This window comes from Lepisma saccharinum, chromosome 20, assembly GCF_977018435.1.
Source record: "Lepisma saccharinum chromosome 20, izLepSacc3.1, whole genome shotgun sequence".
Taxonomy (NCBI): domain Eukaryota; kingdom Metazoa; phylum Arthropoda; class Insecta; order Zygentoma; family Lepismatidae; genus Lepisma; species Lepisma saccharinum.
The window spans coordinates 44,968,241-45,112,419 of NC_139248.1; the positions used below are offsets into that span (position 1 = coordinate 44,968,241).

The following is a 144,179-nucleotide window of genomic DNA, read 5'->3' on the forward strand; positions in this document are numbered from 1 at the left end:
CAGTCCCGATTAGCCTTACTGTGCATAAAGTGGACTTAAAACACCAAGTCAATCAATCAAATCAATCATACGCCTGCATATAAGTTATTGAGCCAATAATAATAAAAAAAGTAAGTTTAGTAGCGAACTCGTCACACTAGACACCCAGTTCGAGTCACGGTCTGGAGGTGGGTGTTTCTTTGTGAGAGGACCTTCTTCAATTTTTTGTCGTAAAAATTATAAGTGCAACAGAACTATTCCTTCATTTTATTGTGCTGTGGGGAGGTAAATAAATAGTTACGAGCTAGGATATAGGAGAATAGAAATTGGGTATAGTGACTGATAGAAAAATTCGAAAATTATGTTTCTGTACTTGTATGTAGGCTACTGATATATATATATTTCATCTGGATGATAGATGAACCCTACAGATGTGTCCGCAGGCGTTGGTATTGAACTCCATAGAACTGGTACGAGGAAGGAAACATGACGTCCGTAGGTTGTCAGATAAATTTCGGAATACTTTCGAATGAATCCCACATGATGGAGAAAGTGAGTGACATCATTGACAGAAAAACTTTCCCCCCCACCAAAAACTGATGATCAACTGGGGAAAGCGTGTATCTGGACCGGCATTTTGCACAACAGGGCGAGAGAAATAAGGTTTTATTTACGCAATCAGACGACGTGGGGGCGTAGGGAAAACGGGCTGGCAATCAATGTCCCCGTAACAATGAACGTTGCGTTGTTTGCTCTAGTATCATTCGAACTTTGTGACAAAGCAGCTGTTACCTATACTCAAGTAAAGTGGTCGAATTAGATCGTTCATCATGTTCCCCGGCTTTCTAGATAAAAAAATCTTGAACGAATTAATTTGCTATCGATTTGTAACCAAGTAATCCCGGTGTTCCTGTAACTTATTTTCTGTCCCTAGAGATTCGTAGAATTCACAGCCGTGATTCGAAAATTCAAAACTCATGTTTCACCAGATATTATTAGAATAATTAAATCAAGAAGACTTAGGTGGGCAGGTCATATGGCACGAATGGGAGTGGAAAGAGGAGTTTACAGGATTCTTGTTGGGAAACCAGATGGTAAGAGACCTGTAGGAAGGCCAAGACGAAGATGGAGGGACAACGTTGAGATGGACCTAAAGGAAATCGGTAGGGATGGAAAAGAGTATATAGATCTTGCTCAAGATAGGGACAGATGGAAGGCCTGTGTTGCTGCAGCCATGAACCTTCGGGTTTAAGAAGGCTAGAGAGTTAGTTAGTTAGTATGTTTCAAATAGATTTTATATATATATATTTAACATGGTCGTTCGGAAGGGGAAGGGGGGTTTAACCGTCCGTCGACGGGGGAATGACGGGGATTTTCCCCCACAAAAAAATATCCCTGGCAAAACACAAAGACAACTGAAAAATCATTCGTGTTCATTAATGTCCACAAACATTTCTCTGCCGAAGATTGTGTGAATTAAAGGAGGACACCATTCTGCAACCGACCAACCTTACCAAATATTAAATGGACATTAAGTTTGAACTTGGAAATTTGGTTCAGTTTTCTGTGTTACTAGTTCGATAGCTCTTTTTGTGTACGAGTTTGAATTTTTTAAGAATGTAAATACACTGTTTCTAAATTACGTCATAAATGATTTAAGTAAGATTTAGTAACATAGGTTAGATCCACTGCCCTAAGGTACTTAGGACAGCATGTTTAGTTTACTGACTGGTAACATAAATACAAATTTGCACACCCAAATAACCTACTTCCAAAAATAAAATCACAAATACGCCACTGAGTGGGTCAACGGCATGGAGTATGGGGAGGACTGCCCCCCGAGATATCTGAGAAAAGTTAATCTAATTCGAATGGTGAAATTGTCGCGATATTTTACAAAAAATGTTGTTTTCTGCGATTTAAAGGCTGGCAGTAACATTTCGAATTGTTCACACTATTTCCTCTTCAAGTTATTTCTTTTGCACTTCTGGAATAAATACTGTCAATTTCAAGAAATTTCAGACACTTATAGTGCAGAAAATATCAAGAATTAACCTCTTTTATATATGATCCTTTGGAATTTCTCGGCTGTTCGGGATTACGAAAAGTCGGAATCTGACCTCGATAATTCACACCCTGTCATTTTCAATTATTACTTTATTTTTTTTACAGTACCCTTCGGAATGTAAAAACATGGATCAGAGGTACTACCACGAAGGACAGTAGAGTACATAGTATCTGTTTGATGTCTGTAAAGATTGTGAAAAAGTAAAAAAAGACAAAGAACTGTTCATCAACAAAATGATAGTTGTTTATTGAATGGAAGCAAGGCGAATCCAGTTTCTATCTAGACTGCAGACTGGAGTCTGAACTTGTATACAGCGTCAAAGTATTTTAAATTCAATATGAAATTTATAATTTGTAAAGTAGGAGTAGTATGGCGGTAGTGGTAGTAGTAGTAGTAGTAATATAATGACAATAATAACAACAAAAATGCAAGTGTCCTTGAGTGAAAGGCAAGATCTTTTAAACGGCATCTACCTTAGTGTGTATGACGACGCTCCGGCGGTACGTTACATGGGTAATGTAAACAAACAAGAAACAAATAAATAATAGGCAATGATTAATACAATATTTACCTTTGTGCCAGGGTAAGTGCCATCAGTTGGAGCCCAAGAGAATGTATAGGGTAGAATAGATGTCACAGTTGCGAATTACACACCACAAGGTTAGTTTACTTTATATGATATAATTGCTAGATAAGAGAACATGTATAAAACACTTACATTAATGCCCCTTTCTTTCCTACATTCACTCTCTCACGCATACTTCGGCATTTCAAAAGACATCAGTAATTAATACAAATTTAGTTTCGGGTGATGTTTAAAGACAGTAGCATTTATTACATCTTTTCCTATTTTTTCATTCACGTTTCCGTTTCCGGGTATCTTATGTTCAGGTAGGAGTTTAAGCATGGACGAAAACACTACTCCTTTATGCAGGTATAATTGAATGGTATTAGGTTTACCTTTATATTGTTGCTTTTTTTAGGTGAAATTTGATCACCGTTATATAATTACAGCGACAATCTATAGTGTCGGACAATCTGAAGGTTAAGTACTTTGCCTAATTGAATGACTGAAAGTTGTATACTGATTTACGTAATAAAATTATCGCTGGTACGATCTAATCACCGTAATATGCAATGTCAATGAGTAATTTATACGTAAATATGCGAGTTCATTGGGCGTTTATAGTTACGACGGGGCGGACGAAGCTTCTCCATTTACAGACGTCACACTTTTCACTCGGCATGCCTTGCCGGATCTGTTTGATGTAATCCTGTGGGCGATGTTGATGCTCCTGGCGGCGTGATGAATGAGATGGCTTCTAGACGGTAAGGCTTCACACTTCTAGACCTCAGCATCTTCGAGGGAGGCAAGAGGTTAAACGCCCCCACGTCGGCTCTTTCCTGCTCTCTACTCCATCGTGATTGTAAACAATCTCGGGCGAACTAAACACAACACTGATTGGTTAGGCACACGAGGCGAGTACTTGTAAGCGCAGAAGGTTCCCGAGAGGTTGTGTAAGATAAAGTGTGTTTTCCGCTTCCCCGCTTGTCTATTTATGTGCTATTCCAAATGTTCGTTATGATACTCTCTCGGTCTACGCCTTGTTAAATCGTACTCAACCCGTGGCATCCTACCCTTCTATCTTTGCCCGTGTAATTTGAGTTCCTTGACCTATCTCCAGCGACTCCTCGAAGGGAGGCTACCCTCTCGCCGGATCCATTGTATTCTGCACGGTAGGCAGGGACGGGGAGTCTGTACGGATTGTCATCCACTATCGCTCTTTAACCTTTAATATCTCCCTTAATTTACCTCCTATCATGCGTTTTTGGGATTTTGCCGATCAGGATCTTATACTGGGCTGTCTTAAATTTCAATCGAATCCGTTCATTGGCTCAAAAGTTGTATTTTTTTTTACCCGAGGATCGGCCTCCTCGCTCGGGAAACCGGCTTGTCCTCCGTATTTCACACTGCAACTCTCGGCGAACAGCCACAATCCAATTATTTTTATTGCTTATTACGGTGATTAATCTATTTACCTGATAGTTGGCAAGATTTGAACGTTATAATATGAAATCTTTCTATGCGCTGCATGAAACAAACAAAAAAAGGTTGTCTTGGAGAGGGCATCCTTCCCAAAGCAGAGAGTTTCATTCGCATAGTGCCGTCCTCAATGTTGCTGGCATCGTTCATATCAAGTGAAACAAGCAGAAAGCATGTTATTTTGTTATTAATTACACAAATTGTTACACAAATAAAATTCAGTTACTTAGCATTAGAACAGAATAACGTAAGTAAAAACTGGTTTAGATACAGGAACTACCATTATGTTTTCATACTACAATTTAGTGCAACAATAGAATTAAATATTTTGCAAAATTCTCAATGTTAGAGTTTTATGTGAGTTAAACTTTATGACTACAATTTCCCCCTAAATTTGAAAGCTTTTTTGCTGAACGAAGTATATGAGAGATTGTAACAAAATAGAGTAAACCAGTACCGGCGATTAGGGGGTGAGAGGGGGGCAACTACCCACCCACTTCTCGCCACTTTTGCACCGCACTATGCTAAACCTTATCTACAAAGGTAAATATACTGCCTTTACCCCCCACCCCCCAGTTTTGGAACTCAATCGCCGCCACTGGAGTAAACTATGTATTTCAGTACACTAGCTGTATAAAACGTTAAGAAATAATGAAAAACAGTTCTAGTAGATATTCAGTTCGAGTAGAAGAGTCTCTCCTAAACCATTAGTATTATTATTATTATTAGTATTAACATTAATAGACTAATGCATTTGTAATATTTTCTTTATTTTTACTAGTTTATAATAGTTGTTATTGTATAATAAAAAACAACCACTATACTCTGTCCAGGTTGTCTCTGAAGCAAGGCTGCGCATAGCTGCAGAGAAGGCGGGGAGGGGCGGATCGAGTGGGTAGAACGAAACAGCACATGCTGCTCGAAGCCTGGTAACTGCAGTCGCTCTCTACCCTCCACGCAATCCCATTCCCTCCCACGTCTTCATTGGTGGAGCCGTCCCGCGTCACTACTTACGCAGAGACTTGTTTTCGTTCGCTTCCTCCAGAAATACCTGAGACAGGGTATTTAATAAAAAAAAACTTAAAATTCCCGGGGTGGGTGATCTAAGGTCGTATTTTCCGGCCTTGTCCCAGCATAAAGTGGATCTAGTATAATAATAATAATAATAATAATAATAATAATGTACGTATACTTGAGCTCCTGAGATGCCAGGAAAAACTTCATACGATTCATTACATTCATAAAATTGTAACGCGATAACATGGATGAAGGGCCATGAAAGACAATAAAGATATCTCTGCATTGTTAAAAAGTACAAAAAGAGACAGAAGTGTTTATTAGCAAGGATAGATGTTCATGGGGGTGACGTCCACGCTCAGGATGTCCTTATTCAGGATCCCTTTGAAAAGTGTCTCGATTCGGGATGTGTTTATCTCAGATTTGATGTCTCAGTGGAATTTGTCCGGATTGAGGATGTCCTTTAATTGCCTAAGGGAAGGGAGGGGTTTCTTGAGAATTTCGACCTTTAGGAACAAGGGGAGATCATAGTCCAAATCACTTTGAAGAGTCAAAATTAGGTTAGGTTAGGTTAGGTTAGGAATCATATCGTTCCATTGCTACGTGCACGTGCATGTTGAAGCGGTGGAATGTCTGCCCTATGAGTCACTCCCACTCTAGGGCTCCAGTCAAGAAGACATATTGAGTTAGGACAACCTCAAATCTTTAGCAAACCGGTTCACAGAACACATCCCCAATCGAGACAATTTTCAATGGAATTTCCACAGATTCTGAATCGAGACATCCTCAGCGTAGTATAAATCTTCATGGGAAGGAAGCTAGCCGAATTCAGTTTCTATTTAATTAGTGGACTGAAGTTTGAACTTGACAACAACTCTAAGGTATTTTCAATTCAATTTCAGTTTTATGAAATGTAAAATAATAATAATAATAATAATAATAATAATAAAATGTAAAATACAAGTTTCTATGACTTGAGGCTAAGATATGAAATCATACCCTGCCCCCTAGTGCTCGAAGTGAAAATTCCCAGCATATGCATTTTTTTTAACTGGTAGGGTAACATCAACATGTTTCCCCTACTTTGAGCACTGTCTCTCCTGAGAAATAAATCACCCCTATTGAAAATCTTGTAGGAGGGTGATTAGTTTTTAAGTGTCACATATTATTGCCTGAAGGATCTAAGACGTTATGTTATATGTGTATTTCGAGAAATATTCCAATTTACAAGGAACGTCGCATACCAGTATCAGTGGAGACGCATTGCGTTGTGAGGGCTTCCCCGATGGCGCAGTGGTAGCGTCGTTGCCTTGTAATCAAGGGGTGACACACGGTGGATTGAATCCCACTTTCAACTGTAGGTCAAGTCCGGATCAGTTTTACTGTGCTAAAAGTGGACTTAAAAAAACACCAAATCAAATCAACTCAGATTGCATTGTGGTTCGAATGAAAATACGAAGTATGGCTACGAAGTGAAGGGTGTAATCTGGCGTATTATGAACTGACAGTTCCAAGGACGAAAGAAAAAACTATGAATCAAGTCATAGACTTTAGTCATACAGCCACAGAAAATAATTAAATATAATAACTTATGATAAACTATGTTATTTCCTTTGATATAGACTTATGCACCATGGTTTCATAGCATACTTTCTACGTGCAAGATGCAGATTTACAACGTAATGTTGACTCAAAGATCTTATTCTGCTACAAATGGTCTCACATTCAGATTACATGCAGTTTATTAGGAAATAGGTCATTCATATATTCGAAAATGGAGTATGTGAAAATCGAAAAGTCTTTGCGCCTAATTAGCTTGTTATAAGTGTTAGTACAAAAGGGAGATATACGAGAGATGCAGTAGGCTTTTCTTGGAACTTCCCTATTGTAACTTCCAATTTCTTCCACGGCACGGCGCTGTTATCAGTTGGCAAAGATGGCCGGAGTACTCAGGAAGTCCACGCCATATGAGCAGCGAAGTGTTATTCGTTTTTTATGGTGCAAACAGCCACAGATATCCACAGGGAAATGGAGCCAGTGTACGGGGACAAGTGTTTATCAGTGCGAAGTGTTAAGTGGTGGTGCAAGGACTTTGAAAATGGACGGGAAAATGTGAAGGACAATGAGCGATCGGGCCGACCTCGTTCCTCGCTGTCACCGGACGACATTACCCGTGTTGATGAAATGGTGAAAGCTGATCGACGTGCTCATCTGAAGGACGTTGCCACTGAACTTGGCATTTCCTATGGTAGTGATTACGACATTGTTCACGATTCGTTGGGATACCGCAAGGTGTCGTGTCGGTGGGTTCGTAAGCTTCTTGATGATGTTCACAAGGGCAGGAGAATGGTCATGTCACTGAACCATTTGCAGCGTTACTTCGACGAGAGTGACAGCAGTTTCCTGGACCTCATTGTCACTGGCGATGAAACGTGGATACTGCATTACACTCCCGAGTCAAAACAGCAGAGCATGGTGTGCAAACATACCGGCTCGCCAGTAAAGAAGAAATTCCAAAGAACACCATCGACCGGTAAACTGATTCTCACATTGTTTTGGGACAGTCGAAGACCGCTCCTACTGGATTTCCTCCGAAAAGGTGAAACCATCAACGCAGAACGCTACTGTCGCACACTCTCCCATCTGCGAGCAGCCATTAGGAAATAGCGCCAGCGTATTCGTGAAGTGAGCAATGTGGTCTTCCTCCATGACAACGCGAAATCGCACGTGGCGAAAAAAAAACAATCGCCAGTCATGCAGGTGGGAGAAGCATATCCCGTACAGCCCAGACCTAGCCCCCAGTGATTACCATCTTTTTGGTCCATTGAAAACGTTCCTGGCAGGACAGAGGTTCACGAACGACACCGAAGTGCAGAACGTTGTTCGTCGTTGATTCCGTGATCAGCCGGCCACCTTCTATGTAACAGGCATTGCGAAACTTGTACGGTGGGACAAGTGCCTCAACAGGTGTGGTGATTATGTGCAAAAATAGCAAAAGAGTACGTAGAAGATTGTGTATATCTTGTTTTTCTTTTATGGTTTGTAATCTGGCAATAAATAGTTAGGCGCAATGACTTTTTGATTTGCCCTCGTAGATCCAAGATCGTGATGGAAATACTGATTTTCGTACTGCCTTTTTATTTCAGACACTTAATGTTCCTAGAGTGGAAGAGGAGAGAAAACCAAAGGAAACACTGGAAGAGAGGCCAGAATTCAGGGAGAGGAAGAGGAAGACCTAGAATAGAATGAGAACAATATCTGTCAGAGATGGTTACAAAATAAGGAAGACTGTATCACAAGTTCAAGATAGGAAAATGTTTAAATGATTGTAGGACCCCGACGCCCAGCAGCACAAAGGGGAAGAAGAAGTAAATAAGTAAGTAAGAAACGAAACGAAACGCCAAAGCATGGAATGGCGTTCTCCTGCATCACCCCGTCGGAAGAAGGTCAAGACGAAACAATCACGCATCAAGACGATGCTTATCACTTTCTTTGACAGTGATGGCATGATCCACAAGGAATTCCTGCCGGAGGGAACAACAATTTTTCCGCCTTGACCTTCTTCCGACGGGGTGATGCAGAAGAACGCCATCCCATTCTTTGGCGTTTCGTTTCAGGGTCGTACCTCACACACCAGCTCTCATCCTCTGTAGCAATGCATTGCAAGAAATTTGGATCTAAATCCTCCAGGTTTCTTTCTCTTCCCACGCCTCAAAATCGCTTTGAAAGGTCAGAGATTTGAGGATATTCCGGACATCCAACGGAACGTGACGAGGGTCTTGAACACCATCCCGAAAGAAGACTTTTCTAAAAGTTTTCAGGACATGTACGGTGCATAGCCATGGGAGGGGACTACTTCGAAGGACAGTAAGGTAGGTTTCATTAAGATTGATTGATTGATTGATTTAGTTTATAATACCTCGCGTTTTGTGCCTCTTGGCTAATTTGCGAAGATGGGGATGAGTGATGAAATGATGAAATTGATGAATGGACATTCACAAACAACCAAGCCCAACCGGGATTCGAACCCGGGACCCTTGGCGTCGCAGAGCGATGTGCTAACCACTCGGCCACAGGGTCGGGCCGGTTTCATTAAGAATTCGTCTACTTTCGATATTCAGGATCATTCACCGAACTTTATTGTCAGAGGTTGTATATATATATATATGTATATATATATATATATATATATATATATATATATATATATATATATATATAATGTTAAAGTAGTATTTATGAGGAGGTTAAAGTAGTTTAAATTTTGTTAGAAATTTTTTTAATAAACTATATATACATGTCTCATCCACTTTTCTGGAAAGAACTATAATCATTTGATAATTACCACTGTAATTTTTGGATTGAAATATATGTTTCATATGAGTATGAATGTCCCAAGCTCTCCAAGTCAGAACGTCATTACACTTACAATAAAACGAGGTTATCTGTCCCACCATTCTGTTTGTAGACTTCATTTCTTCTGTCTGTAAATGAGACACCCACCTGACTGGAGTTCCCAGCCACCTGACACTGTAATTCCCTGGGATTCACTTTCTAATATCTGAAATTGACTTTTGTAAAGAGTGAAAGTAGATTTTTGCATGTCAGCGTTGAAATTGTAGCTCTCTAACTAATAAACTTTTCTGTAAAAGTTTACTCAATTATTTCTAAGAAGGCATTATTAAATTGTACCTCTGTTTCACAACACGTGTCTCAAATTCTTTCCTGTTGAGAGAGTAATTTCGAGACAGCCAGGGATCTTGTGTTTAAATTACTGGTAAAAGTGCTAGCCAGTATAAGAAATATGGCTCACATGACTTCAAGTGCAACTACCAACGCTTCATTCCAGGCGAATACGAGTATATGCATTTCTACAAAAAAATCATTAGGCAATTAACACACACACACACACAACCACTTATTAAGCGACAAAGTAATGATATCTAGCAACATACATTAGGCTATCCAGTCCGCGATCTAATAACACCAATAGTATCCGAGTACCGAAATGCAATGAGGCAAGATATGGATCAAAATCCCTGTCATCTCTTGCAATTCAAGCGTAGAATCAACTGCCTGTAAAATGCAGAAAGAGAGTAATTTACCCAAATGTAAACGACAATGTTTATTTTCTTTTATGTCTTATGCTTTTCAATTATATAAATTGTAATATTTCATATTATGTATATTTTTAATCAAATAACATAAATGTACATTAATTCATCTAGGGCAAAAAGCTGTTTTTATAGTTGCAGAATCAATGTAAAGTGAAATGTAAGCTTAAGTGTAACCCTACTTCAAATTAATAATAATATCAACAACAATAATAATAAATTATACTGGCACAACATCTACATTATCTTCCAGCTCCCTCGCCATGAACTTAGAACTTACTTAGGATTTGTTTATTTTACTTCTCATTTCTGCCACTTTGGCTAATCGAAGATGAGGATGAGCAATGATATAAAGAAATTGATGCAGGGACAATGACAAAGAACACCCATGCCCAGGCCTGAATTAGAACCGAGAGGGACATCTGGCGTCTTAGCGTGCTGTAGTCCATCACGGAGGCTGGCAAAAAGAGGATGTAAACATTAAATCAATTTCAATTTGGTGAACTCGCACGCTACATATTGTAAGACCTAGAACCTTTGAAAACTAAAATAACGGGAGATCCCCTGCGCATGGCATGTTGAAAGTGATTGGATGTTACTGGAAGTCTTACTGGAGAGCTCCCCTGCGGGCAAATCACGGCAGCAAATTATATGTGGTCGTTTGGTGAAGGAAATTAGTAGAGGTCATCAGCAACGAGGCGACGGAGATAGACGGGAGGGGGATGAGGGGAAGGAGCTCACCTGAACAGAGCTTTGGTAGGTCAATGGGATGTCACTTTTGGACATCAAATGGAGTTACTCAACGAAAGCTTTTAAGGTTTCTGCCGTTTCTGGACGTTTGCTTCAAATTCAGTGTTGGCATCTTACGAAGCAAATATAACTCTAAGAGCGAGACTTCCCATGTCTGAAAGCGTCGTAGAAGTGGAATTGTAGATCGAAAAAAAATTAAAGCCACGTAGGAGTTAAGTAGACTTCCCACATTCGCGATGTTGGTAGTAGATGATGGTCCCTTGTTACGTTTCATTAAAGTTTGAACAGTTTGTTTTCATACGAATATTTAGGAGTATGATAATTTGAATAATAGTTTGGATCAAAATCTTCTTAGTTAATTTTCTTCCCGTTTTCTATTTATCCATTTATCTATTTATCCACGTCTCGTTAATACATGAGAATACATTTTCCTTGGAAACTTTGTTGCCAAGAAATTGCTCTCTAGCATCAAAAATTATTTTTTGTTCACACATTATTTTTGTTCAAGTACAATAAATTTTATTGGAATCTACAGGGGAAAATCATACATTCCACAAAAATGTATTATGAAACAACGGATTTTCCAGGTAAAATCACAGAAATAACACATGTTGTTTTGTTGTACTTATAAAATCTGGTACATTACAGAAGAAATGAAATAACTACCAGTTAATGACTAAAGTACTCGAAAGCAATACTTATATTCAATCATCTTGCCGATACAATACAAACACGTATTTTCTACCTATTCTAAATTAATTCGACAAAACGCTTAAATCGTATTACACACGATTTCTCACACACGCACAATCACACACACACACACACACACACACACAGTGATGTCCAAGAAGAAAATTGCCATTGTGAGCGCAGTATTTTGACTTCTGCCAATGTATATTCAATTTTTTAGTTAAACTCAATATCCCACACGAGTATTCTGATAACACGCCACACAAGTATATCTGAAACAAAGTCATGCTTTCGTATACTTCTTTGAAAAAAGAAAACATTTACTCGCTTGTGGTTCGCTTCTGGGAAACTTTTCTACACACTCCGATACCTTTGGCATAAAGCTGCATGGTTGTAGATTTTCACAAACATTTTGTATAATAAAAAAATATAAAAATACTATTTTTGAATCTTAACCTTTGATTGTTATTAACAAGATAATTGTAACTTTCAGCCACGTGGATTTATTTGGCATTAAAATGTTTAGTTCATTGATATTATTTAAAATTATTTACCGAGCATGTATAATTTAATGTAGTAGAAATTGGATTGTATGTTTCGAAATGCGAAAAATGAAACCAGTTCATTTAATAAATGCGAAAAGTCAAATAATAAAAAAGAAGCTGTACACAAAGGAAGCTGTTTCATTACCTGGTAAAATAGAAATATGATTTAGTTAACTACTGTTAAGTCTGAGATAGTATCAGCTCAGCTGATATATCATTGCTGAAATATGGGCCATCCAAAATTATATTTTACGCAAATAACTTTTCTAGGAAACTTTAAAAATATACAAAAATAAAGATAGATTAAAAATAATAATATTTCCTCCAAATATAATTTTGGTGAAGTTTACAACTTTCCCTGGAATCTGTGAAGCAAGGCCTCGCAAAATTGTAGAGAAGGGAAGGGGGAGCGAGTGGGTGGAGTAAGCTGTGTGCGCTGCTGCCAACGGCTTGTAGCTTCAGTTGCGGTTTAACCTTTCAGGCAGGCGTTCATTGGTCAAGCCCTCTCGAGTCACTACTTGTTTTCGTTTGCTTGCTGCAGAGGTCCGTACCAGGGGTGAGGTAGACCGGAGCAGTACGGATCACAGGACATCACGGATTGATTTAAGGCTATCGGAACGTAACTCGAAACGACAGCCTGAACCAAGTTGCAGTAGAGAAAACAGCAATGACGCGCAATGCTTGCTATCACGACAGAGAGTGGCAACGCAAAAGAAAGGGCAAAACAATATTTCACATCACTTCTCAAAACACGTTGCAACAATGAAAGTAAAACCGAACTCAACAAAGGCAGATGAAACCTACTTCAAAGTACAGGATACAGCACGAAGAAATCTGATCTCTAGTGCAGACATGGTTGTTTACAAGCCTTGCAGATTTTGACATTTCATGCAATCACTCAAGAAGTACACAGATGGGAGACTGAATTATCTGCTAGGTCTGAAGTAAATGGGATTTCCATCGTTATCTAAATGCTGTTCCGAGAAAACAATTTGCGTGTGCCATATGTCCGGTTCCACCACTTTAATGCAACACTTGCCTTACTAGCAATAATTCTGATTTCATCTCATGTTATAATTCTCAAGTATTTTTATTGTAGCTTAAGTCATACTGTAACACTGTCACAGGTGAACCCAGAAATTAAATAGAAGAAAACTATAACAACAGGATATTTTCATGTTCTTTGTATGTTTTATGCATATTTTTGATTTGTCCAAAAAATAATAGTTACACTCTTTGAACTTTAATAACAGAGAAACTATTAAAGATGTCTTGACTGGACTTTTTGCATTTGAAGCTGCAATGTCTATGTTGAGCATGTACGAGAGCATATAGGCGTTCTTTTGTTTTTAGTTCTGTCAGCCTGCCAAGTGGTAGTAATTAGTGTATACAAAATGGCAGAGGTGAAAAATAATTCTTTCTAGAAACGTAAGAAGAGTTGAATATCCATCCAGATCTCCTGATTTAAAACAGTTAAATTACTATCTGTGGGGAACTGTGATGAATGCTGTATACGCCACAAAGCCAGAGACATTGAGTGACGTGAGACATGCAATTGAGACAACCTACGCTTCCCTTCCCGCAGAAACAGTATCTGCTGTTTATCGATCTGTTCAGATTCCACATAATGTATCTTGTCAATGGTGATCATTTTGAACATCTGTAACTTTAAGATTTGTGACAACTAAAAAAGTTCGTGCTCGCTGTTATTAGAGTTCCTGTTATTGACGTTCAAAGAGTGTAAACACTATTTTGGGACACTCTGTATGTATGCATCCACGTGACGAAAATTCACGGTTGTCAAAATTATTATTTGATTGATTGATTTATTTATTTTGTGTTTTAAGTCCACTTTATGCTCAGTAAAGCTAATCGGGACTGGACATAGAGTTTAAATTTGGTTCCGAACTACTATGAGCCTCCTCCGGGCATCGAACGCATTTATTATTTATAGTACACCCAATGGCGAAAGAAACAGTAGGCAAATTGTCCACCACTATTTTCATTCGGTCTGTATTACACAATGTGATGAGTAGGGCTAGGATTTTCATGACTTAGCATATTCCTTTGGGTAAGGGTGGTGTGTTCCCTAAACATATAGAAATTTATATTATGAAGAAACTAACTAAGGTAAGGCGCTTTTTAAGGGCATATTTTGGCATATTTGGCCATTGCTACGTGATAGAGCATATTTTGATGGATTTTCGGTCATATTCAGCATATTTTCGCTTTTTCAACAAATGTACAGTCATTTCAGAATTGCATTTGTTCTTACTCTCATGTTCACTCGAGTTTTTTTTTTTGGACTGCAGCAAAATCTTTTACATTTTCATTTGAAAATTTACAGAAAGTATTCATTGTGCATTGCAACTCAAGGCCTATAGAGTGAACTAAAATTAGTACGTATGTGAAAATATGTCAGCATTAATTGATATTGACGTGTAAAACAGTCCAGTTATAAGGGCATATTTTTCAGATTATGGTGCATATTTTGTACAATTTTAGGTCATAAGAGCATATTTTATTTGGCATATTTTGGTGATTTTTATATCATAAAAATCCTAACCCTAGTGATGACAATGAATTGAAATAAGCAGAGAAGAATGCCTGCTTCAAACGAACATAATTTCATTCCTTAAAACAACACAGGATGTAGAATAAAAAAAGTAATAAAAATAGTGGTGTACAATTTGCCTACCATTATCTTTGCCGTTTACTGTACGATATGGATAGAGTAGGTATCCTCTGGAGTGCAAATTTACGAATTATTTCTTTAATACACATCGCGCTACGACGGCAGGTGTCCTAGGTTCGAATCCCGTCCTGGGAGTGGATGTTTGTGAGTGTCCATTCATCAATTTCATCAAATCATCACTCATCCCCATCTTAGCAAATGAGCTAAAAAGTGGCACAAAAAGCGAAGTAAAATAAAGCAAATCAATCAATCAATCTTTAATACAAAAGACCAGCATGTCTCTTTATTGTTGTCGCTCCAGACAAAAAAGGAGGTAACAAAGTACGGAATACAGAATTTGCAGGAAAACTGTCCAGACAATGACCTACACAGATGATGTAGACTTGCAGGCATGTCCCTGTCCTTTGAGAGAGCAGCAAAATACTTGGATCCAGTGATAAATAACGAGAAGACGTGTACATATCTAGTGGGAAAAAACAGGATTCCCTGGAACGCTCTCCCTTGGAAACTGTAATTTCAGGAGGTTTGACAACTTAAGTACAGTCACCGGCATGGAACACCTAGATCCTGAAATACTCGCTTCACAGCAAGGCGTTGTGTGGGTTGCCTATCTCTACGGCGACAAGTAGGTTTTAATAGCAAATTTTCAATGTCAATTTCTTCCTCCACCGTAGAGATAGGCAACACACATAACGCCTGCTGTGAAGCGAACATTTCAAAATCTAGGTGTTCCATTTTTATTGCCTGGTCTTTTATTTTAAATGAGGATAACAAGAGAACTCCTCTACTGGCTTTAAAACATTTCAAATAAAAATTTCTACACTCTGTCCCAGGCATCTCTGGAGCAGGCGGACGAAAACAAGTCTCTGCGCAAGTAGTGACGCAAGGTTGTTCCACTAATGAACACGCTAGAGGAACGGTATTGGGTGAAAGGGAGAGGAATCGATTGCAGTTACCATCCTTCGAGCATCGTGTACTGCTTCGCTCTGCTCACTGGGTCCCCTTCTCTTCGGCTATGCAGAGCTTTGCTCCAGAGTGCAACATAATATAATATGTGGCAGTAGATATCAAAATCTCAAGAGATAAAACTAACTAACTAACTCTCTAGCCTTCTTAAACCCAAAGGTTCATGGCTCCAGTAACACAGGCCTTCCATCTGTCCCTATCTTGAGCATGATCTATATACTCTTTTCCATATCTACCGATTTCCTTTAGGTCCATCTGAACGTTGTCCCTCATCTTCGTCTTGGTCTTTCTACAGGTCTCTTACCATCAGGTTTCCCTACAAGAATCCTGTAAACTCCTCTTTCCTCTCCCATTCGTGCCACATGGCCTGCCCACCTAAGTCCATTCTAATAATATCTGGACATGAATACAAATTATGTAGTTCTAAATTATGTAACCTTCTCCACTCACCTGTCTCCTCATCCCTTTTAGGTCCAAAGATTTGCCTAAGGATCTTATTTTCAAATACTCTCAATTTATGTTCCTCTTTCAATGTAAGGGACCAAGTTTGACATCCATATAATACTACAGGCAAAATTACTGTTTTGTATATTTTAACTTTTAGTTTCTTAGATATTAAACGAGACGACAAAAGTTTATGAAGAGAGAAGTAACATGCATTTCCTGAATTAAGTTTACTTTTCATTTCTTCTTTAATATAATTTTCATTTGTTAATATTACTCGTAAGTATTTGAATTTGGAAACTGGTTCAAACGAGTTGTTATCAATAATTAGATTTTGATTATTACCTAACACTTGGTTTCGGCCTGTAAGCATATATTTAGTTTTCTCTTTCGGAACTTCCAAATATTTTAGCATTATTCTTAATTGTATTTATATCATCCCCTAATAAGTTTACATCATCTGCATATGCTAACAACTGAGTCACACCGTTTAATTTTAGTCCTTCTTTAGTTTCCTTTACCTTCCTTACAGCATATTCTAAGGCAAAATTAAAGAGCAATGGAGATAATACATCTCCTTGTTTTAACCCATCATGAATTGTAAATTTGTCAGACACATTAATACCCAAACGAATTTTACTTTCTGTTTCACTGGTGCATACCTTTATCATACTAACAAGCTTCTTAGTTATTCCAAACTCTACTAATATATTATATACTTTATCTCTTTTGACCGAATCATATGCTTTTTTGAAATCAATGAATAGCTGACTGACCAGCTAACAATGAACAGCTGATGGACATTTTGATTATATTTCCACAATTTTTCAAGTGTCTGTCTGATGTGAAAAAATTGATCTGTTACGTTTAAATCCACATTCATAATCATCTATAATTGCATTAGCATATGGGGTTAGTCTTGTTAAAAGAATGTTAGATAATATTTTATATGTTGTCAGGGCCGGATTATGGTTGGTACTATTGATGCTGCAGCATTAGGCCCATTCCTGAAATAGGCCCAGATGAAAACAGACGAGAATTTTCCAAAAGCTGAACAGTTTTTATTTGCTATATTAACCTGAAAATAAATCTTAGAAAGAAATTTGGAGCACCAATTTCGGACGCCTAGACACAGCTTTCTTATTATACAGTTCCTATTATTCCTTGCGCTGTGACGTAACTATAACGTCCTTGTGTTTCTTGTTCATCGAAAATTTCAAGCATGAGGCCCAATTTTGTCTTAATCCGGCCCTGCATGTTATTGAGAGTAGAGAAATTCCACGGTAATTATTGAACTTAATTTTATCACCTTTTTATACACTTTCCACTGTTGAGGGATTTCTTCTTTATTCCATATTAAACAAATTAATTTATGAATTTGACATATTAACGAATTCCCGCCATATTTAATTAACTCAGCTGGTATTAAATCAATGCCAGGTGCTTTGTTATTCTTTATTCTTTTAAAAGCATCTTTAACTTCAGTCAAGTTAGGTTCTGGAACTATAAGTTCTGCTGTGTGTACTTCATTTACTTCTGATTTACCTCCTACATGAACATTTAAAATGTCATTAAAGTAGTTCTTCCATCTATTTAGAATATCGCTTGGGTCAGCTAGAAAATCACCGTCTTTATCATTTATCAAGTTTACTTTAGGTTGCCATCCCTTTCTGAATTCATTTACACCTTTATATAAATCTCTGATATTTTTGTTCTTGCTGTTTGTTTCAATTTCGTTAATTTTGCTTTTCAAGTAATCTCTATTTTTTACTTCTAAACGTGCGGTTAACTTCTCTCTTTATTCTATTATAATTGCTTAGATTTGTATCATCAGAATTATTTAACTATCTAAGTCTAGCCTGATTTCTTATTTCTATTAGATTATGACATTCATTATCATACCATGGCTTACTTTTTCTTGGTTTATGGTATCCGATACTTTCTTTAGCTGCTGATTCTATTGCGTTACGTATGTGCTCCCAATTCTTATTTACGTCTGTTCAATTTATATTTTCATCATCATTTAAATTCTGTAAAACATCAAATCTATTTGACAGTTTAATTTGGTAATCTTTCTTAATTCTTTCATCAGCAAATTTTCCTGTATTAAATTTTAGAACTTTTAGATTTTGTTGCTTATGATTTATCACTGCGAGTCTTTCTCTTAATTTAGCAATTACTAAATAATGGTCACTGGCACAGTCAGCACCTCTATGTGTACGAACGTCAATTATACTAGTATGCCTTCTCTTATCAATGAGAATATGGTCTATCTGATTATGAGTTTTACCATCTGGAGAAGACCAGGTATATTTATGGATATCTTTATGTTTAAAAGTGGTACTTTTCACAATTAAATTCTTTGAGGTTGCAAAAGTAATTAATGTTATACCATTATCATTACTTAATTCATGAAGACTTTCTTTACCAATCGTGGGTTTAAATGTCTCTTCTTTGCCAATCTGTGCATTACAGTCACCTAACAGAATTTTCATATCATACTGAGAAAATTTATCAAAGACCTGTTCTAACTCTGTATAAAAATCATCTTTAGTATTATCATCTTTATCTTCCGTTGGTGCATGTATGTTTATTAAAATAATTTTACACCACCTACCCTGTAAATCTGCATATGATATCCTATCATTAATAAATTCTACTGTTTTAAGAGCCGAGATAATTCTATTATTTATGAAAAAGCCTGTTCCAAAATTATGATTTTCAGTACCACCATAGAAAATGGTATAATTTTTAGTTTTACAATTCCCTTCTCCTGGCCACCTAACTTCCTGAACAGCTACTACATCTAATTTATACTTAACTATCTCATTAACTGTACACAGAAATGCCCCAGGCCGGTAAAGGCTCAGAACATTGCAGGTTCCTAATCTAATATCCTTATTCCTAATGTAGATCTTATCCTTATTCCAGGGACCTCCCAAAGTAGTCCCCGCCCGGAGATCCGAATGGGGGACTATTTTACCTCCGGAATATTTTACCTTGGGAACATCCATGGCCTCATATTGCTATTTCTTGACATGTCTTTTTACAGTGCAGAGTTGTCAGCTCTACGCCTAACCCCAAATATGAATGGAGGACCGCACCTGTCGTTGGTCAGCGGATCCCTCGGATCTAGCTGGGAGGATCAAATTGTAGTCCACCAACCATACCCCACTTCAGCCAATTGTGGAACTCTCATAGAGCCATGACAGGACAGCTCTGTAAATCCCAACAGAGCAACATGTTGACCATTTCACTCTGTTGGTTGACTAACTGCAGTGAACAGGTCACTGGGGGATGAGGTCGTCACATCCCTACGCCAAAAATCTCAAGAGATGCAAGGACTATTTGAGGAAGATCTAAGAATGAAAGAAAATCTTCATGAATTACTAGGAGATGTCAACCTTGTAAAGTTAATAAAGTTATGTAGTCTCATATGGGAAAGTCAAGATTAAATGAAAATATAATGCAAGGAAGACATTCTTAACTAGACCCAGGGAAAAACGTCTAAGAGGACGACACAGACCACAAGGGAAAGATGGAATTGAAGAGGAAGCTTCAAAGGCTGGTTACAGGAATTGGAAGAGCTTCTACTGCAATCGAAGCAACTGGCAGAAAAAGTTAAACCAACCCTCAAGTCTTGCACCCACCTCCATCTCCCGAACCTCCGCTATACTACATTATTTAAGTTTGATGGCATAGAGTAATGGAAATGATATGAATGAATATAAACAATATATACAGGGCCTCCCCGATGGCGCAGTGGTAGCGTCGTTGCCTTGTAATCAAGGGGTCACGGGTACGATTCCCGGTTAAGGCACATAGTGGTTTGGAACCCCTTTAAACTCTAGGTCCAGTCCCGATTAGCCTTGCTGTGCATAAAGTGGACTTAAAACACCAAATCAATCAATCAATCACTCAAACAATATATATATATATATATATTTCACACGTGTAATTTCATTTCAGTTACAGTAATTTATGTGGACATTGGAGGAACGTTATAACGTCAAACTGCGGAAAGGTTTTTTGAGAGAGCAACACTATTATGGGAAAAAAATATGCCTCGCCCCCTCTTTCCCCCGAAAAAAAATGCTTGCCCCTACTTGGAAGAAATCTTATACACGTGAACAATACAGGTATGTACCATGGATACTAAGAGGTTCCGATTGCTCGTAAGATGTATATCACTGACTCCTAGTTCAATGAACATACTTTTGGTTACGCTTCTTATGATAAATGTATTTATCTGGTACAGTTCATGAGATAACGCCCAGTCTTCCGTCTATTTCACATAGTGGCCAAAGCTGTGAGCCAGACCTGATTAATGTAAATTATCTATTGTTAGTCATCTTTATCATTTTCTTGTCTGTAATATCGCCCAGGGTAAATGGACAATTCTGTGTAACCATTAAATTGTGTAAGTTGATCTGTATAACTTTTATACTAAAGTAGAAATCATAGAACTTAAGACCTTCTGTAAACAAAAGAACGTGTACCTTACACTGTTGCCAACTTATGAAAAAAAAATAGCCACAGCCTACAAGCTGCAAAGACATTCCTTGTTAGCCGACGCGGAATAAGTAGTGTTTCGTTGATGACCTGTTGGAAGTTAATGTACGTATGTAAAAAATGAAAAATCAAAATGTACGTCTTTCCTGGTGACCGACTTTCGGGTCGCCCCAGAAGTTCCCTGGTTCGAATTCCGACATGGGTGTTATTTATGAGTGTCCCTTCATCAATTGCATCTAATGATCACTCATCCTCATTGTCGAGAATAACCAAAAGTTGAAGAAAAGCGACGCTAAATAACGAAAATCAAATACATTTACATCTTATTCCCCAGGAGGTAAGATGGTTCCTTGCTAAAGGATTATTTTATTTCTTATCTTTTTCTAAAAAAAAAACTCTTGCTAGAAGAATGTGACACATTGAGAAAAATTACGTTTTTAAAGCGGGGTTTGTTGATTAAATTTATTTGGTGTTTGAAAGTGTTATGATTTATTTTTATAGATAATGAAAGTAAGCTAGTTCATATGATTTAATTGACTAAATCAATAATTTTTAATTACAGAAAGATAATGAAAATAAGTAATTTCGAATTCAAATGTCACCTATCTTATAATCGTCTTCATCTTCTCCGTACCTAATGACAAATATGTGCTTGTCCTAGCGTGCTTGATCTACGCCTCAATGCAACGCTATTTTTCTCCTGAGTGTACCTCAACGGCTCTAAAGTTACTTCATCCAGAAACACACTCGTATGTTCTTTTCACCCCGTTCGAGCCGGACCCTGTGGCCGAGTGGTTAGCTCATCGCGCTGCAACGCTAGGAGTCCCGGGTTCGAATCCCGCTCGGGCTTGGATGTTTGTGTTCGTCCAAATAATGAGAAACAATGTCAATAAAGTGGAAATTGACATGTGTGAAAATGTAGGAATGTGTGAATGACGGAGGATGCTGCCGAATAGGGCTATTTAAAAAAAAAAAATTGTTAGCACATCGCGCTGCGACGCCAAGGATCCCGGTTTCGAATCCCGCTCGAGCTTGGATGTTTGTGAATGTCCATTCATCAATTTCATCATTTCATCACTCATCCCCATCTTCGCAAATTAGCCGAGAGGCACAAAACGCGAAGTACTTAAAATAAAACTAAATCAATCAATCAATCAATTTTCACTGTTCGAAAACGCTGGGTTATGCAGCAAAACATCAAGGGAAACTAAAAACGCAACTTAGTGAAGCATTCTCGCTGGCAAAATAGTGGGGAAAGAAGGCGGTAAGATGCAGAAATATTTTGAAGAAGTCACGTTTTATTGTACCCTACATACAAAATAAAATGCATATTTGGAGGTGAATTTTTAAATATTGTCACATTTGTCTTCTCTTGTTGAGAGGCGTTCATTTGAAATCAACCTCCCCCACCCTCACGGCCTGCCATCGCCCTCCTTCACCTGCACTATTCCGGAGTGTGAGGATGCCCTCATGATGTCACCATCCGGATGGTGAACACCTCTGGATTATAGATCAGCTCTCACACACACACACACACACCGCAACATCATCTTCACTGACAATGTGAAATCACACTATCATATGTCGACATTCAACATACCACTTCCGTTTCTATACTTGACTTAGTGAGAAGTATTGGGGTTGGCAACAGCCTAATAACAGATTTCTTCCGCAGCATGTAGTCCGTTCTATAGAAGTACGCTAATGCAAGAAAAAGGTGTAAATTACATTGGGTTAAACATTTTAAAATATATTTTAATTAAATATTTTTGTTTATAATAATTAGGGGTAGGATTTTTATGACAGCATATTTTTTTTGGTAAGGGTGATGTGTCTCCTAAATATATAGAAATTCATATTGTGAAGAAGCTAATTGAATTAATGTGCTTTTTAAGAGCATATTTTGGAATATTTGGCCATTTCTACGTGATAAAGCATATTTTGATGGATTTTCGGTCATATTCAGCATATTTTCGCTATTTAAAGAAATATACAGTCATTTTCCAAGTGGATTCGTTCTTACTCCCATGTTCACTCGAGGATTTTTTTATTTTTTATTACAGCAAAATCTTTTTCATTTTTAATTGAAAATTTACAGAAAGTATCCATTGTGCATTTCAACTCATCAGGGCCCATAAAGTGAACTAAAAATAGTATGTATATGAAAATATTTCAGCATAAGTTAGATATTGATGTTAGAAACAGTCTAGTTATAAGGGCATATTTTTCAAATTATAGTGCATATTTTGTAAAATTTTAGATAATAAGAGCATATTTTATTTTGTACCGATATATTTTGGTGATTTTTAGGTCATAAAAATCCTAGTCCTAATAATAATAATAATACGTGATTATTGTATAAATTACAATCGATCACGTGAGCAGCAAGAAAATAGCGCCAGTTTCAAACATGGCGACTTCCATGCGTGCAGGAAGGTCTCCGTGTTCTCAGAGTTTCTTTCGGAAATACAGCCCTTTGAAAAGTGGTGAGAGGTTGTTCTTAACGTTTATGTGACATTGTTCCGGTGATATCCTGGGAAAGCAGTGAAGTTAGTGTCCGAGTGTAGTTGTGTGTCTGCGTCTTGTGTTTTCGGTGTGATGAAAGAAAGGAAAACGACCGGCCAAGTTGTGTCCCTCGAAGAAACACGTTGTTGATCGCAACACCGATTTTGAGATAAGCACAATACGGTGCAAGGTACATTCGTATTTCTTCAATCAAAGAGCTGTCCACTGTGGGAAAGATATTGGCGGATGTTAATGGTCATGATGTCGATCTCAATTTTAGCGGTCGACGTTGCACGTTGAGTTCGTTTTGGGGAAGCAAATTTGACAGGCGGCATTCATTGACAGGGATGATAATGTTGTTTAGCGGCGAAAATGGCTCCAGTTCAAAAAGGAACTGCTGAAACAAGGTAAGAAAATACACGTGGGAATGTGCTTATTATCGTATTCTTGTTTTCCAGTGCACGAGAAACAGAAAAGAAGATAAACAATCTCTTCCGCTAAAACTGGCAGTATATTTGTTGAGCAAAGGAGAAAACGATTTACTGCCGATCCATTGCTTCCCAAAATAAGGAAATGAACACTCACAGAATGTATGTAAAAATCTGTGCCACACGCACAAACAAAACTAACAAAAGTTGTTACACACATAAACATGTAAAAATAAATAAATAAATAACTGAGCATTTCGCAATAACAAATGCAAATAATAAACAATTAAATAAATAAATGAACAGTAGGTACACAATAATGTAAAACATGTTTTTGCTATCAGGAAAGTAATCTCGACCCTACTGTACGATGACTTGGAATACGCCTAGAAGTTTGCAATGGACGAGATTGTTATAGTTGTACGTACAGCTGACCGCTCAGGAGAAGATCCCTGACGGAAGTGAAGTGACGTAGCAGCAGGCGACTCCACTATTAGGGTCGGGGGTGTGCACCCTGAGTGAAAAACACATGTGGGCTCGCTGTAACCGGTGCAGCGACGCAAGTCGTTTAGGGTTACCAGAAGTTCTCTTTTACCCGGACAACTCCTGTTGTTCGGGTACTAAAAATGCTCCGGGCGGGTTTTTAGGAACATTTGGAAATATCCGATTTTTTGGGGTATAGACAGCTGCTTCAAGATTATTAACAAAATGTTATTTGTAAACAATTGTTAATATTGTTTCCGTTTTCAAGTTCAAAGTAAAGAAATACAACACTCTCAGTTGCAAGCGCAAAGAAAAAAACTTTTCTTGCAACAAAGAAAAATTGTTGGACCTTTGCGTTTCTTCTGTTGCCACCGCCGCGCCGCGTGAGGTTTTGATTTGAAACCATTTGTCACATCGACCGCGGCTCTTGGTGAGCGGCAAGTTTCTGACAATAGGTAAGAATATGCAATTCGCCGCAGCTTACTTTGGTTTGAGTTTCATGGCAGAATTCAGAAATAAACAGTATTTTTTAACCCCTTAACCGCGGCGGAACTATATATAGACACTCAAAAAGCGGGACTATTTTGCGGCGCGACTATATATAGACGGTGTTTGAAAATTAACGGCTGTTGTATTGCGGCAAGTCATATTTATAGGCCCCTCATTTTAATGCTTTTACAGGTCTGTGCAAGAAGTTTGGAAGCAAACAGTCCATTTTTATGCATTGTTGGTACCGAAAAAAACAACAACTTTGTATTGTGTGTTTACCATTGTTACTATATGGCCTCTATTGATTATCGTATACTGCTTTATGTTAGGTGGCTTTTCTTTTAGTTCGAGAGCTGCTTCCCAAGAGGAAGTTTCGTTAGCTAGTGGTGTGCATTGTGCAATGGTACATATTTATTTTGTGTATTGCACACAGAATTTTCGCAGTAGCGGGGAGAAACCTCAGACGTACAGATATTCAGCATCTACTGGAGCATGACTTAGATGATGATTTTCTGGATGAAATCTCTGATGTTGAAAGTGAAGGTACTTGCAGTGAAGACATTCTTTCAAGTGATGAAGATGCTCAAAACGATAGGACAGGAATTGAAGAAGAAGATGGTGAAACTAGCGGCAGTGAGTTGGAAGATGAAACTGCATCTGATACATGGACTGAATCTTCAATGGTAAGCAGAGACCCTTTCCCATTCACAGGTGACAGTGGTGTGAAGTTAGTGCTTTCCAATCCACAAAGTCCATTGGATATATTTCAGTCTTTTTTTGATAAAGTTCTGATGGAATATATTGTGAGCGAAACAAATAAATATGCTAGTAAAGTAGGTGATGACAAAAGAAGATCAGGTAAAATGAGACGGAAAAGCAGAGACCTTTTATGGAAGGACACAAGTGTTGGTGAGATGTACGTCTTCCTAGCTATCATTATTCTGCAAGGGATTGTCAGAAAGCCGACAATCGAATCTTACCACTCTACCAATCCTCTGATATCCACTCCTTTCTTCTCCAAGTGCATTAGTAGGGACAGGTTCACCTTACTTATGAAATATTTGCACTTGTCTGATAAAGTAGAACAAGATGTGCCAACCATAAAATTTCGAGATGTGCTAGACTTTCTTCTCGGAAAGTTCAAATCCCATTACATTCCAGCTAAAAATATAAGTATTGATGAATCATTGCTCTTGTGGAAAGGAAGACTCAGGTGGAAAAGATACATCCCTCTCAAGAGAGCCAGGTTTGGCATTGAATGTTACATATTAGCAGAAGCAGAAACTGGCTATGTTTGGAATCTTCTAGTTTACACGGGTAAAAAAACGACTTATCCCTGTAATATTCCAGGAATATCTGAAGAAATTAGCAAAGGATTCACCAAGCCAACGAAGATAGTTTTGAGTCTTATTGAACCATTATTGAATAAATGATATACTCTTGGAATAGACAATTTCTATGCCTCTCCTGATCTTTATGAGATTCTTGTCACTAACAAAACAGATGCCATAGGAACAGTGCGTTTCACGAGGAAGAACCTTTGCAAGGAAGTAAATTACAAAGTGTTGAAAAAAGGCGAAACTATTGTTAGGTTCAAGAGTAAGCTCATGCACATGAAGTGGAGAGACAAGAAATATGTACATATGCTGAGCACAATTTATGATGACACGAAGGAAGAAGTCCAGGTTGCAGGAAAACCCATTAGTAAACCCACAGTGTGTGTACAGTATAAAAGGTGTCACATGGGAGAAATAGATCTAATGGACCAAATTACATCTGCTTCCTCGCCTACAAGAAAAGGAGTTAAGAAATACTACAAGAAGATATTTTTCAGATTGCTTGAGATAACTCTTCTCAACAGCCACATCATTTACAGGCGCAATGGAGGTGGAAAGAAATTTCTTGATTTCAAAATGGATCTCGTTGAGCAGCTCATCAGTGCGTATGGAAAAGATGTGTACTGGATTAGAAAACCAACAGGTCCCCTCAACTTAGGAACATATCCCACAAGGCTTACAGGAAGACATTTCCCAGTCGAAATTCTTACAGGTGATGCACCTGGTCTCAAGAAGAAGCTTCAAAGAAGATGCGTGTATTGCACACTACAAAACAAAGTTAGAAGAAGTATCTATTGCTGTGATGTATGCGAGTTGCCATTGACATCATACCATGTTTTAGAGAGTATCATACATTGGTGAACTTACCAAAGTAAATATGAACCTGAGAAAAAAGATGGACTATTGAAAGTGACATTATATATTGAATGTAGATCACAATTGCAATTATTAGTTTTTCTTATTGTAAGTTAGGTATATACTGACTCTATAGCAACAAAAGTTTTTGTGGCATTATTGTAATCAAAATATAAAAAAAAATCACTAATATTAATTTTTGTAATTACGTGTATTTTCTTTGTTATTGAAAAAATAAACAAAAATTTCAATAAACAAAAAAACTATTACACATTTTACCCTATGAAAATAATTAAAAGTACAAATTAAAAATATGTGCATTTTAAAAATATAAAAATAAAAATAATTTATGAATCCAAAATTTAATATATAATGGTAAATTGCGGCAGAGTCTATATATAGATTATTTTGATTAAATTCATTTTGCGGAGAGTCTAAATATAGTTAATATTTATGATGAATTTATTTTGCGGTGGCGTCTATATGTAGACGATCTTTTTTTTGTCGAACTTCTCTTCAAGGCTGCCGCGGTAAAGGGGTTAAATGCCGTACTCTTGTTGTTGCATGGCAGTGGAGAAGTGAAATTCTGTCGATCAGCGATCTGAACCATGCCAAAATGCAAATGTGTTTTTAGTGACGTCTTACAAAAACGGTTTCCTGACTTTAGGCCTTGAAGAAAAAAACTCCCGAGGCAGAATGTCAATTTATATTATTTTTTTTTAAAGTAAGATACCAAGCTTCACAACCGTATAATATTAGGAGCATAGTGAATAAATATTAGAATATTAAGACATTTGCCTACAATGAGGCCTATTATTAGTTATACGGAAACGGTGTAAAATTATTTTACAGGGGGGTGTGATCTATAAACCCACCAAAACACCAGTAAGCACAAAACGCGTGTCTTCGTCTAAAGTTAACAACATTTTGCAATCTAAAAATGCCTTCTTTTTTAAAGTTTGTCATCTGGTAACCCTAAAGTCGTTGCCGTATATTCTTTTAAAATTTTGAAATACAGTCTAAATAATGCACAGGATAAGCAATACAAAAGTATTCTGCCCACTGAAAGAAAAGCAGCAAACTGTTGCTGCGGACACACGCCCTGCGTGATTGACGCAAATCAACTCCCACGCACTTCGAAAAGCCGCAGCGGAAGGCTTTCTGCTACCCCTAAAATCTGCAAATGGACCGGTCCTTTCCTTCACACCCGCTCTCCGCCACCCCTCGTTTGGGGATCTTCTCGTGAGCGGTGAGCGTACATCCCATTCAAGACAAACGAATAGGAGCCTTGTCACGTTGAACGGGAAGACACCTACAAAATAGAAACAAATGTCCAACACGGATTAATGACATTTCACTCCAGCTTAACCATATATCCAAGGTATCGAAGGACTCGGCCCAAGTCTCTATGTCGTCCATAAGCACTTACAGCAGCAGCAATTCTTCTATCAAGATTTATATATTTGTTTTTCTTCTGTTTGTCATTCATGTGTAATTCCGCTCGTAATTGCAGTGCATCGTAATCTATAACATGTTCTTTTAGAACAGTGGCGAGTTCGACAGCATTGGGATGACATTTTGCAAGTTTCCCGCTAAATCTACTGTGCCACCCTTCTGCCATATTTGTGGTTCTGTGCTTCTCTCCATAACAATTCCACACGTCATTAACAGTGTCATTATCAAACCACTGTTGCACAAAGTAGTCATAAAACTTTTGCAGTAATTCTATATCCGTTGAGGTTTTCATTATTTTTAACCAACCATCGTCGACATCATCATTATCATTATTAAACCAGTAAACCAGAAAGAAACTCAAACACATATACACACGAGCGCGCACAAAATATATATGTACATAGGCAATGGCCTATTAAGATTACTTACTTAATTACTTTCAAAGAGAACAGAATCTTGCAACACACGACACCACACAGCGATTCTAAAGTTTTCGTCTCAAGGAAATCTGCATACACACACACACGGTAGGGTTGGCGTGAACACCTGCATATAACTGACGCTTTTGGGGCGATGGATCGGGAACATCTGACCCGAAAAAAACACTTTTGTTATCAGGAGGGATGGATCCGGACAAAGCACGCCCATTTTTCGAGAAGCGATGGATCGGGAAGCGATGGAACGGGAGGACACCGGGAAAACAATGCTCTGCATGTCAACAATGTTTGGCAATAATTGGTGGAAGGGTCAGGAACAAAATCAAAAGGAATGAACTTCCTGAAACGATTCTCTCACTCTCTGGTAAGTTTTACTTTGGCGCTGTCTGCCATACTGAGAGGGGGGAGGAAGAGTGATCCGTTAACCCAGTGTCAGATAAATGGAACTTTTGGCGTAATAAAATTTGTTCGTTGTTGAAGAAGAACACGTATTTAATCACTTCCCGAAAATTTCTTATACTTCAATGCGTAGATCTATCAATTAAAATAGGATTACGTTCTTCCATGTTACGTAAAATTAAATGTCGGGTGAAGTACGAGTGAACAGCATATGATGGCCACGCCATTCACGAACAGCTGACGCAGAGTGGTACGTTACTCGAAGTGACACGGGTTGTTTACAGAAGGTCGTAAGGTTCATGATTTCCACTTTTGTGATTGTGATACACATTTGTTACTGATATCTCTCGAGTTGCATTCTTATCTTCCGATTCTGCGACTGTGATGTAACCCGCACTGAAAAGCCTATTTTCCAATTTCCTGCTCTTCCGACAGACAGACGGACGAAAATCATGGAACAAATCGCAAACCTAGTATTTTTTATTATTATTAGCGATATTCCACACTCATGAACGAATGTATATAGTCGTTCTTCGCGTTTCCTTGCAAAGTCATATCAGTGGCCGTGCTCGTTGAGTGAAGGTTCGGGGTGTACTGCGTGACCTTTTCTTTCTGGACACCCAGATATTAACCTCTTTTCCACGTAGTACACCCTGGATTGCAGTTGGCACAATAGAGGTGCTCTGGCGTCGTATATCGCCAGAATATCGTGACGATATATCGCTGACAGGATATATACCGCTAACATATAGTGACGATATATCACCAACACGATATATATCGCCAAATATCGTGACGATATAACACCAACACGATATATGTCGCCAAATATCGTGACGATATATCGTCAAAATATCGTAACGATATATCGCCGTCTAGCTGATATCGCCTGGACGATATTTTTTCAATATCGCGATATATCGTCAGGACACAACACAAATTCCACAGAGAAGGGTCTCAGGTTCGATACCCGGTGGAGGCACAAGTGGTTCGGATCCCACTTGAAACTGTAGGTCCAGTCACGATTAGACTTACTGTGCACAAAGTGGACTTAACACACAAACTCAACAACAACTCAAGAAACCCCACAGAGGACTATACTGGCTGTGGGTCCAGACGCCAAAGCCTCGTCGGCCTGAAAATACTGCATTTACCGGGCTGTACTACGTGGAAGTCATGTTCACTTTTGGGTGACTTTTCTGAAGATCGCCCCTTTTCCTCTCACCAATTTAATCTTATGATATTTCATCTTCACCGCTATTAACCAAAAGTAGCAAAAAAGCAAAGTAAAATAAATCAAATCATTAAAAACAAACAAATCAGAACGGATAAATAAAGATTAGGATTATGATTTTGATCATAAGCCAAAAGAGACAGAAAAGTGATGTAAAATAAAACAAATCGGTCAAACAACGGAAGGTTTCAGATTCGAATCCCTCCTTGGGCATGCATTGTAAGTGTGCCTTCATTGATTTCATGTAATCATTCATCCTCCCATCCATGTCTACGAAAATGGCAAATAGAGCACTGCAAAATAAAAAGCATACTTTCATCTTAACTCGTAAGTACCCTAAACAACTGTTGAGGAAATTCCAGCAAATTTTCTCGTGAGTTGGTGCCACTTCCCTGACGTACAACAACCGGAAGACGGCAATGGAGAGAGAGTTGCCCGACGCCGTCTTCTCCCGCTGCTTTTTTACGCCTGCGATGTTTCTTAGCAACCGAATTGAGATCAAGGTCAGGAGAGAGGACTGGAGGGGAGAGGTGTCAAAGTCAACCCGGCAGTTATTTGCCCTACATCGGAGTTTCTTTACCTACATAGCGCCACAAACAACAAAGTGATTCACAACAGGCATGCTACTCTATCCTCGTGCAATATTGCCAACTGCGGTCGGTAACCATCCTGCAAGATCCAGGTAGCAGAGTAAACCACATGTTATGTTCGCGGTATCGAAAGACAACAGTAAATCTGATGTTCTCCAGGAACTGGCATACTTGCTGATGTCGTACGTAGGGTTCTTTGGATAGGCTCGGGACTAAAGTGTTTCCACAATATTGAAGCTCGGTCGACTGTAACGGGAAAATTCGTGCTACAGCGCTTGTAGCTGCGCAAGAAGAACCATTCTTCCAAGACGCAATGAACTGACGTTTTCGTGGAGCCACGATCCTCCAGATCGTAAAGTGTTTGTTCCTCCCGTTCTGGTGAGAAAAAAACATTTCTGGAGGAATAAAAGGCAGGATAGCAACACTGCCAATTAAGTATGTCTCAATTGACAGATTTCAACGCGTGTGTAGAGGACACAAAATTCGAAGATGCTGGAACATGAAAGGGCGAGTAGGTAAAAGTGGAGGGGAAAGAGTTAATTTGAAATAAAGGGGAAATTGGAGAGAGTTTTGTGATGTTTGGCCGAGTTTCACTGGTAGCAGCGAGAGCCTGTTTCCCTTACCCCCGCGCTGCTTCAATCCCATTTTTAACAGTGCGAAATCCTAGTGGAAGTGGACGACTGAGATCTTGAAGATTGTGCGCGTTCCTAACCTCGAAATTTACCGTTGCGTTGGCGATGTCCACCCTATGGCTGGTGCTGCTGTTGGCGTTCGGTGGAGCGGGGGAGGACACGGGCGGCGACGAGGTAAGTGCAGTGGCCTTCGACGGCCGCGACTCGGTCAACTTGTGACATGCATTCAAAGTTGTCGTAGGTCGCCCTGTTTGGGAAGTGTCATTGTCTAGGTGAAGGTGACGCGTGTTATATATTCTCTTGAAGATGTGACTTCCTTCTCTCGAGTTCTAGGCTAAGAATTAAAGGCGGTCTTCCTTTGGCTACTATACTGAAGAACGTGTATGTTCACCACCATTGACTGGCACGATCAAAAAAACAAAGTTATGTTGATCAGCAGATAAGAAATTTATATGCAGTAAAAATGTGCTAGATGGTATAGGTAAATATATATTTAGCTATTTTCACCAAAATATGGACTTAAATATGGACTTAAAATTGTAAAAAAAGAATTTTTTTAATAATATAAGACACTACACGAGCTACATAAAATACAGTACATTAATTGTAAAACAACACAAAATGTTGTAGATTAGGCACACACAGGAGATGTTATACGTATAAATTTTTCAGCGAAAAATGCAGGCCTGGTCGAGCCTAGATTTTTTGCTGAAAAATTTCTACGTAGTAACACAAAATGTGTCTTGATTTTCTGTTTCCAAAACAATGAATAACAACATTTTATTGTAAGTGTTCGAACTTGAATTCCCTTTTCTTGTCTCTTAAAATGGAGTTTTATTGACTAAAACTGCTTTCAATATCGCAAGAAGTAATGGGAGTGTAGGGATTTGTCAGTTATTCCTAAGAAATTCACCCAATTCGTTCGGTCACACGGTGACATGTACTTCTTGCGCGAATATGGAGTATGTGTTGAGAAATGTTCTGAAACATGGAAATAATATGTACAAACAACTAAAATATGAGCCAAAACCTAATGTATGGAAAAATGTGGAAAATGTGGAAAATGAAAACTGAATTTTTCGAGTCTAGGCATGCGCAAGGATAATGCAAAAAACAACTGATTTCAACTTCATACATAAATATGTATTTACATATAAATCCGTTCCCTGCTGATCACTACTTAAGACTATAGTTTTCCAAATGTTGTTTCCAATTCAACTTGGCTGCATGTAGTAGCTACACACGCGCACACTGACACACCTTGATTAATTGATTTGGTTTATTTTAATTTCGCCAGTAGGCGAAAATTTAACTGAATTGTTCGTGTAAAGTGTGAATACTGGATAATTTATAAGAGCAATGAATGCTGCAATTACATTAATGCCTGTTCGTTGAATGACCTTCTCCTAATCTATAGGTACGGACGTACGGAAGGGGCCAAAGGGGTAGTAGCTACTCCTTGGAAAATAGACGTCAGTCTAATATTAATATTTCACACTAAATTCATTTCAGTCACAGTAATTTATGTTATTACAAGGACGTTCCAGGAACATGACAACTTCAAACTGAGTGTTTTCTGACGGGTTCGACTCTATTAATAGAGAAAATGTGCTTGGTTTATCCTCCCCCTGACAAAAATCCTGCGTGCGCCCATGTCTATAACTACGTATAGCTTTGGCTATATACGTACATCATAAACATTCCTTTTCCTTCTATGCACGATTCACTTCTCCGTTATCAACTTTCACAATAAGCACTACAATATTGTAGAACGCAACAGAGCATTATAAGCTTCAATATACAAGGTCAAAAGGTCTAGGCGTGTTATACAGATGTACGAAGACCTTTTCATTATTGGTCTCGTCCCGATTAAAAGTCTAGTGTCTCCCTCAGTATTTTCTTTGAATCTTGGTTTCGTTCTCAAATTGCCCATTGTTCTTTGTAGTTAGAAAAGTGATAAAGATTTTGTACTAAATGTAATAAATCAAGTTAATTCTACGTGCAAAATTTGGTCCAGAAAGAAAGTTTTAATTTAGTAATCTTGACCCAGTGGAAATTTATTTTGGGGAGGGAGAATGGGGTGGTGTTCAACCTCAGTTTTCGAGGAAGTAGAGATTTATTTATGTATACTTATATTATCCTGCTCAAAAACAGCTAAGAGCCTTTATTATAATGGTTGAGCATAGACTTTAGAAAGCTATCATTGTTCTGTTCTTTACAGGTTGTTATTAAAACACTCTTGATTGATTGGTTAGTTTGGTTTATTTGACTCTCTTTTCTGCCACTTTTGGCCAATCACAAGATGAGTATAAGTGATAATATGATAAAATTGATGGAGGGAACACCCATGCCAGGATTCGAACCCGGGACTCCTAGCGTAGAAGTGCGCTGTGGTAATCACTCAGCCACTTATTGAAACACTGTTGTTCGATATGGCGTAACTCGTATCTATATTTTGGATAATAGCTTGGGGACAGAGTAATAACCTTCTGTGATTCTCGCAACGAATTTGGGATCGTTTTTATTTCTTAGAGATCGAAGTGGTTGAAGTTTAAGTTTGTTCAAGAGATTGTCATAGCTGTAATTGAATCTAAACAATTTAAATCTGAAATCAAAATAACTAACTCTCTAGCATTCTTAAACCCGAAGGTTTATGGTGTGTATTCCTACTGTGTCAGTGAAAGTTGTGCGCTTACTTATTTGTGCTTTTGTGAATAAATTTGCTTTTAATGTGGTATCCCTTAATTAATAATTTAGCATCCACTAGGGCTATAAATAACAGTCTGCGAATTAAGTTTTTTTGTTTGGGGTTGGGTGGGGGATACCGACTCAGTGGCGCATTTGTGATTTCATTTCTGGGGGTAGCTTTTTTTGGTATGCAAATTTGTATATAAGTATTACCGGTTAGTAAACGAAACAATTACCTCACAGATCTAAATGCCTTAGAACACTGGTTCTAACCTATAACATTAAATTTTATGATAACACACGTAATTTAGAAACAGTATATTTTTTCTATTTACATATTAAGAAAACTCAAACTCATATACAAAAAAGAGCTATTGAAAACTGAGAAAACTTCACCAATGAAATATCTATTGCTCTTTCAACTCAGTGGCACGAAATGTGATCTACCTCCACCGAATAAAGCTGACGAAATTAACTCAACTTGCCATGACGGGAGGTTTCTTTTGACATTTATTTAACAATGAACAGAGCAAAGGCGATAATCTGGGTGCTTTTTGTAATATCTCTGCAACCGACGACAATATAATCAAACAATGGCCTATATTTATAAATAGAACTTCATACGCGAAATAGCATGCAAACTATTTTCCTGAATGATTTTTCACTGGTGTTGTTCTATAGTTAAGAAATGGCATACTAAATGCTGTCAATATCATTTTCTTGGAGGTGTGGATAAAAATATCCCTGGCAGGGATAAAAAATATCATCTGCCGGGGATAAAAATCTTTGTAGGGGAAAACCCCCGTTAATTCGCACACTGTTAAAAGCAATAAGGAATGAATCATACATAATGGGTTTTAAAGCAGCAATTTCTCGACAAGTTTCTTTTTTTTAAAGAAAGGGACTAATTAAAATGTACGTTTTATGGTTCACCTATGTGGAGGAATAAAGGACAAAGGCTATCAGCCCTTCATAGACGTCAAAATTAACCATAAATCTTCAGTGAGTGTAGTTGGTGAAAAAAAGAGAAGTTCACCCCGTTGTTACAAAATCCAGCATAGTTAATTTGTCCTGTCTCCAGATATGCTACAAGTTAATAAATCTTATTTTCATAGGATTTCGTATAAATTACACTTTCTACTTGCTTAAATGACTTGTTTTGGGCGAAATTGTAATGGTAATACATATATTTAACTCCAGTTCTATGTAGAACGTAGGCCTACTTTCCTAGCTGGTCTCTGAATGTGGATCAAACTGTGCTCGTAAAGACAACAAACAAAAAATGTATTTCCGTTTCTTTCAAAATGTTATTGCTCTTCTCGGAGTCCTTTCGTCATTTATCGTTTGTAGACTTAAAATTCAGTAGTCGAAACTCAACTATAACAACTAACAATCTATTCATTATAGTCACAATAGAACAGTGAAATTGTAATTCGAGGTGGAAATTCAAAACAAGGCTATTCGATCAGGTAGATATCCTGCAAGCCTATAGTCTTACAGAAAGTTAATAAAAAAAAGTATTGTCGTAGGTTTTCAATAATTTTGAAAAACGGTTCTCTAATACAGGATTTCTCTACTTGACCAAAACTAGTACAAACTAGTTGTCCTGGAGGCAGCCACGTATCTAGAAATATATCGTGAGGGGTCCGACCAAGTGTCGCAGAAATAATAATAATATTATTAATAATAATAATAATAATAATGTTTAAATTAAAATAATTATATTATAATTAAAGTAAATATTAATAAAATATATAAATTTATTAATATTACATGTTTATTATTACATGAGCACTCGTGTACTTAAGATCACCAAATTTGTATAAACACAAGTAAATTAATGTCAAATAGATAAAGAATTGAATATTTATTGAAAAATAAAACGGATGGTCCTGATTAATATTTTATGCATAGTATCATAAGTAGTTGTGTGCCTAAATCTTGTTTGGTACTGTTCTTTGAAGCAGTATGATCCCAATATAATAATCCTTGTCTTCCAAGATCAAAGGATATAAATAACCGTCGATTAGAGTACGTACAACAAATGCTAGAAAGTACATTTTCATTATTTAATTTTAGTACTTGGTAAGTTTTTCCGGACCCCCCGTCTGGATCCACTAGATACATCATTGCCTAGAAGATTAAATTTTCTTTCAGTTTGCCTCTTTGTCAATTCATTTCAATTATTATTTATTAAAGGCGAAGATTCAGCCTGCGGCTGTTCTGCCACCTGACCCCGATAGATACATATGCTACATGCTAAAGACACATAATAAAGAGACATACAATAAAACAGAAAAGGTGTGCACAAGGGCTCAGAAGAAAATAACCAAAATGATACACACATGAATAGACAGGATTGTTCTAGGCTTTTTTTCGAACATATAAATTTGGTTCCGTAAATTACATCGCAGTAGTCTAGTATAGGAATGATCAATGATTGTACTAGTCTCAATTCAATCTCTGTTTTTAGGCATTCTTTGAAACTGTAGAGAGTTCATAGCTCTGCGTAAACTTTCTAGTTGGTTTTTAGACAGGAAGATCCCAGTTACGTTGTTCATCGAAAAATGACGCCTAATTTTTTTTTTGAGCATGTTAAGTAAGTGTTTATAGATGTGTTTACTTTGATGCATATCTCGTTAATATTCATCAAAGTCTGACTATTTTGGGAACCAATAATAGAGAAAGTTGATTTTAGTGAGTTTATTTTTAGACCATTAGATTTACATCAGGTATGCATGCTAGTTAAATCATCATTTAGCAATGCTACTGTATAGTTGCATCTGGTGATTTCGGTGGAAAGAGGATTTGTTGTTGAGTGCCATTTCCGTAAACATGAACTGTAGTGTGTTTGGCTTCGGTAGGCAAGTCGGCTGTAAAAGTGATACATAGAAGAGGGGTTAGAATGGATCTCTGTGGGACGCCTGTTTCCAGTGGTAGAAGGGATGTGGCAGCTTTAATGTATTCTCTCTGTTGTCTGTTCTCCAGATAAGACATAAACCATCGGAAAGCTGGAGGCAAAAACAAATGTAGTATTTAATATGGTTTTAGCAAGTCATGAGATGAACACTGTTAAAGGCTTTAGTGACATTGGCTTTCATTCTAATAGGCGACATACTTATCAATTTGTATTTTTATTAGAATTATTTTCCAATTTGAAAAATTAATTTATCACATTTTTGGAGTGTCACGGATGTTAATAGAAACTACCCCTTAAAGTTTGAATTAAGAAGCAATATTAACATAGAAGTTATAGAGTGCAAAAAGTACTGCTCTAATTTATAGATGTCATTGAAGTTATAAAATTGTCATTTTGGTCTATTTTCTAAGGTATTCAACCCACATTACTCGGATATTGGGCGTTCTCCCGTGAATAATAACAATGTATGCACACGAGTTCGACTTATCAATTAGTTGTCAGGTTGTTGTTGTCGGATTGTTTTAAGTCCACTTTATGCACATGTATCCTAATCGGGACTAGACCTACAGTTTAAAGTGGGATCCGAACCACTGTGCAATGTGCCTCCACCGGGCATCGAACCCGTGACCCTTTGATTACAAGTCAACAATGTTACTACTACGCCGCCGTGGAGCCCATCTACATCAGGTTAATTATATAATTTGATTTTAACATCTTGTGAATGTAATTTATGGATACCATTAAACAGAAGCTAATATAAGATATTATATAATTAATCAGTGAATGTATGTATAAACATGTAATATAATAACGTATTTGAATTGTATATGTTTAATTTTGTAACATAAGTGATCTTTGTGTATTCACGATGTACAATGGACGTAAACAGAGAAGTGTCCAATAACGTTACGGTGCGATTAAAAAGTTAGAAACGCTTGTAGGGATTTAAGAACTTGAAACAACATTGCTTAAGTAGACTTATAAGGAGTTTACATGTTATAAAATACAGTAAGTTATTTAAGTAAACGTAGAAAGTATTTTACCCGTTGGAAGTAGAAGGTAAAATATTGGAATTCATTTCACAATATTTTTTATCTGTGTTTTTCGTAATTTTATTAAATAGCTAAAAGAGATATTGTTAGTGTCTCATTTATCGACATTTCAATTCACAAAATTATTTATTTTTGCAATGATTCAATATAACATCGATTTATGATTAAATTATTTGATTAATTAATAGCAGCAAGACACACGCAGAAGCATGGTACTTCCTCCAGGCCACGAAATTCCGTATCTGTAGTAGCCATTGTATCTTGTAAGTAACCTCAAGGTATCGAAGGAGAATTTGTTTGTTGACTGAAAATGACCGCCCAAACGACAATATTTTACCGAACGATATTATTACGTATTTGATGTGTTTTCTGCTCTTGAAATTGCATGTTAGTTTCTTTGGTTGATTCTGAGATATCGAAAGTTTAAGCTATTCAATATTCTCTATTAATTGTCTCGGTTATCATAGGGAGAAGGACGTCATGACGGAAACTATATATTTTGCAGCCAGATAGTACTATATATATATTTCAGTCCACTACATTATAGATGTAGTAGTAATTTCTGAGTAATTAATAGGTATAGATTAAGTTTGATTTCAGAACAGGCAAATTGATCGAGAAAGTGAATATTGCATCAAGACTATAAATCATCATTCAGTTCGTCAAAGATCAGATACGTAACATTTAACAAATTGGATTTACCACCATGTGCTCTATGGGTACCAACCAAACTATTCACATATTACCAACTAGTTTTCTGGCCTTAAACCCGAAGGTTTATGGCTGCAGCAACACAAGCCTTCCATCTGTCCCTACCTTGGCAAGATCAATCCAATCGTTTCCATCCTTACCGATTTCCTTTAGGTCAATCTTAAAGTTATCCCTCCATCTTCGTCTTGGCCTTTCTACAGGTCTCTTACCGTCAGGTTTACCAACAAGAATCCTGTAAACTCTTCTTTCCTCTCTCATTCGTGCCACATGGCCTGCCTACCTAAGTGTTCTTGATTTAATCATTTAATCTCGTAATAATATCTGGACATGAATACAAATTATGTAGTTCTAAACTAGTCTCGTCTGAGATTTTCTCTCCTTTTAAAATTTAAACCGACGGAAATCGTGAATCGTAGTTAGCTCACACAATTGGGGATCTTATAAAAATTACATATCCTCCATACTTTATCTTAATAATATTAATAATTAAATATAAATAATTAATTAATAATATTTTTTTGAAAATTGTGAAAGTGAACAATGTTTCCATATTTTTGTTTCGCATATTATTGACTGGTTTGAAATTTTACTCTTGGGTTAATCTGGGCGAAGAAGAAAGGATGACATAAAGCACTGAAAGAGAAAAATTAAAGAAAAATTGAATTCCGCAGACGACCATGAAAAAGAACCCCAATTTGTGCTGTGTCGTGTCGTTTGCGCCGAGTCATTTGCGCCAAGGGTTCTTATCGGTTCATTTCCACCGTGACATGTGTCAAGACCTTCCTTGGCTGGTTTTCCCACAATCCAGAGTGTCATAACCGCCGTGCGCACGTGTGTTTATGGTCACATGGTGCATAGTGCATAAATGTATGTTTATGAAATTGCACGGCTGTGTTTACCTATCCACAGAGTCAAATATGACTTTTCTTTACTTATTTCAAAAGATGTTACACAGGATTACTTGGATCAATTTTATTCCACAACACAAAATACATAAATCAGCATCAGCCTATTAACTATTATTCATTTATTGTTAATCGTCAAAAAAACATTGTAAATACCGTGTTATTTTTTGCAAACATTATATAAGTAATAGCTACGTATATATAAACACAATATTTTGATACACTTGCACAAGAACAGTACAAAAGTTATTTAAATTCTTGTAGGTATGCAAATGCTAGAAGGCATCCTCGAAGATCGCCTGATCTTCTGTACTTCGAAAGAACACACTCAACACATTTGTCCATTTCGATGTATTGATATTTTCATATTCTCAGCCATCTTGTCGTCTCTTACAAGTCTCATTTTTACATAAATACTAATTTCCCAATGCTCATATATACTTTCATCTTACAATCACCTTCATTTTCAATCGAAGATAAACAAAGCTGCAGCTGTGCAACGTCATAAACACATGTGCGCGCGGCGGTAATGACACTCCGGATTGTGGGAAAACCCACCAAGGAAGGTATTGATATACGTCCCGGCGGAAAAGAACCGATAAGAACCCTCGGCGCAAGCGACACGGACTCATTTGTGCAGGAGGGTACCACTATGAGAATAATCGAATCCACAAGACACACAAAAAATAATAATTAACAAATAAGAAGTACAAACGAGAATCATAAAGTACTCTGCTAATTCACCTCGCAGCAAAGAACGCATCTCCACGTAGGGGCAAACTTATATTAATGTAAAGAGTATTAAAATTTAGTTCACACTGAAAAGGAAAATGTTGTGAAATATCCACAAAATTAAAAGAACCGGAAGTCCGTTGTCATTTGTAAAGAGAGGGAACTGGAATGTTCCAGATCCTACACGAAACGCAATAAGAATAGCTTAACAAAGTGATGAGACTTTAGTTAACCAGTTGTAGAGATATACAAGATAGTACAGCAGGGCTCGAAGTGAACTGGAGCAGACAGGAACGGCGTTCCTTTTGTGTAGGATCTGGAACCTTCCTGTTCCGGTTCGTTTAATAAATAAATAAATTGAATTGAAATTATTTGAATCAGCAAACGCTACTTTATGGGTACCCTGCACCATAAACAGCCTCCCCGGCGTAAAGTCGAACAAATATGATCTACCTGATTTAAGAAACCAGATAACATTACATTGGAGGTGAATTTCTCCCATAAAGCATAAGTTCACCATATTATTATAAATTTTCTAAATAAATTTTATTTTTCAAATTTCTAGCAGTATTGTTGATTTTAGTGAAAAAATTATAGGAACAACTATTGATGATCTTACTTAGAGTACTCAAATTAAACAGAAAATTGAAATCGGTTGATAAATAGCCGAAAAACAAGGGATATGAAAAGGAGCAGGTCTCGCGCCCCAACCAAACTAATTATAAATCTGCAACTTTGCTGGTATCCATGTGGTCGTATGCACAAACTGAATAAGTTTCGTCAAATTTGATGAGGGTCGATTTTAGGACACTTGACATGGAATGACCGACGCAAAGAGGAACAAACTATTTGTCACTTAGAGTAACACAGGATGAACCATGCATTCATTGTAATGACTGGGTCAAAACAGGAATCGAATTTAAACATATGTGTCAGGAATACCCAAGGAAATCGAAGTACAAAAATCAACTTTGAAAGTTATGACCAGTGCATTCTGGGATAGAATGTTTGAATAGAAATGGAAGGCCATTCGTGGGAATAGCCTTACAAAAGTAATGACGAATCTGAAGGAACCTGTGTAGGAAAGAGACCAGGAGGCAAAGATTGACGAATTTTGCACTTGGAAAACACTGCCTCGCACATATCTCGAGTTGCAGATGCTGTCATTAAGGATCAAGGAATGATGGAAGCTTTATTATCCACCCCTTAATGTCCTAACTTGTCTCCAAGTGACTCTTACGTATTTAAAAATTTGAGAAATTCCTCATAGGTAACAAGTATCATTTCATTATAAAATAATACACTCTTAATATGACTCGTCTCTAAATTTGTGCATAGTGCATCTTCTGTGTGTGCCAAATCATAAGGTAAAAACAATATACTGTTCATATGTCCTCGTATATGTGCTTTAGCATTACCTTTTGAATTCCTGTAGTATGCATTCAATGTAGTAATGATAACACATAGAAGATTCGATAAATGTTGAGATTAGATACATTCATTTTTACATCTGCTAAGTTTGACTACAAAAAAATTCCAAAAGAGGACGTCAGAGAAAGTATACGTTCTCGATTTTCTTCAGTTGTGCTTTGTTTCAGATATCGGTGACAGAATGGTGATGCCTCGTATGTTGCAAATGTGCAATTCATTAGTGCACACTCACCTGTGGCACTTTCTACGACTACAGGTGTTCAGCGAGGTAGTTGAAGTCTAGAAGGTCCTTGTGTATGCCTATCTGAAAATACTTGTGTTAGTGACATGCATAAAATTTTTGACCAATTTCAGAATTGAAACCGAGAAAGTATTCCCAATTTTTTTCTGAAATTAAATTTCTGCAATCTTTTCTGTTAAATTCTAAATAGCTACAGCATTTCCATTTATTGTAATAATGATTTAACACAGCGTAAAATGAAATTTCGGTTGTTACTATGAATCTCCTTTAAGTGGTGTGCTTTTTAACAATTATATTGATACTCATGTCTCAAAATTTAACGTGCAAATCTTGAGAATGTATGGCAGTTAAATTTATGCCGATGAATTAGGTGTCATTTGATACTAATGTTTACTACAAATTCGTGTGACAGTTCTTGTTCTGCATTAATTGACAATTTCTTTTGAGATTTGAAAGTATATTCTGGTTTCTATTTCATTTGATGTTGATGCTGTCATACAACCTGGAAGTAACTGATGTCTGGTATTCATCGCCATATTTTCATGTATCAGAAATTGTGGTAGTGGTAGAAATGATTGTAGTAAAATATCAACGTTCCTCAAAGCTTTTGTCGACGTAACTTATACTTGTCTTCTATTGATAAATCACCTCTGTGTGAAATTTTAATCCAATTAAAGAATGTTAATTTAATTTGATTTTGTTTCGTTTTTTTGTTTTTGCATTTCTGCCACTTTGGCTAATCACGAAGATGAGCATGTGTGATGATATGATGAAATCCATGAAAGGGCACTTACTAGGAACACTCATGTCTAAGCTGGGATTCGTATTGGCGTCTTAGCTATCCACTCCGCAACGAAAGTGGAGGAAATGTTTCATTACATTCCTATTATTTAGTTTGTTTCGAGATCACTTTATACACATACAGGCTAATCGAGACTAGACTATGTGCCTCCACCACGAATCGAACCCCGGAAGCGAAATAGCTGGACGTCGTGATTGTGTTCTACGTGACCTAATATTGCATATGGAAGTTTTCGCGTGCTACATTTTCCAAGAGACAGGCCCATATTATGATAGCTCATAATTTGCGCTTTACAACAATGTACTTGGTTTAGACTAAAGTCATGTTCATAACGAAGGAAACAAGAACACTATGTAAGGTAGATTCAATATGGCCTACATAGGAATATATCGTAAAGGACATGCGCAAATGTCTCATTTGCTACTTTTATGTTCACGTAGAGTGTGTGGGAGTCACTATGGTACTTTCATTACAATTTCTGTTGCATTTTTTGATGTGAAAGAACAAAATATATTACTATATTGTTACTATTTTACAAAATCTTCACTGCACCCATGTTATTAGTTGGAACTGGCTCCAATTTTCATTAAACGTCCAGAAATGTTCCCTCTTTTGAATATTACGATTAGTTTTACCTTTCCGACTTTGTACGTACACCATTCAGGTACCTTAATTGTCTTTCACTTCTGTAGGATCAAAGGTGAGATATTTCAGCTGTAATATGTTTTCTCCATAATGATGTTATAAATTTTATAAATTATCATTACGTCTTCTCAGTTTGTAAAGGTAAATTTAATTCTGTACAGCTAAGTTATTCGTACTAATTAGTCTACATCTTATTTTTCAGGAGCCGGAAGAAATCATTCGTCATGAGACGAGACAGAAGCTGCTCTTCGACGAAATCTTCGGATTCCTGAACACGTCGACCACAACCAAGAAGCCTCCCGTGGCGCTGAGGAATTGTTCGTGTAGTGAGTAAGCACTCCAAAACTTTCTTACTTTCTTTTTCAAAACATGTATATTAGTATGATCTTATGGGTAGTTAGATAGATTAGTAAACGAAGTGCACAATCCCTTGGAAAAATATTTTCGAAAATAGAAATATTACGTATTCATTTGATTTAAATGAAACTTTCTTGGTCATATATTTTGTAATGTACACTCTCATTGCTACATATTTCTTGTTTTGGTTATTTTTATAAAGAATATCACCCACATGTGTTGTGTGTGTACACATGCATGAATAGGCACAAATATTGCGTCTTCTAAAAAAAAAATATTTTGTTAAGAAGCATGTTCTGTATATTTAATTTTCTTTTGGATAGCCAGTTACACCATGATTTGCTATAATATTGTATTTTAACCTGTTCGCAAAATTTATCTAATGATGAAACTATTGGAGATATAGAGAAACTAGTGTATTCTGTAATGTAGGTAGATTGACGATTCTTAAAAAAAAATATGAGTAAATTTCTATCTCACTCACTCTCTTTCTCTCTCTGCATTTGCTTGATTTCGTTTTCGTTTTATTTTAATTTTAATGCATTTTAAATACTTGTTATCTTCTATATCTTTACAGAGTGATTGCAACTTTACGTACATTTACAGAACAACGGTCGCACTTGTCTGCGCTTGTCATGTCTAAAATTAAGCTTTTGACGCAAAAATATGCATCTTCGATTTACCCTGACGTCTGCGAATAGAACTAGATGAAATAGGTACATGTAATATTAATATTCCTGGACTTATGTGAAGCTGTTTGTAGGTACTTTTAAAGTACTTTTGCGTCAGTGGTTTCAATCTTCTCCACAATCTTCTGCACAGGGGAGCACTTTACTTTTACTTTACTTTTACCTCGAAGAGTAAGACAGAGCTCGATGAATTTTCCAAATTCAAATGATTTTAGGGTGAGCACAGCAGAATAATATTGCATACCAGTATAGGCGTAACTTGGCGGGGGCAAGGGAGTGCAGTTACATACACCCGTGCATACCAGTCTGCTTTTTCAATATACCATTTCCAAAACTATAAATATATTCAAGTTTTCGAATTTCTATAAAATATGATTTTTTAACTTACGTAAGTAAAAAACCTGTGAAACGGGACATGGAAAGGTAGACCAAAATAGGAAGAGCCTCACACATTACAGTGAAAAATACAATATTGATGAAATTGAACGTCCAGATTATTTTCTCTTTCTTACTTTGCAAATTACTAGGAATACGTTAGTACATATTTCAGTGTCAATTTTACGCCATATTTGCTAATAGCAGGCTGCGCTATCGAGATTTTTGGGGGATTTTTTCCCCTTCAAATAATATGAAATTCAACATTTACATTTTTTCCAAAATATATGTAAAAAGTTTACACCTTAAATGCACCATATTTATTTCATTATATGAAGAAAAGGAAGTGTTTAAAGGTATTATCCAAGTGTGGAGGAGAAATATCCAACTCTTACATATTAGGCCTTAATTGACACGTGAGTTCTTGAGGGAGGATTCTGAATTAAAGTTTGGGGGTACAGTATACAACTCTAGGTCTTAGATTATTGGGGGTATTTTAGTTAGAGGTAGATTGAGCTTTAAATTGAGGGGTATCCAATTCTTGTGTATTATTATTGTTTTAGACTGTAGCAGAAATTTAGGTGTGGAAACTGAGAATTAATTTTTTGGAGGAGGCAATATCCACTCTTCAATATCAACAGTGAGTCTAAAATTGGCATGGAAATTTTTGTGGTGGTAGGATTGAGTATTAAATTAGCGATATGGTGGTATCCACATGTTTTCGACCCCGAACGTGCCAAAAGAGAAGCTGGAAAAGAGTCTATATCTTGAGATCCTAAGAAAGTATTGAAACACCATTAAATTAACATTCTTGAAATCCTGCAAAGAAATGGATGTAAAAATGTTCATGCTTGCTTCGCTCGCAATAATGTGTTACGAGAGTGCGTGTTTGGCGCTTTACTGAGCGAACACTATTTATATGCATATTTACTGTAATGAACCAATCAATGTGCTAACTAATTTTTTTCGAGAATCGAACAATTAAAAGGTATAGACAGTTTAGCATGGTATTTCATTCAAATATACATCAATTATTACGTATTCATCCAAACTATTTTGGGGGACTATGATGAACGATTTATAGGGCGATCTTAAGTGATGGGCACTTAAGTTTTGGGAGTAGGAGCAGATCAAGTATACTGTTCAGTAAAGCTAAGAAAAAGTTACTTTCGGTAGACACGATGTCGTAATTATATACTTTGTGGGGATTACGATATGATTTGAAGGGGACGCATGACATGATTTTGGGGGGATGCGCCATTGGCCTTGGGAGGGGGGATGGGCAGCCCTGGCTAATATCACAAGGAGCTTTAATTTATATGCCAAAGGCATATGTTGACTGTACTTGATTGTAACTGGGAAGACTTTGTATAAATGTTTCTGAGTTGTCATCTTTTCAACTTGTCTATCGATATTTGAAATCTTGGATTTTTCCAGAATTTTCGACGTGGGTGACCTAAAGGTAAATTTCATACGAAATGAATCGTAAATTAGGTCTAGCTCTTGACACCAGTTTTTTTTATAACCATCACAGCCATTACATCGTAGTGTTTAAGGGAATATTACCAAAATTAAAAAAAAAGAAAGGTATGTACAAAACTATAAATGAAAATGAGAAGACTATTTGACTTTAATGAAGTAAACTAATCATGTGTTGATCTAGATGTAAAACTATTTTTTCCAGATTGTGGAACGGCTAACCAGGAGATCAGAATCGTCGGGGGTCGACCGACAGGTGTGAACCGCTATCCGTGGGTTGCGCGGCTAGTGTACGACGGCCAGTTCCACTGCGGGGGTAGTCTCATCAACGGAGACTATGTCCTCACGGCGGCGCACTGCGTCAGAAGGTGAGAGAAAACGATATTCTTCTTCTTCATGCTATGTTTTATACAGCAAGAAAAGTAACTGATATCGGTAGCTCCCTGGTTTACGTCTATACCAGTGGCATTCAAACTGTGAAGCACGCCTCCCTGGAGATAGTTTAAAAGTTACTTTAATATATATATATATATATATATATATATCAACTTCTTCTTTTGTATTACTGCAACTCGCGTTTTTGAACTGAGACAAAAATTGCACTGGTACTGTACTGTGTAGAAGAAAATAATGCCAATACTGAAAAGCTAATTGATATAGTGGAACCACGAGCAAAACAACCTGCGCAGACCCGCGACGCCTGTGGGCGGTACTCCCGCGAGTAGAGGAGGGAGAGAGTGGACCATGCTTCCTTATGGCCCGAGGTGGAGGGAAGAAGGGAAAGCTGCGCGGGGACTTTCCGTCCCAAGGTTTTTTTTCTTGTGGTCGATCTATAGTGGCTTTATACTGAATTTAGCATACTTTTCTGATATTTTCCACAAACCGGATCTTCTGAATGTACTTTACGATGTACAAGGGAATCATGGTGTCAGCCTTCAAAAGGATGTTGCTGCTTTGTAGAGGAAGGTTAAAGATGAAAGTATTGGTGATTGCTTTCGTAGATTGATTCTGTTATTAGAAGAAACAGAACTACAGTGAAATGAGAATACCCAAACATTGCTGCATGCTTGCTTTTAACATCTATTATTCAGCTTTTCCCACTGTATTAAACAAATGATGCCACAGAACATTGTTCCATTGAGGCATACATACATTTTGTGCATTACATACGTATATTTGTGCATAACATAAATTGTTTCACTAATTACTATACAGACGAGTACCACTCACTCCTTTCTCCACTGACCCAGTAGAGCTCTTTTGAATGAATGCAGTGACAGACTGTTTATATCAACGCTCGGATCATTTTCTACCACTTCATTATAATTTTTACCCCTTTTCCACATCGGAGATATCTTTACATAGTTTGTTCTAGATTTTGGTACATGGAACAACCCGGGGTTCGGTCTGGTTCTCATTTGAGGCACACGATATTGTAATACAGATACTAACCGCGTAGAGTCTATTTTGTTATTTACAATTTTATAATTTTATATATTTTTGAAATTTAGATTAAACCTTTCTTCAATTTTTTTGATGTTATACTGCTATACAGGCTCAGAGTACGGAATGAATTTAGGGTACACTTTGTCTTCTTTATACTTTATGTACCTCAAGAATTTGGACTGAATAACCTCTATTTCCCTCATGTGTTCTCTATCCAAGGGCTCCTATTATCCTTTATATCTCCTGAACATCGTATCGCTGAATGAATTGACACCAGCTTATAAACATTTAAAAATTGCACACCACCTACATTAATCACACACATTATATCTTCATTACTTGTATGCGTATCAGCATGAAGAGATTTTGCGTTGATCGTTCATGATCACATCACATGTACAGTTAGTTATCTCTTTTTATTGAGGGGAGGCGCGTGCATATTTTAGTAGCGGAGAGGAGTCACGACAGCAATAAGTTTGAAAACCCCTGGATACTATTTGTGCTGTTGATGTGAGGTTGTTTTAGGTGTTCGGCACATCTTTCTGGAAGGTGCCGTTTTCAATTTCCTCAGACGCACTTTTAACCTTCTCAGCGATTTATCATCAATGTTGGGAGATGATGGCAGTTTTGAACAATTTTTTAGCTTGCGCTGTGAGAAGAGCGGCTCTACTCTCTCTGAGGAAGTTTCGAGTGTATTCTGAAATTCTTAATGGTTTGTGTATGTAGGCCTCTTTACAACCTTATACTTATAATCATTCTCAAAGAGCTTTTAACAGCCCTATTTTAACACACAGGTAAGGATTCTTAGATAAGGGGTATCTCAGTTTTCTCGATTTTTCAGTAGAGCATTGTAAAGTTTGTTATCATACATTATCATTGATTGTACTTTTGTTTTCATTGGTATTGAAATTGTCGAAGCATACAGATAGCTAAAGGGCCGTGCTTTTTGGTGAGTAATAATGGCTTTGTTGGCAGTTGGAAACAGAGACACCCATTTGTCTTGTGAGAAAAAACATGTTCCAGTGGAGATATTTTGAGTTACACCACAGATACGCCTAATTGTCTCGTAACTGGAGATCACACAAAGTATGCCATGAAGTGCGGAATAAGTGAGTTACGCCCAACATAGTCACAGCATCTTGATGATGAAGAGTAGTACAGAAAGTCTTCCTTTGTATGATAATGTTTCGCGGAAGTTTGGTAATTAAGTGAAACAGGCCGTTCAGATTATAGAGCTTTCTATTTAGACTTGATGCTTACAAAATAGTTTTAAAAAGAAGATATAATAGAAGTAGGAACATGGTAAACTGTTTAATGGTAAATGCAAATAATCATTTGGTAGTATCAGAAAAGTAAGTAAAAAAAACCTGGAAACACATCAAAGAACACTAAATACAAAAAAGCATTGCAAAGGCATGGATGTATACACGAGACTTACTTACAATATGCAGTTAGGCAGTGCGTAATATTCCATAGTGGAAAGTATTGTACTATAGATCGCATACCCATTAACAAAATAATACTGGACACTTACACTAACAATAAACCTGAAGTACATAATACAATAGTGGAACATGTTTGGTATTGCCATAACGATATTGATATCAAGGTAAACATACATGCAGAACTATATGGACTTCCGTCGCAAATACTATGAAGTGACATAATCACACACTATCAGAACATGGTATTTTGACCCTTAGATACAAATAGTCAATTCTAAGAAACTATTGCAAGCAAGATTGTCTTGTTTTCAATGCGACAAGGATTCGAAAATTCTGACATAATCCGCTACTCTGACTACAGGTAAGATATTGTGACAAAGGGACATAAAATCATTATATTTGTCCTTTGAAATCTTATGAGGTTCTCAGCACAATTTTCATGGTAGTTGCCAATTGGGTTTAGCTTGCAGTCGTTGTTTCGGACTCAAGGATCTGAATGACTCCACCAGATGACTGGTTTTGAAGAAGACTTTGTCCTTATCAGTCTTTTGCACCATCATCTCTCGCATTGCAGTCCAGTCAACAGAATCTCCCTGATCATCTTTTCTGATGGATAGTATGCGAAGATCACGTGCTATGTTCTTGTAATCCAGGAAGTCAGAAGTCTGGAGTGTGTGCACGATATATGGTTTATTTCTCCTCGCGAGGCGGAAGACTGGGATCAGTTGGGAAGGCACGTAGAGATCACCAGCATTATCTATGGCTGTGCTAATAATGGCACTATGTGAAGAATCTCCCTCGTTCTACCCGTGGTAAGGTTAAAAAAAATAACATTGATCTTCTCAGTGTTTTCCCAGCTAGATACTGTGTGCAAAATCATGGTTACTACAATGGAATTCTTATTTTGTCCAGGGCATCCATCTGCAAATAAAGTTACTTCTTTGATATTATGTGCGGCATTGAGATTTTCGAGGTACATTCTCAAGCAAGTGGTGATTCACATGATCCTCTTTTTCCCTGTCCTTCATGTCACGTAAAACAGTGACACATGTTAGATTTGAGGTCGTAAATAGTAAAGTTGTAGTTCGAGTAACTCGAGTTACGCCCTTCTGTCTTGCGACAAATGCTAACTTTTTGAGATGCGTCGTCACTCATGGAGATGGTATCTTCGCATCCGTTAAGTTTTGCGATACGCCACTACGGCATTTTGTAGATGTCACCAAGAGGAAAGCTCCGGTGGACTTACCTCAATTAACCTTTTTTTTTAGATACGCCCCTTTGTCTCGGTAGGGACGAATTATTAGATTTGAGTTCGTTTTGCTTGTTTAGTGTCGCTTTTATGAAGGTTTAGGCTAATTGCGACTATCAGGATGGATGATGATATGATGAAAATGATGAAGGGACACTCACAAAGACCATACATACCCACACCGGGATTCGAACCCGGAATCCTTGAAGTTGTAGTAAGCTGTGTTAATTATCAGAGCAATTATTTCAGATTAGGGGTTGAGTACAATACGATATGATTAAACCGTTTGCACGTTATGAGATATAACTTTGTAGTTAAATTTTTCTTAATTTGCATTGTTTATCTGAAATTACTGAAGTGATAACAAGGATGAACAGACCGGGAGTCAAACCTAAACTTTATTATATTGCGGGATCTTGAGTCAACTATTCAAAGAATCGATCAAAAGGTAACATCATTATAGTGCATCATGATCAAATTTTATTATTGACGGCGATGGGAAATAAATTATAAGAATATTTTAAGCGTGTGATTATATCTTGTCATGCGTGGAAAACTTAAATACTTTTTACTCTTCCAGACTGAGGAGGTCAAGGATTCGAGTAATCCTCGGCGACCACGACCAGTTCGCCACCAACGAGTCTCCCATCGTCTCCAGGGGAGTGGCCACCATCATACGCCACAAGAACTTCGACATCAACTCCTACAATCACGACATCGCGCTTCTGAAGCTGAGGAAGCCTCTCAACTTCACCAAGAGGGTGCGGCCTATTTGCCTGCCCAAGACAGGTGGGTTGTCTGGAGATTGTTCAGGATTTACATGTGCTTTCATGTGTGAGGTTGCCCCATGGCGGAGTGGTTATCACATCGCGCTACGACACCAGGGGTACCGGGTTTGAATCCCGGCCGGGGCATGAATGTTTGTCAGTGTCTATTCATCAAATTTAATCATATCATCACTCATCCCCATCTTCGCAAATTAGCCAAAAGTGGCAGCAAAAGCGAAGTAAAATAAAGCAAATCAATCAATCAATCAATCGTGTGTGAGGTTGGACTCAGTTGCCGACAATTCTATTTCATTGTTACTAATCTTTTATAGCCTCGTTTTACTGCCATTGTTTTGCTAATAACAACTATAAGCATCATGATTAGATGAAAATGATGAAGGGACACTCACAAAGAACTACCATGCCGATTTCGAACGCGAACCCGGAAACTTTGATGGTAAAGTCTAAATTAAACTACTTAACGCTTTCAGCCACCAAGCTCTACTACCAATGTTAAAGGAAGGGTTTCCACGGCATTTCAACGAGTTCTATATATTAATTATAACAGTGGGCTAAAATAAATTGTTTATTATATTTCTGTTGATATTTTTAATAAGTAGAATGTCACCCTAAGTATCCCATGTTGATGAAATTTGGTATACACCTTTTACTTATGGTTAAAAGAAACCCGCTGAAATGTTTTAATTGTATCTCAAACGGTTTTAATTTTACAGCTTTCAGGGGGTTTCTTTCAGCCATAAGTAAAAGGTATACACCAAGTTTCATCGAAATCTGAGATGGTGGGTGACAAAATCCTTGAATTTTGTGTTCATTTGATGTGGAATGACCCGGAAACATTAAATTGAAATATGAACACAGGATACTCAAATTGAAGATGTGTTTTTTTGTGCAACACCAATATGCTCTAATTAAAACCTGGCATATTCATGTTCTAAAGAGTAAGTATATTATAATTTTGTTCACGCCATTATTTTCTCAACTACACAAAAACCTTAAATCATAAAAACACACCTTAGAATTGTTATTTTGTGCATAATTGTCCGGGACCCCAACCTTATTACTTACTTAGTGTTCCGTTCACCCCTCTTAGAAGGGATAGGTTTTTGGTAAACACACTCCAGCGGATTCTATTTTTTTACCATTTCTTTGATCTCGATCCAGATCTTCCCTTGTCTCTCTGCCTCTATTTGTACTGTACTCCTACAGGTGCTTCTGGGTTTCCCTCTTCTTGCACCTTGTGGGTTCTAAGGCCTTTTTTGCTATGTTTTCGTTGTCTTGTCCCAAAGTGTTCCCTGTCCATTTCCATTTCCTCTATATGATTTCTTTCGTTACTACCTTTTGATTTGTTCTTTTCCATAACTCCTGATTGGTTATTACTTCTGGCCATCTAATTCCTAGGATAAATCTCAAACATCTATTTATGTATACTTTAAGCTTATTTCTTATACTTTGAATTTTTATATGTTTCGCATCCATAGAGTAAAACAGATTTTATATTTGTATTAAATAATCTGAATTTTCTTTTGATGGTTATTTGATTTGATCTCCGCACCGATGAGAACATTGAGAAAGCTGTTCTTGCTATCATTATTCTGACATCCACATCTTCTTCTGACTCGCCTAACGTCAAAATAATGCTACCTAGATGTACCATTTTTTTCACTTCTTGCATGTCCTCATCTCCAATTTTTAACTTAGTTTGAACCTTATTGTGGATCCTAATTTCCTTTGTCTTGTTTATATTTATCTGTAGATCCACTTCTCTTGCTGCCTTATTTAGGTAATGTAATTTAATTTCTATCTGCAAATCTTCCAATCTTCCTGTTATATCCCACTGAATTTTTCTTTTCCTATTTCTTCTTACTGCTTCCATAAGATCATCCAGAACTAAAACGAACAGGAGTGGAAACAGAAGATAGCCTTGTCTGACATCACTCAGACAAGAGATAGGTTCTGTTGTTTTCCCTTTAGGACACAGCAGGAGAAATGTTTATACATTTTCTGGATAATGGATATTATCTTATTGGGTATACCCAACTTCACCAATATCTTCCATATTATTTTTCTATTTATTGAATGAAATGCTTTAGCGAAATCAATAAAGGCTAGATTCAAGGGACTATTCCATTCCAATGATTGTTCCACTATGACCCTGGCATAATTTAGTAGGTCTGTACACGATCTTCCTGCTCTAAAAACATGTTCTTCTTTCCTTAGTCTTTTCAAGTTCCATTTTCATTCTATTCAGTATTATCCTTGTCAAAACTTTGCTTGGAATGGATAAAAGCGTAATTATCCTCCAGTTTTAACAATTGGATAAGTCGCCTTTCTTCGGGATCTTAACCAACAGCCCCTTCTCCCAATCCTGTGGCAAGGATTCTTCTTCCATATCTTCTTGAATATTGGATGCAGAATTTCTGAGGTAATTCTTTGATTTTGCTTTAGCACTTCTGAATTTATATTATCAATCCCTGGTGATTTCTCTGTTTTTGTTTCCTTTATTGCTCTAAATATTTCTGCTTTACTTATGGGGTCTATGTTAATGTTTAGGTCAAGTTTTCTTACATTCAAATCCTGGAATTCATCGTATTCTTTCCTTTCCTCTGGATCATTTCCAATTCTATTCATTACTTCCGTGAGGTGTTCTCTCCATCATTCCATTTGATCATTTTCATCAGCATTGAAGGGTCTTTTGACAGCTTTTTTGTAATCTTATATAGTTATCTGCTGTCTTTTAAGAAAGCAGCTCTATGTTCTCCTTCTGCAAGGTTATCAATGGATACGCGCTTGTCTTTCTTGAGGTTTTTCTTTACTTCACTATTCTTGCTTTTGTATTGTCTATTGAGGTCCTGTCTACTGGTTTTGGTTCTTGCATTTATAATTCTTGGGTTACTTCCCTCCTATGCAATATTAAGCACCAAGATTTATCTGAAATAGAAGTTTTCTTCCCGATTTCTCTATAGCCTAAAATGTCTTTCCTAATTTCATTGTATGTATTTTTAATTTGGATCTATTTGTCATTTATTGTCTAGAGTGGAATTCGCTCTTCCCCATCTACCTCATTTCCTAAAACTGAAAATCCATTCTTTAGTTCAAGAATAAAGCGATTTCTTATTTCCTATATTTTTTAGCTTGTTAATGTTGAACTTCTTGTTATTTTGAGTAAATATTCTCTTTGCTGCTATTATTTTTAGTCTTACTTCTGTAACCATAAGGTGGTGAACATAGCCTACGTCTACACCTCTTTTATTCCGCACGTCCAGTAAGGAAGATTAATTTGCAAAATGACCTATATGATTCTGTGTTCTCAGATCTGTAGAAACCCAAGACACATTGTGGTACTTCTTATGTGAAAAGAGTATACTTTCCACACAGTTCTAGTAGAAATCTTTCTCAGTTGTCATTAAGTGTCCCATAACATGTCTTTCCATGATGTGTTCCACATCTCGATTGTTCTTTCCAAGTTGTGCATGCTGATCTCCCATGATTACCTCTATGTCTTTCTTCCTGACAGCTCTCACGGCTTCTTGCATTTGATGGCAAAATTTGTTCTTCTCTTAACGCATTGCTATTTCAGTGGGTGTATGATGGGTGAATGATAGTTACTGGTTTAACTTTAGTTTTTATTCTCGTTGTGATTATCCTCTCTGATATTGGTTGCCACTGTAACAAAGTTCTTATTTCTTTTTGATTCCATAGGAAGGCCACACCCTCCACATAACTATCTTGTTCATTATCTCTTCCAGAGTATGACCTCCCGACGTAATTTACCTCTACAGATGAAGCAACTTACAAGCAAACGTCTTACCACACAATGGAAAGTTATACTGGGCCCCCATTTTCCTTGAGCCATATAACTACGTACTTAGTAGTGAGAGCAACAGACCTTATCCATAAAGCATACATTATTACCAAAGCTATCTTTTCATTCTTTAGGTATATTACAATTAACGTATTAACAGTAAATAGAATAACTAATAACAACAATTCTAACATCAGTCACATATATATACACATCCAGTAAATAACCTTGAGCAATTGGCACCTGAATTTAGTGTCCCCCCTGTATATGTTAAAGTAGATAGATATTAATTCTTGCATTAATACCCGTACTGTTACCAGCCATGAAAATCTACGAAACTTTAGTCTTCAAAAAAATAAAAATTATAAACCCCCAAATTAGTTATGTTAGTTTTAGCCCTAATGGCCGATAAGCTGACTAAAGCGGTTTACGTTATTAATTAATTCATGTTTTTTTTTTTTAATACTTAACTGCATGGAGGTTTCCCCCAGTGTATGTGTGTAGCTTCGGTACCCGAGACCAAGTGCGCGAGCGATTCTCCTGGTTCGGACACGAGGCCTCGAGATTACGTAGCGTGACGTCATGTGATGTAGCGTTGCCAAATCGTACAGCTATGAAATGGGGTGGTGATAAGAGTATAGCAGCGTGTTTCCTTTATCAGTTTCTCCTCTCCAAAAGAGTTCCATCGAGCATCCCTAGAATTGCGATTATATATCTCAGTATTTCCTCCTCTATTTGTTTAAGTTTGCCTGCTTCCAACATTGTTCCTCCGAACAATTAATGGTTAATCCAGGGCTTGACTGCTCGTATTCAAACTGTATTGCTTTCATTTTTATTTTCATTTTACTTTCATTACTTTATTTTTCTTTTATTATTTTATTTTTCATTTATCTTTTTTAAATTTTTTAATTGTATACAATTTACTGCAAAAAATGATCCCTGTAATTAATGGTTAAGTGGAAGAGAAGGCATTAATGCCTTAACTTCGCCATGTAAACAAAGTCGTAAATAAATAAATAAATAAATAAACATTGTACGAACATTCCAAAAGAACAATTCGTGGCCGATATTTCATGCCCAAAGTCGTTGTCCACAGGAAATTTGTGGGTTATCAACCCTCAGAAACTCAGTCCGGTGATGGGGCTGCCATCTCAAGGTGAGCAGACTGGCCCAGGTTTTCCTTCCCTTAGCCTTTGAAGATCTCTCTTCACCGCAAGGCAGCGATTACCCCATGATCACTCCATGGAGGTTTGAGTTGCGTCTTCCACAATCCGAGCTGCACCGAAGGATTCCTTCTCCGCCTCTTCTGCTGTTGAGGTCTTCACCATTACTCTGGCAAGGGGCTTATTTTTCTGAGAAAACCGGTGCCACCGTTCCCGACATATACCGAAAAAAAATAATTCAATATTGCGGACTCTTTTCAAGTTTGCGGCCGTCATCGCACAGATGGGCTACTCGCCTGAAAATATCTTAAATGATATAACAAGTTTCTTGCTTTTATCATAAAATCAATGATTAGGGACTTAACCGCCGGACTGTGATAAAAATTGGTACTATCCTCCATTTGGAGACACATTTTAAGCTGTATCTTTAACTAAAATTCATTTAAACTTATATAGTTTTTTAAAGCTTATAAAATTAGACTGTAACTTTTATTAGAAATAATTTCCTGGCAATTAATTCGTTCAAATGTGGAATGGAGCTGCTCCTATTTTTATTAACAATGCTAAGATTAGAAGTTGGGTTTGTTCAAAAAAAAAAAAAACAAAAAAAAAACTTTAAAACTTTCAAATTTTAAAGATTATTTTTCAAATTACGGCAAAACTAGTGACATTATCGAAAAATTAACTGAACCTTTCTTGCAGCCCAACTAATGAGGATTAGGACCAAAAAGATTATTTACCTATGATTATTGGTTACGAAGATTTAGGACAGTAACTGAAAGTCTGTGTAATTGATGCTGGTGCGCATACCCTCTGATTAGGGAGGGCTAATGACTTGATGAAAGTTCATTCGGGAAAGAAAAACCTCATTTTATCTCCTGTTCTAGTTTTATTGCATTGATAGGTGTGTGTGTGTGTGTATATATATATATATATATATATATATATATATACCAACAACAAAAATGATACAAACTTGTCATTGAAATGTGTGAGCACCTCCGAACAATTGTTCATGCATTTAAGACAAAACTGTTTAGCAGCAACAGTTTGAAGTACTTAGTTGTTCTTACTTCTGCCTCTGGCAATTTACAATGCATTACAGGACACAGCCAATTTTTAGACCCACATTTTTGAAAACTGAAAACTGTATTGATTTAATAGGGAGCAAGAAATTTCATGGGGCGCCATGGCATTCTCTTTTTCATTTTTTTCCATTTACATCGTTCTGCGCACAGGGCCAGTTCCAGAAAAAAATTGAAATGGAGGGCGCAAATGAAATGCCCCTCTGTGCCCCCCTGCAGGTGCTCTTGGCCATCTAGAAGAAATAATGCAAGAAGGACGTGAAAACTAATACCAACTTGAGTATCCTGTTGTCCTGCTCTTCTTAGATTCTACTAATCTTGCTTTCTTTTACTTATGAATTTCCCCGCTTGCTCCCCTAGAATTGATTTCCGTTCAGGGAAGGCCCCTCTGCCCCCTGTGTTTTGAACTTTCATCTGCTTGAAAATTCATTTTCTCTAAGAGCATGATATTGTTTAATAACGGCGATAAGATTCCTCTACACTAACATTCTAGTTGAAAGTATAATAATATAGGGGCATGGACGTCTGGAAGGGAGGGCAAGGATGGCCACACCTCACCCTTAGAAAACAAATGCCAACCTAAAAGTTTGTATTTCACACGTATAATTTGATTTTAAAAAAAAAAGGTAAAGTGTTCCCCTGTGCATAGCACCACGCCATGAAGGCGTATAGGGGGTGTGGGGGTAACGCCCCACACTTTCTTGATCCGGTCGTGAGTGATCAGCATCACGCCCCTGACCGCCTTTACCCCCCAGGGTTTCCCCCAGGTACCCATGTTATTCGACGCTGGGTGGGAGCCGGGGCCGCTTCCACCGTTAGAAAAGTTCCCGGTCAGTCATATTAATTTACATTAATTATTATAATTGAGATGCAGGAATGCGATAATTTCGAATTCAAGTGGTGTTTACTTGAGGGAGCAACACTATTATCGGGGTAATATGCCACATGGAAAAATACCTTGCTTCCCCTCCATGGAAAAAAATCTGCGAACGTCCATGATTAGGGTAGGCAATTCCCCATCCTTGCCTCCCGTGCGCACGTCTATGCGAGGAGGGGTATTTGGGATTTTGCACTGCTCAAAGTGTTCTAAAAAGTGGCCAAAATTAAGCTTTCAAGGAATTATTCACGACATGCAACCGTTAGTTCGTGTGGTTACATTGTCCTCTCACTGCACAAAATGTCCATTCTAATGGTTTTTTTTTAAAATTTAAACTTTCACAACAATAATTCAACGTACGTTTACACATATTTGAAAAAATATATTTGCATAATTAATATTACAAATGTTATTTTGAGAATATGGGCATGTTAGGTTCTGGTTAGTACACATGGATTTATACCCTTTGTACGTACACGTCTTCTTTCCTTATTTACTTAATTCCAGCCTTAACTTAAATAATAATCACAATAATAAGGAAAACGAAATTATATATAAGTTGTTATAATTGTAAGTAATTGTAATTGTAAGTTGTTATAATCATAGTATTCTAATAAGGGTAACTCAGCTGAATGCTTAGGGCTTCACATTTGGAGTATGAGACTGAGGACAGGATGAGAGCAGATTAACACCACACTTCCCTCAGAGCAAGCTACGCACTTCTAGACTGAATATCCTGTGATCGACACCAAACCGAGCTTATGCTCTTCTGAGAGAAATAGTCGTACTTAACATATGTGGTCGAAATTCACTGCACTTGGTATATGTTATGGTAAATGTCCTATATGTACGTGATAGCTTCCAAAATGAATTTTCTCCATTTCTCCATTATTAGGATGCGAATACTGGATTTGCATTTGAATTTCATTTGCAGGAGACGACTACTCCGGGAAGACGGGAACTGTCGTCGGCTGGGGGAGGACGTCGGAAGGCGGGGGCCTTCCGGCTGTCGTGCAGGAGGTCCAGGTGCCCATCCTCAGCCAGCAACAGTGCAAGCAAAGCAAGTACCGGCCGTCCAGGATCACAAGCAACATGCTGTGCGCAGGGCAGGGGAAGAAGGACTCCTGTCAGGTTTGTTCTCAATTCTGTGACTTTTGTTAGGTGTTTCAACCAGGGTTGTTAAAGGTCCAGGAATTTTAAATAATACATTCAATTTCGGTCCAGGAGAGAAAATCAGCCAGCGTAAATGGCTTCTGGTCCGTGAAGAAACTTTCTATCTGTAAAGTATTTTAATTCGGTTCAGGAACCTTTTTCCGGCTGAATTTAAGTATGGTGTAGGAATCTTTTTTTCCAGATATTCAGATCTGTTCACTTGTTATAACTGCTCACCATGCCATTTTGCTTCAAACCTACAATAAAATTCCATATATTTAAATCTTTCCGCTATCAAAAACGGTTATATGTGGTCACTTTAAGCGAGACTGCATTTAACGATCTGCTTTTTCCTGAGTTTCACTGCTTGTATTTGAAAATGTTGATTTTCCCTTAATTTCGGAGTAGTATGTAGCCCCATCAGCCCCCCTCCTTCTACTTACGTCAGTGCTACACGACACCAAATCATCGAAGTAGAAGACTCAATATTGCACTTTGTAACCAAATAGATGCCTGAGTGCAAAGATAATTAAAAAGTGTAGCGAAATAGGCTGGCAATTACTGCCTCAGCGTGTGTGTGAAGAAACATGTATTAACGGAATGAACAGGGCTAACTTAAGCAGGACAAAAGGTCAAAAACAGCTTGAGATGTAACCTCCAATGTTGTATATTTTCCTGAGCTAAAGGTGATTACTTTTATTGTTATTATTATTATTATTATTTGAATTTTTTATCATCTAAACTATAAAGGGATAAAGGCGGACAGGGGCGTGGTGCTGATCACATCACCCCCAGCTCGGCCGAGATCAAGAAAGTGTGGGACCCTAACCCCACACCCCATATACGCCTTGATAACGTGGTGCAAAGCACAGGGGAGCACTTTATTCTTTTTTATCATCTGAGACTTCAAAATGTTATCTTACAAGAATAAAAATCTAATCCACTCCAGAAGACAAGTTTCCAACTGTCAAGGTTTCTTCATCTTTAGTGTTGCTGTTTTACCACTTTTGTCTAATCGCGACGATGAGGATAAGTGAAATTAGATGAAATTCATGAAGAGACAGTGAAATAGAACACCCATGCCCAGGTCGGGACTCGGACCCGGGAACTCCGCGCTCGGACACCAAGACGGCACCAGAAGATGCGTTTCTTATTTCTATTCATATTTCCGTTATTTTAATTAGTTTTTCTATATCTTGGGTTGTGAAATAAATGATGAAATATAGAAGAGCATAGACAATGATACATACACGGAGCTGCCTGGATGAGGAATGGCATTGAGTGGACCTAGCTACGAAAGATTCCAGGTTCGAGTCCATGAACTTCATCTATTCAGTATTAATTCTCATTGTCGCAATTAGTATAGCAGAAAATCGACAGAAAATAAGAAATATACAAAAACTATATTTCATGTTTTATAAAAAAATATGAAATGAGGACTCTAGTATTTGTACATAGTGTATAGCGCTAACCACTCCGTCAGAGAGGAATTAACGTCCACGCATTAACCTTCTTCTCCCTTTAAGACTCTCTAAAAAATTAACAATTACCAAGGTAAATAATACAAAAAATATTTTGTAAATGTAATTACCTTTCGACTAATTTCAGTTTCAGTATGAGGAATACCTTCCTTTACTCCTAAACAAATTGTCCCATGTGGACAGCCATCCACTAGTTGCACTGCGGAATATGGGTGTACATTTAGGTTGGGTCACAAGTACCATGATGTCCGAGAGACACTGGATAAAACATACCCTTCCTTGACAGTACTATTATGGTTATGTTAACAAGTAAAGTTGCGTATCAATCCACGTACCCCCTTCAAGTAATTCATGAATCCCTGGAGGTATGCTTATCACAGTATGAGAACCACTTCTCTAGTGGGAGAAAGCTTCAAAAACTTAACAAAACTTTCCTAATTAACTTCTTAATGAATGATATTCAACTTGACGTCATCACGTAGTGTACTCTGGGATGAAATCTGGGAAACAGATTCGCGTGTGTTGAGGAAAGCGTATGAGAAGCCTTCTAAAAGCAAGAAAATTTGCATTTAACCATTTTACACACTTTTCACGGTTTCTCTAGGACTACGGAAAAGGTAGAAAGTACACATTCCTCATATGATCACTATAATCATACCTTGAATCATTTCGGCAAAGACCATACGCACAATGCTTACCCTACATGTTTTCAACGCAGGATATGATCTGTTTGCCCGAAATACGGCGCAATGAATTATGGGGGAACGTTCGCTGAATATCATCCATTATTAGTTTTGTCACAATATTGATAGTGGGATCTAAATGAAATGAGATCTAAAGATAAAAAATGAGTTCACATTTCATAATTATATTAAAATACGAACAAGAGATGTGGAAATAAATTGTGTAACTTATAAGACAAAACTATATTATCAAGTAATTATAAGAAATTGTAGTAATATCCTTTGAAGATATTTGTGTTGAAATACGTGCTGCTGAAAGTATTCAAAGTATTGCAAGAATACGAGATACAACGTTAATGTTATTCATGTTAGTGAATCACACGATAGTAGGGGAAAGTTTCATGAATTGTACCACTTTGAAATATTTATAGATTTCGATTAAATCTACAACAGATAAGAAAACTTAATGGTTAATACTTGTATTGTAGCCCTGTGTTTTAGTCATGTTTACACAAAGTTTGAAAACCCAACTTATAACTGATTAAATGTTGAAGAGTAAAATATGTAAAGATGCAATGTGGTACTATTTATTATCACGAATTGTAAGTTGTACCATTATTAAAATGTATGACATAAAGTGGGTCTTTAAACACACTAGGCAAATGAAATATGGTATGGTTATTTTAACATTTCGTTTAGAAACAAAATAAAAATGAAACAGAATAATGTGGCTCAAGTAAGAAAACCGCAAACTTTCATCATTTTAATAGATTCAAGAAACACAAAATATCTTATATTTAGCTTCTTAGAATTTTATTTCAGTCTAGATTAGCTACGTCCATAGTCATCACAATAAATTACATTTTTTTATAATTAATGTTTTCTTCTTTCCGCTGCCTTTCACACATCTTGTACAGGAACCATGTATTTCAACTAACTCTGAGTGTTCTTTTCTCTTTAAAAAATATTCTCAATTCACTTTTTTGACTATATGTTTTAGTACCGTCTCAAATATATAAAAATATATATGTTTTCTTCTTACAGGGAGACAGTGGAGGGCCTTTACAGATTTCCGAGAAAGAAAAGTTTGAAATCATAGGTAAGTATTTATTTTTATTGTTTCAACAATTATAAATGCACAACGATTGACAAAAGCAATGTATCTGATGACATAATATGTGTATATACCGGGTGGCCAGAATTAAAGTTACCCAACTCAGAGCCCTCTGTAGCCTGTTTGAGGCATCGTAGAACTCTGAAATTTGGTGAATCCACTATGCAGACCATGGGGAAGAGAATGGCGATAAAATAGTTCAATTTTCCGCCACCAGGTTGAAATGTGGCGCTGTACTTCCATGATGGGTTGTAATAATGACGTAAACTGCTCCAATTGGTTATGGATTTGCCTTTACCTTGAAATCTTGCAATAAACGAAAGATTATTTTCTCACAACTTCCAGCCACTAACAAATGTCTTTCTAATTAATAACTCAGCTAAATCACTTAACGTGATTATTTGTACAACCCATCATGGAAGTACAGCTCCACATTTCAACCTGGTGGCAGAAAATTGAACTATTTTTTATCGCCATCCTCTTCCCCATGGTACAGCGCCTAGAATATCGTAGTGTGGAAAACGGCATGGTTCTGCGCTCTCTGGCTGGTTCCACTCGAAAATGATCCGCTAGAGGCGCTGGTGTTGACCCCGGTGCTTGGTGTTCGACTGCTTATAATGGAATTAAATGGAGTTTTCGCTGCAACGTCTGATTCTTTTACATGAAGCATTTCTATGAATGTGATAATTGCTATGATATTTGGTACAGTGGTCCCGAAGATATTAACGAACATTCTAGACAGTCGACAACGTCCTGTTATCCTCATACTTTCGTTAATAATACGGGAGAAAAAATACGCGTGGAATGCTCTTGGCAACTAAATTTTTGTGCATGAATTAGGTTCATTATTATTATCATCATCATTTCTTTTAAAGATATACACACTGAAGCATTTGTATTTTGGATATTTACTGTCTCTTTTCTTCCGCTTTAAACTAATCGCGGCGATGATGATAATGATGATTGCATGAAACGACAAGGGGAACCCCCACAAAACTTTCTTAGTGCCATCGACATGAGTGTAAGGCAACTTTCAAACCAATGGGACAAGCGACACGGGATGTTCACACTGTCACACTAGTGACACACACTTCCAAACTGTAAAATAGCATTCATTGCACATAAGGGTCCAAACAGCAAACGACACGTTCATATGGCGTATTCGCGTGCTACTTGTTACTTCGGTCGGAAAGCTCCTTAAAGGAAGGGTGCTGAGACCGAAGCGACGCGCTACAGGGGGAGTTCCCAACTAAGTGACAAGCGACATGGTGCCTTCAGTCTATTAGCAAGCGTTGCTTGCGAACAACAGATAGGCGACACGATAAGCCACACGTGTCGCTTTGTCGCTTCTGCGTCGCTCAAACTGGGCCATTTCCTCAATAGCTTGCGACATGTTGACGTGGTTTGTTTTTCGCGCATACGCGATGCAATGAGTGTCTTGCTTTAGTGAGATTGCGCACCAAAGCGACAAGTGGCACGCGACACTTATCGCTTGAGGATTTCACCAACCGAACGCTGGCCTGTGCTTCCCGTCATGCCGCTACGATGTGAAATGTTGCTCTTGATTGGCTCCTTTCCAAGCAACATGTGTCACTTCGGTATGAAAGTTGCCTTGGACCGAATGCCCCTTGTCGCTTTGGTGTGAAATCCTCGTATCGTTTGTCGCGTATCGCTTTGGTGTAAAATCTCCTTGAGGAAACGGCGCAGTCGGAGCTTTTGTCCCTACGGTTCGAAAGGCTGCATTGATTTCCGACTGCTCGCTTCCAAGCGACATTTGTGGTTTTGTCGCCTCAGTATGAAATATCTCTCAGGATACTATTTATATTCTAATAACATAGAAAAATAAACTCTAATACACAGTCCAAGACCTGACGTCCGGAATCACATTGCGATGTTTCTTCTTGTGTTACGCATGCTATTTAATTATTAAATTTATTTTACTTTTCTTTCCAAATTAATGCCATTTCGTGACTGCAAATCACTCCACAAATATAACTGTTTCCATCAATTCACTTACCGCCTTTCTAGAGAAACAAATCTACACAATATATTCCAAAAACTAACTAAGCTGCATTACTTTCATAACAAAATTAGCACCTGGGTCGTTCGCACTGCCATCTACTTGTCATCGTCTCGGGGAACCAGTTTCTTGGGTCGTTTTCCACACTACGTTATTCAAGGCGCTGTACCCATGGTCTGCATAGTGGATTCACTAAATTTCAGAGTTCTACGATGTCTCAAACAGGCTACAGAGGACTCTGAGTTTGGTAACTTCAATTCTGGCCACCCAGTACAATGATATATGTAGTGAAGTACGTATATGAGTATTGATATTTTGGTTCAAATTTGAAAGAATCCATTTTAAACATCGATCACACACACTTTTAGGAAAGAGAAACAAAAGTGCCACGACTTATGATTCGCGAATGAATACGAGGAATAGAAGGTATGAAGGGTGCTTGCTTGTCTTGTTTCAATCGTATCATGAAAGGAAAAGTTACACAGCGAAGATATGTGCTTCAATGTTAGATGGAGATTAGCAGGTGCAAACAATAGGCTCAGTCCCGATTTGCATAATCCAATACAACTATTCTAACGTTGGAAGTGGCTACGGCGCCCACCCAGCGTCGAATAACATGGGTACCTGGGGGAAACCCTGGGGGGTAAAGGCGGTCAAGGGCGTGATGCTGATCACATCACCCCCACTCACGACCGGATCAAGAAAGTGTGGGGCGTTACCCCCGCACCCCCTATACGCCTTCATGGCGTAGTGCTAAGCATAGGGCAACACTATCTTTTTTTTAATACAACTACTCTTGTGTTAATTAAAATTTATATTCGAAATCTTTGATTGTTTCCACTTCACATCTTTGGAACACAATGCCCCTCAAATCCAGAACATGTTGTCACCAGGCACAAACATTTAGTACTGTTGGTAAGTAACAGAAAATAATTATAAACGAATGAAAATTGGGAAAAAATACTTGGTATGATATTTTAGACAATACTTGGAAATGCGGGTATATTGAAAACTTGTCATCAAAGCACTCAGCTTGTAGAGAATTTTGACAAATAACCTAAGAGAATCCATATGGATATTAAAATAAGCAGGAATGTGTGGAATGTTCTAGACAACCTACTGAAAGTTTTGATAAATCTAACTGATCCTAAATTATAGAGGTTAGTCAAATTAAAGGAAAAAATCGTAAAATGGCAGAAATGTGTGGAATGTACTAAAAGTCTCAGGATATCGGACTGAAACATGGGCCGGCATATTGGAAAATGACGTCCAATTCCACTAAATAGTAAGACTTATCGTGCGACTTTAATGAAGAGTGGTGCGAGACGTAAATATAATAAAAATGAAAGGTTAATTTATGATTTGATTTGAGTAGTGGGGTTTGTGGTGGGGACAGGACGAGAAAGTACGAACCCCTCTCCAGCAGCTTTGCTACACTTAAAACTTGCTCAACATGGTTACATGAGCTTTTTGTTCAAGCGTGGAGCTCTTATAATTCAAGATTTTTGTAAAAAATGCCCTCGGGAATTTTTCAGAAAGTACGAACCCCTCTCTAGCAGATTTGCTATACTTAAAACTTGCTCAACATGTTTATTTGTTTAAGTGTAGCACCTGCCTAACCCAACAATTTTATAATTTGGAAAATATCAAACCCCCTCAAGCAGATTTACAAAAATTGCATTAGTTTGTCTATAAACTTGTATCCATACCTACCTATACATATTTACTTCAGGTTTAAGTTTAATTGGATACTATTCAATTTGCTTATCTAATATTAAAACAATGCAATATGCAGAGCCTACCTCTAGAATTGCTTCGTGTTTGCATGTTTCTCCTCTGTGGCAATGTGTGGAATTCCCGAGACGGTAGTATTGATTTTTTCCTCAGCGCCAGTATTTACAGAAATTCCCGATTATTGCATCAGCCAGTTATGTGAGAGTGACTGAGGGGAACAGATGTGTTGATACAGTGCTTCTCATACTTACTGGTTTAAATTCATATTGAACAATATAAAATCTGATATTTGTTGTAATCCACTCATATTTAGAGTCAAGCTTATATTTGTCCCAGCCTTGTTATGTATAACAAGGTTATTGCCATTCAAGATATGCATGTTCGTGCAGGCATTTGCGCTGGGTCAGTGTGAATGATTTTCCACTTGTAAGCTATTGGTTTTACAACCTGTCATAAGATTAATATTATTAATATTAATTCATAGAGATTAGATTTGAATCCCAGGAAATTTTATATAAATACCAAAGCCAAAAATATTAAGTGTATACACACATACATACATACACACACATACAAATCACACGGCTGAAGCCAACTGATATTTTTATCTAGTATAAAATTTTGAATTGAAACCCAGGAAATTGTATATAATAAACAACAGCAAAAATGCCAAATCAAAAATATTGTAATCAGTGCAATAAGAATATATCCAGCTCTAATTGGGCCAAGCATCAAAAAATTTGTAATCCAGACAAATACAAAACTCCCACAAAAATTTGCCCCAAATGCAATAGAAAATATAACATGGAATATTTCACATATAAACATAAAGATACTTGCTCTGTACAGTCATCAATATTGCCCCCTCAACCATCCACATCTGGCCTGAAAAGAAGGCACGAAGTACCTCTTAATGCCAGAGCAGCAAAGCAGCCACGCCATGCACCACCCATCCGTAGCAGTTTTAATGGCCAATTAAGGGATTATCGGTTTGTATCGGAGCCAAGATGTGGCATTGAGAATTTCTTGAACAGTATAAATCCTAATCTGCAGGCAATTCTAAATGCACAAAATGGCTCTTATAAGCTTTTTCTCAAATTGTTTGTACAATATAAGAAACCAAATGACACAAAATTTACACACCCCCACGTAACAGAAACTGTACCGGTATATTCAAACGCAAATTTAGACACAATAATAAGCAGATTGATGGATCAACTGAACATGAAACACTCTGAATTTGCGGCAAAAGAGTCCGGATGGAGCCTATGCGGTTCATCGCACAAGTTATATGTTAATATTTCTGAATTCAGCCCATTAAAAGGTTCTACATATCTGCCATTACCTGCTAATATCAAAAACAAAAGAGCCGTGGTCAATATAAAAAACACCGACCAGAAATGTTTTTTGTGGTGTATATTAGCTGCTTTGTATCCAGTTTCAAGCCATCCTGAGAGAATAACTTATTACAAACAGCATGAGCACGATTTTGACGATGCAATGGAGGGTTTGGAATATCCAATGTCAGTTCAGAATATTGATAAATTTGAAAAAAAGGCCAGGCACATCGATGGCAAACAATTATCTATTAATGTATTTACTTGTTCCACTGGCAATTGCCCGATAGCACCTCTCAGAATCAGTACACTTGATGATGAATCTGCAATTCCGATTGATCTGCTCTTAATTGAAGGGGATGGTACATATCATTACACTCTGATACATAATCTTGAAGCTTTAGTGAGAACACAACTAGACAAATATAAAAAAATATTTAAGTTGTGCAGAAGATGCTTAACTGTTTTTGATGGTAGAAAAATGGTGAATGGTGTTTGTGAAGAGAGTGCAGAAATTGCTAAAAACAAGTTAATTGAGCATCTGAAATACTGTGGCAACCATAAACCTGTTCATATGGTGATGCCCAATCCAAGTGAAAATTGCAAATTCAAAAAGAATGAAGCCTTGTTGGAACACCCTGTATATATTGTCTGGGATTCCGAATCAAATCTCAAATCTCTTGCATTCTGCAATCCAGATCCCGAAGAATCTTCAGCTACACCATACCAGCAACATGAACCTTCCAGCTTTTGTTATGTGGTTGTACAGGATGGTATTGTTACTAAAGAATATTCATACAAGGGACCAGATGCCATCAAAATATTTGCACATAGAATAGAAAATGAGTGCCGTGACATAGCATCTAACATCTTATTAATATCAAAGCCTATGTTGCCTTTAACAGAGGAACAGATTGAGGATTTCAACAATGCAGAAAAATGCCCGGTATGTGATTGTGAATTTTCAGATACAAATATCAAGGTTCATCACCATTCTCATACAGATGGTAAATTCTTAATGGCCCTGTGTAATAGCTGCAATATTCAGATCAAGAGACCAAGATTTATCCCCATATTTTGCCACGGAGCATCCAATTATGATTTCCATCATCTGATCAGGTACGAGGGATTTGACAAGCAGAATTTAAATATTTTAGCTGAAAATGATGAGAAATATATATCTATTAGCAAGATAATTAAAGTTGATGGTGTTCCTATTCACATAAGATTTCTTGATTCTTACAGATTTTTATCTGCTAGCCTGGATACACTGGCCACTCAATTATCTGATGATCAATTCAAAATCACACGTGCATTGTTTCCAAATCAGGACCTGAAATTAATTAGGCGGAAGGGTGTATATCCATATGACTATGTTACAGATTTTTCTAAATTTGATGAGTGTTCCCTGCCACCACAAGAAGAGTTTTACAGCAAAATCAGAGGATCTGGAATCACTGATGAAGATTATCACCATGCCCAGTTGATGTGGGACAATTTAAAATGCAAGATATTTGGTGATTATCACATGGCATATTTAAAACTTGATGTCACTCTCTTAGCTGATATATTGCAAGCATTCAGAAAATCTTCCATGCAAAATTATAAACTGGACCCAGTGTATTTTTACAGTGCCCCGGGCCTAGCATGGTCTGCAATGTTTTTCAACACCAAAAAGCAATTGGATCTGATCCACGATCAAGATACGTATCTGTTTATGGAGCAATGTATAAGAGGGGGGATGGTGCAATGTTCCCAGAGATATGCCAGAGCAAATAACAAGCATATGCCTGATTATGATCCAGCACGGCCATCAAATTATATACTGTATGTGGATGCAAACAACCTCTATGGTCACGCTATGATGGATAAACTGCCATATGCAGGGCTTGAATGGGTCGAAGATTTCAATATTGAGGATCTTCAGGATTTTGATGACAGTGACTATGGCCTCTTCTTAGAGGTTGATCTGACAATTCCTGATGATTTGCACAAGAAATTTTCTGATCTGCCCCCAATTCCCGAGGTTAAGTGCTCACCTGGCTCTAAACAGAAGAAGCTCATGATGACACTGGAGCCAAAACAGGATTATGTCATATATTACAAAAACCTCCAGTTCCTGATGAAACATGGTGTCCAAGTGACCAAAATTGGAAAAGTCTTGAGGTTCAGGCACTCAGAATGGTTGAAACCATACATTGATACAAACACGGAGCTTCGAACATCTGCAAAAAGCCAATTTGATAAGAGCTTGTTTAAATTGATGGTGAATTCTGTGTATGGCAAAACAATTGAAAATGTCAGAAAACATACCGATGTTAAAATAATTACTGACCCCAGCCGGAGCAAAAAATTGATTGCAAAGCCCAACTTCAATTACAGAAGAATTTATGATGAGCACATGGCTCTTTTCAACATGATGAAAACAAAGATTAAGTTTGATAAACCTATTTATGTAGGGGCTGTGATATTGGAATTGTCCAAATTACATATGTTAACATTGTATTATGATGTGCTGAAACCTTTTTATGGTGATAATATAAAATTATTGTACATGGACACGGATAGTTTTATTCTTGATATTAAAACAGAAGATGTTTATCAAGATATTGCACAGCCTGAATTGTTTCCATACTTTGATACCAGTGAACATACAATAATTCAACCCCACAACAAAAAAGTGCCTGGCAAGTTAAAAGATGAGACACTTGGTGATGTTATTGTGAAATTTGCTGGGTTAAGTGCCAAGATGTACAGTTTTGAAACATGTAGTGGCGCTGTTGCCAAAAAGGCCAAGGGCATTGGCAGAGTGACTGTTGAAAAAGACCTCCAATTTGAAGATTATAAAAATTGCCTCAAATCACAGAGTTCAATCAGAACATCAGAAAATAGAATTCAGAGTGAGGATCACTTGCTGACTTCAAATATTGTAACAAAAGTGGCCCTGGACCCACATGATGATAAGAGATGCATTTTATCATGTGGCATGCATACTTTACCTTGGGGGCATTGTGATTTGAAAAATGGGAAACAATGCCCAATTACAGAGCATGATTTGAAATAAATAAACATGCCTATGAACTTATTTGGGTTCAAAAAACAGGCTATTATGGAGCTGCCAACACCGCAACCCTCTCCTGATATGCTGTCTAAACTGAGTGGCTTGTTAATTATTCATCTGAACAGCATACTTACAGATAATGATGATGAAACAGGCAAAACATTGTACATATTTAACAATAATTTAAATCATTACCAATTACCTGTAGGTGGTCAATTGCAATTTATTACAACCCCTGAGGGTGATGTCAAGATTTCAGTAGGGAGAAATATTTATAGAATCAAGCACTCAAACATGGTTTCCGGCACTGTATATACTGTTTCTGCTGGTGACTGCTTATATATTGAGGTCCCGGGATCATATGACAAGCTTATACCCTTTTTTATAGAATTAAGAATCAGATACTCTATAATAAATAACCACTAAAACAAAAATGCCTAATGATATATTTGGCCATACAAGGCATGAAGATCACAGTGATGAGATTCTGATGCTTGATGTCAGAGTCAAGAAATTGAGAAGTGATTTACAAGCTTTACAAGCCACACTCAATGCCAGCCTTCAATTAGAAATTACAAATTTGCAATCACAATGCATGGACCCTCTTCTTAAAATTGATTCTGAACTCAAAGTGCTGCTTCAGAAATATACTGATCTGGCAACATTAGATAATTTTCAAAGTTTAGAAGAAGCTGTAGCAGCTCTTCAAGCCAAATTTAAGACCCAGGCCAACAACTCTGAGCAATTGAAACAGCAATTGGAAGAGCAGATAAATAATGTCCAGACACAGCTCCAAACAATTGTCAAAAGCATAAAATCACAAGAAGATTTTGATCTAGTGATTTCCACTCTAAAGGAACAGATTCAGTCACTCCAGATACCTAATCTGGACCCCCTGAACAATGCCATAGCCGAGGTTAAAGAAAAAATTGAGACACTTGAAAATTTTATGAACAATTTGCCATCTTCTGATGCTTTGAATGCAATAACTCGGAGTGTTGCAAATATCAAGCTGCAACTTGAAACATATGAAGATTTTGGAAAAATTCAAAGTTCCATAACCCATCTTGAAGGTACAATAGCAGCAGTGCAAAATGATTTGGCAAATGTACTAGAATCCCGATTGCCTGGAATTGTAGACACACTTGTTAGTGTCCAGCACCAAATCACAAAGCTTGAAAACCTCAACACCGAATCTGAACTATCTCATTTTCATCACTTGATCGATGATATCCAAACAAAACTTGAAATTTTACAACAATCCACACCCTCTCAGGCAGATATAGCCCTGCTCCAAAATGCTATGCAAAATGTGGCTGATGCTTCTGAATTAAACAATGTGAAATTGGCACTTGAATCTTTGCAGAATACAGTATCAAATCTTCCCACATCACAGGAACTTAAAAATATTAAGAGAACAGTGAATCGCATATTGAAATCAGAAGATATCAAGAATATCCAGGCAGAGATCAAACAACTCACTCAGACAGTGGCCACTCTACCAACCAATCAACATATTAATGAACTGCATGCCCTGTTTGAGGATATCAGAAGACAGGTCCATGATCTTACTGCTCAAAATTCAAAATTGACGGTTGTTGAAAATTTGCAACAAATTGTAGCTAATATCAAGCAACAGCTAGGGACCATGGAATCCAATCAAGCAAATGCTCTGTCTGTTTTTGCCACCCAGCTTCAAGAGATTGTGCAACAATACAAGAGACTTGCTGTGGACATAAAAATCAAGCCAGGCCATGATGATGTTGTTAGGACCATCAATGAGCACCTTGAATCTGTAACAAGCAGATTGCTCACAGCAGAAAAAGAAATAACAGGCATAATCGAGAATCCAAAACATACAGTAATTCTTGAATTGTACAGCATCCCCAACAAAGAATATGATTCACCATTTACACCAGGCGGCAAAATATATATGCTGTCCCCTGCACAATTTTATTACCAGTTTTTTGTTGGGGGAACATTGAGACCAATCAAGATCAAATATTGGCATCAGCCACAGGCACACCACTACCCCATCTTATCAATAACAAATGCTGACAACAAACCAAAAATCACCAGTGTGGAGTTAGAGGATTTTACAGACCCCAATACATTAGAAACAGCCTATACTGAAGATGATGACTCTCTGGAATTTAATATACAAATAGGGGACAAATTATATTTAGAAAATCCTGCAGTCTCAGCTGCTGAACACCCCATAGTTGCAATATTCTTGTTTACATATTATGTCTAGACAAATTATTGTTGATGAATTACACAGACAAGCCAGACATCATTTTAAGAGACTTCCAGTAGTCACAAAGGGCATAGATGATTTATGGCAGAGCGACTTGATTGAAATGGCAAGTGGACAGTTGAAAAACTTAGACAAAATCAACAAGGGCTACAAGTATCTACTCACTGTGATAGACACATTTTCAAAATTTGCCTGGGCTGTGCCACTCAAATCCAAGACTGGAAAATGTGTTACAGAAGCTTTTAGAACAATCATCAATCATTCAGGAAGATCACCGCGCTATTTGCAAACAGATAATGGCAAGGAATTTTATAACTCTGTGTTTCAACAATTTATTAAAAGCCAGGCAATACAACATTATTCGAGTTACAGTGATCTCAAAGCCTCAATTGTAGAGAGATTCAACAGAACCTTAAAAAATCTTATGTATAAACAATTTACACTCCAAGGTAATTATAAATGGCTTAATATTCTTCCAGAACTTCTACATAAATATAACAACTCGGTCCATTCCACAATCAACATGAAACCCTCTGAAGTAACTTCATCTGATGAGCAAAAATTGATCAGCACTGTTTATTATCCTAGATACCAGCCAACAACAAGAAGGGCCAAATACAGGGTGGGCGATCAAGTAAGAATCAGCAAATATAAGCACTTATTCAAAAGAGGCTTTACGAGAAACTGGAGCACAGAATTATTTACAGTGGTTCAAGTTAAACCTGGGACCCTTAACACATATATAATAAAAGATCACCGAGGAGAAATTCTCAAAGGCAGGTTCTATGAACAAGAGCTCAGCAAAACTAAACAGCCTGACACATATCTCATAGAAAAAATCATCCGCAGAAAAGGCAGCAAGTTACTTGTCAAATGGCTGGGTCATCCGGAAAACAGCTGGATCGATGCAGACAAAGTGATAATATGAGCACCTGGGATGTTATAAAGAGGCTGCCAGAACCTGAACAGCAGAATAAGAGAAATGGCAAATTGCTGCCTGATAATATTAGATGTCTTATTGTTGGGCCATCTGCTTGTGGTAAAACTACACTAATGGTTGATAATTTTTTATTGGCACCCAACTGGTTAGACTGGAAAAACAGGCACTTGTATGTCTTCTCTAAGAGCTTGGAACAATTAAAATATCAGCAGCTGATGAAGCTATATGATGGACTGGATATAGCCACTTTTGAACCAGATGTTAAGCCACTTCATGAATGTCTCGATAATTCTGTTGTTGTGTTTGATGACATTATACTGGATAATCAAAACAAGGTTAGAAATTTCTTTACACAGGGCCGACACAAAAACATTGATTGCTTCTACCTGGCACAGACTTTTTCTAAAATACCGAAGCAGCTGATCCGGGACAACAGCAATTTTATATGTGTGTTTCATCAAGACCATACCAACCTCAAACACATACATGATGAATATGTAGGTGGGGACTTGAGCTACAATGATTTTTCCAAGTTTTGCAGCAAGTGCTGGAACCAGGACAGTTATGGGTTTGTCACAATTGATATGACAAGAACACCTAATACTGGCAAATACAGAAATAAAATCAACGATTTTCTAGACGTTGAGACATAAATAAACAACCATGAAACGACCAGTCATTGATGATCTTAAGTTAAGAGATTATCTTGTAAAAAGATTTAAGGGATGGAAATCAGAGAACCGTGGAATTTATGAAAAACACAAACAAACAGAACAGCCTGTCATTGATGCTATTAATAATTTAGGTAAGAATATCAAAACTGTTACAGAGCAAAATCAAGATTTGATCACAGAGCTTGTGCCTGTAGCTGCAAGGAACATATTAGATTATCCATTCACCCCACTTTCCAGTATTCATACACCTAGTCCTGTTGCTCCTAGAAGAATTGAAGCTACACAGGATCCTATTGAATTGGGTCTTCTTGCACAAAAATATTTAACCACACCTAAAGACAATAAAGATGAGGTGTTTGGCTTATATGCCGACACAGAGCTTGACGGCAGCATTATTCATAGAATCGGTAATTTCAGAGTAACTTTTATGGGGGATGATATTATTGTTTATTCAGAATCTCGTCTCGGAGAAAAAGGTGCTTTTGTTAAGTACCCCGGAACACCTGGATTGTGGGAACTGATGACTAGGAAAAGGCCTGGCAGCTATACAGATCAAGATTATGAACATTACAAAGAAATATTAATAAAATCAGATGCTCTGTACCAGAACAATGATCCCACACAAAAAAGAGTCAAGTCTAGCAGTGGAGCAAAATACAATAATTTAATCAAGCCCATATGGTCACAGATCAAGACTGGCAGTGGAATCAAACAATACAATACCCTGCCTAAAGAATTTGTGTGGGTTGATGATGTCAGGAAACTTGTGGATAGGTTATTGGTGATAGCTGGGGAGGAAAATGCTGGGAACCACAATTTTTACAATGAAAAGGTTGGAATTATGGACATGATAAGCACAAAATTATCTAATTTTATAGTGAATGACCCTAAGGGGATTGGATATCTCATAAAAATTATTAATACTCTACCACCTAAATTTTGGAATATTTCTGAGGGTCGGGGCCTGGTTAATGACATTATAAACAAGCTGCCATTTGAACTACACATTCCAGGCTATCAGTATTGCGGTCCAGGCACAAAACTGGATCATAGATTAAACAGAGGGGATCCTGGTGTTAATCCCCTAGATGCTGCTTGCAGAGACCATGACATAGCATACAACACACATACTGATCTTGACAAGAGACATGTTGCAGACAAGAAATTAGAAGAGTCCGCATTTGGTAGATTTGTAAGCAAAGATGCTTCTTTGAGTGAGAGAATATCAGCATTGGGAACCACCATAGCTATGAGCACCAAACAAAAACTGGGGTGGGGGCTGTGAATATGTATATAATAAACCTACAATGAAGGCCAAGGGTGTTATGTATCAAATACCTTATGCAGGTCTCAAATCTCTTAAAACTATTGACAGTCTCTTGACCAAAAAGCAGCGCAAGAAAAAAAGCTCTTGTCTTGCAAAGGGTCATGGTATGAAATTGTTGCTTAGTACCCCCCAATTAAAAAAATTACAGCAATCAAGAAAAAATCACATGTGGGGGGATTCATATTTACCATCCCTGCCATCTTAGCTGCACTCGGGGCTGTTGGGAGCTTGGCTGGGGGATCAGCTGCCATAGCAAAAACAGTAATAGATGCCAAGAAGAATAAGGCAGAATTAGATGAGCAGAGGCGCCATAACCTGGCAATGGAGAAAAAAGGCAAAGGTGTTAAGAGATCCATGAATAAGTTTAAAAAAAACAAGAGCCGCTTACAAACCAAGATATTGAAGCTTTAATCAAGCCATTGGGCATCAAACATTTTAGAGGTGTGTACATGTCTGATTCTTTACCGGAACAACCACTCAACAAAGAGTGTGGCATTGTTAATTTGGATGAGTACAAAAATCAGGGCACTCACTGGATCTGTTATCTTAAATATTTAAAAGATGAGGCATTTGTGTTTGATTCATTTGGAGGTGTTCCACCTGAAAATTTAATAAAATATTTAAAATCAGCTAATCTTTATTACAATAATGCCCGTGTTCAAAACTTCAAAGATGTTAATTGTGGACATTTGTGTTTATCTGTTCTCAGATATATGTCTCAAATAAATAAACCATCAATTGAAGATTTTCAAAAGGCCTTGTGGTATCTGAAACATCATGGGGGTATTCCATCTCACCAGCCAAAATTCAATATTGAAACTCAAATTGCATGATGACATAGTGTATCCCAAAACAATAGCTCTCAGGGCATTTTACGGCATGTACCTGATCCCTAATATTACGCACCACAACAATACAATTGCAGTAGGGGATCAAAAAATTGTCATCACTCCAGGGCAGTATAATCTGTCCACTCTAAATGCTCAATTACCCAGAGGTGTAGTGTTAAGTCAAAATTCTGTCACTCACAGAGTAGAGATTGTATCTGCCACGGAGACAGTGCATCTGGGTACTATAGGAGAGCTGTTGGGATTTGAGAACAACACAAAACTTGAACCGGCCATCAAACACACTGCTATGAATATACCCAAATTCTTAGCCATAGAGACTCTGAATATTCACTGTAATGTGGCCGAGGGTATGATCACCAAATCAAATGGCATAGGCACTCACAAACAAACTGGCATCATTGCAACATTCAAGCCTAATTCCGAATTCATGGAGCCCATCATCTACAATCCATCCCCAACATTATATTTTCCCGTGTGCCATAACAGAATAGATTACATTGAGTTGATGGTCACTAATGAAAAAGAAGAATTAGTTGATTTTGCTGGAGCCACAACAACTGCAATCGTAGAGATTAACATTTAAATAAAAATACATACAAAAAAAATGGAAAATATTGAGAGTTATGAGCTGCAATCATTCCCCCCAAACAGGAGGACATTTGCAAATTTAAATCAACCCAACACGGAGGTTGAGGTTGATCTTGATGTAGGGGACGGCTTTATACACCCCCACAGAGCAGATCTGTACATCAAATTTGATGTCGTAAAGCTCGATGGAACAGATTACCCGGCAAATTCAAATATAAGATTGGTGGACAATTTTGTGCCGCATCTTTTCTCAGAAATTGAGATCAGAAAGCATGGCGTTGTTATAAACAGAATAGATTATCCCGGCATTACCTCCACGGCTTTGGCCACTCTAAAATTATCCAAAACCGAGGCTTCATACTACAAAATAGGTGGATTTGAAGCTGGTGATAAGATATTATCCAAAAGCCACACTGTGCTGTTCCCCATGCGCCTGTTGCCAGGATTCTTCTCGGATTACAAAGAAATTATGTGGAAGGGGGGGTTAAGAATTACATTTAGAAGAGCTGCAAATGATAATAATGCTTTGATGAGGTACAGTGCGATAAACCCCACAGGAGAAGCTCTGCCCAATACCTTACCTGATGAGGGCAAATGCATTATTCAGACTATGGAGTTAAGAATCCCGGTTGTTGAATATGAGGCCGGCTATGCTCTTAAATACAAAGCTGATATCCTAAAAAATCCACAGGTTCCTCTGCAATTTTACACATATCAATGCGTACAGAAGGTTGCCACTGGTACCTATTATGAATTTGATGCAACAAATTCATTCTCCAGTATTCAATTTGACATGCCTGATTTTGTAGTGGTACTGTTTCAGACTGGAAGACACAACAATCAGGAAAAAAATTCAAGTAGATTTGATAACTGCAACATCAAAAACATATATCTTAAAAATGGCAGAAATGAGGTATTCCCTAGGGAAAATTATAATTTAGACATGTCCAAGAATGATTTTCTTAAATTATATGAAGCTTTTTCTTCCTTCAAGCGCGTCACTACTGGCAATACTGACCTGTACTACGCACCAGATGAATTCAAGGAACGGAGACCCATGTTTGTAATTAACACTTCGAAAAGAAAACAGGTTGTGGTTAATGACAGAAAAAACATTAAAATTATCTGTGAATTCCACGAGGCTTTACCAGATGACACCATATGTAGCGTTATTCTCATAGGTGAAAAATCATATATTTATGATGTGAGAAATGAGCGAGTCACAGAGCAATTCTAGAAGCACGATTCAGGGCTTCCCCCATGGCGCAGTGGTAGCGTCATTGCCTTGTAATCAAGAGGTCCCGGGTTCGATACCCGGTGGAGGCACAAGTAGTTCGGATCCCACTTTAAAACTGTAGGGCCAGTCCCGATTAGCCTTACTGTGCATAAAATGGACTTAAAACAGCAACTCGAACTAGAAACACGATTCAAACACCGAAACCCTTTGGATATAAAACAATACTTTACCGTCAGAAAATATATTACCTACCCATTTTATGCACCTATGCTTACGAGCAGAAAAGCTTTTACCTACTAACACAGCACATTTGCCATTGCAATTATTCTGTTGCGACAAGATCAACCCTTTGCATGACAATATCCGAAAAGGCAATTCCTCAATATGATGGATGATCCCTGAAAGAGTGCATAATGTAGATAAGAATTTCTCTTTGAATTCCATGACAAATGACATGTAATTTCCCTCGGAAAAGGCACAGTACAGGTAATATGAACAGATATAATCACTCAGGCATACAGAAAGAAGGCAATTACTCTTTGATGATGTTATTTCTCTCTGAAAAGACGCAGTATAGATTATATCTGTTGACATACAACTCCCGGGCAAGCATGATTAATAGTTGGCAGAAACATGGGACTGATCAAAAGATTGGAAAGAACATGGAATGTTTACTTGACCTCCATTCTATTGTATTGATTATGCAGTTTTGCTCGTATTGTTGTTACCCAGATAACAAAACTCTGGTGATTCTTAATAGAGAATAATTTTGCTCTGTTATACAACATTTTACTAAATTTAAGATCTGGGGGCTATTAACAGAGCAAAATTATTCTCAAAATCTCACGTATGGAATGCCACATCTCTCAGGACTCGAACCCAAAGCCCCTTTGTTTACAAAACTACAATATTAACATTTTGCCATCAGATTTTATGAGGACTCAAACCCGAACCTTTTGATTACAAGGCAATAAAAACCATGCACCACACTCCACTCGGTCTCAGAACCTAATAGATATCAATTCAAGATTCCTGGAATTTTGACAGAAAAACATACTATAAGCTTAATTTCTGGTATGGCCAAAAATTGACAAGTTTATGGACAAACTAATGCAATTTTTGTAAATCTGCTTGAGGGGGTTTGATATTTTCCAAATTATAAAATTGTTGGGTTAGGCAGGTGCTACACTTAAACAAATAAACATGTTGAGCAAGTTTTAAGTATAGCAAATCTGCTAGAGAGGGGTTCGTACTTTCTGAAAAATTCCCGAGGGCATTTTTTACAAAAATCTTGAATTATAAGAGCTCCACGCTTGAACAAAAAGCTCATGTAACCATGTTGAGCAAGTTTTAAGTGTAGCAAAGCTGCTGGAGAGGGGTTCGTACTTTCTCGTCCTGTCCCCACCACAAACCCCACTACTGATTTGCTTTATTTAACTTCGCTTTTTGTGCCACTTTTGGCTAATTTGCGAAGATGGCGATGAGTGATGATATGATGAAATTGATGAATTTACATTCACAAATATCCATGCCCAGGCCAGGATTCGAACCCGATACCACTGTGTGTCTCGACCAGGTATCGAACCCGAGACCCCTTGATTACAAACCGATTACGCTACTACTTAAATAAATAAATACAATACATTGAAAAATTTCCTTCGTAAAAAAGTGGTTACATTTTTATTTCCAATTTAATTCAGCATTTTATTCCAATTCAATGTTTTTATTTGTCAGTAATTACAGTGATCTCTTATTCCTTATTTCAATTGTTGGTAGATATATTCAGATTGGGTATTGCTTTGGTCTTCACTTTAGATAAGTTTATCCTATTTCAAGGCTGGAATAATTTAAAACATGCTGAGAGGAAATTGTTAAACAATAAAATATCATCCCGTCACGTGTCATTAAAACTAGATTTATGAGCTTCTCTTTAAGTTTCAAGAATATACATACTATCAGTGTGCAAATGAACGGGGGTGATGCCGAGGATTTCCCCCACCCAAAGAATTTTATCCTCGGCAAAAAATATTGTTTTATCTCTGCGAGGGATGTTTTTATCCGCCTCGAAGAAAATGGAATTGAAAGTATACACTATACCACTATGTAAGTAAGTATACACTATGTAACAAACACAATTGAAAAATCATTCGTATTCATTCGTGGTCCAGTCATCAAAGATTTCCCTAGCGAAAAGTATGCAGCCTTGTGGATTAGGGAAGACCATTCTGCAATTGACCAACCTAGCCGAGACAACAGCAGGCTGTTTTCCACTCAAGTTTTCATGCCATACTGGGTATTTTACATGTATTAAAGTGTTCACAAGAAACTTGTAGGTAGGTTAGATGATATTTGCTCAAGTTTTCGATGTTATTAGTTCGATATCTTTTTTTATAAATTCGGGTTTCTTAGAATGTGTGATTCTTAATTACGTTTACATGCTAACATAAAATTTAATTGTCTAGGTTAGAACCAATATTCTAAGGTACTTAGAACGGCAAGGCAAGTTTAATTTCATGACTGGTAACATATACAAATTTGCTCTCCCAAAATGAAATCACAATTACAACACTGAGTGGACATCCCCTCCAAATGAAAAAGCTTAATTCGCACAGTGGTTATTATGCTTGTATAAGATCTATATCATTTGGTTTCTGTATTAATAAATGTTCGTTTTGCAGGAATCGTGTCGTGGGGAGTTGGTTGCGGTCGGCCAGGTTACCCGGGAGTTTACACTCGAGTGACGCGCTACTTGGAGTGGGTGAAGAGAAACATGCGTGACACTTGTCTATGCGTGGAGTAATGAAGACTTCTTGCCAAATAAGACTGTGGAATTTGCATTTACATCATATGCAAACTGTTGTAAATAAATGTACAATATGCAAAACATTTTATTTCTGCACTGAGCTGGATGAGAGATGACTCCACGTGCTCCCGTTGTATCAACTGAAATTTGTTAAATGAAGTGAGGAAATATTATATCTATGATCATAAGTGAAATCAGTGAAGACGCTTGTGAATATTTTTAGTATCTTATTACGGAAAATGAATATTATTATCTCTGAATTCTGAAACGATTTCCTTACACTGTGCAATTTTCAACAATCTTTCTCATGAGGAAAGTAGGATGTGTGTTTATGTGGGGGAGTGCTTCATACATATAATTTCGATTTTTGTGATTATATATGCGACCTTCATTTCAAACAAGCATAACATTAGATGCGTATTTATTATTGGTTGAAAGTATTTATATTTAATAACAATTATTCTATGGAAGTCTTAAATTTCTATTTTCTAAATCGATTTCGCTAATAAAGAGCGTGTCTATGCATGTCACGTTTTATATAGAGTAATTTATTGTAATATAATTATGTAACTACTTTCATTTCCAGCAGCCACTAGATTCAATATGGTGACAATAAGGATATTTCGGTTGTCATAGGAACGTTATCAAACGGAAATGACACATTATACTTAAAACGAGACAGTTCAATGTAGGCACAGACATCATGTCACGAAACAAAGGTGTATGATTATTTCCAATACTGCCTATTGCTTTTGTGAAAGCGTCCTAACACTTCTTCTAAATTAATATTTTTAATCTTCAAGTGTAAGTTTGTGTTTTCCTAGGATTATTTTCTTCGATAATTTAAGTTCTATTTTGTAAATAATAAATTGAAGTGTACTATAAATGGATATTTAGTCACTTTCACGTCTCCCATATATATAGTGCTAACGAAAAGAACCAATAGTACAGTCGAACAGAAATCTTTACTTAGGTATTTGAGGTACAAGATAATAGTAGGCAAATTGTCCATCACTATTTTAATTACTGTTTTATTCTACATCCTCCGTTGTTTTAAGGAATGAAACTATGTTGGTTCGAAGCAGGCATTGTTCTCTGCTTATTGATGTAATTAATTCAATTCATTGTCATCACATTGTGTAATACAGACCGAATGAAAATGGTTATGGACAATTCGCCTACTGTTTCTTTCGCCGTTGGGTGTACAAATGCCAACACTTAATTTTTATTTAGAATAAACACGGTACTTAATGCTTATAATACACAGCAGGCAAATTAAAGCCTCCCTGTGTATTAGGCTAAGTTTGTATATGTAAAATAAAATTATACCACTATTTTTCCTAATGAAATTTAAATTCTGACTGCTCTTAGAAGAATAATGAAGTTCATGTACACATTATAGCAATTTTTCAAGGAAGAAAATGTTACAAAGATTTAGTCCGGGGCACATCAACTCTTATGAAATATTGCAACTTTTTATGTAACTACATAATCAATCATGTATTACTGATTTTTGCAATATTATTGATGGTTATATTGTGCACTCGCTCAAAATTATGTCATAATATTCATCCTAAGATATATATACATATATTTTATTGTCTCTGTGATACATGTGATACGGGTGGAGAATTGTGCAAATGTTCTGTTGTATTCTAGAATATGACTAGAAAATATTTTTGTAAAGTTGCTACATATATATGAATATTTGTAAATACTTGTTTTATTCGCAACACTTTATTTTTGTTATACTTAAGAATGAACAGTCTATTTTCAATATGAACCTCCTACTGATGAATATTATTCGTAATACAAGAAAAGTCTGTACATGTGAATCAGTAATGCTTCCATTAGAATATCTATAGCTATAATATAGAATATGAAATGAATAGGTAAAAATGTTTGCACGATTTGTTTTTCATTCATTTCACAATACTCTAATTCAGAGATGAAATATCACATGATCATATTTAAAGCAAGGTGTAAGATATTTATTTCAGTTCCACTGGAGAATGAATTTGAGGAAATTTTCATTGAAGTCTCAAAATGTTACAACACAAAAATCTGCAAGTGAGCATGTTTTACTCAGCAGAAAGTTTCCTAGGTTAATGACTCGAAACAGTTTATCTCCAACGGGTAAAGAGAAGAAAATTAGCGTGTAATTCTGAGAAACTACAAATTTCCTGAAGTAGGCTTTCGTTCTTTTCTGCCTCTTTGTGATAGCAAATCTATTTTGGAATTTTTAGCAAGTTTGGTTCTTCTTATGAAGAAAACAAGTTTTATTATATGACCAACGCAGCTTTCCCTTGTTCCAAGAAACAACGATACACATTGGCGTTATCCTGCAAAAGATAACATTTTTCACTTAAGAACTCGAAACAGATTATCTTGCAATTAGCCAATTTGTTTCACAGTAGGATGTTTTGTCGTTGTTGCTGCATATTCACTTAAAAAGAAACTACTAATCTTGTGAAATGAGCTTTAAAATTCAATTTGCGTAACAAGCACTCTATACCAGATATTTTACATGGTTGAAGTTCGACTTTAATTATCCAAGTTCTACTTCCGTCTGTTACTATATTACCGCATAATTGTCGCACCAAAAATTGGTGTATAATCTTTCGCGTAATCGTCGCATTGTATGTGTCAGATAACAAAACCAATTATAGAGGCTCAGAATTTTCGGACACAATATTAAGTTTTGTAAGTCCAAACTTCACAACACTATAGTAAATTTGGACTGTAGTGCAAAAATCAGTAACTAATGTGTTAACTATTATTTTCATACCAGAAAATATTTGCTGAACTGTCACGAAGATTTGGAATATTCAATTTTAACGCATATTCACGAGTATTCAGTGCATTCAAAGCTTTCATCATAGACAATTTAGTAATAAATTATTTTTAACTACCGGTAATACCACAATTATATATTTAAAAAAAAAGTTCAAATAATGCTTGCAAAAAAAAGACCTACAATCTGTTCCTATTATGCGGTGAAATGCGTTATTTTGATATTTACTAAATTTTGCTTTCTAGGAGGCGTACAAGAGTTGCGAACTGATTGTATACATATTTCTAATTTGATTGAGCCTACTATTGATATTTTTCGATAAGAGAGATTGGAAAAAGTAGAGAAGAATTCAAAATAGTACATTTTTAATTCAGTAGATATACAACTACTAATAAAAGTTTCAACGTAAAATCTATATCTTTTCATTTTAAGGCACTACCTAGAAAACAATGAAAAATTCCCAGGATGCGACGAACGTGAAGTAGGAGATGTATTTACTATGCAAGATATGTCTCACGGGTATGAAAAATATCTGACTCTGAAGAAGACTATTGTAATTTTAATTATGCCATTAATTTCTCAAACATAGTACACAAATTACGTTATAAAGCTTTAATTGAAAACATTTCTTCCTCACATCAAAAGCACCAAGAGTATTTTCTAAAATTATTACTGTAGGTTATCCATAGTATTTAATCGCTCTGACAGATTTCTAGAGCAGCCTTTCGAAGTGTTTAGCTTCTATGAAACTTTAAGGTACAAATATGTATTTTAGTGGTCAAAATATTGTTTGGTCACGTCACCATGAGAAGAATTTGGAATGTTCGAAACCTTGAAAGAATGTACGAGTGTATTTTGTGCCCGCCATCTTGAAACACTTTGACCGATTTTGTTTAAATGCAATAGCTGATCAGTCATCACAGGTATCTACTAAAGGTCTTTTCTACTGTTAACGGGGGCCGCCCTACATGCTGGCAATGGAAGTGGCGAGCGGGGAATACGCAGCAAACCAACGAGACAACAGCGGTGGCGCCGATGACGTCGTGTGGAGGAAGTTCTGCCACACCTCGTTCTACAAGCTGCTGCGTTTCTTATCGCGCTGGATTGGTCGCTTCCGTTGTCAGCATGTAGGACGCCCGCCGTAAGACTGGAAAAGAGCTATAGTAGTTACATGGAATGAGACAAATTTCAGTGGGAGGAGATTTCAAAGTATTAGAATATTACATAAATAATACATCTATTTTCTCTAAACCCCAAAGACAAAAAACTTACAACCAGATAGGGATATGTGGAAACCGGAGTGGGGAATTCCCCCTCATCTCCCTTCCAGTACCACTTTGGCTGTATGAATCTTACTTCTGCACCTAAAACATGGTCGTGGTCACAAAATTGGTGACATTTCCTAATTCGATTACTATTCCCCCCTCCCATCCAAATCCAAGCAATATATTACAAATTATTTTTCTTCTTTTTTCCCGTTTGTTTTAATTAAAACCTTTAGCTGGAGTAATGCCCTAAAAGTGTTGAGAATTTCATTATACGCAAATGGGAGCAGATCTTGAGATCCTAGTATGGCAGGGTGTTTCTTCTTAGCAAATGCAATACTCTACCAAAGGTGAGGTGTATATGCATTTCAGATAAAAGAGAAATCGATGTTTTTGGACTCAAAATGTGCACAAATTTGCCCAAAGTCCCTTCATAAATTACTCATTACATTTTAACAGTGCAGTGGGAAATTGTACCTTAAATAATGCTCTCAAATAATCTCAGATTAGTTTCAATCTCACGCTCCGTAAATGTCAATAGACAATCGAAAACAATCGAAAACATGAGCAGAATTTTGAATGCCTGCAACAGAGAACATCGATTATTTGTCTGCTTGTTACAGTCCTGTTTACTGAAATGCTGTAACACATTAGTTATTTAAATTTCCTGTAGATATTGTGATCACAAAATAGGGGCTGACTTGCCCCCGTTTCGATTGCTCTGCCCTACTATATCATGCATTACATTACAAAGATTTTATTAAAACATAGAGTAATGTCCTAAAACTGCTGAGATTTTTGTTCGTTTCATTTAGGAGAATGTAGTTAAGACAAGTCAATGTGCAAAATTGGAAACTTTCGTAAGATAGGAATTTTTTTTTCTTTTGGCAACAACGATAAAACGTTTTGACCAATTTTGGTCACATAAATCATAGGTGAATGAATACTCCAAGGTATCCAGCAGATGTGAATGACTTTATTTAAAATTTGGCTCCACCTTAAACTACGCAAATTTTTAAAAAAATATTTCAACTTTTATTTTAATATATATCTTAACATTATTGTGAGCTTACTTCTTAAATTTAGAAAATGTTTTCTGGTCCGGATTTAGAAACAAATCTACAACGCAGGATAGTGCTTGTAAAGCAAATCGGTTTTTTGTTCTCCATTTTGGAATTTCTTATCCGATTTTACTCGAACGCAATCCGGCTGCAGCACGACTTTCACCTAAATTGCTCTAAATGTGAGAAATTTATGAGGGCCAAAAATTTAATATCATCACTTGTCAGTTTTGGCTTACGGCCCTTCGAAAATCACGTAAAATTATAGGAGTATCATTCAGAAAATGTAGTTTTGAAAATGTCAAAAATGGCTAATATTTTGAACATGAATAATGTTACCCCCATTTAGCCCCCCAAGTGGACGACGCCTATGTGGGTAGACATCTAGCATACCGGGGCCCAAGTTTTCTAGGGGTAAATTCAAGAGGGCAGCCGCTTCACGCACCAACAAAAGAAATCGATCATAACTCCATTAAAATTGGTTTTGGACAATTTTGTGTAGAAACATATTTTGTTCAGAATTAAAAAAGGGAGGAAAAAAATATTCTTACAGTGTTTTTCATATCTTGCACTGTTATGGAGATATATATCCAGTAAAAAATTCCGTACTCTTTTCTGCAAGGATTCTGAGCAATATTTTACACTTTACTTGACATTCCAGTATATAAGGGCAAAATATTACTGCCTGTGATACTTTGTTGGTGCCTACTATTGTGGCGCATGACCTGTGTGACGTTATACATCAAAGATGGCTGCCTCGGAAGACATTAACAAAGAAAATCGACCATGTCTCCTTATCTCCTTCAGAAGTCATTTTTACCATTTGTAGGTTCGTTGGATTTTTGAATGAAGGGAAGACATGTGTATGGAGGATGCCTTCATTTTGAGGCATTCAATCATAAGTATAATACTAGGTGTTTTGCTGGACAAGGTGTCAAGAGAAGGTGCAGAACGTTGTAGGAATACATCGCGTTATACTTGGCATAGTCTGACAACATTTATGGTATTCAAGGTAAACAAATGAAAGCTTTAAAATTCCACTATGAAGCGCAAAGAGAGAGCCATTCGGCGTTCAAGACCACGTGCACCGACTATCTCGGTCCAATTCAAGCAACAGAGAGTAAGTTTGTCTAAACTACTTACGACCTCTGTAATACAATCTGCCTTAATGAACGCTAAATATATATTTTCAGAATTTCATATGTAAATTCAAATAAATATTTTGAAGGAACTCCGAATATTTGGAAGCCGAACATGAAAAGGAATACAATTCAAGTTGTTGGTTAGTTGTTGCTTCTGCCGACCACTTATTTCTTATTTTATCGTTTGCCGGTTTAGTTTAGGACGGTTTTATAGATCTGTTCCGGGAATCTATGGAGCGAGTGAACGAGAGCAAGTCTCTGCGCAAGTAGTGACTCGAGATTGCTCGACCAATGAAGGTGTAAGAGGGAACGGGATTGCGTGGAGGTGAAAAGAGACTACCAACTGCTTGCAGCAGTGTGTACTACTTCGCTACTCACACTCCATTCTCTCCTTTTTACCGTTATGCGTGGCCTTGCTCCAGAGATGCCCGGGATAGATTATAGTAGTGACATGGTTTCTCTCAGACATATCTTTCAGTTGTCTGTCTAGCCGAAGGCGACGTTTTAGACTGCTCCCAACTGAGAGATGGGAACGAATTTTTACCGCTGCGACAAGCACAAGTTCTTGCACAAATGACCAACCTACTAGCTCTGCCCTTCAACATCTAGCAACAATAACACCACACGAGGACTTTGTCCATACAGCTTCTGGCCTCCTCGATGGCGCAGTGGTGGAGTCGCCCTATAATCAAGGGGTCCCGGGTTCGATACCCGGTGGGGGCATACAGTTGTTAAGATCCCACTTTAAACTGTAGGTCCAGTCCCGATTAGCCTTACTGTGCATAAAGTGGACTTAAAACGTAAACTCAATACAATCCATACAGCTTCACCCTTGCGCCGCCCTCATTTTCAATTTTAATGAAGTGCCATTTTAACAGTACCTATTTAAAATATCGGAGTGACTATTTTCACCAGGTGGTGATGCTAGCCTTTGAGCTATTTTCACTAGATCTTAAACCACTCATGTGCATGATCTACAACCTGGCCTACTACACGTATGTGTGCATTCTTCAGTTGTTGATGTGTATCAAGCTTACGTCGGTGTGCATTTACTTTCGTGCAGGAATCAACTACTTTTTTCTGCATGCCATGGATTTGGAAAAATACCACAAGGTGTTCCAGTATGAACTGGTGCTGCTAATATGTCACATGACGTAAGTATGAAGGAGTATTACGTCACTAAATTCTTTCGTTCTTAGGTTAGCCAGATCAGGTTAAGGGCTGTTAGCTTTAAAATTATTTCTGTAAATACTTCGCAACACCAGATCATGTAATCTCTGGTCTTCAGCACTTTCTGCTGTTGCACCAATTTTTTTATATAAATTGTCTCCTTAGCAGTAACTTAAGTAATATTGCCAATGAGATTTTAAATCCTTTATGCATAGTTAGGCTAATCGAGACGACTGTCACGTGCCTAGTCAGCCTCGCACAATCTTTAATACTTAAGGAACTAGTTAGAGAGCCCGACAACAGATGGCAGCGCGAAGAAAAGATGGAAAGAATGTTGATTGAATAGTATGACATCGATTAAAACAAATTAGAAATAAGTGAATATTGATTATAAAAATGTATATAAAGTATAAGAAACATAAATGTAAATAGAAATTACGATAGTTAAGGATATACTCATATGTTAAACGTACAGCAAAGTTAAAAAGTTGAAATGTTAGTTCAAAACTGCGTCTTATTTCGGTCTTTAGATCGAATTTGTTTTTAGCTCTGGCGAGGAGTATATCGTCAGTTTTTGGTTGTTTGGTACTTGGTGGCGCTATAGTCAAGTTTAGACGCCCCAAAGCACTACTGTTTACGCTAGTTCCTTTAAGCGCACTGGGTTACAGGTAGTGCTATCCCATAGCGATCTTGGGCTGTCCCATTTTGGTTTGGGATAGGAGGTGGCGCTATATCCATATTTTCCTGCCCCTGAAGCCATTGGAGCTTTGGTTCAGTCCTCGATGCCTGAGAAAAGAGGGAAGCGAGCAGGAAAACGAGATCGCGAGTATGTGATGGAATGTTGGCTACGAGAGGGAGGAGACTATACAACCACCCTTTGTTAGTAACGACCCTCTGGGGTTGAAATACGATATTTCTCGAAGAGGGAAAGATTTCAAACCAATTCCAATCGAAATACCAGATCAGCGGGCAAGTCTAACGAAAACACAAGTCAGGAAAAAAAATTGCTGCCTTCGGACCTTTCGCCCCTTTACCCCGGCTGCTTCAGCTTAGTTACGTCCCTGAAGAGTGATCTGATCGCATGCTGAGATGACGTAAACGGCGGCATGAGAGAGACCATTGTTGTGGAAGGAGTGTCAGAATGAGCGCAGAGCTCACCCGTGACCGATAACGTTAAATTTTTTAATATATTTTGATCATGCATTGTTTAGTCAATAAGTCTACGCTGTTTCTAGTAAAATGTCATACCTATATGTTTTTGTGGTGTTAATAGATAATATTAAAAGTGCCTAAACGCACGGCTATAAAATTAGGCTTGTGGAAGAAGTTCGCGTTATTGCCACGTCGGAGTACAACCCCGTGTATTCGGAGGTTTAAGAGAATGAAAAATCTCGTTGTAGAGTTAGTTGGTCCTTGTAATCCATGGGATACAAACTGACAGTATTTGCTCGAAAGGTCAGGGATGACATCTGTATGCCCCGGAGAGAGGTCGGTCTGAAGCTCGAACTAGGGAACGGTTGACGTTGCCACACAGTGCGAGGGAACCAGCGACTTTAGTCCCTCTCTCGCTTTGCTTTTCCTAAATGTTGCACCTGAGCGATTCTGCCCAGCCCCTTATTTTCATGGCCGTGCGTTTAAGTGATTTTATTTATGTTATATCAGATTTGTGGAGCATGGATAAAACTGCCACAGAGTTCTTCAAGGTAGCTTTGAGGAACATACGCTTTTTGATAGCGCACAGAGTTGATCGGTTTGACGATATAATGTAGTACGCTGTTTGAGAACAAGTAAACATTTTGAAACAAAAATGTAATAAAGAAGAAAGGATATAATAAACAGATTAATAGGTGTAAAAAAAAAAATAATGCTGTGAAATATGCCTGATATGCAAGGTTGATCGCCGGGCTCTCCGCGATCGACAGCGTGACTCAAGCGAGCGCAACTGACCCCGGGTTAAATACAGGAATCGGCAATAAAGGAAAGTGTCAAGTAAGCATATTCTCTGCCACCACTGATTTTCAATTTATACATGGAGGAAATAATGAATGAAGTATAAGTGAAACTAAATGTCGCAGTACAAGGAAAAAATGGTAGGGCAGAATAGAATCGATGAAGTGGAATATTGTTTTCAATCTTGGGGTTATAATAACAAAAAAGAACTATCTTTATGACAAAGGATAAAGGAAATAATGCCAATCATTTAGTATTCTAGTCGAATAACCGAAGGAACGTCATGTTTTCATATTCTAACACTTAATCCAAGGAATGAATGGTTCCAAATTCCAAAAGTGAGGTGTTTGTGTGAGAGGTTACACAACACAATCTTCGGGGGGGAGACAAGGTGACAAGACTAGGTGGCAAGGAGAGTTTAGTTTCCCTTGGTACGTAAGGTTTAACATGGTGCGGGGCCAAAGGTGGCAAAAAAGTGTGGGGGTGGGGACAACTGCCCCCCCACTGCCCCCTAATCCCGGAAACTGTAATGCATTAAGGACTTGATATCTGAAAAACAAATAAACCAGCTGTATCGAGTACAAGAGTCTACCCAAGGATAGACCCAAACAATATACAGGATGTTCACATGAAACCTCCCTGATTTCAAATTACAATTGTGAGGAAACTATTCGACATATAGTGTTACGATTTTCGGCATCTTGTCAAGCAACTCAAAAAGTTTTTTTTAGGTGCTGAGTAATTATTAACGATGACGACAGCACAAGAGAGAGCGCAGTGCGTGGTGTGGTATACGGAAACAAAATCGCCAATTTCAGTCCAGACATTTCAGACGTGCTTTTGACAACTTTGTATTACAAGTTCGTAGATACTGGATGTGCTCAGCCAGGCCGACAGTGGTTCGAGATCGAGTATCGGCTAGACATTTTAACGGTTACGATAGGAGCCCACGTAGAAGTGCACTAAATTAAAAAGAAGAAAAAATGAGTTGCTTGACATGATGCCGCAGACCGCAAGGCTCTATGTCGAATAGAATTGTAAGTTGAAATGAGGGAGGTTGCATGTGGACATCCTGTATTATTATTAAATCAATTTTATAAAGTTACCCCATATAAAAATTTCTGGCGACACCCATGTATAGCACTCAACAAGCCCCTGAGAATGTCACTATTCACACACCTACTTCCACTCTCTCATCCCACGAGTAATTTTTTTCCAGGAGTAATTTAGTCTGATTTTCTTAACAGCGAGTAAAAATTTAATGTAGTCTGTTCCTTGTGATTCGAAAATTGTGTGTGTGTGTGTGATGGTGTGTGTGTGTGTGTTTTCAAACTTCCTGTCTGGAAGCAAACCTGAATATTATCTGCAGATAAAATAGGAAACCCAAAAAACAAATATTAGGCGCTTCAGAGATTCCGGATCAAGGAACAGGTTGTATGTCCTACGAACCGTGTGTGGGTAGAAAGGTGATAAGGTAAGCCACAAATTTTCTTCCTGGAGCGATACGCTTCTCACAGCGGCTGCGAGGTTATCGAAGCACCGTTAAGTTTGAAAGTGAATGCGGCGTATTATTCAAAGAAGGCTTTTCCCGTCAGAAGGGAACGCACGTAGAGTAGGACACGGAGGAACGCCTCCTTGCCTTTATGCAAGTCAAGTAGTTGACGCTGTGCCACTTCCGACACCTCTTCTTCAACATCGATGTCCCATGCGCGTTGCTAACCCGAGGGAAATTTACTACTGTACAGTTCTCACAGATAGAAGTTCGAAAGAAAGCAGTGTTACATTTTAAATTACGTGTAATTGAAAAAAAATACAATACGGTACGTTTATCCAAGAAGTTCGATTCCCGAAGTAGGTGATCTCAGGTGGGATGTTTTGAAACAATGTCCCTTCAAACAATTGCTCTGAGATTTACTGTAATCACTCTAATCAATAGGTGCCTGGATTAACAAGAATGGAGGGGTGGGGACAAGGGATCATATCGCCTGGAAATATGAAAAGAAATCCAGAATATGTGGGACGCTATATTTTGTGTGCCTTCATGACATTCTTTGCTTACTTAATATGAATAGAAATGTCATTTAAAGAATTTTCTGAGATATCTAAGAATTTGATCATGATAAAGCAGAGCGAAGCAGGGATGTATTCTGGGAGGCCAGACTAAACAATTAACATGTGCAATTTGTCTGCATGAACATTTTATGCACTTATCTGTCTTCGTTTACTGGAAGGTAGCATTAGTGCAAACTGTCCACATGGGGGTTGCATACCATACATGCAAAAACGTTTTCTGCTATCATCACTACTTCAGCTTCAACATTTAAGTTTGATACACACACACATGCAAGACAAAATGAAATGAAAAATTGCAAGAAATGAGTAAAACATCTATCTTGGTTATTGCACCATGCTAGATAGTTTAGCGTTTTGGTAAAATATGACATTAAGAACCTCTGAGCCCACCATTAGGACCACAACAGAAAATGGGTGACCACAAATGGCAAGACAAAGCTAACTTTTTCTTACTCTACTCACAAGGGGGAATTTTATAATATACAGAATTTTGTGAAAGAAATTGAATTTTGCACGCATCCAAATCAGGCAGCAAATGCGAGAAATTTGTGCATTATAACCCCATATTTTTAGTGCACCAGAAACGTTCTTGCAAAATGTTGTGCTATTCTTTTAGTACTCCCAAAAATTCAAAGAAATAATATTTGTACCATTCGATATACCGATTTCCGATTTTTGTGCCGCTACATAAAAGTCATAAATATATATTTTAAATTTCAATTTATCACTAAGAGGCAACAATTAAGACAAAAATATGGTCCAAAATTATCAAATGATTGAGGTTTATATCTGGAATATTTCTTAATAAAAAGGACTCAATAAGTACTTTAAGTTTCTTTCTGATTTTTTACCGATCTGTTAAACTCCGATATTTTTTTTGAAATTTGAATTTATCACTTACAAAATTATAGACAAAAATTTCACAAATAATGGAGCGTTTTCTGGAAGATTTTTGTACAATGACGCACAATAGTACATAAATAATAAATAGTGGTACAAAACATTTTGATGTGGATAACGAAACCAATGATCAGGTTCAGACGTTACTCTATAACCTCACTTTTCCTTGGGCGGTAAATTGACTAGTACGAAAATGATATATTTCTTGCATTTCTGAGTAGTACAAAAATAGCACATACTTTGACAAAATAAATTCTGATTGTAAAAGAATGTACAGTTAAAAAGTAAAGGGCCGTTTCATGCATAAAATTTCATTACAATTTCAGACTGAGTTCACAAAATCAAGAAAATAATATAAACAGCCCAAATTATGGACGTTCGCAAGAATTTTTCCAGGGAGGGACAAGCGAGGTATTTTTTTCATGGGGGGGTCGAGACACATGTTCGTTCTCCCATAATAGCGCTGCCCCTTCAAAAACACTCCTTCAGTTTGAAGTTATGTTCCTGCAACATCCTTACAATAATTTCCATAAATCACTGTGAGTGAAATGAAATTATGTGGGTCAAATATATGATTTTAGGTTAACATTCGTTTCCATGGGGCACGGTCCTTTGCCCCCCTTCTAGACGTCTATAGTAACAATACATTTCGTGAGATGTCGTTGCTCCCTCATAATAAAGCAGAGCCTTCCTAAACGATTTCACAACCCGTGATTTCCTATTTTACGTATTATCGGTTACAATATTCTGATGGCTTGCAGATTAACTCTGTCGTCTCACTAATCCTGCGGAATATTTCAGTAATTCATTAATTCTTTCACCTGAGAGACGGAGCAGTTAGAATATCATCTCAATCCTTTTAACATCAATATCCAAACACAACTTAAACGAGCTGTGCCAGTGACCATTATTTAGTAATTGCTAAATTAAGAGAAAGACTCTCGGTGATAAATCATAAGCAACAAAATCTAAAAGTTCTAAAATTTAATACAGGAAAATTTGCTGATGATAGAATTAAGAAAGATTACCAATTTAAACTGTCAAATACAATACAAATTCGAAGTTTTGCAGGATTTAAATGATGATGAAAATATAAGTGAAACAGACATAAATAAGAATTGGGAGTACATACGTAATGCAATAGAATCAGCAGCTTTAGAAAGTATAGGATACCATAAACCAAGAAAAAGTAAGCCATGGTTTGATAATGAATGTCATAATCTAATATAAATAAGAAAGCAGGCTAGACTTAGGTGGTTAAATAAGTCTGATGATACAAATTTAAGCAATTATAATAGAATAAAGCGAAAAGTTAACCACAAGTTTAGAATATACTGAATAATTACAATAATTAGCTATTAGTAAATAATGGTCACTGGCAGAGCTCGTTTACGTTATGATTGGATATTATGAGACGGCAGAGTTAACATAAACTAAAGTAAACTTGATAAAAGATAAAAACGGCCATTTTTGTCTGACCTAAGCGATATTTTAAATAGATGCAAGAACTACTTTAATGACCTCTTAAATGTTCATGTAGGAGATAAATCAGAAGTAAATGAAGTCCACACAGCAGAACCTTTAGTTCCAGAACCTAACTTGACTGAAGTTAAAGATGCTATTAAAAGGCTAAAGAATAACAAAGCATCTGGCATTGATTTAATACCAGCTGAGTTAATTAAATATGGTGGGAATTCGTTAATATGTCAAATTCATGAATTAATTTGTTTAATATGGAATAAAGAAGAAATCCCTCAACAGTGGAAAGAATCCATAATTGTTCCTGTGTTTAAAAAAGGTAATAAAATGAAGTTCAATAATTACAGTGGAATTTCTCTACTCTGAACAACATATAAAATATTATCTAACATTATTTTAGCAAGTCTAACCCCATATGCTAATTAAATTATAGGTGATTATCAATGTGGATTTAAACGTAACAGATCAAGTTTTTCACATCAGACAGACACTCGAGAAAAAGTGGGAATATAATCAAAATGCCCATCAGCTATTCATTGATTTTAAAAAAGCCTATGATTTAGTAAAAAAAAAAAAGATATTAGTCGAGTTTGGAATACCTAAGAAGCTTGTTAATATGATAAAAGAATGCACCAGTGAAACAGAAAGTAAAATTTGTGTGGGTATTAATATGTCTGACAAATTTACAATTCATGATGGGTCAAAACAAGGAGATGCATATGCAGATGATGTAAACTTACTGCGGGATGATGTAAATACAATTAAGAATAATGCTAAAATATTTTTCAAAACTGCTAAAGAGATAAGTTTGGAAGTTAACAAAGAGAAAACTAAATATATGCTTACAGGGCGAAACCATGCGTTAGGTAATAATCAAAATCTAAGTATTGATAACAACTCGTTTGAACCAGTTTCCAAATTCAAGTACTTAAGAGTAATACTAACAAAAGAAAATGATATTGAAGAGGAAATAAAAAGCAGGCTTAATTCAGGAAATGCATGTTACTTTTATCTTCATAAACTTGTGTCTTCTCGTTTAATATCTAAGAAACTAAAAGTTAAAATATACAAAACAGTGATTTTGCCTGTAATATTATATGGATGCGAAACTTGGTCCCTTACATTGAAAGAGGAACATAAATTGAGAGTATTTGAAAATAAGATCCTTAGGAATATATTTGGTCGTAAAAGGGATGAGGAGACAGGTGAGTGGAGAAGGTTACATAATATAGAAGTACATAATTTGTATTCATGTCCAGATATTATTAGAATGATTAAATCAAGAAGACTTAGGTGGGCAGGCCATGTGGCACGAATGGGAGAGGAAAGAAGAGTTTACAGGATTCTTGTTGGGAAACCTGATGGTAAGAGACCAGTGAGAAGACCAAGACGAAAATGGAGGGATAACGTTAAGATGGACCTAAAGGGAATCGGTAGGGATGGAAAAAAGTATATAGATCTTGCTCAGGATAGGGAAAGATTGAAAGCTTGTTGTGTTGCTGCAGCCATAAACCTTCGGGTTGAAGAAGTCTAGAGAGTTAGTTAGTTAGTTAACTTAAACGAGAGCCTATTAATAAATCGAATATCAATTCAAACAAATATTCTTGGTAAGTTGCACAAGAATTTCACAATCGTCAAAAACAACACAATTCACTGCTCGTGTTTCCTTTCGTGTTCTCTTCTCCTAATGTCTGACATGTGTTTCTTCGAGAATGTAGACTTTGTTACATTTATAGTAACGTATAACGTAACCTTTAACGTACACACAGGAATATTGAATACTGAATCTAGGTCACGTGCTCGCACAATTATTTTGAAGTACGACTCCATGTCCAAATTTATAATTTTTTTTAACGGCATTTGCATGTAAGTGAAACTTAATGAATTAGGTTATCTGTAAAAAAGATCATATTTAATAACAACAGAAAATATATTGTTGATTTTCGTAATACTGGCAATAATAACTTTTTAAAAATATTATCTTTATATACTCAAAATTTGTTACTTTGTAGATATATCGTAAATTTTATCGGAAAACTCATTCAGTAACTGTAATACGACCTAGCATTATAGCTAGTTTTAATGTCAAGAATGAAATATTTAATTTTGATACGTTTTAATTGATTGCATGAACGTTTCTTCATACATAGTAGCATATAAAATCTCTACCCATAATGTTGATGGGCACCTACCCGCCATCTTAAAATACAACACGATAATATATATCATGTAGCTCTCTCTTTAAACCCAGTTTTCTCAGAGCTTCTATTTGGTACAAAAAAGGACGTGGAAGGACTGGTTTAGTTGAAAATCAATTTTTTTGTAATATTTCTAGTGTTGAAAGGTTTCAATAAAAATATTTCTTACATTCCCCAGTTCTTAGGTTAAATTTCAATTATTCTGAAGTGTTATTTATCTGTTTTTACCTGTTTGTTCCATTTCATTTAGAAATTCCCTCCTTAACGCGGTGTGAGCATGTATCAGATTTTCAAAAGTAAAATGTAGACATTCATACACAAGCAGATATGGGAATATTTTCATAAATAACAAAGTTTAATACAAATTTTATATCCTCAACTGCTAGGGTGCAAAATGTAATTTATTCTGAATTCTGTATAAAAATGTTCACAGTTGAAAAATCGAAGAAAAAGAGGTGGTGGACCTGGATAGGCTAGGTTAAGTATTGTTAGCTACTCTGCATCTCGCGGACGGATAGGATTTTGGTGTGCATGCACGACATATGCACACCCAACAGGTTGCTCTAATTAAAATGAAGAACCTGGGTGATATTAGGCTACTTATCACAATTTATTCAGCATTCAATCTTTGTCATTCTAGGAAAACATATAGCTACATCGTATTGAGGTTAGGGCAAGATATGCATATTATTTTTGTTTAACGATCTAGAAGTTCCCTCTTAAGTTAGGTATGGCAAAATTTGTATTGATTGCGTCAATGAACAGAGTCAGACTTGAAAACAAATGAAGAATCCAAGGGAGAAAACGTATAAGTCGCATTTTCTGTGTTTTACAAGCGAACAATTTGAAACTTCCAAGGCTAATCACTTTCCCATTGTATACCATTTTTTGAAACTCACATTTCTCACACCTTACAGAGTTTTTCGTCTGTACAGTTAAGCCATACAAAACTACACCGGCAGAGCTATTTTATGCCATCGACAACAGTAAATCGATAAAATTGGACTCGTCAGGTTTTTACCCTGTATTTGCGCTAATGATGTACCCAAATCCTGCAAAATAGCTCGACAAACGATATTTTTATTGGGGTCTTCTTGATAGCATAGTAGCAACGCTATCACCTGGGAACTCACTTTAGACTGTACATCCAGTCCCGATTAGCCTATCTGAGCATAAAGTTGACTTTAAACAAACTTAACTTTGACAAAAATTATCATCAAACTGGTAGCTGCTGCAACGGACGTTTGGCCAAATAATAATCAAGAAGCGGGATTCTGGAAGCTTGTATTTCACTTGTTTAAAGTATCTACGACCATAAATCACACACGTACGTACGGACTCACTCACTCTCACACACATACACAAACGATTACGTGAGATGAAGGTTGCATGAGAATTCCGGAAAAAATACAGATATGGGCTGTGAAGGTGGTATCGAGGCGGGAGGGGCAAGTGTGACATTTACAGAGAAGGTATCAACAGCTGCGGCGTGAGTTGACAACACTGTTCCGGACGGAAGGCACCGCCACAATTACGCATTCTGAGTTCCACTTCCAGGGAGTTGGGCGGGCAACATTCCCAAAGGTATAACGGCCGATCCACTAACACACACAGTACTCTCCAAGCGTCTCCAACCGGTGCTAGTGGAGTGTGTTGATCTTTGAGTGTGCGGTCAACACAATGGTTCGCGCGCACGCCGGTGTCACTGCCTTAGTGCTTGGGATTCTGTTGCAGTCAGCATTCGCTGACATCCGGGTATGTAATAGTCTAGTACTTAGTTGCCCTGCTTAAGGCCACAACCAGTTATTTTTTCCATAAAGCCATCTTTCTATCCCAGAACCGGATAAGTCCACATGACATGACTTTAAAAAAAAGTAATATAAATTATTTCTAAAAATAAACATTAAAAAATGGTCACGTTCAATGGAAGACTTTTATTTTCTTTACAGTTGATCTTCTCTACCCCCTCCCCCCGCTCGTGTGGTCACGTTTGTCCCTAAGCGTCACCTCATTCCGTCGTGGTTTTTAGATGGTTCAGAATCTTCGTACATGTTACTCCGTTATTTTTTTTATGGACAGGAATTTTCCTATGTCCATTCTCATTTTAATATGTTTACAAAAGCTTTACAGAAGATGACTGTAATAAGTGCGGGTCTTTGGGGCATACAATATACTCGTGACTTATAACCAAAATTTTTCATTTCTGAAAGGATCAGAGATGTAAGGATTAGAAATGTATATATGGAACCTAGAGTTGGAATGATAGGACATAGACCCTTCATATTTCTAGTGTTTGTGACAAAGACACTGTTTACACCATCACCTGAGCAGGAACCATCACCACATGTTACACTGTCAATATATTGAACCACACAAGAACCCCCAAAACACCCGTTCGAACGTACCTACGCATGACGATCCAAAAAACACCACCTAAGGATTTACATTTCAATCGCTCTAAGCTAGTGATTAAGGCCAAGGCGTGAGCACACCCTCTGATTTGCTTGATGCAAGTTAAGATGGAGAAAGAAAAGCTATATTTCATATCACTGTTTTACGAACTATTGATGAGTACAAACTGGGACGTATCTGAAGTTGGTCCTGATCCCCTCAAAATATCATTCCTGTACACGTAAATTTACTTTTAAGGTTAACCAAGTAAATAAAGCCAAATCACACGTTTGCGAATTGAATGCACTTATATTTGCAAATATTGGATAGCGTATGAAACACTGTTGGTCTGACATTAGAATGAAGGAAATATCCTAGCCTACAACGTCAGTCTTTGTTCAATTGGTATAGGAATGGAATTTTAAACACCTCCCATGCCACCGACACATCCAATTACATAAAAATAATGCCCCCATCACCCATCTTTGTTGTTCGAACTTTTATCGGCTTAAAATTGAATAAGTTTTTAGTAGCTGCGACAAGATCCCTCCACTAAATTTCTAATTTTACGTTGTTTTTCTTTTACTGTACGCCGATCAACGGTGGGGATGAAATGATGATAACTTGAAAAGATACCAACAATGGAACACCCATGTCAAAATGAGGACTCGAACCCTCAATCTTCAGTGAGGAGATCGTGAGTCGTCCGCTCAACACGCTCGGTAATGAAGGCGGCAGTAGATCACATTCTGAAGACAAAAGTATTTCCATGAAACTAGATCTTCCAATTTCCATTCGTGTAATAAAATTTAAATTAACTGTGATGCAAACTTTTGAAAACTATTTCGTGCTACAAAACTAACTTTATATTATCGTAGCAAATGTTTTTTTTTATAGATTAATAAGCACTACAGCATGCCATTCTGCTTTGCATGCACATCAGAAGGATATAGCACAAGAATTGATTCGTAAAAATGGATTTATTTGCAATCAATTTTAAAAACTCTACAAACGAGTCATATTTGAGTAGGAAAAAAACTGCTGCGTGAATCATCTCTATTTGCATAGGAAGGATTATATCAAATGACACTAAAGTTATGTTAGGAAGAAAACATCAGGTTTGAAGAAAGAACGGGAACTCAGACAATTTACCTATAACAGGTATCACCATTACTTTTAAATGTAACTTAAGAAACTTATTGAACTGAAATTATTTTTTTAAAGACCACTTTACACAGGTAGGCTAATCCGGACTGAAGCTACAGTATAAAGTGGGATCCGAATTACTATGTGCCTCCAAAGGGTTCCAACGCAGGACTCCTTGATTACAAGGAGACGACGTTATGAAACTTACATTCATACACTCATACCTATTTAGGTACGTCGGCCTCGGTGATGCATTTACTATTCCCGAAAGAAAAACAATGTAAATACAACCAGTTGAATTGATTTCTGTATTACCAGAATCAGGAATCCAAATCAACTCTGACCTCTAGAAAACAGAAATATTTTCCCCCCAGAAATATTTTCATATAAATCTAGCGTTCCTGTTACGATTGATCTCTGGACATACCCAACACGAAACTAATCTTATAAATATACATAAGTAACAAGTACCGAGATATTGAATGGTTATTAATTAAACTAGATATTCGTCTTCAGAAAATGATTTGCTGGTGGATATAACAATCATTTCGTATATACCGGGAAAGAATGGCAATTTCCATACAGCGTGTGAGAAAGTAAAAACCGATAAGAATATTTTAAAGGCCAAGGCCTACTTTCCTTGAACGACTCATTGTCAACACTACTACTCCCAAAGACGATATAGTTTCGCGTACATTGCACCAACAGAGGCTCGGGGTCATCCAAAATTTCGTTTAGAAAAATATTTAATCTCTCTTTCTCTTTCGTGCTTACGCCGGCCCCCGTGGCGGAGTGGTTAGAACATCGCGCTACGACAACAAGGGTCCGGGGTTCGAATATCGGCCTGGTCATGGATGTTTGTGAGTGTCCATTCATCAATTTCATCACCCATTTTCGCAAATTAGCCAAAAGTGGCACATAAAACGAAGTAAAATAAAGCAAATTAATCAATCAATCTTTCGTGCGTGCGTGTGCGTAGGCATCTTATACATTTACACATAAGCGACAGCATGCTTCCTCCACTATACACCCACAAAGAGAAACAAGGATAGTCTCAAATCTCAAATCATCACTAGATAGAGCCTCGCCTCCGCCTCCCCTTCCCCTCGGAGGAGAATTTTGTGTGACTAGGAGTGCCTTGTATTTGACAACTACAAAACAAATAAAAAGTGTTTAGTAGATCTCCTCGCTTTACACACTGCAACTTTAAATTTCCTTAGAAAGTATATACAGGGTGTCTATAAAAGAACTTCGTGCTTTTGAAGCTAAATATTTTATTAAAAACTCAAACTCAGGAAAAAGTAAATACATGATTTTGAAGGTAATGTTATCAAGTTTTGTTTACAATTTAGTAAATTTCAATGTGTGCCTCGTTTGTAATAATAAACTTCTTGGCACGTCCTGACCAGCATGTCTGGGGTGATGGTTGCGACACAAGCGATAATTCTTTCCTTTAGATGGTTGGCATCTTGAATTTTCTCCGCATAAACCATGTTCTTCACATGTCCCCATAGGAAAAAGTCTAAGGGATTAAGTGAAGGGTTTAATAACACGGTCATGCATAAGACCTCACCAAACATTCAACTTGGGCGAGTCACGTTGATGCTCAATGAACTCATGAGGCGGCTGTGAACCCCAAATGCGACAATTGTGTCGGTTAACAGTGCCACTGACAAGAAAAGTGGCCTTCATCGGTAAAACTAACATCGTTTAGAAAATCATTGTTTTCTTCAATCTTGTTCAGCATAGAAAAAAGCAAACTGTGATCTCTTACTTAGTCTTGTCTGTAGGCTTAGTCTCATACAAAAGTTGTACCTTGCAATCTGTTAGACGAAGCCTCTTGTTCACCACTTTATGAACAGTCGATCTTGGTATTCCCAACTGAAGACTACGTCGTGTCAAGGATTTTTTGAGGCTTTGTACGCATGAAGTGCGAATTCTTTCCACGTCCTCTTCAGAAACACGCGGCCTACCTCGCGACTTTTGTTTCAGAACACTTCCAGTTTCTTTAAACGCCTTAAGGCTTAAGCCATTGACAAATGGTTTTGACCACCATACTCGCGTCGAAAGTTCCGCTGTGCAGTAATAACAGATCCAGTTTCTACAAGCCATATCACACACTGCGCCTTCTGTTGTGGCGTCGCCGTTGCACAGAACTGCACCGACTGGGTTCAGCTCGGCTCGGCCACTTCAAGGTTAACGCTGCACAGCGTTGCGAACCTTTGTTGGAATAAACTCCAAACGGCGTGAATAAAACTTGATCAGCTACTGATTTCAAAGTAATTAACTAACCTGAGTTATCTAATACCGCTTGCGCACTATGATTGTTCAAAACGCCGGAGTTCTTTTATAGATACCCTGTATTATTATTGTTTCTATAAATAACACATACATATATTCATTCATTCATTCAAGAATCGTCTTATGTGCTAGGAGACCTGTCCTGTCTTCCAGGTCACTCCTCGAGCTTCGAGTTGTGCATCATGAGCAATATGTACTGCGTGTCACCGCACAAGCTTTCATAACGGGTAGAGCTCATTGGGCAAACAACTTTACTTAATCACTCTTTCCTCTCTGTCGCTGTAAAGCATCGAAGAACGGAATATTGTCCTGAATAAGCTACAAGGATTCGCAATTGTCTCTAACAGCCGACCTCCTTGGTGGTTACGACGACGTTACGACGTTACGACGCCAGGGGTCCCGGGTTCGAATCCCGCCCCGAATATAGGTGTTCTTTGTGAGTGTCCCTTCGTCAATTTCATTATATCATCACTCATCCTCATCGTCGGGATTAGCCAAGAGTGTCAAAAAAGCCAAGTAAAATATCTTAATTGAATCAATCGTCTCTAATAGATTAACTTTGGCATTACCATAAGCCACATATTTGTCTTAGTCAAGTGGTATGTAGAGATAGGTCGGATAGAGATATTTCAAGTATCATACACTATAGTTTATCAGAGTTTCGAATGAAAGTTTAAAGCGTATTTAATCGTCAACCATTTGAAAAACATTCAATGTAAAAATGAAAGATTTACGTATAAAGGAAACCACCGTATTTTTCGAATTTCCTTTCCACTTTTTCACGGTGGCGCAACACTGTAATCACTGCTGTTTTACTTACCTCTCCTTTTAATTAATCATAATCTTAAGAAGGTAATATCACATCATATCTTTATATGTTATTCAAGTCCTCAAACTGAAATCGGAGGGTCAGGAGAGATAGATATTGTTTCTCTTACGAGCTGAAGATTAAGTGGTGACAATCCTTAATCATAAAGCTAAATCCCTACTCGTTGTAAGCGATTAGGTAACCACACGGAATCTGCGAATTAACGCTAAGGAATATCTAATATTAATAAATTCCGTAACTTGAAGCTAAATTGTGATATTACTTGATTAATTGAATATGTTATAAGCAAAGCAGAATCACTGTCTGGGCAAATGTCTCGAGAGCATCAAATGTAAAATGAAGAAAATGTTCAAATCAGTTCTGAAGCTTGCTGCACAGTTGTATCTCTTATAGACGAACTATCATTGGTCACGTACCAAAGTCATGTAAAAAAAATGCTAAATTTTATTTCATACTGTAAGGACAAACGCCATCAGAATCAAATGTCACTTTCAAAAGTAAATAAAATCCTGGGAATGAGGCGCTACCAGGAGCGGAATGACAGGGGTTCGTCGACGGACGTGCCCGGGCTGGCCGCTTTAAGGGCGCAATGTGGATCCCTCAAGTCCGCCATCGGACATGACGGACGCTCCGTGCTCCAAATTGCCAACCCGTCGCGGATAACCGCGATGGGACTGGGGCTTAGGTCTATGCCCTGGTCGCCCGTGGCTACCGAAGAAAACACGCTATTTTCTTTTCCTCCGCATTCTTAAAGTTCGCTGGTGATCGACCGTGACATGAGGTCGATTAACCTATAGGGGGGGGGGGGGGTGTTGAATTAAATCCGAGTATTGACATTAAACATCGTTAACAGTAATGACGCGCTTGCGTATCACTTACAGCTCAGGGAGCAAAAAATAACCACTAAAAATTGGTCATACATTTCGCGGGGGGAAACGATTGAAAGAAAAAGGCCTGCAGCCTCCACCACGTATCAAATCTAAATATTAGGGGATCGAAGATAGGCTATGACAGAGTTTAGCCACTCGCTTGCTAAGCGAGAGAAACGTTGTGAGAGGAAGGGGGGTAGCCCCGAGGAGCTACGTCTACACTCAAACTGCAAGGGAATTAGCCCCGTGAAATACGAACTACACTCACGATTAAATTTAAACACGTCAATTGACTGGTCTGGTAGGGGTGTGAGAGAATGAAAGACAAGGATCTTATGAATGTTCGTTACCTGTAGGTCTCGATTTGACGATCGATTCGCTGGTTGGTATATGAAACGCTGATGAAACTCTCCTGAAATACCACTCCTCGCTGTAACTCCTTTTGTAATGTTCGGTAATCCGACTTTAAGTCGGAGGCAACAACTGTTCAAGCCATAACTTTCTTAGTTCAACTGTTTGTATAATTCGGAGGCACCGACTGAGCACGAGATAGATTTCAGATGCCGACTTGAGGGGGGGGGGGGAGAAATATTCTCTCGAGCTATTTAAACGAAATTCGAATTTTCGGAAGTTGAGAGACCGCGTCTCCCAATAACGCTGCTTTCAGCGTAAAGCTGTGTTTGCAGTATCTTTCCTGCGATTCCGGAAGAATTCGTATCAGCGAATTTTTACATCCGCTGAAGATCGCAGGTGGCATTTGCTTGAAAGAAGCCTTTTCCAGCTTCTTTCATACTTGGGCCCTTTTTATGAAATGATTAGACTATCGGACTATGGCGCCCGGGGTCCCGGATTCGAGTCATGCCTTCGGCATGATACGGTATGTAGGATATAATATGGCAATAAAGTTGGCTGTGATTTTTTATCTTTTTAATATTCAGTCGTATATTTTAACATCTTAGGAAGCCTATGTAGAACAGGGGATTAAAGCATTCGTAAATTTCCCGCGCATGCCACTGTCTACTAAACACACACAATATTGAATCCTGCAACGGGATACAGTTGAGATAGAACTCCTTTCTTCTCTTACAATCTTTTAAATAGTTTTGGTGAAAAATACTCAAATAGTACTATCGCGATTTCCCTAAATCCAACCCATCAGAACACACTCACACACACCTTTAATTCACTATTCTATCAACTCAGGTATTACAAATCTAATTTTTGATAGTTCTTTGCGACTTTTAATACCTTTTTCAGATGGGAATACAATCGAGTAACATTTTCGGATTTTGTTCCGAAGTATGCAACTTTAACCCTGATTCATGACACTCGGTATGATATCTAATGAAATCCCCTAATGTTTTCTGCAGACATTAAGAACTAATAATACAATCAGTTATTTCTTTAAAATATCATCCTATTGTATGAATTATTTATTGCACTGTTACAATTATATAAGCAATGTTTTTCTTAAAATATTAAGAAAATAGGTCCGAAATTCTTGCAAAGATTAGGTAGGTAAAAGGAATATGGTGCATGTACGTACTTTTGTGAATTTGCCGGCATTTTCCTCTCACATTTAACCTAGTGGCCTTGCTGTCAGTACAAGGACGTTTCTTTGCATATTTGTCTCATCAGTTTCATTTAATAAGGTAGGTGAACCAAAGGTGGCCATAATTAAGCTTCTAGGACAATTTGCAAATCTCTAATGAGAGATAAATTTCTGAAATTAAAATAAATAACTGCTGTAACTAACTAGCAACGTGTACCAAATGGATATTTTGTAACATTGCTTGTAACTTTTCTTAAAAAATATATTACAAAACCGTTACATCTGTTTCCAAGGTGGCCCACGGCTTACAGTTGGCTTAGAAAATGATGCTTGTGCTCAAGAATACATATTTATTAATGTTTATTGACGTTCTACATCTTATTTGAGAAAATTGTTGGTGTCAAACTTTTGATTCTTGACATGCATTATAGACAGTAACGACGAATAGCCAACCTCCGTTGAGGTGTGGTCTGCACAGTCCCTACGACGACAGGGTCACAATAACTTAAATAAAATGACTGCTGGGAGCCTGAGACAGTTCGTTTTCTGCATGGTGCACCTGAAGGGGACTGGGTATATTAATGTAGTGCCATTTGTTAGCTGTGTTAAATACTAATATGATTTTCATAACGTGACCCACCTTGGGAATACGGGCTACCTTTGGCTCACCTACCGTATTCATTCGTCCTCATTGTGTAAAAGAAAAGTGTTCCCCTGTGCTTACCACCACGCCATGAAGGCGTATAGGGGGTGTGGGGGTAATGCCCCACACTTTCTTGATCCGGTCGTGAGTGGGGGTGATGTGATCAGCACCACGCCCCTGACCACCTTTATCCCCCCAGGGTTTCCCCCAGGTACCCATATTATTCGACGCTGGGTGGGCGCCGGGGCCGCTTCCAACGTTAGAAAAGTTCCCGGATTTGAACCGGCCGGGGATCGAACCCGGGACCTTTGATTTGCTTTATTTTACTTCGCTTTTTGTGCCACTTTTGGCTAATTTGCGAAGATGGGGATAATGATAATAATAATAAATTTCTTTATTAAGCAGGCGAGGTTCAGCCTATAGGCTGCTCGGCCACCTAGCCCTTGTCAATGTAATGTTACATATATAATAAACTGCTTGTGGAGCAGTGAGCTACAAGTAAAATAATGCATATATACTTGTAAGAGATACACAAAATTAAATGAATACACAAAGTGATTAACTACAAATACAAAAGACAAAATAATAAGTAATAATAAAAGACAAAAGTAATACATAATAATAAAAATACAATTTCATGTAGTGACTTGATACCTTCAATATGTGTCGCGACTCTGCCATTGTTCCATTAACAGTGTATCTTTTACTTTACCTCTGAAATTTACGGGGTTCTTTATGCATGCAATGTTTGCAGGCAATGCATTCCATGCTTTGGGAGCCGAAAAGGAGAAAGATGATTTGTAGGCCGTGGTAGAATGATGGGGTAAATCGACTTTGTTCCGCTTGCGGGTAGCATATTCATGGATAATGAGTAATGACATGATGAAATTGATGAATGGACATTCACAAACTTCCATGCCCAGACCGGGATTCGAACCCGGGACCCCTGGAGTCACATTATCGCGAATAATACAATCAGGTAGATGAATGTCATAATTTATGTAAAATAGAAAATTCAAACAAGATATGCCTGAAAACAATATACATTTAGTATTTTTTGATTGTGGTGGGTATGTATTTGGAATAAACTTCCTTCTGTATATCTTAAGTAGTTGAGTGGTTCTGAGTACGAATCCTAGCCTGGGTGTTCTTTGTGAGGGTCCCTTCGTAAATTTCAATATACTATCAGCACTTATCTTGACCGTCGCGATTAATCAAAAGTGGCACAAAAGCAACGCCAAAAACCTAAAATCAAATCAAATGTAGCTAAGTAGAAAGACATGCAGATGTAATCTGGTACAGCGTTTTCTCTCTCTCTCTCTCTCTCTACTCTCTCTCTCTTTCTCTCTCTACTCTCTCTTTCTCTCTTTCTCTCTCTCTCTCTGTATATATATATATATATATATATATATATATATATATATATATATATATATGTGTGTGTGTGTGTGTGTGTGGGTGTGTGTGTGTGTGTGTGTGTGTGTGTGTGTGGTGCAAGAAATATCAGAATACTTCCATTTGTTTCCGTAAGGGGGCAATGGTGATGAGCTTAAATGTATTACGCATAATTACTCATGTGAAAAAGTTCCACGGTTTTACTGTATTTTGACAGATTCCTGACATGAAAATTTCGGACAAACCAAGACACAAAGATAAAAATTACTGTTTCCGTAATATTACCACAACACAGAAGCTCCTGATAAACATAATTAACGTACACTGAAGAAAAAACAAATATGCAGTAAACATATCAAGGAAGTACGGATTAACTTTGCTTGCAGTAATTGTTCACTTACAGGATGAGCAAGGAAAGACAACAGGAAGAGAAAGTTAATGATACCACCTCCTGTTATTTACTTAACGTTTGAATACAAGTGTAAAAGATACAGATAACATAAAAAGAGGGTAATATTGAATTTATCAGAATATTTAGGTCACCGAAAAAACAACAGCAAGACAGTGTCATCGTACCTTAATACTTTCCATTCCAAAGTGGAAGATATTTCGAGTTAAGGTTATACTTTTGGATTCTCCTTTATTAGCGTTGTTTTGTTGCTGTACACTTCATTACCATTTTCTTCTTGTGAAAGTTTGTACATTTACTCTTCGACTACTCACTGAACTGATCATACTTTGAAATGAAGACAAGTTGTCAGTTAAACCCTACATTGTAATTGTATTGTAACATGATTAGGTGCATAGCTCCCAAGACTAGTATTTTACTGGTAACTTAAACCTTTGCTTGGAAATGAATTGCATTAGAATTTATGTTTACGTGCATTACTTTCAAAAGAAGATAAAGAAATGTTATTATGTAACTCAGAAACAAATTAAACAAACACAAGGACAGGGACTTATATAGGCATCATAACATACAGAAATTTAATAATTAATATGCCCTTCGTGAAAGCATACACCAATAGTGTACTCTGACCACATACACGATTAAGCATAAGTGGATAAACAAACGATCCAATAATCTGGATGATAATGTAGGGAAACCAGGTGGTAATATGGTTTCCTACTTTGATTTTGAGCTATTTTATCTGATCTTGAAGCCCATTTTTTAATTTATGGTATGCTGAGCTTCCTTATTCCATTGGCTATCTCTTCATAATTTGAATGTACAATATTTCACTAACATTTGTAAAAAGTATCAAGAATAATGCAAGCAAGTCATTATGGAAAAGGTGCTGATAATATGGGGACCCCCCTCCTATTTTGTGAAGTAGAGTACATATACATTTTTAAAAATTACATAATAATGATAAGTTTAGAAATGTGTTTTCTATTTAATAAAAAAGTTAAGTATTACAAATTTTAATACATACAGTGATTGATTCATTTAATAGAAAATAATAAACCAAAGTGAAACCTATTTTGATTTTTTTTAAATATATTTGCAGAAATCACACACACATATTCCCCTGTCAATATCTTGCCTCTAATTGGTAAGCCATTCTAAGTACATCCTTGCGACAGTTTTCGAAATGTCGTTTCGAGAACTTTAAATTGTTTATCTGCTCTTCTAAGTTCCGTCTCCTTCTCTCTGACTTCAGTAACCGCCTCTCTCATCTTGGCCTTATCCCACGTTTGCCTTTTCCTTGCTGAAACCTTTCTAAGACTTGCATGTAATATGGAACCCGGTTATCCACCATAACACAAATGAAGACTCAGCAGCCTCATGACCTTGAGAGCGAACTAATAAGCAAGTGCCAACTTTCATCGCTAGAGTGCAGATTCGTGTTCTTCACATATTGAGGGATTCCATATTATCAGCAGGGTTCCATATTACCACCTCTTCCTGTACTAGCCGACCCCCGTGGCGGAGTGGTTAGTTCATCGCTATAGGACGCCAGCGGTACCGGGTTTGAATCTCAGACTGGGCATGGATGTTTGTGAGTGTCGATTAATCAATTTCATCATATCATCACTCATCCCCATCTTCGCAAATTAGTCAAAAGCGAAGTAAAATAAAGCAAATCAATAAATCAATCAATCACTAATTGCAGTACGTCCATTAGTTTCAATGATTCTCATTTTTTCTTATTTTCGCTTTTCTGCCAATTTTGGCTAATAGGAATGTTGAGAATGAAAGATGATCAAATTAATTTCGTAAAGGAAAATCCCAAAGAAATACTCATATCCAGGACAGGATTTGAAACTGGAACCTTCGGTGGCAAGATTGTGAGTCTGCCACAGAACGCACGTGGCACCAAGGCAGCATCTCGTATATCTGTCCCCCTTTATGGTTGAATGTTTAATGAAGTTCTAGATATTTTCATTGTATACAATAATACTGAAGAAACGCATATCTTCTTACTTATAATTTTTTCCTACATTTCAAGAAGCACAAATAAAGTGAAATAAAAGAAATTGATCAAATATCGCCCTGGAATGAGGTTTTACTTTCAATATATGTACCATTACCACATATCATTAAATATCTCATCCTCGAATTCATACCACTTTTTTCATTTGTTTAAAGATGAATTTTTAAGGTTTTTTATATTCCAAAGGAATAATTATGAGGTTCATACAAAAAGACGAAAAGAGAAAGAGAAAGAGACAGAGAGAGAGAGAGAGAGAGAAAGAGAGAGAGAGAAAGAGAGAGAGAGAAAGAGAGAGAGATATATATATAGAGAGAGAGAGGGAGAGAGAGAGAGAGAGAGAGAGAGAGAGAGAAGTAGATAGCGAGGAGAGTTATATTTTTCTTCTCTGAAGTTATTCAATCGAAATATTCACTCTCGCAATCTGTTTCATCACACTCATCTATTTAAATGGCACAAAAATCCACTTTCCAGCCAGCACTACCACATTGATTGTTCACTAAAGAGAGTGATGAACGAATCATTGGCTCGAAACTTGACAGGACGAAATAGTATAGAAGAAAATATGTCACAGTTGCCTTATGCAACGCTGCGGGTCCTCCTGCCTTTCTCGCTCAGCTGGTCGTCCATTAATTCCGCAACAACTTAATGAGTGACGATGAAGACTAACAATCTCAGATACAGAATACAGAATACCAATGATGCGTTTCCTTCATCCCCCATACATGTAGTATGACTGAATATACACTAGTGTCCAAAATTAAAGCAACAAACAGAAATTCTTTCCTCGTGTGATTTTTTTTTGATAAATTTGCCAAGTTTAACATGTTGCTATAGTGATTTTTTTTATATAAATCCTGGCACATTAAGGTTAGTTTACTTTCTGTCTTAAACCAGTTGTCTATGACATCATAAATATTACTATCACCTGATCGTATTATGTGGTCAAATGGACACACGGGAAAGAATTTGCGTTTGTTGCTTTAATTTTGGACATTAGTATAGATGTTTTCTTCACACACTTCAAACCAATACTAATTCTGACTTCCCTTTCTGATATTCTCAGATCGGTTAGATCTACAAATTCCAGTGTCTATCAATATCAACGGATGAGACACTCTGTATTGTACTGTGGCACTACTCTTATTTTCATTTTTCTTTTTTTGTACAATTACTAACCGTTCAATAAATACAGGTTTGAGCACAAAAAACTGACGATTTTTAAAATGATATAACACAGTAAATAAAAAGAGCTCTTCTTTTTTCATGTGCTAGCTTACAGCCAGGTGTATGCCATTATTATTATTATTATTGAAAAACAATATTTACACCTACATTAAGTGCGGAAAATAACATCTTGCAAATGATGGACGTACTCCAGCAGTGTGTGGACCAAAATGCAAGATGTTATTTTCCGCACTTAATGTCGGTGTAAATATTTTTTTTAAAATAACAATGGCATACATGTGACTCTAAGGCTAGCACATGAATAAAGACGAACTCTTTTCATTTACTGTGTTATATCATTTCAAAATGCATGGGGTTTTTCTGACCCACCCTGTATTTGTCTGTGTACTGTATGAGCAACATAAAGGATAGCGATTTTTACGCTCCCTTCATTTAAACATTATATTTTAAATAATGCGCTGATAATAATAATAATAGTAATAATAAATATTACCCATCACTATTTCTAAACAAAATTCGAGATTATTAAACCATATGTTTCTAATAATCGTTATAATTTGATTTGATTTGATTTTTACTTCGCTTTTTGTGCCACTTTTGGCTAATTTGCGAAGATGGACATGAGTGATGATATGATGAAATTGATGAATGGACACTCACAAATATCCATGTTCAGGCCAGGATTCGAACCCGGGATCGCTGGCGTCGTAGCGCTAATAATCGTTATAACAATTATTTAATATTCTAGAGGGGAAAATAAATATACCCCTCTGGCATTTACAAACCCGAAGTTTTATTGCAGAAACAACATGTTTTCCATGAGTTCCTATCCTGGGCAAGATGACTCTCATTTCACCTTCCTTAACAATTCTCTTAAGGCACATCTTAATATTGTTGTTTCATCTTCATCTTGTCCTTTCCACAGGTCTCTTCCCATAGGGTTTCCCAACAAGAACTTTGGAAACTTTTCTCATTCTACATGGCCTACCCACCGGTCTTCTTCATTTAATTATTCTGAAAATATCAGTGGAATAATATACAAGATTATGCAGTTCGATATCATGTGACTTTCCCCACTTCTCCAACGTTTTAATTTCTTTTAGATTCAAACATCTTTCTAACGCTATGTACTGTTGTATTATTCATTTTTATTCAAGTATTGGATTATACTACTGAAAAACAGCATACAAGCCTTGCACAGCAGTTTATTACAATAAATAAATGACACATAACTCAACAATTCACAATAAAAATACAATATGTATACTACATGGTCAAATATACTAAAACAAATTAAAAATGACGATACCGTCACTTATACAAAAACACACGTAGTAAAATTACACATGTTATTTTAATAATAAAATGTCATTACCCTACAACTGGTTTTGATAGTATTTCGATGTAAGAAAATTAAAATAGGTATCTAGTATTTCTAAAATGTGAAATGACAGAAATTGGAGAACAGTTAGTTCTGAGTGAATAGTAACGAGTCTTTAGAGTAATTCTGGATAATAAGTATGAAATATCAAGTTTTCCATTAATTAATTTGAAAATAAAATTGTAATCGTTAGTATTTCTTACATCCAAGAGGTACGAAATATTAAGTTTATCTAATAAATTATAATAATCATAATAAAATGTAAGAGTCTGAATTTAAAGTACAGAAGTGAAATAAATCTTTTCTGTACATGATTATCCATAGAATCCATTCAAAACTGCAAGCAATTGATACAATCATAGCAATGTCTCCTTCCGTAGAAACTCATTAGGCAGGCACTATAAGTACAGAAATCAAATTACATTCAATTACTTATTTTATACTATTTCATTTTTAAATAAATTAATAAACATGGTCTTACATTAACAACTCATAAATTTAATAACCTAGAATACCACACTGAAGAGCTACTGTAGACACTACACTTACATAACATCTCAGGGTCATCCTCAGTAAGCATAGGCGTACTGATAAAAAAATATTTACTTATCGAAACCGATCTAGGTTAAATTAGAGTTTTGGATTTTTAAGGTAAGATTATGTTTATTGTTAATTTAATACAACAAGCAATGGATATTCTGTAATAACTATCTGTTCTTAGTTCCATACAAAATGTACAGGGAAATAATTAGATATAAAAGTTTGTTACATATAGTATTTAATGCCCCAAATGCTAAAATTCATAAACGTGGTACATTATTAAGTTGAAATATTGAATGTTAGCAAAACAGATTACAAATATTTTACTTCAAATTACAAATACAATTGTTAAAATAAAAAGTAACTTAAAAGTCTGAAAACTAATGAGTGAGACTTAAAACAATGACAAGTGCCTTTGTTTCTTTCTAGCGTACATTTCTACACATTCATCTAAGTTTATTTGTGTTTTGTCAATAGCTAGCAATGCCAGGTGTGTTAAACGTTCTTGTTTTGTTGTGTTCCTTAAATAGTTTCTTACCCTTTTGAGGACACTGAAAGATCGTTCTGCTGAAGCTGTAGTCACGGGAACTGTTAAAAACAATTTCAAAAGTTTAACAGTATTGGGGTATACTAGTTGATTGTGATATTTTTCAGATTTAAACTCCTACACCAATCTGGAAATTGATTTGTTTCGATCAGAGTTTAGTCTTTCTTTCATAGAAAATATATCAATTTCTGCAGATAAGTTGTCACATTCAATCTCATAGACTTTCTCAACAACAGAACATTCTGCTTTGAACTCTTCGTTGTTGACAGAGTCAGGTTGAAATGAAGCAGTCAGTCAGTTTCCATGTGGCATAGCAGTGTTAGTTGATTTATGTCGAAGCGCGACTTGATGTTTTCAACTATACTGTCAAGAAATGGGTAGTATGCTGTTTTTAATAACAGGTGACTAGATGAATTAACAGCTGAATGAACATCTCCTACACCAATTTTCTGTGGAACTTTGCGCTTACGTGGAATGACTGGTTCTTCAAATCCAGGATTTTCACAAAATATATTCGCCTGAGACCAAATATTCTCAAATTTATTTTCATTACGAAGATCTGCAATACTTGTTACAATCTGCTTGGCAACATCAACAACTCCGAGGACTGAAATATCGTGATTTTGAATGTATTTGAAAGAATGCTAGTCTTTTCAAATATTTGTTTAATCATTTTCAGTCCAAATACAAATTCAAATTTCTTTATACACATGATCAACTCATGAGCCTCACCCCCAACCCTTGGATCATTCACTTCAATTTCTTCCAGTGTCTGCATTATTTGTGGCAAATGCTGTTCAACAGCTCGCAAACTTTCATATCTAGTGTCACTCAGTGACTTAAGAGACAAGTTGGTTCTAGATTCTATTCTATTAGTTTCACCAGTAACACCTTCCTTTACCTTTATAAATATTGCATGGCGCTTCAGTGATGCTTCAATGAAGCAATAACGTTGCTGAACAGTACAGAAAACATTCCGAACCAAGAAAACACTGTCACATTCACATCTACAGTAATAACCGAACACAAAGCTCTTAAAATTTTGTACGAACAGGGAGTGAGCGATGTCACAAGAAAAAAATTCCGAATACTGTGACACGAAATGAGGTACCGCAGCGACCATTGAAAACCTCTGAACACGATAAGACCAGACAGCACGATTGTGTTAAGATTTCCTTAGGAAAATATTGTACACTCCCTCCCTCTCTCTCCCTTTTTCTACGATCTTTTTGATCCCGACCCGATACTTGAGCTAAAATAGTCAGTTTCTTTGGAGCCGAGGGGGTAATGTCTTTGTTCTGTGTCAATTGTTGACGTTTTTGTTTACACTAGGAGCAGTGAAGCCTCCAAATGTTTTGCAGCCCTGGGAATGCCTCTTTCTTGACACAAGTGTTATTGTGATTGTTGATTTTGAAACAACACAGGCGGCATGTGTTGAAGCTTTTAAGTTAGCAATAATTTCTACACGAAGCATTTGTGCTTCCTTGCAGAACCGTTTCGTAGAGTTGCTATAGCCTGACAAGTTAAGTCCCGATATGCGCAGATCGCTGCGGAGCATTTCCTATTACGTCATCCTCCCCACCACTCTTCTACTCACTGGTCTGGCGTTGAGAGTACCAGTGGTGCCAACTCAGCAAAATTAAGCTAAAACAAATATGACAAACAATTTTCACTGTTTAGCGTGACAGTGCATGCAGGCTCCTATTATATCGGTGGTTCATTTTATTTAATCCGGCCTTTGAAAATGCTTGCGGTGCGCCGATCGTAAACTGTAGTATTACGCACGTGCGTTAAGGTTTATAACGAAGAGAAACTACATGGCGAATTACTTCATTTTCTGAATGCGACATCGAGCAGTGGCCACTTTTTTTTTTTTTAACCGAGTGGGGTGGTGGTTCGTTTGTTTATCGTACAACAATCACTACGATAAGGCAATCTGATAACACGCTTGCCTGTGTTCTTTTCTAAAGCATAGAAATGTTCATGCTCTTTACTCTTGGCTGCAATATTCTTACTTTGAAAGAGATTGACTTATGGACGAGCGTGTAGATGAACTGAATTAGACTTGGTGAAGCCGATTCAGACACGGACACAGATTCATCGGTAGACACAGACTCGGATGAGTGGGAGAGTGAAACTGAAGAAGGAGAAGTGGAAAAGATTTAGAAGGTGAGCTCAGTTCTATCGTTTACATATTTTTCATTTTTGTATCGTTTTATTTCATACATTTCTTATGCTGGTAAGAAATATCCCTAATATAACTTAATTCATTTAAGGTTTAAAGGGAAAATATCAAAATGTATTTAGAATTTAGCGTAATCAATAGGTAGCGTAGGTGAGGGGATACTAATTCATGCCTTTCACATTCAAATTTCGTTGACAATTCTCAGACTATTCTCTTCCTCCAGGTTGCAACACTGCGAACGAACGTCGCCGCAGACAATGGAGTGGGGAAATGTGATGTGAGGTGCGCAAACAATGGATTGCAGCGTCTTGTTTTTAAACTTGTCAAGTTATAGTTCGCGGCTTAGCTGTAACCCTGAGGAATCTTGGTTGTGGTCACACGTGAATTTTTACGAAACAAATTCATAAGAATTTATATTTATGTTAAGAATAATATTATTATTTTAATGAAATTTACCATGAATTTGAATGAAAGACGTGTAAGAACAAGGCTTACCATAAAGAGTTAATAGTGCGGGGCAAAAAGTGTGTGGGGGAGCAACTGTCCCCTTTGCACCCTCCTAATCGCCGCCACTGGTTACTGTACATAATGCAATGGACTATATTAGCGTGGCGTCACATTGAGCTCAAACAAATCAGTTACGTGTTTCTCCGGCATCCGATCCAGGAACTGCAGCCAATAGGAACCGCCCAGCAGATATCACAACAGGGACAGGTAGTGTTGCCAGAGGTGTTTCTACAACCAAATGAACGAACAAGCGCGACAGAATGGGGCTAAATGGAGAGGGGTAACGTAACTGCAGCGTTTGCGTTTCGCTCATTTCTACCTTGTACCTTAGATTCTCGAGGCAGTCAGCACCTGGATTATTCTTTCATGCTCACAAGTGGATAATTGTTTGTCGTCAGGTTCGTAATCGATCCAAGTTGCGTATTGTTTAATTTCATTACAGAACGTGGACCCTATTTAAACTAATTCGGGATAAAAGGTTCCTGGACCGTATTGAAATTGAACCTGGAATAAAGGTTCCCGGACCGAATTTAAATTGGTTCGGAAAGAAGGTTCCTGGACCGTATTTAAATTCATTCACAAAAAAAGTGTTCCTGGACCGTATTTAAATTGATCCAGAAATAAGGTTCCTGGACCGAATTGAAATACTTTACAGATAAAAAGGTTCTTTACGGTCCAGAACCCATTTACGCTTGCTGCTTTTCTCTCCTGAACCGGAATTGAATTTATTTAAAATTCCTGGACCTTTAACAACCTGGACAGATGTCCGGCAGGGACCATTCGGTTCGTGGGATCTAAGCATTTTTTTTTTTCAGATGAAGTCATGGCGCCGTGGACGATAGAGCACCGCATTTTGGCCTACGACAGTTTCTTGAAGAATAACGAGTCGTTCACGGCAGTGCAGCATGAGTTTCGTCGCCGATTTAACAACCATCGAAATCAGGCTGTTCCTACTCATAACACGATCTTTCATTGGATTCATGCACTTCGTACATGCGGTACATTAATGATTAAAAGACCGGTGGGGGCCTCACGAAAAGTACGTACCCCAGAAAATATGAAACGCATCAGACAAGCTTTGCTGCGCAGTCCGAGTCGCTCTGCTCGGAAGCATGCTTCTGAACTTGGCATAGATAATCGTTGGGTAAGGCGTATATTACATGAAGATCTGTATTTTCACCCCTACAAATTGGTCATTGTGCAAAAGTTGAGACCAGGGGACTATGCACACGTGCTGAACTGCGCACGCCAGATGGAAGCAAATTTTGAGGAAAATGACAACTCGATTTTGTTAATGATTGATGATTGATTGTTTTTATCTCAATGGTACCCCTATGGTGAATCAACAGAAGTGTCGTTATTGGGCTCTTGAAAATCCGAGAGAACTGTATGAAAGACAGCTGCTATTCGCTATTCGCGTGGAAGTCGCCCAAATCGACAACGCGATGTTGGAAGGAGTGAAGAACAACTTCCAAGAACGCCTTCAGAAATGCCTTCATGAAAACGGACACCACTTGACAGATGTTGTTTCTTTTCGCACTTAATGTTGTCAAATGCTAATGCAATAAGAACACATTGCCGTTAATAAAAAAATCCTTAAGCAATAATTAACGATTTTGTGTTGTTTTTTTTAAAAAAAACGTTCGTCCTCTCTGCCTCACCTTGTAGTAAGTATGACTTTTTTTTAACACTATTTTAAAGAGATGGGCATGTACTGTACTAAATTCCTAGGCACGCTGCTGCTAACCGTTCTGCTTTTTTCAAAATATTAATATACATTATATAACTATATTGTAATATTTTCTAGAAACACAGAGTGCTCTTTTATTTTAGATAGGCTTTTCCATTATTACATATCTGTTGTAGTACAAGCAGATATTTTTGTGATTAGTTTTAAATACTTACAGGATATAATGCACATGTTATACTTATCTTGTATCTTTCCTTATCATTTCAGTCGAATTCAACGGTTAACTCCCCAGAAGACGACGATGGGAAGGGTTTCTTCGGGTGGTTCTCCAATACCAGACCCGCCTACCTGGATTCTCAACAACGATGCACGTGCTGTGAGTTCACTTAGAACATTTTCATACTAATATACATTCTCACACAGGGCACGCAAACTTTCAATATGCAGGTCCAATAAGGTCGATTGAGTGATTGGTCGCGGATCAATAATATTCTAATTATAAACTAAATACAAGGCGTCCAAAAAAGTCACGTAACTTTGCACATTAAGCGATAAGGACATGAAACTGGGTATTCATTATGTCTATGTGGATGTTTTTTAAACATTGAACAAGAAAATGATTCTCTACATGAACGTTCAGTATGCAGAAAATTTACTAAGGTGTGAAAAAAATATACGAAGTAAAAAGAAACTGATAAAAGAGAGCTGTGAAGTCGCTTGCAATAATTTTCGACGTATGTATCGACGGTCTCTGTCGGTATTTATCGAACTGATAAAAGAACTACCAATTATTACACATTTTATGGATTGCAGACGATTGTGGCATATTCATAAAAACGTGGTCTTTTTAAAGAATTACGAGGTGTACTGGTAACATTGGTCGCGTCATGGAGCAGTACATGTGTGCCCGACATCTGACTATGCTGCTCAATCAATGCTCACAAGATAGAAAAGAGTATACAATTACCGTACAAAATGACTAACTTATCTACACCTATGATACATTTCAACTAAATTGTAAAGTAAATTTGTGGTTTAAATTAAATTTACCGTTTAAAAATATTTCTGCCGTAACAAGGAATACTCACTTTTACATGATATCAGTCCTTTCGAAACAGTATCCTGTTACTTTCGACACATTTTAGCTCAATATTACAATTGTCTAATCTCTGAAATAAATTCCGTGGTGCAACAGTCCTCTAGGAGCCAGGCCGTCATTATCTACTTCTTTCTTATACTTATACTTATTACAATTTTGCACAATTTAAAAGAAACTTATAATCTGTCGTACTTTTTCCGCGAGATACAATTAAATACCAAATTCTTGCCAATAATGGAATTTTCAAAACCTAATTATCTAAAAATGTATTACAAATATATTCCAAACGTTGTAAGCTACCTACTTTTACAGCAACTCCACACCTTAAACTATGCAGTCATTTTTTCTACATTATAGTTTCAAACAGTTCAGATAACGCTCTTGCAGAAAGTAGAATTTGAGATTCAACTTATGGGTAGAATGGAATAGAATATTGGTCTTTATATGAGCAGGCGTGTTTCGGCCTCATGGGCCGTTCTAACAACCAAACCTTGTCAGAGATACAATAAGTTAATAAAAGTAAGGAGAAAATACATATTGATTATGATAAAATACAATAAAAATAATGTAAAGATTATAGAATGATAAAATAATACATTGAATTGATTAGTATGCGTACTGTGGAGTAAAGATAAGTAATAAGTCATCAGTAGTGAATTTAGTGTGTGTGTGTGTGGGGGGGGGTAATAGATATGCATTTTATGATGTGTAACTGCAGGTGCAATTGTTAAGATATGTACAGGGTGTACCAAAAGTCCCATTACCCCCCCCCCCCTTCTGAATTGTAGACAAACCTGCAAAATGTTATTTTAACAGCATGCGTATGATGAGAGGATGGTATACCATTAAATCAGACCAATGACCACCATTTACTCCAGAGGAGCTGTGTGCACACCGCCATTTTCATGGCACAGTATTATTCGCCTCCAGGTGCGATGTGAAATCCTCCGTAACATGGCTGGCGTGAGTAAAGCAAACGCACTGCGAACAGCTTCTTGAAGTTCCCCAGTTGTCTGATAACGATTATGGGCGACTTTCTGTTTGATGTGTCCCCATAGCGCATTATCACATGATGCCAGATTTGTACTTTGGGGTGGCCATTTTAGAGTTGCTGGTAAATTTGGCGATCCTCGTGCAATCCATTTGTCTCTGAACACTTCATTGAGTTATTCTCTTAAAATGGCCACCTAAAATCCAGATCTGACATCTTATGTTACGGAGGATTTCACATCGCACCTGGAGGCGAATAATACTGTGCCATGAAAATGGCGGTGTGCACACAGCTCCTCTGGAGTAAATGGTGGGCATTGGTCTGATTTAATGGTATACCATCCTCTCATCATACGCATGCTGTTAAAATAACATTTTACAGGTTTGTCTACAATTCAAAGGGTGGGGGGGTAATGGGACTTTTGGTACACCCTGTAGGTTAATGTAGTGGTTGGCACAATGGTAATTTCTTTAGTTTTTTCTTAAAACTACGATGACAAATAATGTTAGTGTTGTCGCTATTCAAATTATGTTTCATTATGCGATACTCTATTAATTTCATTTACCATTGCTCTTTGAAGATTTGATTCGTTAAACATTCTGTTGTTGAAATTCTTGTAAATATCTGTCTTTGACGCCTACTATTTTGGTTGCAGCGTGCGGGGAGAGGAACGAGGCGAGCCGCATCGTGGGAGGTCAGCCGACGGACACCAACGAGTACCCGTGGATGGTGAGGCTCTCCTACCTCGGGAGGTTCTACTGCGGAGGAACCCTCATCAACGACAGATACGTCGTCACGGCTGCCCATTGTGTCCGCGGGTAAGTAAGAGATTACAAATACAGCACAATTTGGCTGGTCATAAAGAAGGTTACTTTAAGTAAAACTAATTATTTTCATAATCTCAGCATTGCTCTTAATTATTATTTCATCTTTATTATTCTTATTTGCAGTAGGATCGTACTCAAACTTACACTTTACTATTCTTCAACTATGCTGTGCCCTACGTACTACATCAACGGTGGTTATGAATACAGTCATAATAATTAAAATACACAAAATATAGGAAGTTAGAGATACTGGTGATTATTATCTATATAAAAAAATGTTTTTATGTAGAGCTCCTATACATGAGGCCAATATGAAAATATATTAAACAAACAGCATATGAACGGGACGCAATGAGGTAAATGAGGCACGGTGTCGGTATTCGTAAGTTATTATCATAACTTGTAGTTTATATTTGGCCAAATTTATCTCCTAAGCAGCGGATTCCACACTTTACTTGCTATCCAGTATAGGATACAACATTCTGTGCATAAATAATGTAATACATAATAATATAATTGTTACTGTTAATAAAATTAACAGATTAAAAATATATAAATATTTTAGCAATGGATTAAAAATTATGGATACTTGATTTTGGACTCCAATTAAATATTAACCAGTATACCTACATAATAACAAATTACATCAAAATTTAGGTTTATTGAATTCTGCGTTAATCTATGGTAACCAAATCTGTTTCGAAGGCCTACTCGAAAAAAATATCCTTAAAAATTGTCGTACATTTCTAATTATATAGGAGGAACCAACTTCCAGACACACCCGTACAATTGGTGTTCGGTTTTCCTATGAAGAAAGTTGAATCCCAAAAAAGGGTGGGGGGTGACCGGCACATCACATGACTTTTGCCTGCTGTGTAGGTCACCTCTATGTACCAAAAATAATACAGAAACATTGGGAACACCCCAAAGAAGAATGTTATTTATTTTCACGTTTTCAAACCCCTCCCCTCGAGTAAGGTAACACAATATATTAATAGGAATTCATATTCCGCACAATATCGCGGTCTTGTCAGAAATCACATTACTTTGTGTCCATAGACCATTAGAAACTGCATATTTTAAACTACTTTTCCTAACAGCTTCATTGTCATGCTTTACAAATAAGATATATAAACATATTTATATACATTATTAACAAAATTATTATTAAAAATGAAAATATAAAATAAACATTAAAATAATTATAATGAATTGATCGAATATTTGAAGAACAAGCGTCTAACTCATGGTCACTTGTTACAAGGGTTCGACCCTCTGATGTGACGTGTGTGTGTGATGTAGTTTTAAGTATTCGACATATTCGTGTTGAATGTCCCGATCTTGCTTTCCTCCGGCAGACTTTTAATCTTCCCAGCGGTTTGTGATCCCTGTAGGACGATGACAACAGTGTTTCATGAAATGTTTTTAGCTTTGTGAGAAGAGCTGGTCTCTCCCACTGCCTGGGAGGAAGCTTTTAGTTGATTCTTACTTTTTAATGTGTGTTTGTCTTGTCCCTTTACAACCTTACGCTTTCAACTTTTCTCAAGGGGCTTTTTACACACCTTGCATTAACATTTTCAGTAAGAATTTTAGATACGGGAATATTCCACCGTATCCATTGAAGGGTGCAAAATGGTGTAATGTGCCGACGCACCAAACAATTTTAATTCAATCACCACTAGACGAAACGGAATTAGGCAAAACTGGAGCATCCGATTGTCATACAGCTTGTCGCGTTATACAAAAAGTAAATAAGCTTTGTCAAAATGAAAATTGTGGGTGATGGAACAATTCGAACTGCGAAGTGAAAAGTTCTATTAGAAATATCGTCTCTCTTCAGAGTGCCCGTGTTGTGTATGATGGAAGAATTGGACTTCTAGCCGATCTGTATTCAGAAAAATAATATGACGATTACCATAATAATTGCAATGAACATTACTAGGATATTTATTAGGGCTCAGCCGATACCACATTGAACCGATACCAATACTCTTCCCGATTCCCACCGATATCAATACCGATACTTGAAAATTGCAATAATTAAAATTTGTTCAAAAAATTGATCAATATTGGTGTGTAAATATTCTTCTGCAATTATATATGCATCAAATTACCAAGAATGTTGTTTAGAATATTCAAGAATTGCATCAGAATATTAAAATAGATATTATGTGATAACGAAATATAGTTTTCGTGCAAAATTTGTGCAAATTAAAAAGAAGAGTTTGAATTTTGCATAGTTTCCAGGATAATTAAACTTCGCGAAAGTGTCTAAGGCTAGTATGCCGGAAAAGCCGTAGATGAATTCCAACCCATACTTTCCGAGTATTTATGAAACCTTAAGGAGAAACAGCTCATTCTTTTTATTTGTAATCGGAAGCAATACGACTGCAATTAACACGGCCATAAATGTAACAAACAACTAGATTATTCCCTTCACTGTTAATTCACTCTCACAGGAATGTCAGATAATACTAAGAGTCACGCTGAGACTTGACTTTACAAGAAAGTTATATTCACCTTGTCCTTTTCTTTCCAGTGAATCCCTATCGCTGTCATTGTTCCTAACGCCTTCTTCTGCTATCACCCGTTCACTGAACTTTCCCCGTCGAGCATTGGCTACGAACGTCTTCAGTATACCAGGTGTTTCAGAAACAATTAAGGTTTAGAAGAATTTATTCCAACTAAACTATTATGTTAATAAAACCAGCCCAGATCGATCGAGGAACGTAAACAGTTTGTGCGTGTATGTTTTGTTAAGCTAAGAGTTCACGTCCCTGCCGCTAGGCGACACTCAAATCAACCACATCACTCACAGTGTTCTTTGCAATGTTTTGGTCCCCAAAATCACCGAACTTTACGCCGTGTGACTTCTTTATGTCTCTTTCTGGAGTTTCATCAAACACACGGTATTAGTGTCACCGATGCCGCATGATATAGCAGCCCTAAGGGAGCGTATCATCGCAGCGATAGACACTATCGATAGGTCCATGTTGATGCGAGTGTGGCAAGAACTAGACTATCGTGTCGATGCGTGCTGCGTCACCCGTCGTGAACACATTGAACATTTGTACGTGTAAAAAACACAACTGTTTGCATTCTTCGTTCGTTCTGGACTGGTTTCATTAACGTAAGTTCAATACTTTACTTCCAATAAATTTTTGTAACCCCTCAAGTATTTCTGAAACACCTTGTATAAATTTTGTTTCCTTACAAAAGCCATATCGTAGCACCAATACCAAAACCACACATGTTGAAATTTTAGCTTTTTCGGCTAGAGCAGTTTCTGACTACTTGTTGATAACTTGTATGACCTAATAAGTAAAAAGTAGGAATATATACCCAACAGTATATTGGAATAATGCATTGCATGTATTGTATATTAGGCACTCAAACTACTACTCACAATATACAGGGTGGTTTTAAATTATTTAGCACATTTCAAGGATGAATTAAAAAGAAGAACTATGGTAAATTTTTTTATACTCTATTATTTTGTTTATTTCACGTCGAATTTGTACCTCCGTAGAGAATGTACAAATTCTATAAAACTATAATAGTAGTATTATATATAAATATATAGTAAAACTATATTTAGTTTGTTCTCTTTAATAGACCATGTTGAGCAATTTCGTTTACAAGACCGCTGGTCTGCCAGCAACATTCCTATGTTCCACACTTTCTGTATCCTTCAATCGCTGCTACCAACATTTTATGGAGACACTACTAGGAGGATTACGCTTGTATTCTAAGCTAAAACGTCTTTGAACAGTGATTTGGTGTAAAAGAAAAAAACCGTACACAGCTTTCTCTTGTACGGTAGCCACATTGAATTGAATTGAAAAGTCTTTTTATTTACTACAGAGCCTTGGGCTGCTCTACCACCTAACTCTGGTGAATAAAAGTTACAATACATATATATGTATATATAATACTGAAATCAAATATATAACATAACATGAATGAATTGGACATAAATGAAAAATAATAAAATTATAAGAGAATACAATGACAGATACATTAACACACACGCTCACACATACACACGTGTACATACGCAATTTCCAAATGGATACTAAAATAGCATGCACACAGGTTGAAATATTCGTTGTGTCAGATAAGTGTTTGCAAAATACATGGTTTTACTTTACTTGATTCCTGTTCCTTAGCCGTACGAGCTGGGTGTTGTAGTAAAAGAAACATAATCGGGAAGAGCATTCCAAACCTTTGCAGACCAGAGGGAGAAGGAGCCTTCGAAACTGACAGCAGAGTGGCGGGGAATGTCGATTTTTCGCCGACCTCTAGTATTGTATGGATGTATGGAATTTCTAAATGCCAGTTTCTCGTGGAGATAGCTAGGTGTTTGCAATTTTAATACCTTATATATTGTAGAACACTGATGCAGAAGACGTCGCGTAGACATGTTAAGGATTTTGTATGTATTGAGCAAGGGTAGGATGTGCTGATTTCTCCTGATCGAGAGAACGTAACGAATGAAAGAATTCTTTATTTTTTGTATTCTGTTCGATATTTTACGTTGTAAATTCGTGCCGTACACCACATCACAGTAATCAAAAATAGGATATATTAGAGTTTCGATGAGATACATAATTTCGTTTCTCTAGTGAAAAAGTCTCTCCTCCTGTAGAGTGATCTCATTATTGTTAGTGCTTTTGTGCATTGCGCTGAGATATGCCCTGCCCAGGAAAAATTGGGATCAAAAGTAAGGCCTAGATTTTTAACCGTTGATGCATAAATTATGTTTTAGTTTTTAATTTTGATGTTAATTGTATCATAATTTACTTTTTCAAGATAATAGTTAGAGCCTAAAATTGTGTATACGCATTTATTCTGGTTATTTGCGAGCCCATTTGCAGTGAGCCACTTGTTAAGGTAAGGGCATCTAAATCATTGTTTATCTATCTTGTTTAACAAATCCGATGGTAATGACGATATCATCAACTGCGTATCATCCGCGTAACAATGTATATTACAATGGCTGATGGTGTTTGATATATCAGCGACGTATAAGGTGTATAAAAGGGGGGCCAGAATGGAACCTTGCGGGACTCCTCCATTTAATGTTATCGGTGATGATCCAGTGTCGGCAGGGTAAAAAACTCTTTGTCTTCTTTCGTGTAGATATGATTGGAACCAGTTTATTGCAGGCTTCGAATAACTGTAGTATTTCATTTTTGCTAGGAGAAGGTTATGATTGAAAAGATCGAAAGCTTTAGAAAGGTCTAATAATACTAGTATAGTTAGTTTTTTTTATCGTTAATCGAACGTAAAATATTGTCCGTGACAGATAATAGTACGGAAACCTGATTGCGAATCAGGTAAGAGGTTCCCTACCTTGCCACCATGGAGCCACTATGTACGTCCACAAACTCTTAACGCTGCTATATCTTTTTCAACAAAAGAAATGTTGCTTCAATAGTGTGTTGTTTTCTAATTCGTATATGAAAGCGCTCAATAATATATAATCATCCTGTATAATAATTAGTACTAACACACACACACACACACTCTCTCTCTCTCTCTCTCTCGGTTCATTCACAGCATACATATTAACCCAGTCTTGCTCACCACACTTTTTGACTCTCTGCACTCGTGCGTCTAGTTCGTTACACCGTGCAACACCGACTCGTCTACTTCGTTAATTTGGTGTCAGATGGTGTACTTGGTGTGTGCATCGTTTGCACTACGTTCTGGAGCGGTCTAATGTGTGGTGTATGGTCACGTGGTGCGCCCTAACTAATCAAATTAAAGTTTAAAGTAGCAGACAGGCATTTGTTGAATCTTCTGAACTTGAACACCCTATTCGTCTCCTTGATTGAACATTTCCTTGCACCAGCCTCACATCGGGATCAGTGGCGACTCATGCTACTTATTGTTAGAAGGGCTGCATTCATATATATATATATATATATATATATATATATATATATATACTATTTGAAGATGAACTCCATGCGGTGGTCTTTCATTGAATTATTCATATTTACTTGTACGATTTACCATTCAGAACACCAGATTATATAACTTACTGCCAGAAAACAAATAACTCTTTGAATCGATTCGAAAAACTTAAACTATCACGCACTTACTGACAAACGAAACGGACGCGTTACGTGGCCGGCCACTGTTTCTCTCGGTAATGTCATGTTTATGCGCGGTGTCCGCCGTCATAGTGTGAGAGCTTTCGATTTCTACCACTTGGCAGCGTCACCGTACATTGGCTGCGTTGAATGCAGTCTGCTTTCTAGCATTGACAAGGGTCTATCAGGGAGGGAAATGGAAGCAGTGCTTACGTTGGAGTTAACATGGAGATGTACTGGCAGTCCCCGAAGGGGGAAGCGGTTTCATATACCAGTTTGCCTCTCGTCGCGCGCCAAGTGAATTTGAAAGCTCCACACAGCACAACGGGACGCAGTAAGATAGCGGAAGTATAAATATTTAATTTTTGCACTAATGGCAACAAAATGTAATTTGTTTGGGGGAGCTGCAGTCGTGCAGCCCCCCTTCATTGGCCGCCAGTGACAGAGATACACCTGCATTATATGATGTGAATCATGTATATTAAGCAGTGGCGTAGCGTTATATTACGCCCGTACGCCCGGCGTTCCCAGATTTAAAATTTCAAAAATGCGTAAATGCTGTGAATATAAAGTAAAACTTGACTAATTTCATATATGTTTGACCTTCATGGCATTATAATAGCTATTTTTCGCAATCCGCTTTCAACGCTCCACTCTCAACACTCGTTCTAGCATCTTTTTTCAATGTCTTTCCTGGCCGAACGCTGAGCAGGTTCGGCTCTATATTCCTTGCTGCTTTTCAGGAGGGAAAGCTCCGATGTCTACAGCACGCGCGTAAATGCTCTCTCATACGCCAGCGTACGGAGCAGCAGAGGTCGGTCTATCGTGATTGGTACATGTGACCCTTCCTGCCTTCTGAAGCAGACGACAGTGATAGAATTCCTACCTGGTTCTTCGCGCTCATGCAACTCGTGCTATGTGATGCTACAATACGCAATATTGACTGACGTAACTTTACCAATCTCAAATACACTGCTTCTTAATGGCCACTGCATTGTATAATTTATCGCACGAACAGCGATGTGCATTAGAAACTAAAATATCAAAACAGCTTTTGTCAAATAATTTGGTGAAGTCCTCGTGATAGAAATTCAGCCTGTGGCTGCTCTACCACTTAAACCGCAAAACTATTATTATTTTATTATTATTTTTTCGTTATTATCTAACTGCTTAATATTGTGTCAATGGAAATGTTTAGCATTCATTTGAAAACTCTTAACATCGAATGGTCTCTGGACAAAATTATTTTAAAATGTTTATCAGCATTCTCAAGATGTAATAAACAGTGGTCTGAATTACCAATCGGCACTGTTACGTCAGTAGAGTGTACGATATTTGGATCATCCACCCACCTCCGTGTCAGAGTGCTTTGGACAGTGCGCCAAGACGACAGAGGTCCCTGGTTCGAATCCCGGCGTGAGCACGGGTGATCTTTGTCAGTATCCCTTCATCAATATTATCACATATTCATATTCGCGATTAACCAAAAGTGGTAGAAAAGCGAAGTAAAATAAACCAAATCAATCAGTAGTTGGATCATCCACAACAATGACGTCTACTGTTGTTCAGAGGCGTTTGTGATTCAGGTAGGTTTCTTAATGACTTGCGTCATGCAGAAAGATATAAAAAAGGTATAAAACACCAGAGTTCAAGACATTTGTGGCATAGTGAGGCATCTAATTTTCTAGCTAAAACATGCATGGATGATGTTTTATTGAAAACCAAGCTGACTTCAGGCAAATAAACAATACCTGTGGCGACTAATACCATAAGTAAATTATTAAGCAAGAAAGGGCCGACCCTTCCTTCGGACTTGGCGTTCCCACCCGAAATATCCATGCTACGCCACTGATATTAAGCTACTTATATCGTCTCGCTCCCCGTTGCTTAGACTTATTTCATGAAATATAAAAGGCATTAGGTACAACACCAAACCATGACAACACCGGTTTAATTGTGTAAAACTTAAACAGATCATATCCATGTATACATTTACTACATGTTCATCCATCCATACAACAAAATCCTGTTGTCATAGTAACCCACATAGACTATAAACGTGGTTACCTTTTCTATATAATTTGCATCTCTCAGCTACTACTGCTATGTTTCTAGTGTACTTTTGTATTTCATCTCTGACAGTAATTGCTTAGTGAAAGGCTTTATCTTACAGGTTCATGTGGTTTTTGATTAAAGTGACCTTCGGCGAGCACGACAGATGCAACAGCACCTACCCTGAAGCGAGGTTCGTGATTCGAGCCATCAGCCAGGACTTCAGTTACCTGAACTTTGACAATGACATCGCGCTACTCAGACTCAACGAAAGGGTGCCAATGACAGAAACCATCAGGCCGATTTGTCTCCCCAGTGATACCAGTAAGTGCAAAAAAGCTTAAGTACTAAATAAGTTGAAGGATGAATTATAATTTTTAAATAAAAATAGTACCAAAGTACTATATGAAAAAGCTATGCTATTAAGTACTTAGGATACAATCTATGTACAGGGTGTTTCATTCGCTCTTGGCTTCTGATTATCGCTTATAAAAATCAAACTTTTGATCATAATGTACGAAATTTGCTACAAACATACCTTGGTGCATGAGAAGCATGGTGACGTCAATGAAGATGGCGCCTCAGTCTCTCTAGTCCTTGCGTGGGCATGTGCGTGCGTCTGGGTGATTCTGCCGTTAAATGCCAATCGTAAGGACGTGTGCTTTCAGTCTAAGTTCTTGGCTAGTTGGATGACGAGGATCTCCGTAATGGTTATTTTCAGCAGGATGGCGCAACTTGCCACACTTCCAACGCCAGAATGCAAGAAATTGTGTCCTTCTTTGAAGATCGCGTCATTCCCAAAGGACGTTGGCCTGACCTTAACCCACCGGATTTCTTCCTATGAGGCATGCTAAAAGGAAAGGTCTATCGCAACAAGCCACTGACTATCATGGAACTGCAAAACAGTGTTCAGTGTGAAATTGATGCTGTGGCTCCTGATGTGTTGGTGGCTACCTCTGTAACATGGAGAGGCATGTGCAGGTATGCATTGATGCTAATGGCGACCACTTCCAACACTCGCTGTGACGTCACCATGCTTCTAATTATGACCAATATGATTTTTATAAGCAAAAATCGAGTGTGAGTGAAACACCATGCATCAAGGATAACACAGTTTTACAAAAAATATTAACAAATGAATCAAAGCAACTGGAAATTGTGTCAAACATACAAACTTTGTAAGAGGCTATCAGTTACGAAACTGATAATAAATTGCACGTGCTACCAACAAGATCATGTGGGAACACGTAGGGGAAGTGGAATTGAACACGATGCCTTGCTAGGGAATAATTAAAAAATATGAAGAGGTCGAGTTACATCGTTTGACAGGTCTCTTAATTTAAAATTTCTTTCGTAGGATACATTTCTTGCTTTTGTCCATGGTTTTTGAGTGGACATCCAGAAACTCTTCGTAATCTCGTAACAAGCTAAATTTTGAAAACAAATAAAATATCTTCAAAACCAATTCATCACATAAAAACGCACTGGGCTAATTTTGAACATTTATAGTGACTCCATAGAAGAGGTTTGAGGGAAATACTTCTTGGATTTAAATGAGAAATGAAGTCGAATAAGCCCTTTTTGTACAGGTCTAAAAATTTCATGAAATATGTGTACAAAACATTTTTTGAAAGGGGTTACCAAAAACTTATTTCTTTGCATGTTTAAATTCGTACACATTAGGTTTTCTTTGCCCATTAAAAAAATCTTTCCTACATTTTTTATTTTTTTCCCATTTTGAACACAAAAACTTGTTATGGAGTTACAAACCAATCGAAACTGTGAAATAATTTTTGAACGCTTATTCGAAGCCTGTGGAGATAACCAAAATGTGTTACACACAAACATTTTTTTGCAATCAAGAGACTTATCAAAGAAGGTGTCCCCTTATCCCGTTTACTATTTCAATTTTTTTATGTACATCTCACTGGATATTCCTCTAGAGTGACACAGCGTGCGTTCAAAATACCACCGTTAGCTTCATTCGTGTTTGTAAATTTCCGTTGACAGGTTCTATAATTTCATATACATTTCAGAAACTATTACCCTGTTAATAAGTTAAAGACCCGCCAATGTGTGTGTGTTATCCACAATGACATAGTGGTGGTCATCGCCTTGTAATCAATAAGTATCGGGTTCGATAACCAGTGGAGGTACGTAGTGATTCGGGACTCACCTTAAACTGTAGGCTCTCTCCCGTTTACTCTATCTGTATATAAAGTAGACTTAAAAACTTCCACATAGCCTATGTATACACACGCTCCCCCAACATATAGTTAACTCACTTACTGAAAAAATGTTTGAATCAGTTGAAATATTGTGATAAAAAACAATATGTGCCAGTCCTCAGTAAAACTAATAAAATAAGTGAAATATCACTTGCATACTCAGGTTTACATTCTCAGGTTTGGCTCTTGTAGGTATGTATGTACAATTTACATAAAATCCTTTGCTTAAAGAAGTTACTGGAAATTCCCTTCTTACTGAAAGTGTTTCAAATACCACACTGTATATAGTTATCATTTTCGTCATGGCAGGGTCGGAAGTCAATAATTTACTACTAATATTTCATCTCCTGATCATGTCCCATATGCCATGGAACATATTCAGGTTGTGTCATATTTTTATTACAAAAATCAGTTAATGGCGGTATTTGTTCTGTTCCCCTTACGCTAGTAAATAAATAATATTACGTGGCCATTCCATGCATTTTCAATAATTTTGGTGACGTTGTGGATTTCACTTTCCAGATGAGACGTACTCAGGAAAGATGTCCGTGGCCACCGGGTGGGGTACCACCCGCGAGGAGGGGAAGCCGTCGTGCATCCTTCAGGAGGTGGAGGTCCCCGTCATGAGCAACGACGAGTGTCGCCAAACCAACTACAGCGCCAACATGATCTCCGACAACATGCTGTGCGCCGGCTACCCCGAAGGAGAAAAAGATTCCTGTCAGGTGAGGGACGGCTTCTGTCTGTAACGAGGTTAACCACAATTATATACGAGTTTGTTTTGTAAATTCTAAGTATAAGCAACACTTTCTTCTTCCTACGCTTGTTTTCTTAAATACAGAGCGTCCCAAAATAGTGTTTACATTCTTTGAACGTTAATAATGGGAACGCTAATAACAGCAAGTATGGCACATACCTTAAAGTTAGAGATGCTGGCAGCAAAACTTTGTTCGCAATGCTATAGAACAGATCGACAAATCTTCATGTTTCCCGGGTTCGATACCCGGTGGAGGCACATAGTGGTTCGGATCTCACTTTAAAATGTAGGTCCAGTCCCGATTAGCCTTACTATGCATAAAGTTGACTTAAAATACCAGCTCAATCAATCAAGCATGTTTCATGTTATCCAGTTATCCAGTGACCATGGCTTTGTGGGGTACACTTCGTTCTTCAGTTTTAGAGAGGTAGAGTTCTAAAGTTGTTAAATTGGGAGATCTGTGTCGTTATTTAACATTTCTTGCATTGCTCAAAAGAAAAATTGCCATGTCCCCCAACCTCGAACCATGAAATATTTAAATGTCAACCTTAAAAAGCTACGAAAAAAAACATGAACGATTTTGGAAATTTGTAAAAATTTCAATTGTGTTCTTGCATAAATTAATGTGTTTGTTGTGTATAAGTCCGAGTCTGCATTATTGGGTAGTTTTAGTTATATAATCGTTGGTACTAGAAGGCTACCAGACGTCCTATTTACCGATTTAGTCGGGACAGTTCCCTACTTTTAATCACTGTCCCGACTTTTTTCGAACTGCAGTCGTGATGGGAAAATGTATTTTTTTTTTGTTAAGTAACATTTGGACATGTTATTGTTTAAACATGATGTAGTGGCTGAATGTTACATGCTTCTTTCCTGATTTCTTTATTTTGAATGCAGCACACACTAAATTTCAATCCGCACCTCCTCAGCACCCCTAGATTGTTAATCATGGCGATGCCGCTGATTCGGATCTACCCTCTCCTCCTTGAAGAAATCCTGGGTACGGGCTTTAGAAACATATACAAAGAAAGAGATAAAACAGGAATGGAAGACTGATATAAGTATGAAATCTTATTGATAATAATTAACAGAAAACAATAAATAAAATAAAATCTAGAACTTAAAAACATTCACACATTTCCACTATTTTGCAATCTCTCTTTCACTCTCCCTCTCTCTTTATATACATGTGTGTGTGTGTGTGTGTGTGTGCATGGGCGTCCGGAAGGGGGGGCAAGGGGGGGCCGTGGCCCCCCCCCTGGAAAATGAAAGTCAACCAAAAAATATGTATTTCACACATAAAATTTCATTTTAGTCACAATAATATGTGTTAATTATTGCATTAACACCATAAATTCAAATTAAAGCAATGTTTTTTAGGGAACAACACTATTTTTGGGGAAAATTTGCCTTCGTTTGCCCCCCCCTGGAAAAAAATACCTTCCTTGCCCCTCCCTGGAAAAAATCCTGCGGACGTCCATGTGTGTGTGTGTGTGTGTGTGTGTGGGTGTGTGTGTGTGTGTGTGTGTATGTATTTATATAGACACACACACTCATACATACATACATACATACATACATACATACATACATACATACATACTACATACACACATAAATACTCATATTTTCGGATCTGGCCCATCCTTAAAACAATCCTTGGTACTGGCCTGCTTTCTATCGGCTTCACCTTCGTTTTCCCACGTTTTTCTACATTTTTAAACTATTCTATTCTACCACGTGTTCTTTGGCCTGCCCCTTCCTACTCTACCCTCAACACACATTTCCATCACTTTCTTGGCTTTCATGTCTTCAGTTATTCTGTTTAAATGTCCAAACCATATAAACTGACACTTCTCTTCTACCTCACACATTTGCATTTTTTGTTTCACCTCTCTCGTATTCTCTCATTCCGTATCCGATCCCATCCAATTTTCACCAATATTCTTCTGATGCATTTCATTTCTACAGCTTCGAATTTGCTGTCATCTGCATCAGCTATAAATGGTACAATTTGGGTTACTGATCAAATCAGCGCTTGCCCTAGGACAATTGGAACTCTCCAGCTACTATCGTCTTGTCTCTTGTCTGTTCTATCACGAATTAGATTAGATCCAGTGGGATTAGTTTATTATTACTTGCACACCATATCCAAATGATACGAGATAAATAGAAAGCTTTAGATAATAACTATACACTTCTCTACTTAGGAATAGATAATAAGAATAGAGTTAACCGAAGAGTAGGAATTATTTTAGGAGAAAAGTACACAGGAACTTTAAGGGATTGTGAACCAGTGAGCTCCAGAATTATCAGAGTAAATCTAAATCCAGAAGAAAAGTGCAACTCTGACACAAATTTTTGCCGCAACTCAAGGTGCAGAAGATTTTTTTTCTTAAAGGCCAGTTTTACACTAGCCTACAGTAATACTAATAGTAGTATACAATACATATTGTTATGGTGGGAAAGGCAGGATATGACATGAGGAAGAAAAAGTACATAGAAGTATGGGAAGTAATGGAGCCGAAAGTTTTGAAACACAATTGGGGAGGAATGATACCCTTTTGTACAGACAATGACTTGATCATAAGAACCTCACAAGTAGATTCATGAAATAATTTTTGAAGCTGGAAACAAAGGAGTCAGAAGTACAATAGATTACTTCAAAATCACCAGAACAATGACATGTGCAGTACAGGATGCTAGAGTCTACAGAAGCTTAGAGTTATCACTGAACTTAGACCACTCATTATGAAGATAGTATTTAAAGAAACAAAAATGCAGAAGATTGAGAAATACGGACAAAAAAATAGCCCAATTACGAATGCCAGCGAAAAGATCAGAATTCGAAAGAAGAGTGGCAGGAGAACTGAGTAGGAGAGATGACGATATTAACAGAAAATACACTTGAAGAGAGATGGAAAGTGCTAAGAATAATTTGTGTTAAGAAAGCTGAAGAGGTATGTGGACATACCACAATAGGAAGGCAGAAGAAGATAACAAAATGATGCTAGAATTATGTTAAAGACAAAGTTACAAAGAAGAAAGAAGCTTGGGAAACTTATAGGAACAGGTCAGAGGATAATTGGAATGAATGTGTGGAGAAGAGAAACAGTGCAAAGCAGAAAGTAAGGCAAAAAAGGACTGGAACATTTGGAAGATTGTGAAAGAGAAACTAAAAAGAACTACGAAAGAAATGTTAAACAGTTCTGGCAAATAGGTAAAAATCTTAAATGAAAAAGTCGCATGAGAATAAGGATTGTAGCGTGGAGACTTGCCCCATATTTGAAACCTCGGACCTCTCCAACCATGTACTATATTTCAAAGTCTTCCTTGCAAAATTTTAGACTATAGCAAATGCTCTAAAATTACTGATAGTTTCATTTCTTATTCTCAATCTCTGAATAGAAGTCTGAAATTTGAAAATATCAGTAAAGGTGAAAGAATCGTTTTTGTACACCATTTTGGAAGCAGAAATATTTTATATGTTAAATTATGAAAAATAAAGCACCTACATAATAAAATATACCATATTGCCTCGATCTCATAGTCTGCCTTCGGGATTATCCAAAAATGGCAGAAAAGTGAAGTAAAATAAACTAAATCTCTCATTAAATTATTTATTTTTAACTCTTTCATTCATCTAATTCTTCTTTTAGTATGCGACGTTTTTGTTAAAATTATACTACGATTTCTAAAATGATAAGAGAACACGGGCAACTTTCTTTTCAACACATCGAAGAGAAAGTTTCAGAAACATGGATTTTCTCAATACGATTTCAGGTGTACTTCACCCCCTTTTAAAAGTAGCGCATTTTCAGTTATGTTACTAATCATTAAAGGAAGACCTCGCTGCATGCGAAGATCGGGTGCCATGCTGGAATGGAAATTTGCTGTAATTATCGTAAGACCTAAAATTTTATATTTCATGTAGTAGCGCCGTTTAATGGAATTATAAGTAACAAAATAATTCGTAATAGATGCCTCTGGGCTTCCTCTTCTCTCTTATGAGGCTTTTCCACTGTGGATATTCATATATTCAATAACTATATAATTATAACAATAAAATATAATGAGATATTTAATTATACATACATATATATATATATATATATATATATATAATATATATGGGGGAAGATATTCTAAAAATTGGTTTTATGGATTTGAAAACCTGACCTCCCACTTCAAAATAAGTCCCGACCTCCCTGGGAACTACGTTTCCTTCCCATCCGTATCCCGTCCTATACGTCTCTAATGTAGGAGAATAAAATAAGTCCGAAGAATTTTTTATGAACAAACGGTTAAAACAGGTAATCTGATAATTTTACTGAACCAAAAAGGGGCTGTGATCGAATGGATAAGTACAATAGGAATGAGCATGAGTGTGTATAAGAATAAAGTGATGGCAGTGACCAAGGAAGAGGAAGCACCCTTGACATACACTAGAAAGATAAACATCTGGATATACATATCTAGGAACAGTAATAACGTCAGATGAAAGAATGGATGTGAGAAAGCGGACAACAGAGTACAGAAGGCAACCGGTGTGCTATCAACTCAACAACAAACTAACTAAAGGTCTTTTCCACTCTTACGGCAGCCGGTCCTAGTTCTGACAAGGGAAGTGGGGAGCGGGGATTACGCAGCAGACCAAGCACACAACAGCAGTGACGCCGAGAGACACGACGCGGCGGTAGGAAGAACTACGCGTACTTCCTTCTACTGGCTGCTGAGTTCTTATCGTACTGAATTGGTTGCTTCCCCGCTTCCCACCTACCTTGCCAGAAGAAGGATCGGCCGCCGTAACAGTAGAAAAGACCTTTAGTAAAAGAGAAATAAATGATCAAATTTGTGGGGTTTCTTTGATCGAGTCATTATCTATACAAAAAATTATCATTTCTCTACATGTGTGTTTCAAAACTTTCGGCTCCATCGCTTCCCATACTTCCATGCACTATTTCTTCCTCATTCCAGATTCTACCAATCCCACCATAACTACATTGTCTTTTATAAGATGACAATTTTCAAGATAAAATATGTTCCCACGTTACTCAATGGGACAGAGAGCTTGACATTATCAAAACAAAATAATAGATTCCAAACGGCCGAAATGAGATACCTACGAAGAGCAGTAGGAAAGGCAAGAAGAGACAGAATGAAAAAAAATTTCACTAATAGAGACCAGCTACAATAAAAAAAAACATTAGTGAAGACAATAGTTAATGGTTTGGACATTTTGCTAGAAGGAGGAAGATCGCAATCCTAACCATGTGTTGCAGGAGGGAAGGCAAGAAAGGGAGAGAGGGTGGTCACGTATTCAGTAAAAAGAGTATGCGGAGAGGATTGGAAGAAAGAAAGGGAAAGCAATGCCGGAAATCCTAAATCTAGTCCTGAACCGTAAAGCGTATTACAAATGGATGAGGGCGCAGTGGTAGCGTCGTCGCCTTGTAATCAAGGGGTCCCGGGTTCGATAGCCGGTGGAGGCACATAGTGGTTCGGATTCCTCTTTAAACTGTAGGTCCAGTCCCGATTAGCCTTACTGTGTACAAAGTGGACTTAAATCATCAACTCAAACAAATGGATGAAAGAATCCAATCAAAATGATATACAGAAGAAAAATGAAATTAATGGTGACCCTGCAAATGGATGAGAATTGATAACATAGATGATTGGGCCAACATACATCCATACCTTACGCAGAATTCGCACTTAGAACCTCTGACTTCGTAGAACGATGTGCTAAGCATTTCTCCTAGGAGGTCGGCATCTAAAAGTTACTATAAAAGTAAGCAAACTCACAATATGATTCCATATTATGTAACTGATATTGAAAAATCAGTTACATAATATGATTATTCCCCGGAATCTGTGTAACAAGGCCGCGCATAGCGGGAAAGAAGAGGGAAATCGAGAGGGTAGAGCGAAGCAGTCGTTTTCTCCCCGCCCCGCCATTCCCTTTCACGTGCTCATTGGCGGAAACTGGAAATTTCTAAAAATGTTCTAATTTCACATCTAATGAATTGTGCACCAGACTTGTTATTTATATTGTTGCCATTTATATTCTTGCCTACAGCTTTGACGAAATTGATCTACGCAATGTTACTGCGTCCCTTTCCTTGATTTAGTTACAAAGGTCACGTAACAACACACCCCACTATACTGTTTCAATTATAGTAAATTAATTAACTTCTAATGAAATGAAATGTGTATAATACAATTCAAGAGTTGTTTATGCTTCTTGTTTTGTTCTTCTTTCAGGGTGACAGTGGAGGACCTTTGGCATATGAAAAGGAAGACAAGAAATATGAGTTGATAGGTAAGATATAAATGCAACTGTGTTAAATGTCAATGGAGCCGTGATTGTACTACATATGGTGTGAAAGTAAACATCTCGTTGATACACATCCTGTCCTCCTATCGTCTTCAGCAATAATTCGTCTTATGTTTCAACCAATGTATTACTTACATAGCATCATACCTATTCGTTACTTAACTTTCTACATAAAAGGCCGACATTTCTAATATGCTTATAGCTGTATTCCTTAATTCACGATCTGGCAATGGCCGACTTCCTTCACATCATCTTAGAAAGGTTTTCTTGTTTTAATATACGAGTACAAGTAATTGTATACAAGGCGGCGACGGCGCTACACTAGAAAGTTTTCATTTAAGCATATATTTCGCCTTTATGGCACATACATTTTAAAAATTGTTATTTTTGTGCAAAATATGTTAAGAAATAAAATTTCTAACCGTAAGGCTCGTTCGGATCTAATTTATAACAGATAATAGGACAGGAAATTTAAAAATATTGAAAAGTATTTTATCATGCTATTTAAATGTTCAACGTTCAAAATTGAGAAACCTCTGCCTAATTTTGACAAGTTTAGGGATATGTTCCTCTGAACATTATTTTACACAATTATTGAGAAATTTTGGGGAATAAAGTAACTATTCCTACATTTTAATGACATTTTCCAATGTAAGAGAGTTATGCTTTGCCGATTCTAGGCAGCTACAAAATCAAATGCGATTATTTTTTGCAATTCACAGAATACTAACGAATCACGGACTGCAAGGAAGATAAAAAGACCATGGATTTATTTAATTTTCACTTCCACGTAACCAAACAAATAATTACCTATTAAATAATAAAAAGTTAACTTTTCAGGCCAACTTGGTCAAAATTCTGTTTCTACTTTATCCCGTAGTTTCAATTCTATCCATAATAATTATATTCCATAATAATTATAATATCGACCCTTAGATTTCTCATTCTATGCTTTAATTACGTAATAACTACACTGAAGATAATGTTGTATGTGGCAATATGTTTTTAAAAAATATATAAGTGAAACAAAACAGCTTGCATGGATGCAATATTTTTATTCCGCTGCCATAGGATGTTTGCAACTATAGTATGAACATGAATACATACGTTTTTCGACATCTATTACAGGTTAAACTTAGTTTAACTAGTAAATTATGTACTTAGAAAAAATTATACTCGCTGTCAAATTACATATCAGTGTTTACCTACTCTATATTCCTGTAAGAGTAGCCTAATTATACGAAAATTTACACAAAAGTGAACTGCTTTAGATAACTGAAAAAAACAACTTATTTGTGTATAACTAAATCTGGAGCCAAATACGTCTAAAGTGTTATCTATAATAATAGAGTTATCTTAAAACTAAATGACTGGTTCTTAATGCTTACCATTGGAAACGGTGTTTCGTAGATGTTCTCTCTCTCGTAGCTAGCGATAGACAAATTTATCCTTAGCCCATGTTAGTCACGACACTGACGTCAATCACTGTTGCACCTTACAATCAAGGTTATTAGAATTATATACTTACAATATTTTTTTTACTTCATATAATGCTATATCATATTATATAATGTAGTAAGATTGTTCAATATATGAGACTCGTAGATCAAACATAAAGTTTCACTCGCACACTTTTGTCATGACATCAGGTGAAACATATGTTGCAGATTTATTTAATTCGATAAACAACAATCTTTCCAGGATTTCTTCCCCTTTCCCCCTTGATGGCATCCAGAATCTTTCTGCAATAGTTTTAACCCTTCAATCCATCAACAAAGTAACTGTAGAATCTCAAATTCTAACAGTTTATTCCTGTTAATTCAGTTGTTTATTTTGTATTTAAGGCCTACATTGGAATGTAGTACAACAACTTGGAATTTTGCATGTAATAAAAATATGAAAATCACAGTAGAGAATGTACAGAAAAGGTTTATTTCATTTTCGTATTATAAATTCAGACTTTATAGATTTTTTCATTATTATAATTTGTTGAATAAGTTTAAATAAAATAGAAGAATAATAGAAGAAACGCTCATGCTTAGAACTTTATTTGCAAATTAGTTAACTTGATGTTCCTTACTTATTATCTAAAATTACCGCATGAACACTTCATTATGCACTTGGAACTAACTGCGCTGCAATTTCTACCATTTCTCATTTTAGAATATCTTTTATCACAATACTACCACAATTCGTTGGATGGTAATGACTTTTTTATTATCAATATAACATGTGCAATTGTACCAACTTAACAGTATAATTGATTGTATTGTAATCTTGAATGGATATCATTAATGGAACTGGTATTGTTATTATTTACAGATGTATAGGAATGCAATTTGTGTTGTTAGTATATTTTAGTATGTAGCAGTCTTATTGTATTGTGTAATTTTTAGTGTATATGTTAATTTTTTGCTACACATCAAACTACTGGATTAAGCTTGTATGCTGCTTTTCAACAGTATAATCCAACTACCTAAATAAATGAATTTAAAAAATATAGCAATAATTAGTTGCACACATTAAATTAAGAGAAGGGGACAATTGCCGATGGAAATGCATGTATACATGATGTCGATAAAAATATTCTGATAACACATATTTCTGCGTGTTAGTATCATTATAATTTTTATAAAAGTTTGGGAAGTTGAAACCTGCTTCCCTTTTATGAAAGTACACAAAGGCACTTAACTAGCTACAAAGAAAAGTTCCCGTGTGCTCAATAAATGGTTTCTTTGAAGGCAATTAAGTACAAGACTTCCATACCCTGACTTTCTCGTTGCAGGCGTCGTGTCGTGGGGAAACGGCTGCGCCCGCCCTGGATATCCTGGCGTCTACACTAGAGTGACGAGTTACCTCCACTGGATAAAGGATAATTCCAGAGAAGGCTGCTTTTGTGAGGAATGATGGGACAGAAATATTATTTATTATAACTTTCAATTTTTCACCATTCCAAGAAATCACTTGTAAAACAATTCTAATAAAAATATTTTACCTCAACATCAATTGTGATTTTTGTTTATTATATACTAGTTGTAGTTCAACAAAGACAAGTATTTTTGGAGATATGAATAATCACGACATGATTGGTAAACACTTGATTTTTAATTAATATTCACAACCTTAGGAGTTTTGACTATACAATCTGCCGATGAAACAATTGCGACAATCTTGATATGGGACCCTAAATTCGAAATATGAATAACATCCTGAATTATTGTGACTATTTCGTTTTGTAGCTAGACGGGGATATTCACAAGAACCCTTCTGCGGTGGAAACTATAAAGTGTGTGTAATGATGAAAGTCACGTCTCTAGAACTCATTTGGCCTACTACCTACCGTCGTCAAAAAAGGCGTTGGGAAGTTGCCGTTATCACCAAGCGTGTGAGTTTTTTGTTTTAAGTCCAATTTATGCACACACAGGCTAATAGGTACTGGACGTACAATTTAAAGTGGGATCCGAACCACAATGTGCCTCTGCCGGGTATCGAACCCGGGAACCTTCTCACCAAGCGTGAACGATGATTAACACTGCTGCGGTGGTCGGGCGAATTACTGTAGTGACCAACTCGTATATTTTCACATGCTACTGCAGTTTGGAACTCTTGACCTTGTCCCAGTCTACCTTCCTGGAACAGTCCTGGAACTCGGTTCGTTCAGCCGTTATTTGAAATTTATTTCACTTGTTATTAGAGCTCATATTTCATTTTTCTTCTCTGGGACGTCCTGATCGTCGCCTGTCGTTCACTGATTCTGTCTCCTGAAACTTTTTGAGTAATTGTGCAACTGTCACATCCACATGCGACGCTGGATCCCGTGATGTCGTTGATTAAAGTAAACTTCTCTCTCCAGACAGCAGTACGATCTCGATGCGTTCCTCATGTGTTAGGAGCATTCTGCACTGTTTTCTCACACCTGGAAAATGAGACATTTGTTATATTTACAATCATGCAGTCATAACTTTTTCCTGATTAAATATAGGTTCAAAAATCTTCACCATTGCAATTCTCGTATATTGATATATCACATCACCCATTATAAAATGAGTTGAATTCAATACGGCGGCCACCAATATGGCGGACGTCCGCTTGGAACACACCGATATGGTTCCCCTCAGTCCTAACCTGTTTCTGTCCTGACCAATTGTACGCTACCTAACTACTTTATATTTTATAGGGGCTGTTAAGAGAGTTTTGAATCATTCTGCATAAAGTCCCTCAACATCCATATACTGCAGCTACTTTCATTGATGAATTTATCACATGCATTAGATTCCCACGCACAAAATCCCTGAGGGGCCTCCCCGATGGCGCAGTTTTAGCGTCGTTGCCTTGAAATCAAGGGGT

At 37.2% G+C, this 144,179-nt stretch overlaps 3 protein-coding genes across 3 annotated transcripts; all 3 read left to right on the plus strand.

Moving 5' to 3' along the window:
• Positions 1-7,136: 7,136 nt before the first annotated feature.
• On the plus strand, positions 7,137-7,775 carry LOC146003450 (histone-lysine N-methyltransferase SETMAR-like). Its single transcript, XM_083141735.1, has one exon. The coding sequence runs from the start codon at positions 7,137-7,139 to the stop codon at positions 7,773-7,775; it is 639 nt and encodes a 212-aa protein (XP_082997861.1).
• A 23,837-nt stretch (positions 7,776-31,612) lies between these two features.
• Positions 31,613-82,793, plus strand: LOC146003599 (trypsin-1). Its single transcript, XM_083141911.1, has 7 exons — positions 31,613-31,845; positions 44,001-44,124; positions 46,904-47,066; positions 51,419-51,627; positions 59,488-59,684; positions 62,914-62,968; positions 81,688-82,793. Exons 1-7 carry the CDS (start codon positions 31,777-31,779, stop codon positions 81,807-81,809), a joined length of 939 nt encoding a protein of 312 aa, XP_082998037.1. The 5' UTR covers positions 31,613-31,776; the 3' UTR covers positions 81,810-82,793.
• A 16,569-nt stretch (positions 82,794-99,362) lies between these two features.
• On the plus strand, positions 99,363-142,811 carry LOC146003600 (trypsin-1-like). Its single transcript, XM_083141912.1, has 7 exons — positions 99,363-99,599; positions 119,711-119,819; positions 122,189-122,351; positions 130,635-130,837; positions 133,264-133,466; positions 139,760-139,817; positions 142,618-142,811. Exons 1-7 carry the CDS (start codon positions 99,525-99,527, stop codon positions 142,737-142,739), a joined length of 933 nt encoding a protein of 310 aa, XP_082998038.1. The 5' UTR covers positions 99,363-99,524; the 3' UTR covers positions 142,740-142,811.
• The last annotated feature ends 1,368 nt before the right edge of the window (positions 142,812-144,179 follow it).

Coding starts and splice junctions, on each gene's coding strand:
- LOC146003450 (XM_083141735.1), top strand. CDS start 7,137: ATGGAGCCAGTGTACGGGGACAAGTGTTTATCAGTGCGAAGTGTTAAG.
- LOC146003599 (XM_083141911.1), top strand. CDS start 31,777: ATGTCCACCCTATGGCTGGTGCTGCTGTTGGCGTTCGGTGGAGCGGGG. Junction 31,846..44,000: donor AGGACACGGGCGGCGACGAG/GTAAGTGCAGTG, acceptor CTTATTTTTCAG/GAGCCGGAAGAAATCATTCG. Junction 47,067..51,418: donor GCGGCGCACTGCGTCAGAAG/GTGAGAGAAAAC, acceptor TTACTCTTCCAG/ACTGAGGAGGTCAAGGATTC.
- LOC146003600 (XM_083141912.1), top strand. CDS start 99,525: ATGGTTCGCGCGCACGCCGGTGTCACTGCCTTAGTGCTTGGGATTCTG. Junction 133,467..139,759: donor GAGAAAAAGATTCCTGTCAG/GTGAGGGACGGC, acceptor TTCTTCTTTCAG/GGTGACAGTGGAGGACCTTT. Junction 139,818..142,617: donor CAAGAAATATGAGTTGATAG/GTAAGATATAAA, acceptor TTCTCGTTGCAG/GCGTCGTGTCGTGGGGAAAC.